The sequence below is a fragment of the Antennarius striatus genome, chromosome 19 (assembly GCF_040054535.1).
Source record: "Antennarius striatus isolate MH-2024 chromosome 19, ASM4005453v1, whole genome shotgun sequence".
NCBI classification, from domain to species: Eukaryota; Metazoa; Chordata; class Actinopteri; order Lophiiformes; family Antennariidae; genus Antennarius; species Antennarius striatus.
The window spans coordinates 13,319,614-13,425,000 of NC_090794.1; the positions used below are offsets into that span (position 1 = coordinate 13,319,614).

General features: G+C 40.5%; 8 protein-coding genes across 11 annotated transcripts; 5 read left to right on the forward strand and 3 right to left on the reverse strand.

The window, feature by feature from the left end:
* Positions 1-16,860: 16,860 nt before the first annotated feature.
* Positions 16,861-36,215, forward strand: ylpm1 (YLP motif containing 1). 3 transcript variants are annotated; one of them, XM_068343142.1, is made up of 22 exons: positions 16,870-17,642; positions 18,477-18,701; positions 20,073-20,258; positions 20,394-20,983; positions 21,106-23,688; positions 24,368-24,491; positions 24,699-24,843; positions 24,925-25,014; positions 25,127-25,307; positions 25,411-25,434; positions 25,534-25,724; positions 27,105-27,259; positions 27,631-27,693; positions 27,855-27,974; positions 28,132-28,308; positions 28,381-28,464; positions 28,988-29,071; positions 29,152-29,226; positions 33,472-33,523; positions 34,793-34,914; positions 35,097-35,282; positions 35,960-36,215. In XM_068343142.1, exons 1-21 carry the CDS (start codon positions 17,175-17,177, stop codon positions 35,241-35,243), a joined length of 5,886 nt encoding a protein of 1,961 aa, XP_068199243.1. In that variant the 5' UTR covers positions 16,870-17,174; the 3' UTR covers positions 35,244-35,282; positions 35,960-36,215. The 3 variants fall into 3 exon arrangements, 2 of the variants coding, with proteins under 2 accessions (XP_068199243.1, XP_068199244.1); XM_068343143.1 differs by lacking the exon at positions 25,411-25,434 and having other exon boundaries at positions 16,871-17,642; positions 35,960-36,214; XR_011038977.1 differs by lacking the exons at positions 35,097-35,282; positions 35,960-36,215 and having other exon boundaries at positions 16,861-17,642; positions 33,452-33,523; positions 34,793-34,889.
* A 183-nt stretch (positions 36,216-36,398) lies between these two features.
* Positions 36,399-42,990, reverse strand: LOC137613731 (prospero homeobox protein 1-like). Its single transcript, XM_068343144.1, has 5 exons — positions 42,697-42,990; positions 41,042-42,364; positions 40,412-40,513; positions 39,753-39,947; positions 36,399-37,963 (listed from the first exon to the last, which is right to left on the reverse strand). The coding sequence occupies exons 1-5, from the start codon at positions 42,724-42,726 to the stop codon at positions 37,796-37,798; spliced, it is 1,818 nt and encodes a 605-aa protein (XP_068199245.1). The 5' UTR covers positions 42,727-42,990; the 3' UTR covers positions 36,399-37,795.
* Positions 42,991-43,020: 30 nt separating this feature from the next.
* On the forward strand, positions 43,021-48,203 carry LOC137613732 (dihydrolipoyllysine-residue succinyltransferase component of 2-oxoglutarate dehydrogenase complex, mitochondrial-like). Its single transcript, XM_068343145.1, has 15 exons — positions 43,021-43,534; positions 44,471-44,504; positions 44,743-44,785; positions 44,899-44,963; positions 45,055-45,129; positions 45,245-45,300; positions 45,383-45,491; positions 45,652-45,807; positions 45,897-45,952; positions 46,094-46,191; positions 46,273-46,403; positions 46,507-46,580; positions 46,660-46,743; positions 46,908-47,075; positions 47,362-48,203. Exons 1-15 carry the CDS (start codon positions 43,472-43,474, stop codon positions 47,494-47,496), a joined length of 1,347 nt encoding a protein of 448 aa, XP_068199246.1. The 5' UTR covers positions 43,021-43,471; the 3' UTR covers positions 47,497-48,203.
* Positions 48,204-55,569: 7,366 nt separating this feature from the next.
* On the reverse strand, positions 55,570-65,832 carry jdp2b (Jun dimerization protein 2b). 2 transcript variants are annotated; one of them, XM_068341892.1, is made up of 5 exons: positions 65,700-65,806; positions 64,710-64,762; positions 57,587-57,804; positions 56,920-57,024; positions 55,570-56,686 (listed from the first exon to the last, which is right to left on the reverse strand). In XM_068341892.1, the coding sequence occupies exons 3-5, from the start codon at positions 57,779-57,781 to the stop codon at positions 56,495-56,497; spliced, it is 492 nt and encodes a 163-aa protein (XP_068197993.1). In that variant the 5' UTR covers positions 57,782-57,804; positions 64,710-64,762; positions 65,700-65,806; the 3' UTR covers positions 55,570-56,494. The 2 variants fall into 2 exon arrangements, with proteins under 2 accessions (XP_068197993.1, XP_068197994.1); XM_068341893.1 differs by lacking the exon at positions 64,710-64,762 and having other exon boundaries at positions 65,700-65,832.
* Positions 65,833-71,625: 5,793 nt separating this feature from the next.
* On the reverse strand, positions 71,626-74,312 carry LOC137613532 (protein c-Fos-like). The gene is made up of 4 exons (XM_068342833.1): positions 74,160-74,312; positions 73,537-73,719; positions 72,975-73,082; positions 71,626-72,858 (listed from the first exon to the last, which is right to left on the reverse strand). Exons 1-4 carry the CDS (start codon positions 74,292-74,294, stop codon positions 72,160-72,162), a joined length of 1,125 nt encoding a protein of 374 aa, XP_068198934.1. The 5' UTR covers positions 74,295-74,312; the 3' UTR covers positions 71,626-72,159.
* Positions 74,313-78,749: 4,437 nt separating this feature from the next.
* Positions 78,750-81,129, forward strand: fosab (v-fos FBJ murine osteosarcoma viral oncogene homolog Ab). Its single transcript, XM_068342788.1, has 4 exons — positions 78,750-79,016; positions 79,384-79,605; positions 79,720-79,827; positions 79,940-81,129. The coding sequence occupies exons 1-4, from the start codon at positions 78,882-78,884 to the stop codon at positions 80,603-80,605; spliced, it is 1,131 nt and encodes a 376-aa protein (XP_068198889.1). The 5' UTR covers positions 78,750-78,881; the 3' UTR covers positions 80,606-81,129.
* A 4,727-nt stretch (positions 81,130-85,856) lies between these two features.
* On the forward strand, positions 85,857-92,258 carry tmed10 (transmembrane p24 trafficking protein 10). Its single transcript, XM_068343209.1, has 5 exons — positions 85,857-86,082; positions 86,980-87,100; positions 87,979-88,052; positions 90,321-90,447; positions 90,868-92,258. Exons 1-5 carry the CDS (start codon positions 85,882-85,884, stop codon positions 90,987-90,989), a joined length of 645 nt encoding a protein of 214 aa, XP_068199310.1. The 5' UTR covers positions 85,857-85,881; the 3' UTR covers positions 90,990-92,258.
* Positions 92,259-93,016: 758 nt separating this feature from the next.
* eif2b2 (eukaryotic translation initiation factor 2B, subunit 2 beta) lies at positions 93,017-96,054 on the forward strand. Its single transcript, XM_068342793.1, has 8 exons — positions 93,017-93,261; positions 93,771-93,891; positions 94,676-94,827; positions 94,998-95,161; positions 95,270-95,365; positions 95,473-95,610; positions 95,683-95,749; positions 95,847-96,054. The coding sequence occupies exons 1-8, from the start codon at positions 93,090-93,092 to the stop codon at positions 96,002-96,004; spliced, it is 1,068 nt and encodes a 355-aa protein (XP_068198894.1). The 5' UTR covers positions 93,017-93,089; the 3' UTR covers positions 96,005-96,054.
* The last annotated feature ends 9,333 nt before the right edge of the window (positions 96,055-105,387 follow it).

The window sequence follows — 105,387 nt, forward strand, 5'->3', positions numbered from 1 at the left end:
CACAGACTTAGGAAGCTGCAGTAGATTAAAGTTTGTTTCAAAATTATTAGTTTTTACGTATTTTCTTATTCATATTTTTATTAATAGCTTTAATATTCAGTGTTACAGAGCAGACTGTCAAACAGCTCCTAGCAATCATCATGTATGACCGTGTGTGTGTGTGTGTGTGTGTGTGTGGACTTTAGTTTACGCTTAACAAGACAGCGCCTCGGGGTGTAACGGCATCCCCTGCCCCGACTGTCAGTTGGTTAGCTGTCTACACAATGTCCCGTTTGACCTTGTGTTAGCAACAACACGGGCTGAATGCACATCTGACACACTCCCTTCCTTTGTGGTGCAATCCTGTGGAAGTCATTTCATTTACTGGGCTTTCAACTTCAGCCAGTATGGGGGGGGGGTGGTTCGGGGAGTGAGTCTGTGTTTAATCAGCCTGCCACAAACCATTCCACTAAACAAAGTCAACTATGATGACCAATGAAAAGATCTCTCAACAGAAGATTGAATTAAACATATAAATGGGCTTGTCGTGTGTTTTTTTTTGTATTTATTATTTATTCTCTTGGCATGGCTGTATCGCCACTCCATATTATTGCTAGAAATAACAACTGCATTAAATTGTGAATTGGTCTGCACAGTATGTCAGCATTATCAGTATGTTAGTGCAGCAAATATATGTGATAGCCATCCACACTTTAGGGCCACTGACAAGTAACCGCTAATCTGTTGGGAAGAAAAACCTGAAAGGAAAGTTAAAGAAGCTAACAAACGGCAAAACATCTTTGTCTTGTGAACTTTGTCTTCTGTTTTCAATACAGTATTTTCCGCACTATAAGGTGCGCTGGACTATAAGGCGCACCTTCAATGAATGTCCCATTTTAAAACTTTTTTCCATATATAAGGTGCACTGGATTATGAGGCGCACCTTCAATAAATGGCCTATTTTGAAACTCTTTTTTTGGTGCTCCTTATAGTGCAGAAAATCCTGTAATAAGGGCACTGCCCACTGTCCTCAGAGCGACTCTCGATCCTGTGAACCTCTTTCCATCTCCTTAAACTGTTGCCCCTTTATCTTCAGAAGGCCCACCAACATTTCTCACACCACAGACCGTGATCACACTGTTAGTGCACCTCTGGACTGCCTCCACCAGTCAGAGATGTTCATACGTCGACTCACCTGAGGATCATTCAGCAGTTGATGGGAGAGTCCTCAGAGAATAAAGCTGTAAAGTGTCAGTCACGGTTTTTGTCTTAGACAATGTAACTAGGTGTAAGTGAGTGAAGGAGATAGCAAACCATCAATATGCTCCCTGTGTAAATGGAAGAAGGTCGTGATTTATGGCTCCTGGCTGCGGCGTACATACATGCTGAATATACTCTTTTTTTCCCTCTGTCTCCAGGCTCAAGGACAGGTAAGGGTGCCTTTCTCCTCATCCACACCACCATGCAGTCTGTGGCGCTTAGCGACCGACAGGACGGAGTGTCCTGCATGTGTTCTTTCAAAATGAGTTGAGCGCCATCTATAGGTTGTCATAGCAACTGAGTGAGGGTGTCTCTGACTTTCAGACTGCAGGGAGGAAACAATCAGATGTGCGTTAAAGAGGCGGTGCACCCCCGCTACCTGAGCTTCTCCTCATCCACGTGCTTCTGTTCATGTTTCATCACCTCATCAGTCACGTCTGCCTCTCGTTCTCTTTTTACTCGAGGACGGAGAGAGGACAGCTGCGGGTTTTCAGAGGCCTCTGAGCAGCTGCAAACCCCGCATGGCATTGCATCTGTTCAAGTCTTAGCGTTATGGCTTGTATCTCAGCTACGGCAAGTTACATTACAGTTCATAGTGGGGTTCTCTCTGGTATTACCCTATTAACCAGTGACAGATGGAAATTACATGGGATGTTGTTCAGTCTGGAAATGGATTTTGCAAACATCTTGCTGTCTCTCTCAGCTTTGCGGGACAATTAAAGTAAGGCGACATGACAGAAATCAGGGCTTGTCGGTAATTTAATTCAATGTGACATAGTGAATACCTGAAGTGTTCCCTTGAATCTTAAAAGTTTCCTATTTATTTGGATGATTTATTATGTCTGGATGACGTTGTTACTTTGCCTTTGGACAGAGACAGACGTAACAAATGGAGTCCTCATTAGCATTTGACCTCCACGTTGTGCTTTGTTTACTCGCCTCTCCTCACCTCTATATATATTCTCAGACAAAAATCAGGCTTTCACAGAACATTCTGTGACACAGTTTTGTTACTGGGCAGTATAGGTACGTACCACATTTGCATTTGAAGATTTCTCAAACAACTTGAGCATGCAGAAACAAGGATGGAGAGGGAGGGGGGCCAGCTCTGCTCCTCAGGGACGCTGAGCCACTCCCAGACGCTGTTGTCTACGCTCTGGAGTCCTGACAGCTGCTCAAATCCCCAGAGATGATGAAAAGAAGTATGAAGTAAAGTTACGGTAAAGAGTCACACACACACACACACACACACACACACACACACACACACACACACACACACACACACACACACACACACACACACACATGTCCTGTTGTGTGAAAGGAGGAGGCTCGTACTGAATGTTACAAAATACACGGCAAATTGATTTTTGGTTTAATTAACAGTTCCTGCTTCACCTATGACCATAATCTTAGATTGTGGTTCCATATGGAGCCATTAAAAAATATTTCAGCATTTCCAGGTTCCAGATTTCAAAAAAACAAATTTTGAAAGAATGTATATTAACAATGACCCATAAAATAAATTTGGTTTGTGTAAATATTGTCTCACCATGTTTCTTCACACGGGGAAACCATTACCAGGTAAAAAGGAAACACTGAGTTTAAGGTATTAGTGAAGTCAAGCGAAAAGAAAACGTGAACGAAATATAGTTACAAAAAAAAATTTTTATGGAAAGATAAAGAATAATTACCATTGTAATTATATGCTCTGTGCAATATTAGCATTTCTACATTTCAGAAGCAAGCAGGTCATGCGTATTGTGTTTGTAAAGACAATTATGAGCAATAAGTCATGAAAAACATTTGCAAAAATACACACACACACACACACATTACCATGCCGTGGGGTGTGGCAGGTAGCTGTGTGTGCTGTAGTTAATTGCACAATGAGAAACTGTTCTCTAATTTATTTTTTGCCTGTCCTGAACAAGAGTGATCATGAATCCCCATTCATTTCACAGAACACAATTTTCATATTTAATGAGCATGACTCCAATACAATTACAGTAATTAGTCAAATCTCACTCATGGCCAATGGAGCTCACCACCATTATTAGAGGATCTTATTAATGATGTTGCACATGTGGTGCTCATAGGGTAATTGAGGGCATGTGTGGGTATGGGAACAGGGGTGCTGGGGGGTTGGAAACTAGCAGTGGTGTTAGCATTTTTTTTATTTTTTTTTCCATCTATGCTGGGCCTCATGTTAACTGGAAGTCTGCTTGATTTTAACTTTAAGATTGAGATAATCGGCGTTTTTAATTTAGAAGCATCATCAGGTCCAGTTTGGAAGGATGCTTCAGTTTGTTACACCCGGATGTTTGCATTTTGCAGATATAAATCGCTGCATATATAAGTTTGTGCTTTTATGGGGCCCAAAAGAATCACAATAATGGCAAAAAGAGCCTTTTTTTTTTTTTTTTTGACATTATGCGAGTTTCTGGAGCTTCTTCCAGAAGGTATCTTCTTCTATGGAGTTGTGTATCTGCTGCAGTGGCAACACAGTAACTAAATATGAATTACATTGCTGTGTGCTGTCTGCACTGGTTGATACCATGATGATAGATTCTGTCAATGACTATTTAAATCTGTAATATTATGTATTATGTTAGCAGATATTTAAATATTGCTCATGTTTGTAATAGAGGTAAGACCAGAACAGACAGCACACACCACGGTGAAAGCTATGTGAAAGCTTTGTGATGTTTCACGTGAATCATTTAGGTCAAGACTGATGTTTATAAAGACACAATTACTCTGATCAAATGAAAGTGACTTAACGGCCGGTTATCCAATGAAGGGCAGTGTCACCGCTAAGTTAATGAGTGTGACGCTGCAAAAGAAAAACCTCTATTAACACAACATAATTAGTGGAACATAGTTGAATTAGACAGCAGCAGCGACGGTGCTTTGGTGTTTTTATAATTAAACATGGAGAAAAGACAACAATTAAGCCTGATCTTAAAACCCCAGTCTCATTCAAGACGGAGAGGGCATGCATTGTTTGAGGGAAGTTCTCTGGAGACGAGGCTGCTGTTGTTTTGAAGTTTGAAATGCAGTCCAAAGACAAGAGCTCTAAGTGAGAGAGGTCATGGGAAAGTGAGACCCCACGCAGACACGGGGAGAACGTGCAAACTACACCCAGAATGGGACTCGAACCCGGAACCGCCCTGCTGTGCGGCGACAGGTCTACCCACTGAGATACCATGCCGCCTGAAATACAGTGAATCATATAAAAAGATAACTTGATATATTGTTGATGGGAACAATCTTGTGTAAGAAAACAGTAGACTAGTAGCATCTGTTAATCTAAAGACTAAATTATTATTAAACACCGTAAATGCAGCGGACAAACAACAATTATGCAACATGAGTCTAAAGCTGCAGCTAAAGAACTAACTACACACATATTTCTATAATTTTCAAGTTCATTGACGCCAATCTGTTGGAGAGAAAAAAGCAAATTGAAGCATAAATACTTTTGTCGATTTGCCTGACACAGAATTGCAAATAAATGTTAACATTGCTAACACATTTTGCCATGTCAGCTCTATAAGGTGATAATAATAGGTCAGCTTGTTGTGCTGCCCCGAGTCCAAATAAAAATAATATGGTACATTGATTTAAATGTTTATTTAAATTGATTCTCCTAACACAACACTGTTCACGACTCATCTGCGCTTAACAGCGACGGGTTGTTGGGAAGCATCTGAGTCTGAACCAAGTGATTATTCTGGCTGCAGCATACTGGAGGGCAGGTCTTATTAGTGATGTGCTAATGTGACATTAATTGCTTTTACTTTTTCACTCCATTAAGAGGCTGCTATCTGTTTCAAGAGCCCGGCCAGATGGTTTATCTGCTCTGCACTGGCAGTGGTGTATCTAATGGACTGGAGCGCAGAGCATTAAAATAACGACAGCAACAGGCGACCAGAAAAAGAAATGCCCATAAGTGAACAGCGAGCGTGGAAGGAGAGAGCACCTGTCACGCTGTGAAAAACGGGACATCGAGGACTGAGGTGGTGTCTGATATCTTTAACTTGAACAAATCTGAAAAGGAATTTGGTGGAAAAGAATGACCACAAAAAACACAACCGCTGCGCTCAAATGCATCACATCAGTTTTTGTAGTCCAGCTTTAAGCTTTTGCTGAAGAGGAGTGACGAGTCTTCATTCAAAGTATTGGCAGCCATTGACTACACGCTTGAAAAAGAGGCTGCCATATTGAGCAGTAAAGCCAAGACTGGGGTCAAATGCAAAATAAGAGGAAATGCTGCTGGAGACACCCAGGGGAGAGCTCTTCCTCTGTGTCCTTATTCCCTCCATCCTCTGTCCTCACTCTTCCATCCTCCACCCCTACACCTCCCCGCTACCTTGATGCCAAACCTCTGTGACCTAGGCCAAGATCGATATCACAGTTTAAAGAGGATGGACTGTGTAAATAGAGACGATAGATCCTGCCGATGAGGATGCCTTGACCACTGATGGCCTCTGGCTGGTGCTGTAGAATTTGATCAAGTCTAACAACGATGGCTGTCAATACCTTTGGTACTGAGAGGTTTGGTCTGTCAGTGGGACATCAGTACCTGACACATGTGGGGTTGGATAAAACGTGAGTGATCAGTTTTTAGATGATTCTTTGTTTGGGTGTTGCAGTCGAGGATGGGATGGGGTGGTTATGGATCTGGAGTAGCAGGCAGGTATTGGCAAATGGACCATCAATAACATCCTGTGGGTGTCCAGTTGCAGATTCCCTTTGTTCATACCAGAGTCACACGTCCACCCTGTCTGCGCGCTGCCTAATATTAGGAAAAAACAAAATTTAGAGCTGCAAAAATGTAATCCACAGCTAGATTAATATGCAAACACTTTTTCTTTATCTAATTAATTATTTTAGTAAGTTATTTATCAAGTAAAACAGGGAAATTCCAGCAGCTAATGTAAGAATTTTCAGCTTTTTTCTGCTTTATATCATTTCCATTTCACTGTTATTTCCATATGTAACATTTTATAAGGCAATGAATTAACTGAACATAATTTAAATAAAAGACAGATTATTTGACAAAAAAAATGTGTTACTTAAAGCCACAAATACAGAATTCTATTTGAGAAAATCTTGTTATTTGCACTAAAAACAAAACCCAATATATAATGGTATGAAATGTTTGGCGCCTCATGTCAAACCAGGGCTGGTGTAGCAGTATGGTATTCTGGGATTTTAGTTAAATCCCAGAATACCATACTGCTACACAAATCCCACAATTCCAGTTAAAAGGCAGATTATAGGTATAAATAGTCGTAAAAATCAGTATGTTATTATTTTGAGGATATTCTGACTTTAAAGTTATATCGTTTTTCATGTGTGAGTGTCGTCAGATGTCATTTTGGCAATCTGTGCACAATTCTTTTTAGACACTAAATTAACTACTCCTGTTTTGTACCATAATATGCATCAGGTTGGAATTCTGTGAATAAAGACCAGACAGCGTGCATTTTTAAAAGTGATTTATCATAAATAAAACATTTTTTGCATCTTTGAAGGCTTATATTACCATATCTCAGGCATCAGCTTTTTGTGCAGTATTCTTCTTTGCAGCAGATTTAATGGACCATGTGCATGATTATTTATGTAGTTTACAGCTTCTCAGTCGGTTGCCACAACATTGGCCATCCCAGTCCCCTGGCAAACAGCCTCTGACCCCCAGGTGATTATCTTAATGAAACTAAGAGGCCAAAACTGGACTTTGAGATGGGGGCATTTTCTTTTCAGACTTTCTTCCACTGTGACAAAAAAATTACACTGACATCACCCTTCATGGAACTCAGCCATCACCTCTTTGGTCACATATGACATATATCATGATGAGTTAGAAAATGGTCCAGAATTGTGTCGTATGCAGATTTTATTTCAATTTTTGTTGCTTTCATCCCCAAAGAACTCAAGTGACATCACCTGATGTCAACATATTTTTGCACAGCTTCATCCAGAAGTATGTGAGGCTTTATGCAGGTTTTTTTTTTTATATGTATGATTCACCACCCAGCTCTCTGACCTGTTAACAGACATTGATGTATGAATTTAAATTCCCCCTTTTTTCCCTAGTAAGAACTCAGGAATGGGGTAAATATGATAGAATCTGAATAAGTGTGTGAAATACCGACTGAGTATATAGATTTAGTGGGTAAAGGTGCTTCCTAATCCATTCCTACAGCATAAGTGTGAGCGAGATTTATATGTTTTTTGAGTGTGGAAACCAACTTATTTCACACTTTTGTACAGTCCATATGTGCTGATAGCATCTAAGTTAATATTTCTTCCACAAAAACAAAATCATTACTCACCTGCATTTACACAGCATGCATATCCAGCATTATGGTTTGTAAATGCAGAGTGCTAGTCATAATTCTGCTTATCTCACCTGCGTGACAGCTCACATTTTAGTATATAAACCAGCCCATTACTGCCTGTGTAAGTTATATGCAACAACACAATCTGTTGAACTTGTGGCCAGCCAGTTGCTCGTATTAATCAAACAGCCTACTTCCTTTATGACACAAAGCAAATAGTCATAAATGCCCTTATCAGCCATTCTAATAGTCTGGACGTTACCATCAGATTCATGGTGGCATAAACTATTACATTTCATCTTTATCATATCCAGCAATCACCTCTCTTTCATGAGCATCGTTTATAACCACTGGACAGCTTGTTGCGTAATGAAATTCAAAGCAGCCTATCAGCTCCAGGGATCTCACACTCGGCTTTCTTATATTTACATATATTTATATGGATTTTGTTTTTCCACAACAGGCAAACGGACATGATGAATGTATGGCTACGGTCCCTTGGGGTCTTGTGGCTCCCTGCAGAACTGATCTGTGGCCAGGTAACTACCAGCTTCCCCATAAAGAGTGGAAAGCCTTGGCCCATGTAGTGTTTTATTACAGAGGAACCTCTTTATCATCTCAACATTTTGCACTGATAAATAAAGACTAGTAATGTAAGGATGACATTATTGTACCAGTTATGGTGCGCATTGGTTTTAATTACAGAATACTGATAGAAAATTAGATGAAGATTCTTACACGTTTACATTTTCACTGTAAAATTCCCTTAATCTATTTCACAGATATTATTCAAGTGTGAGGGAGATTTTCAGACCACTGCTTTGTATACTCCCCTTTAATATGGAGCACTTTGATTAATCAATTAATATTCCTTTCTCAAGGTCTTCTTTATAAACCTCATCATTAATAAAAGTAGACATTCAATTAGCAGCCAAATCTTGATTGCCAATTTTGTCATAACAGTCTACCTTTCTATGCTTTTCTTTTTTTTTCTTCTTCTCTCTTTTGGTTCGTTATAGTTGATAGTAGGGTGTGGGTAAGAAGAATTAACTCGTTTCATTAATCTAATTGTCATCACTTTCAACCATCCCACTAATAAGTACAAATTAATATGATTAATCAATTTGACGACATAAATTCATTCAATTATAGTTTTTCAAAGGCTAGTGGGTGTGTTGGGGTGATAGGGAGGCGCGGCGACTGAAGGGAGGTGGGCAGCCGAGCAGCTTGCTCCGCGAGGAAACCAGCCCACAAAATTGAAGTCAAGTCAGGCGATTAGTCATCGTGAATGATAAATAAATGGTGATGAATAGTGGAGAGCAGATAACCTCACTAACTCCAGTAAAATAACCAAATTATAAAGACCAGATCATTATTTGTTTTTGTGTTTTCAACCAGATCATCTCCCTGGTTTGTTTGGGGTTTTTTTAAGTGGACACAGTTAGTCTGGTAACAGGTCTAAAAACAATTCTCTGTTAGGTGAGGATTTCATGCAAAAATGTGTATTTGTCTGCAAGGATGACAGCAAGGAAACCTTTACAAGATGAGCTTCTTTCATTTTCAGTATTTTAAGTCACAACTGGAGTTAAACTTCATTGTGTATTAGAAACTACAAATTAACTGCAGTACTGTTGTGCTGTGTTTTCATGTATGATTTCAGTTTTTCTTTTCATATTATTGTGTCTAAATTGAAGGTGGAGTTAAGGTAAGGCTAACGCACTGTGAAAAAAAAAACAAGTCAGTGCCAGTCAGTGTGTGTTTGTGTTTCTGCATGGAGCACAAGTTCTAATGGTTACCATGAATGAGAGGAGGACAAAATACATACCATTATTAAATGCCATAGATTATTTTATTTCAACAAGAGATATCACATAAACTATATTTTTATAGTGTTATGTTTTTTTCAGTATAATACAACACCAATTAAATTCAACAGATAAATAAAAGTGCTTAATGACACTGACACACATCTAACAGTTTTGGGGTTTTTTAATAATCCTTTCCATTGGAAAAAGTTCTACCACAGTAAAGGTTGAAAATGACAATAAAACCATTGGTAGAGTTACAGCTGTAGAAAAACATACTGTTGAGTAAATTGCCATGAAGCCCATAAATGTGTTGCTTTAATGCCGGTGGCATTAATGGCTCTGTTCTGTTCAGGTGTCGGTAAGGAGCCTGACAGCGAGCCAACAGCCACAAGACCAGGACCCTGAACCCGAAGCAGCTAGAATGAAGTCAGTACTTATTTTATTACTGCTGTGCTTTTCTGACTGAGAAATGTCATGACTCCCTCTGCAAAAAAAGGCAATGATTTAAATAATTTTCCATTTGAGTTCCTTACTCTCGTTCTAATTTGAATTAGGCTCCTATAAATTTCAAATAGTAAGAACTGCTGTGGGTTAATGTGTCTGGACTGGATTTACTCAGAGCAGCTGCTGCGATTTTATTTGTACATTTCAGATCTACTATGCTGACAGCGAGATGTGCTGGCACAGCACTTTGGGTGATGCCTTTTAATGCACTTTATCTCATCGGCGCAACATCACCTCCATTCAAACCAGTGTCCGCCTGAGCAGTGTGATGTTGTATGAGTCTTATATTGGGAATAGTTTATACAAGCACCATCTCTAATTTGTGAAGTGAGGTATTATAGAGGAGACAATTAGACTGACGTTCGATTGGTGTACAGAGGCTTGGATGCTGACAGTCAAGAGAAGGCTTTCAAATGTCATACCAATTAATCTATCCAGCCATCAAACAATATTCTGGAAAACAAAGTCAGGGGGGGCGATCAATCTGCATCACTTTTCTCCTCACCGGGTTATGGGAAAATTGATTTGTCAAACAAAGCATTTTGGAAGCAGTGCATGGACTTGTTCAGGATCCATTAGCCTCCATTGAGCATTTTGTTTAACATAGGATTTTCATCACAGAGAAAATGCAGCGTCCTCAATACAGTGAGCCGCAACTTTACGATTTCTGATTTCTTTGTTGTTGCTCAGAAAAGCTTTAGAAAGTTGCTGATGAAGAGCGAAAGGAGATAACTTCTGAAAGCATCTAAAAAGTATTAGATCATTTTTATAGTTTTTCAAATATTCTTCAAATTGATAAATAAATGCTTCAAATTGTGTTTTTATTAACAACACGGCAAATGAATAGTTTCACATCAGGCCCCTTTCATCGAAACAGCGTCAGACGAATGTGCTTGGGCCAACCTGCCACTCTATACAGCATAGCTGCTTTAAGCTGTATCATGAATTCCCTGTGCAGTGTATTGTTCCACGACATAACTGTATCACATTGTGCCCGTCATGCTGTTTAAGAGGGGAGAAAGCTTCCTCTATGGGATTTCTCCCAGCCCCTTCCCCTGATAATGTATCTCTCCCTAAAGGCTAGGCTTCTGTGACCTTGTCTGATTCATCGAGGGTGTCTTAAGCGGAAGAACTGAATCCTGAATGGGCCATTTCCCCTCTTTTAACACCCCTTTAATGTCATCAGTGAAATATGAAGTCATTAGGCGATATTAAAACACTGCTGACAAACTAATTAACGGGAGACATTAAACAGGACGGGCTTGATTAATCCGCTTTAACGATTCTTTTTAAGTGGTTCTGGTCAAAATTAATACAGATTTACTGGTGATCTTAAGAAAAAAATACTCTTATGTGTATCAGACCTCAAGGGCAACCTAAAGTCACTGGTCTTTACCTCCCACTGCTCTCCTCTACACCCTTTCTTGTTGCTAAACAAAGCCTGAACTCACACAGTTGGTCCCCGTGTCGCTGACTTAAACTGTGTGAACACGTCCTCTGAGTCAGTTGTATCATTTTTTAATTTATCTACACACATGTAATCTATTGCAATCAGAACAGTTATTTCATCAACTTGGGTTATTTTCTATTACTTCAATTAGCAATTCAATTATTCCAATGAAATGCTTTACAACTAAAAACTTAGTAGAGGTGAAACTTTGATTTGAATTTATGATTTTATCTCATAATTGTTGTTTCATCCGGGCCACATTTACTGTTTTATTGTCTGTTTTGTTTTGGTCTTTTATGGCCAGTGAATTCTTCATGAGGTACAAATGTCATTGTGAACATCTCCCTCTTGTGGTGGAAACACAGATCCAGGGTCAGCCCGTCAGCACCTGGAGGTGGATTCACTGTATAAAAAAATTAAAAAAAAAAAAAAACCCAAAACAAACTCAAAATTATGGTGGTAACAAAAATTTTTTTTTAAATCTTTTGTTTTTTTTGCAGGTTTCACTGTTGTGTGTGACCTAAGAGCTTTCTTTTTGAATGCTTTAACTATCAGTATATAAAATAAATATTTGATTTTGTTTGTTGAAGTTTTTCCTTTTTCTTTTTTCTGAGTGAAAACCCTCTTGGGTTCTCTGATCTTGATTGTGAGGTGTATCTTCAATGATGACACAGTTTGTAGTACGAACAAAGTTTAGTGGAGAAGTTCAGCAGTTTACTAAGTTACTAAGTTGGTGAGGACACGGCGTTTCAGTTATCTGTGTGTTTTGTCCTTTAGTGTTTAGAACATTAAGTGGTAGACGAGGAACTAAGTGTTATCTAAGCAGGTGAGGTGGTGTGCGGTCATTTCCATTGTTTAATGGAAATTACTAACAAGTTTCTCTCCACTACATCACTACACTATTATAACCGCTGGGATAAGAATACTATGAGGGAGGCAGAGAAATGTGATAAAAACATTACAGAAAATGTCAGCATATTAGTATGGAGGTGACATGTTCTCTGTGTGGGTTCTCTCTGGGTTCTCACTAGGTTACACCCACCACCACCAAAAACATGCAATAAAGCTGAATTGATGTTTGAATTGTCTGGAGATATAAATGTGAGCGTGACTGGTTGGTTATCTTTTGGGATGACAGAAAAAAAATGGAAAGCAATATTACAGGACGATTTAAATCAACCACAGTGTTCCTCAGGTGATTAGTTGTCCGTCAAACTTTAACATAAAGTACATTTATTTTCTGGACACGGCAGATAACTGATCATGTTTTATCATCAATTATTGTTTATTTTATTTCTTAAATACAAATTACAACTTTATTTTAATTACAACGCCTCCGTTGACGACCTGTGTTTCGCAGGGCAAGTAGCAGGGTTCAGGAGACCCCATCCAACACGACACTGCTCCCCATCCTGCAGGGGGCATAAACAGGTCCCGTCTGTATTTAGGGTGACATTGTTCCAGGGGTTGTTTTTGCAAGAAGAAAGAATGGACGTACAGTAAGTTTGGGTGCTTTCCTGGAAAACCGATGTTCCTGTTTTCCCGAGGAAAATACACACACACACACACATGCACATCCACACACACACACACGTAAACATGAACATGTACCTGTGAGTTTTAAAGTTAAGTTATGGGATATAAGTTCAGTGCTGTTTCCCAACTGATCTGGTGTTATGTACTGATGTACTGAGAATCAAATTAAAGAATTCCCATTTTGGCTGTCAACCATTCTTCTGCTGCTCCCGAGTCTTTATTTGGTTATTGCTGAAGTAAAGCACTTACACTACACCCCATCTTAGGTAACAAACATGCCAGCAAGTTGCATTAAACACCATCTGGCTGAGAATAAGCTGGGCTGTTAGACGAAGTAAGGAACACATGTTGTGGGAAAGTTATTTTCAGTGGAATATAGTACGATAATTTGAAGTAAAGTCATTGGACACCAAGACAAAATTGTTATTGGAAACATTTATAGCCTGGTCCAGAACTGCTTGTACTCTATATACAGTAGATAGACGGACAGAAATAGTATAGATCATGATAATGTGAAACATCAAGAAGAAAAGAAACATTAAGTTTGCTAAAGTCATAAACTTGAAAAAAAAAAGTGTGACATGAAATGTTCCTTTAGCTCAGTGACAGATTGTTTCAGGATAAACAGCAGCCTTGGTACAAACATCTTCAGCTTCAAACTTCAAACATCACAAGCTTCTCTAAATTCTACCAAATATATTAATTTGTAACTTTAAAAGAAAAGTTTTCCTTCAATCTTGCTTTGTTGATGTTTACAACCTGAGGTCCCACACGACCCAGAAGAGGCTGCTCGCCTCTATGCCTTACAGGCTGCAGCAGTACCGTGGTGACAAGTGCAGCAGCAGAGAGTTGGCCCCCTGTTAAAACAGCTGGCCCTGTTTTAGTTGCGTCTTTTTTGCACTTTTTTTGTCTTCTTCTTCTGAAATGTATGTAATTTAACTGGTTATTTTAATTACATCCATTCCAGAAAATGAATTAATGGTTATTCTCAAGCAAGTGGAAATTTCATTTTACAGTACATCATGGCTTCACTCAAACATTTGCTTTCTCATTGTTATATTTCTAAAATCATGCTCATCTTATAATCAGTCTTTTCTCCCACTTGTCACAGAGCAAACAAGTCTAGATTTGATCAGCCATAAAAAGATTTTGATGGAAAACCTCAACCTACCTCAGCAATGTTTTAATGGTCCACCAAGGTGGTGTCCCCCCTCAATTTGAGAAACAAAAGCATTGCTTTGTTGTTCCCCCAGATTTGACCAACAAAAATTCAGGAAGCAATCTCAGTTTGAAAAACCCTAATGGCACCAACACAGATCCATAAAGCCATTTTTTCATGTTTCTCCATTGAAACTGCTGTCTATTGTAATTTTGTAAGTATTGTCAGTCATCATTCATTTTTCTTGTCTCCCAGAACCTCTTGGATCCAGAGATCCTTACAGGAGAGACCCATATTTTGAAAGACGATCAGACCCGTTTCTGGACCGGCAGGAGTACAGTAGAGAAAGAGAATCATATAGAGAGATGATTCCATCTGAATATGAAACAGAAAAATTTGACATGGAGAGTTTTCAGAATCTTCAGTGATTCTGAATCCTTTTAGCGTGTAAACGCATGCTGGTTTAGAACACGTGTAATATTCTTTTCTATTTGTCTGTTTCTGATTCAAGCACTCGGTCGAATATTGATGACAGGTACTGTATAAAATTGCCAATGGACATAATAGTGTGACTGTTTGAAAGTGGAGTCTTAGTTGATTACTGTAAATCAAATTTTAAAAATTATGTTCTTCTCTGTAGATCTCCGCTGGAAGTCTCTTGGATGAGAGATGAAACATCTTCAAGAACTTTCTGTGTGTGTCAAGTTAAAAAGAATTGCCCCATTTGGGAATTAATATAGTTCATGAAATTAAAAACAAATAAGTAAAAGGTTGGACGATATTACGTAGATCACTGCTTTGACAAATGTGTATTGCTGACATTATTGTGGCAGTTCTAGTGTTAAATATTTGACCTTCAGAGGACTTCAAAAGGGTGTTTTTGAAGTCCTCTGAACTGAAGCATCATCTGCATAAATAAACCTACCTGTATTTCAAATGTAAATAATATATACAGTATTCTCACCACCAGTCCCAAATTACAATAACCAAAAGCTCTTCTGAAAACAGTAAACTATTAAATGCTCATAAATACTTTATAAGAAATTAAAGTATGCAGCTATGTTTTTTTTCTGTATACAGATAATGAATTGTTTCTGCCTGAAATGTTCTGAATCTTTTTAACCTTTTTTTGAGAGAATGTGTGCTGAATAATGAAATTAAGTGTATTTCCCGAAAAAATACCATTTCTTTAAACACTATTGCTGTATGGTAAATTTCATAGCAATCTTTTTATTTACTTCGGCATCTTTAAAATGTTTCATGATTTGTTGTTTGCTATACAGTGATATCTCTACTTACCAATGACTCTACTTACGAAATTTTCTACTTACGAAATTTCTCAGCAGGAAAATATTACCTCTACTTACGAAAGAAATTTCAACTTACAGAATGTAAAAACACTTACTCGAATAAAAACACAGTATCGGCTGATACTCGAATCTCCCACAGGTTCCTGAACGCAACATTCTCATAGCTGCTCTGCCATTGGCTATTACCTATTTACGTGTATTCTTGGCATCCCATTGGCTAAGAGGAATGCCACTCAACCTCTGTGGAGACAAAAGGGAGTTTAAGGCATCGTGTGGGTGATGGAGAAGTTCAAAAGGAGGACTGGAATTCACTCTGTTGTTCGGAGCGCATGAACCAAAGAGGGCAAAAAACAATGAGGCCAGCAGTTAAAAGGTAAATGACCGTCATTATTCTTTATTCTTTGTTTTTTATGTTATGCACAACTCTTATTTATTGTGTAGTAATCTAATCGTAACATGTATTTGTTACATGTTTGGATGCATTTTTATGCTTTATAAAATATTTATGTCGGAATTTTTGTGGGTTTGGAACGGATTAGGGCATTTGCATGGAAAACGTGTCTCTACTTACGAAATTTTCTACTTACGTAATTTCTTCCGGAACCAATTCATTTTGTAAGTAGAGGTACCACTGTATTTATTTATCATCTGTAATATATTATATTCAATTCATATTACCTACTGTGCCTTATATGACAACGTACCTGTAGTTTAATTGTATTTTGTTTTTTTAAAATTGTGTCAGAACAGCTTCAACAAGCTACAAATATAATAGAAAAGTTTTTCCCACATTCCCCACAAGGAAATTGAGCGCTGGATAACTGATCATTGGCAGCTCTAACTCAGTAATTTTATCCTGTTTCCTATGAATAAGAATGTAAAACTTATTTTAACATTCTAACAAGCAACCACTTATGTAGAATTCCACACAACGGCTCTCCCAACATTTTTAAGTCCTGTTCACCATTGGTCAGATTTTTTTATACAATTTTCTGACTATGTCCAAACCTTGACAGTTCTTTACATCCTAGAGTTAAGCCAATCTTAAGCTCTTCTTAAATACTGCTGCATTATCACTCTGAACTTGAATCAGAATGAGTAAATCTGCCGGGTCTGACTTGAAACCAGATTTGTTGAAAAAAAATTTTTTTAATTGTTCAGTAGGCTTAGGTTTCTTGGTTTGATTTGCATGACCACACATTTTAGATTCTTAAATCAAGATGTCCTGTATTATATTCAGTTGCAGTTCCAGACAGTTTCAGTACCCATAAAAAAAATACAGTACATACCAACAATATACAGTATACTAAAGTATTCACTGATCATAAATATTGCTGAGGTATCATTGTTTGCATCAAGGTAAACTATGTCTGTGTCCACTGGGCAAAACAACCCAGTGATCTGTAATATTTATTTCTTACTATACTATACTATACTATACTTACTTACTGTACTATACTACTGTACTTACTATATTTCTCCTTGACATGAGACCGGATATTGGCAGCGGTGACTCGCAGCCTGATGACGTCATCAATGTGCTCCACGCTTGGCCTACAACTTTAGATGGCGTTGCTGTTTCTTAACGGGGTTTTTTAGATTTCGATACTTTCACATCGCCATAGCTAGTCTCACTTTGTAAAGGATATTTTTCTATCGTAATGTGTGTCAAACTCCTTTGACGTGGCTGCCCCTGGCTACCATTTAAAATGTAATGTTAGCAACCGATTGTGTCCATCGTTAGCCGTTAGCTTATAGAGCCATCCGGGCTGTACGTGGACACGGGCCCTGTTCACCGGATCAAAGGTTCCGAGAATGTATCCGTCGTGGGGAAATTTTGGGGGCGCACAGCAGCAAAACCATGGAGGGCCCCGTATGCAGTTTGGTGGAGGCCCCGCCGGTCAGCCAGCGGTATTCGGTACATTCGACACCTCCTCCAACTCTTCGCTATTCTCCAGCCTGCAGGAGCAACACCTGCAACAGATGCAGCAGCTGCAGATGCTGCACCAGAAGCAGCTCCAGTCGGTGCTACACCACGGGAACCAGGCTAACGCGTTCACCGCCGCGCACTCTGGCGGGTATCCAGGGACGACGTGGCGCCCAGAAGGACCGGGACACACACTCCTTCAACACACACAACCGCCTCCACCTCTAAACCAACCCGGCGAGTCCCCACCGGTTCCTCAACCACCTGATCCCGTGTCGGTAAAGCCGCCGGAGAGCAGCGGAGCTCCGGCCGCAGAAGTCCCCCAGAAGTCAGAAGAGGACAAGTCATCTCTGCCGGTACGGTCACCGCACAGGTTACATTCAGACCAATCACACAAGTCGAGTTACTGCAGCGTTTATACAATCCGGTGCTTTTATGTTTGATGAACAGTGTTTTACATTTTTCATGTTAACAAATGTTTCAAACAAGTGAAAACAAACAACAACAAAAAAGCATGTAGACTGAAATAGCACAATTAAATCTTAAATTTCATACATGGAAAAATTATTCAAAAAGATCCTTATATACATGTGTGTGTGTATATTATATATGAAATAAAATATCCAAAGACCAATGTAAGTATTGGTGTTAGTGTGCCAGTTACAGATTATTAATTGGATTGAACTGTGATTATTTAAATTTTTATCATAATAGAAGTTGTCCCAGATCAAATGTTTTTGTCATTTGTTATTCATATTGGTAGCATACTGATATCTTATTACATTATACAGTATTGTTTTCACTTTCTTTCTTGTGGTTCAGTGTTAATACAGTACACAACATCAATACATGTCACTATGAATAGAAATACCAAAATTTGTGAATTCTTCAGATTTAATTGTTTTAATGTTATTTAAATGATTACCTGGTGTTTATAATGACTGTTGTGGTCTTTATCTGAATTTAGGGAGGTTTTTAAGATGCTTAACCAATAGAAAAGAAAAAAATTAAGAACTTTAAGGTTATTAGAGTCAATTACGGGGTCTTTTTAGGGTGTGGTACACCAAGGTTGTGTGATTTGAAGACAAAAGAAATAGCATGTAATGTGAAGAAAACTTCCACAAATGCTTGCTAATCAAAAAGAACTATCTTTAATGTTTGATAGATGTCTCCTTAATTGTTTACCTCAGGGGCAACAGCAACTTTGGTACAAACAACATCTTCAAAATCTACAGAAGTTAAAGCAAGAAAAAGCCCAAGAGAATCAGAAAGAAGGCCTGAGTCTTGTGCTACCACCAAACACTGAACAAGCGATTCCTCCTCCACCTTCTTCAGAGACCCCGAAAGGCAAGCCTCCTCCACCACCTCCAAAAGAGGAACCCCCAGCACCTCCTCCACCTCCTGAGGAAGTAAAGGTACAGTTTTCAATTCAGATATGAGAAAAGATAATTGACTTTTTATGGCTTCAGATTAATCTAAAGAAGTTGTACTTTTTTACTATTGTAGTGATATTTTGCAAATACATTTTTTACATACAAATTAATTCTCTATAAGGACAAAGCCCCCTTTAATATGTGGGAAATACAATGTGTTTCAGATTATCTATAGTGTATGTAAGATACTTTTTCTCTTTCGTATAGTAAAATTCACTTGTAAAAGTCCAGGTCAAATGTTTTATAAAACAGGTTTCAACATAATAACTGACAGTCATAAGAATATTGATGAATTCACACGTGGTACATACTCATAGACTGAGTCATTGGTTTGTGACAAATATAATCTACATTGGATGAGTTATTGAAATATTGTCAGAGTTTTTATATAGAACAATTTTGTCAACTGCAATTCATTGAAAATGTCATGGGATGTGTTAAGCATTTTGTCTGGACGTAAGGGGTGCTTTTTGTCTTACTAAATTGATAAAGCACTTGTCCAAATTTTAGATGTCAAGAGAGATGCCATAATATACAGTATATTGTTGTCATGTACACAAATAGTATTTCCTGTTTGCTATATAGCCATTGGACAGAAAATATTTATTTTTACAGAAATGGATATTACTTTATTCTGATGTTAAAGTTAGGCAGATTTTATTTTAATTTTATTCTTTTTAGGTGCAGTAACAAAAACAAGGGGGTTTCAGTTTTTCTGCTTCACTGTTTTCAATGGACAGAAAAAGTAAAAATATCTGATATTAGATCAGAAGTGGTTGAAATGTTGCTTCTATTGTTTGCACACATTTACAGAGTGGAATAAACACCTATGGTTAAAGACGCAGTAAGTCCTACTGCCACCATCTACTGCCATTCCATATAGATATCTAAAGATCATGGCAATGAATCACATACATCCATTTGCAGTGTTGATCCAGATTTCAGTACACTAATTGCCCTATTAATTTTAACTGTACCAAATGCCAATTGGAAATCACAGATATGAAAGTAATGCACCTTTGTGTTCTTGCTCTTCTCTCTCTTGAATATACAGTATATTGGAGTGTTGTTACAGGTATCAACCAAAGCCATTGTTTCAGTTGAATTGGTGTGTAATGAGTTTATGAGCATGCAACCATTGTTTATCAGCTTTGTGTTCTGGACAATTAGAGGTATTCAATGCTGTAATGTAATAATGATAATGTAATAATGATTCTATAAGCAGTAAAACTGTCTTTTATTGAAGTTATTTGTGATCCTTTTTATTTCAAACTACAGTTCTGACAATAATATGTCTTCAAAGTTACAAAGATATGTTTTTGTCCAGTCTTACCTTGTCAACATTTGCTTCAGGAGGTTCCACAAAACCCAGAAGAGGCTGCTCGCCTCCAGCAGTTACAGGCTGCAGCAGCACAGTGGCAACAAGTGCAGCAGCAGAGAGCAGGATTACAATACCAAGTTCTTATGCAACAACATGAAAAACTTCAGCAAATACTAGAAAAGTATCACCAGCTTATTCAACAACCTGCAAACCTACAGGCAAGTAAAGATAATTTAAACTGAAAATAGTCAAAAGAAATCTTACCGGTAGCATGTCTTGTGGTTGTTAATAAAATCTACCTGCAAAATGCTTTCATCAAAATAACTTGCATATTCTCCTCAATATCTTCACAGTCCATGTCTGCTGAAATGCAGCTGAGGCACTATGAAATGCAACGTCAGCAGTTCATACCTTTATTCCAAGACTGGCATCACTCATTTGTCCTGTGGCATCAGCATTTCCAGAGTTACCATCACAAAGACCAATTGCAGGACTATGAGCTCCAGTGGAAACAATGGCAGGAGCAAATGAACAGCACCAATGCCCACCTTCAGGAAAGGGTTGCTACTCTCACTGCCATGGTGCCTTTTGCTGCAAACCAGTATAAAACTGGTGGTTTGGGACAGTTTGGCCAACACCCTGTACAAGACATGCAAATTCAGCAACAGCCAGTAAAACCAGGTCTGCAGCAGCCACCTGTCACTTTGGGTCCCAGACCTGAAGGTCCACGTCCGGATGGCTTTGGTCTACATTCAGAATCTCCTGCTGGACCACCTGTAAGAGGTGTTGGTCCTGCTGGAACAGTTGGACCCCCTGTTGGAGGAATGGGTGCACCTGCAACAGTTGGTCCCCCTTTGAGAGGAGTTTGCCCCACTGGAACAGGCAGACCCCCAGTTCCTCCCACTACTCACCCACCAAGATTCAACAACATCAGAGGTCAATGGTAGGTCTATTTATTTTTTATTTCAGCTTAAAAAAAATGTAAACACTGACCAGCTTTTCATACAATAAAGGACACCATGTCTTAATAATGTTTTCTTGCAATTAATGTTACACTGCTTGCAGGGGAAACAACTCGAGATTTGATCCGCCACAGCAACGCTTTGACGTTCCCCCAAGGTTCAACCAGCCACCACAGCGCTTTGAGAGACCCGTACGCTTTGACCAACCAAGACAACATTTTGATGGTCCCCCCAGATTTGACCAGACACAGCAACGTTTTGAAGGTCCCCCCAGATTTGACAAACCCCAGTTTGGTCAGCAGTCTCAGTTTGAGCATCGCCTAAGGCACCCTAGCCCAACGGTTCCCGAACAGGTACGGCATGGTGCCCAACTTGAGGCAAAACCTGAAACAAAACAACCCGCCAGTATTGACTCTGAGATTAGTGATACTAAAACTCGAGCAAAACCAGCTGAGCCGCCACAGCCTGAAAAAGAAAAGAGTGACTCAAAACCAGATAAGAAGGGCAATGCTGAAGACATGACAGATGACAACTTGCTAGGAAATGAAGGATTTTTTGTTGCAAACGCCCCCATCCCTCAGACATTAAAAACGGATAAAAAGCCCAAAGAATCTGGTGACAAGAATGCTTCTAACAATGACAAAAACAAAGCTGTTAACAGTAAATCTTCTGTAAATACCACATGTACTGTGCAATCCAGCAATACTGCTGTACAAGATTTGCCAAAAGCAGATGGACCATTAAAAAACGATGAACCACTGATTTCACCACACCTTGGTAGCCAAAAGGAGATACAAAGTTCTGGTCAAATCCAGTCAAGACCAGAGCCTTCAAAACCAGGTAGGGAACGAGGCCAGCCAACATTTCCTGTTCAATTTCATGGACGAGGACGTGGCCAGAGGGTCTGTGGGGAGTTCACAGGACCAAATACTGTATCGCTTGAAGAGAACATGGGAGAAACATCTTATGATTACAGGCCATCTGAAGAACACTTGGATATGCCTGAAGAACAGTATCACTGGCAAGATCCATCATATGAAGAGTTTGGTGATGATGAGTCTGCGATGCCCCCTGAAGACATGTGGATGCCAGAGGAACATTACTTCCAAACAGAAGAAGAGTATTATGAAGAGCCAATGGGTGGGCCCCCTATGGGGAGAGGAGGGCCATCATTCATGAGAGGAGGCCCACCTAGAGGTCATTCTTTGAGGGGAAGAGGTGGGCCACCAATGGGTAGAGGCGGACCACCAATGGGTAGAGGTGGGCCACCGATGGGTAGAGATGGACCACCGATGGGTAGAGATGGACCACCGATGGGTAGAGGTGGACCACCAATGGGTAGAGGTGGTATGAGTAGAGGTGGACCACCTATGGGTAGAGGTGGCCCTCCTTTTGGTAGGGGAGGTCAGCCCATGGGTAGAGGAGGTCCACCTATGGGTAGAGGAGGGCCCGGGATGGGTAGAGGAGGACCACCTTCAATGGGGCGAGGAGGGCCTTCTATGGGTCGAGGAGGACCACCTTCCATGGGCCGAGGAGGGCCACCTCCTATGGGAAGAGGAGGACCACCCCCAGTTGGAAGAGAAGGACCCGAGTCAGAATACTCAGAGGAAGTGGACCCTTACTGGGGAGAAAGGAGACCTCCAATGAGAGGCATGAGGCCCCCTTTTCCACCTGGCCGGGGGCGTCCCCCTCGTGATCATCCTGATTACATGCACCAAATACGTGGACTGCCCCCAGATGCAGCACGTTGGCCACCCGATCATGAGCCATTGGGCCACAACTTGGACAGCGATGACACCAAAATGGATCCAGCACATCACCCCATGTACCATGGACATGACCCTCGCGGCTATCAGATGGATCGCGATGCAGGAAGGGGGAAGCTTCGTATGCCACGACCAGCTCACGACATGATGGATGTAGTTGACGAACCGTACAATGAAGGAATGGAGAGAGACTTGGATTGGCAAACACCTCCTGGCAGAGGTCCTCCTTTGCCTCCACATGAGATGATTGATGCAAGAGGAATGAGGAGGAGACCTTCAGGTCGGATGATGGGTAGAGGCATGATGCGGCCAGGTCCAACACATGCAGAATATGAAGAGGAATTCAATGAGGGTTATGTTAAGGATTATGGTCATCGAAAAGAAGGGCATTGCTGGCAGCCACCACAGGACTATCCTCCTGATGATTTGAATGAGGCCAAGTACCACATTTCTGAAAGGGACAGAGAGCATGCCTCTCTTGAGAGGAACTGTCCCGCCCGCATGCCACCTGCAGAGCCTTACAGAGAGGGTTCCTGGCTGGATGAACGAGACAGAGGTCACCCATATCCATATGATGAGCATAACAGAGGAAGAGGAGAGCTTAGAATCCGAGACTACAGAAATGAGCCAGGATATCAGCCCTCGCCTTCAGAATGGGAAAGGTCGCCAAGACTTCCTGCTTTACCAGAGAGAAGGTATCCGGATGACTTTGAGAATCGCAGAGCTCAATATGAAGAGCACAGGGAAGATCTTCATTTGGATAGACTTCCAAACTTACCTCCTGCTGCACCTGGACCCAACTTGCCAGAGAGCGCAGTTGACAATGCGCCAGAAGGAACGAGCAGCACCAACGTGCTCGCTCTATCCCAACATCAGCATGAGATCATCTTGAAAGCTGCTCAGGAGCTGAAGCTTATAAGGTATTTCCTTGCCTTTCATTATTTAATTATTTGTCATTTTCCAGATTCGTGTTAATTATGCTCTGACTTAGCTGTAGGGGAGTTTAGCCATGCAGATGTCTTTATGAATGTGGATGTGACTGTGTGAATGCCTGTGATGCTCAAATCATGAAACCAAATGCAATTTACAACATGTTTAGATGATTACATTTTACTTGCAGCCCTGGTGTTATGCTCATATATTATTTAATTTTTACATCCCGCTTCAAAGCGGTGATGTATTGTAATTGCCAGCGTTTGTGTGTTTGTCCGTCCGTCCGTTAGTCCACCAAATATCTTCACAACCGTTGCAGATAGAAAGATGAAGCAAAAAGCACATTACTCGGGCAGCAAATGGGGTGAAAATGAGATGATGACCTTGACCTTGATAAAACTAGATCAAGGTCAAAATTTTAACTTTTGTACACTCAGGAACTGGATAAGATAGAAAGACGAGGGAGAAGGCCAGTGTAAGACCGGAAATCAAAGCTAGTGCTTTGATGTATGAAAGTAGGTCAGAGCACTACCTTTTGATCTTTGACCTATGTAAGTAGGTCAGGGTAAAATCTTGAATTCAGGGGTGTCGCGGGATGTTGCAGTCTCTGACTGCATTGGTTCTTGTTTGTCTTTGAGCTTGAATTCCATTCTTTTGGATTTACAGGGAAATGAAGGAGGGGAAGACAAATGATAATGAACCTAACCCTTCAGCGACTAACATCCTGCCAGAGCTTCCTGCTGGTCTTCTCGGACTGGAGATCCCTCCAGATGTCAGGAATGTTCTTAAGGTAATTTCTCTTTACAGTGATCACTTCATTTTATTATTTCAACCTGATTCATTATAGTAACCAAATGAGATACAAGACCAAACAACTTTGAAATGGGATGCTTGTAAGACATTATCTTTACCATGCATACCATATTATTTAGGTTATTATAATTTAACCATCCCCTTTTATCAGATTCACACCATACTGTGATTTTTATTTTATTAGGGTATGACTGCTGCTGCACAGACATCTGTAACTGAGGCAATGAGTTTGGATGCCAGATCTGCTGCCACAGGCTACCAGTCAGCTCTCTCTGCTGCACCTACTCCTACAGTGATTCCAAAGACTGTGGACTATGGACATGGACATGGTAGAAGCAGCTAAGAACAACTTATTTATAAAGAATGAAAAATCTTGAATTTCATAAATTTGTTAACATTCAATGTTTCAGAGCCTGGAGCCACTGTTGAGCGAATTTCTTATGGTGAAAGAATAGTGTTGAGGCCTGACCCGATGCATTCAAACCGGGGCTATGAAAAAGGTGAATTTTAGATCTAAAAAGCCATTTTTTCTTGTTTCTCCATTGTCACAGCTGTCTTTTGCAATTTGTAAGTATCATTATTCATCATTCATTCATTTTTCTTGTCTCCCAGAACCTCTTGGATCCAGAGATCCTTACAGGAGAGACCCGTATTTTGAAAGACGATCAGACCCGTTTCTGGACCGGCGGGAGTACAGTCGAGAAAGAGAATCATATAGAGAGATGCTGCCATCTGAATATGAAAGAGAGAGATTTGAAAGAGAGCGTTTTCCCCCGAGAGAGAGAGATGGAAGGTAACATGATTCTTAGGTGATTCTGATTCCTTTTAGCGTGTAAAAGCATGCTGGTTTAGAACGTATATAATATTCTTTTCTATTTGTCTGTTTTTGATTCAAGCACTCAGTCAAATATTGATGACAGGTACTGTATAACATTGTCATTGGCCATAATTGTGTGACTGTTTGAAAGTGGAGTGTTTGTTGATTAAATTAAATTTTAAAATGTTGTTCTTCTCTGTAGATCTCCGCTGGAACCTCCATTACACCCAGGATACAGAGACAGAGAGCGAAATCCTCGAGATAAGGAGCGAAATGGGAGTCGTGATCGAGATGAACATTATGGAAGGCCTGGCAGTGACAGACCTCCATATGAGCGTGGTGGACTCGAGCGTAGTGGACCTGAGCGCTACAGCCACAGCTCATCGCCTTATTGTAAGTTCAGTCCCATTTGTTAACAACCCGGTACACACATTCTTCAGTTGCGGTTAACAGTTAATACAAAGTCTTTACACTAATTATGATATTCCTCAATTGTGACACACCATATTGTTGTGTGACATTTTTAATAACCAACAATGTAGTTTCATTGCCTAATGCTACGCTGCGATTTGTGTAAAACTAAATTGCTTTAGCTCTTTTTCCAGTCAATGAAATGGGGAAGTTTGAGTCCTTTTTTTTGTTGAAAATTCAATTGGTTTTGTGTTCCCTTTGAAAAGATGTTGTAAATAGTATTCAAAGAGTTCCGTTTCCTGTTGCTGTGGGTTGTGAGAGTGTGAAATGTACCTCTACCCTTGGAGGACAAATAGTCGGTATTGGTTCTTATTCAGTGTATTCATTAATGACAGTCAGATGTCTCATACAGTGGGCCACACCTACTCCTTGTTCATCCACAGTCTCATCATGTTGAGCTTGAAAATCCAACGGCATCATCGTAATGATAGAGGCAGGCTTAGAAATGACTGCAAGGTTTAAACGCAGAAAAAGGGCAACGGGTTCTCAGTTGTCACTAGTCTGGCATATCATCTGACTAGTGGAATTATCACTCAGATGTAATTTTGCCCTCATGGAAATCTAGTCTCTCTAGTCTAGTCTATCATTGTTTTTGCTTCCTGGTATTATCAGGAATCTTACACACACGCCTCTGAGGCCTAGTGAAACATGTCAGGCCTTTCTTTGTTTCAGACCTTCAATCATGCGAGGCCCAACATGTCTTACACTTTTGAATTAATATTATCACAATTTCACATACATACATTTCAAACACAACAATCAGTTCAGTGACGCCAAGTGTCCGGTAATTTCCCCACTATAAGGCGCACCTAAAAGCCTTTAATTTTCTCAAAAACTGACAGAGCACCTTATAATCCAGTGTGCCTTATATATGAAAAAGGGTTTTGGAATAGGCCATTCATTGAAGGTGAGCCTTATAGTCCGGTGTGCCTTATAGTGCACAAAATACTGTACTGAAAACAGAAGAAAAAGTTAGCCTATAGTTACCACTGAAGTTAAAGGTGGCAGCTACAATTAGCGATTAGTGCTAACCTCAAACGGTATGGCAGCCATCACAAAGTTGTCTCAAATTTTCTACCTCCATCTTCCACCCTGAAATGTGCAGTCTGCCTCTGACAACATTCCATCTGAATGGCTAAAAGGGTAGTAGGGGCAAGTGCTTTGGCTAATGGGGGAAACGGGTATTGGGCCCAAATCTTTATCAAATTGTACAGCCTTGGTTGAAAACTACAATGTAAATGTGTAATGGGGGAAAATTACAATATTTAGATTAATACTTGAACTGCAAATAACATTATACAGTGGACAAAAGAAGCTATCCAGAAGAACGAGGGCCTCCCACTGTGCCACCCCTCCCACCTGCACCACAGCCACCCCCACGAGTCGAGAAGAAGCCTGAAATCAAGAACATCGATGACATCCTCAAACCACCAGGAAGATTATCTCGACCAGAGCGGGTACTAATTCCTGCTAAGATGTTTCTTAATGTAAAGATGACTTGTCAAAAATTTTCCAATATCATTCCTTCATGGTGCCGTCTGGTTTCAGTTTTTCCAAATTAGTGTTTTACACTACAGTATACAAGTTGCTTGTCTTTTATGGATATCGGTTATTGGTATTGGTTTAAAAACAGCTGTTAAATTGGACGCAGGTGAACAGATGTCCTTGGCATGAGTGGGTTGTATTTTTGTCACTAAAATTATCCTCAGATTAAGATATAGACTTGTTTACTTGTCAATACCATTCTAGAATTTTCAGCAGTGTTTGAGACATGCACCAACATATTTACATTATATTGATTACTCACCTAAGTGATATAATTGAACAGATTGTCGTGATAATGAGAGGGATTCCAGGAAGTGGAAAAAGCCATGTTGCCAAGCTCATACGGGTGAGTGGATTCAAATATGTAACTAAACAAACAATATAAAACAAAAATTCCCATATAGCTTTTGGACTCTTGATAGTTCGAAATCTTTTTATCTGTTGTTGTTGTTGTTTTAAAAGCAAATAGACCCATAAAAACTTTGCTTTTAACTAATGTTCACTTAGGATAAGGAAGTGGATTGCGGTGGTGCCCCTCCAAGAGTTCTTGTTTTGGATGACTATTTCATGACAGAGGTGGAGAAAATTCGGAAAGATCCAGACACAGGGAGAGGGGTCAAAACCAAGGTGAGTCTGAATGAAATGGATCGGTACCAGACTGGTGCTTTCCACAATGTGTGTAGAGTTGGAAATGAAATTTGGCGTTGATGGGCAGAATCAGATTATATTAGAGATTTTGTTGTTAACATTATGAACCCTTAAATACACCAAGTGTGTCTTGCAGGTTCTTGAATACGAGTATGAGCCAGGGATGGAGGATACCTACCGGAGCAGCATGCTGAAAACATTTAAGAAAACTTTGGATGACGGCTTTTTCCCCTTCATCATTTTGGATACCATTAATGACAGGGTTAAACATTTTGATCAGTTCTGGAGTGCAGCCAAAACGAAAGGCTTTGAGGTGAGTTTTGTTGAAGAAAATTATTTCATTAAATAGTTCTCTGCTAAGGTCTTTTTCTTTTATGTGATTTAGGTGTACGTGGCGGAAATCACTGCAGACACTCAAACTTGTGCAAAGAGAAATGTCCATGGGCGCACGCTTAAGGATATAATGAAGGTCAGTAAGATCTATGTTTAGTCTTCGGGACACAGTAGTACCTTCAAATACAAATTTAATTTGTTGCGTGACTGAGGTCATAAGTCTATCTGCTTGTATCTCAAACGTACTGTCCCCATTTAGAATGACTAAAATAGGTTTAAGTTTAAGATGAAGTATGAAAAGACACAAAAGTCACGAGCACGCACAAGCCATGTCTTTACTCCACAAAAGAGAAGGAGATCAGGTCTCAGCTGATGTTGTATCCATACACTAACTAGCAGTGGTGTCCTGTAGCTTGACTCTTACCTCGGATTTTCACTCGCATCAAACAAAAATATAGACAGAGCAACAGCAAAAAATTTGTATGTCAAGGTACTACTGTGCTCCAAAGAAGTTATGATTGCAAAGACCAGAATGCTAAACACAGGTTTTCAAACAATTTCTCACAAAACAATGGGAGACGTCACGCTGGCTTTGGCCACTTCCTTGAGAAGGCTGTTTATCAAAAACATACATTATTTCATGAGCATTCTGTACACAGATGTCCAACAACTGGGAACCTTTGCCACGTCACATGGTGCGCTTGGATGTCCGATCCCTCCTTCAGGATGCAGCTATAGAAGAGGTGTGGTTTTCTAGATCAACACTCGTGATATTATGGTGTTCATCAGTCTGTGAGCCAAATTAATGTGCAAATGTTATTAGGTTGAAATGGAAGACTTCAATCCCGATGACGAGCCCAAGGAACCCAAGGGGGAGGAGGAAGAAGAGAGTGATCTGGTAGGACAAAGACAGTTTAAACTGATCTTCCACCCAATTTTAGCTGTAGTTTCTCTATATCAAAGGCTTTCCAGTGAGACATTATTAGACATTCTCTTTTTTTCATGATCGGCTGAGATGGAATCAGGTAACCTAAACAAACTAGGTGGAAAAAGTGAATTTGATTTATTTGGTAAATGTTCATGGAGCAATTGTGAAATTTAGAAGTCGGAGTGAAACGAGGAAACAGATGAGTACAACACTAAGGTGATCAAAATACCGTTATAACTCAATCTTAAAATGTTACGTGAACAACAGTTCATCAACTAATGAATCATCTTCGAGATTTCACTTTGATTTCTTTTCAGCCCAACTTTTTAAAAAAAAAACCCAAAACAGCCACATAGTTGTTCAAGTACCGTTATGGGGAGAAAAGTGCCCAGACTTGAGCCTTGATTATTCTGTGTGAGACTGGACACTGCTGAGCTTTCCATCCTTTCACAGCAGCGCTGTTGAAAATCTTGTCACATAATCTTGTTGAAAGCATTTTTTTTACTCTGTTTTAACTCCATCAAGTATGAAAAGTTTTTATGGTAATCTGTGTTCCTAAATTTTTAGGATGAAATCATCCAAAACAGTAATTACCGAACTTTTAAGGATTCAGAATAAAATTCTGAGACAAATCTGCTGTATTGATTTTGAGAAAAATGTTTCCTCCAATAGCAGGAAATCGTTGGACAAATGCATTCATAATCAGATGTTTGTTTTTCTAGCTTAGTTCTTGCATGAAGTAAAGCTTTATCATCTATCCGTGTTGTAGTGGGAGAAGCCCCAAGTTGTGCCAACATTTTGATTAAACTTTCACATCACAGTTTATTGCTTGTAAATGTTTTAAAATGAAAATTTTCCTTATGGTAATTTATAGGGATTGTCCCCTTTATAGAGAATATAAATTAAATGATAAGTTTTAGAACTGAACCGTAGCATAAATTTCTTGTGTTTGATCATGGAAATCTTTTTTATAAGAAAGATTGAAGGAAGAAAAAACTAGGTCCTGTGAACAAAGGCCTAAGAGTAAATCTTCTTCAGATTAAAGCACCCATAGTGGATGGTTCCTATAATCATATTTCATGTAATGATGCTGTAAAAACAGTGTTTTTTGCAGTTTAGTTTATTGATGAACCAATTTGAATCGAATTATCACCTAAATCTTTGCAGCCCCGTTCCACCTACGACATTCAAAAGTGAATTTCAACGTATAGTTAAGGTGTAACAACTTCAATTTTATCATTCCCCCTCTAAAGATAGCATGTTTATTAGTAACCCGAGAGATATTATGAATAAACAGGATTGCCTGTGTTGAATACTGTACATGGAGGATATTTGAGGCTTATTTTAAGGCTCATGTAAAAACATTTAAATAACATAAACTGTGGTATGCATGTGTAAAAAAAAAAGGTAGAAATGAGATTGAAAACATGTCACTAGACTGTTTTTGACAAAATGTTCACAATACACCACATACGCCAGAATCAACGCCCGGGGGCCGGATCCGGCCCGTGAATGCGTCATCCATGGCCCTCTGGATGATATTTAATTACTGTAAGAACTGGCCCACAGGTCACAACCACCTGCTGGTCTTTTGCAAGCACCAACACTACATTCCCCACAATGCAACTGTAGCCCACGAAGTCACTGCAGCAAGCGGGCCTCGGCTTCATTATTCATCAGCCGTCAGAGCAGAGGTTAACTTTCAGCTACCCCCCTTCTCAAAAATGGCTAAACGGAAGGTGGACGCTGAGAACAGGGGTTCAGACGACATGTTCAGAGGTAAAAGGCAAACCTGTGTGTGGAGAAAGTTTGGCTGTAATGAAAGAAATTAATTAGTTAAGGCACCATCAAACGTCTCAGAAACACACAGACGTGATTTTTCTTTGAAGGAAGTTCATTTTTGTCTGCGTGCCTGTTGAAAAATGTTTCCACTTGAAATTAGTGACAAAGCCATACGAAAATATTACTTCATTTAATAATTTATTAATCTGTACATTCTTGGTTCAAAAAGCTATCGTTTCAATTAGTTTTGGTAAACATTGAACCAGTCCGGCCTTCGGCTTGAAGCAAATTAGATTTTTTTTGGCCCACTGTGTACGTATTTGACTTTGACATCCCAGCAGTACACCCTGCATCAGAGTTGTTGTGGTTTCAGTATTGATTGTTGCAGCCGTGGCCACATCTAACAGTGATGCAGTGTTGTACTGTGAGCTGCTCCTCTGCATAGTTTGTGTGGATAGGGCCTGCAGCAGCTGCTCCCTGGCTGTAGTCAGTGGACACATAGAAGAAATGAATCACTGTGTGTATAAATTCACAAATGATCCAAACATACCATGAAATCTCTGGAGATTGAAAACCACATGGCACCTCCTTTCTTCTGTTTGAAACATCAACCTTTGATTGTTTGTCAAATCCTAGATTTTAATCTGACTAAATACTGTTGAAAGACGATTTTCAATGCATCTTCATGGTCCGTTTTTTAGTCTTTATCTGTTGTGTATATATTTCCATACATCTTGGTATGCAATGTAAATACCAGATAAAGTACTGATTTTCAGACTTAAAGTTTCTAAACACACGATGTTCACATTTACTGATGTTTGTCACTTACTCCTCCTGGGTAGACGTCCTTTTAGGAATGAGTGAACATTTACAGATGGTGCTTTATCTGTATCTTGATCCTGAGCAGAAGTCTAATCAGGAAGAATAATATGTGAAAGTTAAGGAAAATTCTAAAAATAAACAAAAAACCAGTGCATCAGAAAGTTGCACTGAGACATTCCTTTCTTATGTCCTCTGTATTTTATACCTCGGTATCTTCATTTGATGAGCACAGTATGTTCGGCACTAAAAGGCGCGCTGGATTATAAGGCCCACCTTCAATGAATGGCATATTTTACACTGTTTTCACCAGAATAGGGAGCACCGCATTATAAAGGACTTGGAATAGAAACTACTGTAGTGACTGGTTGCGTTATGCATCCACTAGATTAAGCTGCGCTAAAGGGATTGCATTCACTAGAGCCAAGTCAATGCTAGCCAAAGGTGCCTGGTATGCTACAGTTGATTGGTGGCTGACACCTTAAACAGAAGGTAACTGTGAGGGGGACGGAACGCAGCTTTGACTTGTGTATGCTGTCTGGGCTGCTGACCTGACGGTGTGGGGGCTGAGGTTACAGCAGAGAGCTGAGAACTCATCTGAGAAATTTTTTAAATTTTAAATTGTAAAAACTGTTTTCATATATAAGGCACACTGAATTATAAGGCATACTGTTAGTTTTTGAGAAAATTAAAGCCTTTTAGGTGCGCCTTATAGTGTGGAAAATACTGTATTTGGCATAATACTGCTATTTCCTTTCCCAAAAGCTGGTTAAAACTAATAACAGAGCTGCTATAAATATAACATGACACCAACTACTAAAAGGACAATCACTCTACGCAGGAGATGTGCTTCGCTCGGACATTGTTAAAAAAAATTGTTGTACACTCAGGTTTTCACCACAAAGAGAGAAAACAAGGTTTATAACAAGGCTTTTGATAAATTATATCCAAACAAATTCGAACAGTAAGAGTTAAACTGTTATTGAAGACGTTGGATGCATGAAACTAACAAATATTGTTTTAGATCAAAGCAGTTTGGTAGAGATTGCATCAGGTACTTTCTAAATCACTTCTAGTGGCAAGTCTTGCCACGGCGACCCCTGTAGTAAAATAAAGAAAACAAGGAAGCAAAAAAAAAAGACATTAAGTGAAGAATCTGGAGTTTAATCTTTGTTGTTTTGATCTCAGTTTAGTTTGTTGCACATGAAATTATCTTGCTTAGAATTTAAAATATGTTCAATTATTAAACTATTCTGCAAGATTTTGTGTTAATTGAATATTATTTACTTTATATAATTGGCGTAAGTTTATTTAAAAATGTTTTTATGTTCTGACTGAAGAGCAGATAAAGGTCTGTTAAATGATTATTCTTGGAAGAAAAGGAACTTGGCATTGAATCGTTGTTTTTCAGCACAGCAGTGTTTTATATGTGGCAAACTGGTGATTTGAGTACAATAGTTTGTGCTTCAACTTGCTGCATCAAAATGTTTGCATGCCGATGTTCAACAACTGTTAAACACATGTCTTCTCTTTTCGTCCAACCTCTTCTCTCTGTCTGCCTCTCATCCCTCCATCACTTGTTTAACCATGGCAGTGTTTCTTTGTATAATGTAGGGCTACATTCCAAAAAGCAAATGGGAGATGGACACGTCTGAAGCGAAGCTCGGTAGGTCTATTTTGTTATTTATTGAGTTCTGATCTCATTTTGTCTATATGGACACTCAAGGAATTTAAAAATGCACCACTGTTTATTTGAAAATTTGTTTGGAGTGAATAAAAATTGAATTCTGTATTTTGTTACTTTATTTTCCTTTTTGTTTTCTTCTATTTATCAATAATAAGGACAGAAGAAAATCAATACCAAATATTGAATCAGAATCAGAATCTTTCATTAATCCCCAGGGGGGAAATTGCTTGTATTCTTCTCCGGTGACACAACTGGAGTAGAATTTAACTTTATTGACCCACCCTAGGGGAAATTATATACAGTTATGTTCATGACTTTCTGTAAAATATAATCAATCATAATCAATGACTTTTTCCACATTTCTTGCTTTGAAATAGAATGTGAAATGTTTCCTATGCATTTGTGTACATTAAAATAAAAATTATTTGAAGAATGTTGAGGTTTACTCACATTTTTAGACACATTGCTATTATTATGAACATATCTGATATATATATATAAAGAAGTTATGATATCTCGCTCTACTGATTGACTGTTAAAATGGCAGAATAACAACAGCAGTTCTACTGCAATGAAATGAAAACAAGATAAAAACACAGAAAAAGGTTTTAAGAAAGCTGGAAAGTAACTTTTAAAAGAGCAGGAGCAACTGGAAGAGGGTGCATACACCTTGAAAACAAAGCTCATTGTTGTCGCCTCTCCCGCTGCATTCTTGGTGTTATTTTCTCTCTTTGGTGGTTCGGTACGTTTACATGGAAGTCACATCATTTGTGATTGGTCAGGTAAAGACACCATCTGTCTTCCTGTAAAAAGTCTAGAGAATAGTTGTTTTAAGATGAGAATGATCCAAGCCCTTCTCTACATATAGACATACAACCAGTTCAGTTTTCTTAACTTGGCCAGAACTTCTGTGATGTGTTGTTAAATCCCTTGAGCATAAAGTTTTAATCTAACAATTTACATCAAAACCATGAGCGAACACAACCCCATCGGTGACTCTCTGTTCACTCAGTACATCTGTCTCTGCACAAAGCATGGCCACATTGTAATATACGTAAAAATCAAGTCAACTTCTGTATTCATATATATAAAAAAGTATGAAAGTGCTCAAAAAATGAAAAGGTTAGCCTCCAGACATGGCAAAAAAAATAAGGAAGTGATTAAGGCTGCTTTTAAAAATTTAGGGCAGCGAAGTTAAAGCTTTGAGAGTCCAGAGTTGACTTAAAGACTAATCTTCCATCCATGCAGACAAGTTGGACGGTCTAGGGAGCAGTGGGAAGAGGAAACGAGAAGACATGGCAGGCCTGGATGACTTCCTCCAGCTGCCAGACGACTATGCCACACGCATGTCTGAACCAGGGAAGAAAAGGGTAAATTGACTTCCTGTACAGAAGTTGTTGTTTCTGTTGTCAGGCAACAGGATGTAGAAATGCAGGTAGGGTCTATTCCAGTTAGAAAACACAATTTATTTTAATATTTAGTGTTAGATTATTGGTTTTGATTCTGTTCATCCATTCCCTGGCCGTCGTCCAACACTGCTCTTTTTGTTCAGGTCCGATGGGCTGATCTGGAAGAGCAGAAGGAAGCAGATCGGAAGCGCGCCATCGGCTTTGTGATGGGTCAAACAGACTGGGAGAGAATAACGGATGAGAGCGGCCAGCTGGCACAAAGAGCTCTCAACCGCACCAAATATTTCTAACAAGATCATCTTATTCTCTTTTTGTCCCTTCATTGACAGGTATGTATGTTCATTTTTTTATTCTAGAGATGAATAGACAGATACTTTATTGATCCCAACGGTTATTTGAAAAGTCAGCCAATTTTACAAACACATTAGTGTAAAGTAACAGAAATGATATTGATGCTTAGCTGGTTGCAAATGTTACTGATAAAAAGTAAAGAATTATATAGTGTCCAAACATTTAAACTGTAATAATGTAGTGAAGTATTCTTATTAATGATTTTACGAGGTATGCTTTCCCATGAACATGAATGTTCATTAATAATAATTCTGCTAAATTATTGTTTATCCACTCATTATTTAGCAATTCATTTATCCCAAAGAAATGTTCTTACATTAACAAGTTTAAACACAATAAGTTAAAAAGAACAAAATGTTGCGAATAAAAAAAAACAAATGGCGAATCAAATATGCACAGATGGTAATTTTCCTGATGATCATCAAATTTCCTGCTGATTTTAATTAAAATTAATCATTTCTGTGAATTGTCTGAATTTATGTGCCTTATTTTTATTGTTTCCATTGGAAAACAATAAAAGTATTCCTGAATTTTCACATTTTTTATCATAAAAATTATTTCTCAGAGGTGTCACTGAAATTTTGTTTTATCTGTACCATAAATACTACCATTCTGTTGTTGATGAAATAATCAGTGGTTGTTTTTTTTCCTGCAGATGTCCAGAATGTGAAAACACTTGAAGCTTGAGATTCATCAAGGTGATGACTTGACCAATAGTTATCAAGGTTTTTAGTTCTCTAAATTTTACAGATGCTGTACTTTTTTTTGTTATTTTTAAACATTCTGGCTACTCACAGATGAATTGCTAGTTTGATTCTGTCATGTATTCAGTGAACTCTTCCTGCTTTCTGTGTAATATATCTTTAACTGTTTCTTAAACCATACACACATGAAAAAAATACAATAAAAGGTTCCCAAAATTAAATGTTCGAGTCTCCTTAATTTGAAAAGGCTTCGTCAACAAAGAAGCTTTTTGTGTCGTGTGTGTTGTTTTCTTAATGTTTGAAGCTGAATTCACACAAAATGAAAATTAGCAGAAAAATACATAAACTCACGAAGCTCCTATTGGTCTTTAAGGACAACTAATCAGGGCTGTCAGTTTGTTTTTTAACGTTGAAATGCAAAATTCAGGTAAAATGGAATTTCCTTTAGTTTCCTTTCATTTAAATTCCACTACAAAGCAACTGTACTGTTGAATATCTGTTATTTAACGGCAGTAATCTTAACAAGCATTTTTTTTGTCTCTTGCAATTTCTTGGGATCAACATATCGTCTGACTTGATTTTGTGCAAATGTTGAAAAAAAATGAAGTATGAAAGCAATTAGAATATCAAACGTTTTAAGATGCTGCACAGTTCCTGTGGTTATGGGATTGTTTCAGTTTCTAGAGATGCCTTAGATTACTTGTCATGGTACGAGATGCATCTAAGTAAACGGACGTCATGGCAACATCAATGTGTGAGTGGTATATCGATTTTTTTGATTTTTAAATTGTCCATAGGAAATTGAAAAATGTAATGCATATATGTTTCATACACATTGTGTTCACAAAACGCATCTGAATAATTATGGAAATCGCCCAAAGAGCTCTTTGTGTTGGGATACTCATAATCCCTAATTAACATAATATTATTCAAGAATGATAATTGAGAGCTTTTGCTTTTATGTGTACAACAAGCAATTTGCACAATAATCTGAGCATTTTTTCCACTTTACATTGACAGTCACACTTAATTACACACATTATTGGAATGTCCAGGTATATGTTTAATAACAATAGACCTAATTTTAACTTTATTTGTAACTGTCAGAGTTCAGTATAATGTTAACAAATCTAATCCCTGTGAAGACAGAGTCTAGAATTTCCCCCAAATTTGACGTCTGCATTTTGAATATCAACCAGCAAGAATTAGGAATTCTCACCAAGGAAAAAAAAAAAGAGCCGCTGATGAAGACCATTTTAGATATGGGCAGCCAATCACAGCTCCTCATATCAGAGTCAAGGGATGGACCTTCATTGTGAGTATGGAAGATAGACGGCAAAGAAACAAGCCAGTTTCCAAGTGATATTTGTGATCATACACGTGAAAATTTAATTATTAACCAGACTCATTTAAATGTTACTTAACGTATTTTAAAAGTATGCATATGTACTGAATTCCAGTGTTATTAAATAAAGCAAAGTTTTAATGTGGCGTGGACCTTTTTTGTGCTCATTAAAGAAAAACATTCAAAAACATTTTTGTGTTCTTTTTAACTCGGACATTTCACAGATATTAATGCCACACAAATACACAAGGTATGTTTTTGCTGTATAGCATTGGTGATATAGCAAAATACATGCATTGTCAATCTACACAGTCATCTCTATACCTGTTTCTACACTAACAACGAAGGATGTTCTGCATTACACAGTCGTTTTCTAAAGAAGGTACGAGTAAGTCCACATTGTGACTAACGACTGTGGCACGCTACGTCTTCTGCTCTGCTCTCATCCAGAGAGATGATTTCTGAATTCGTCTGGTACGTCACTGTCCAGCTTACAGATCACTTTGTAGATTGCTTTTTTCCACGATGGATCATGATCCTTGCCCGCTGAAATGGCAACATAAAATTCTCTTAAAGTAATCTCTGCAACTTCCAGGAATCTGTCTGGTACCTGTGAATCCACAAGACATGAAACATATTTACAGACATCTGTGACATAATATTGTATACAGACATAACAAAATGATCAGGATCAGGCCTAATGAATCAAGGTAAGTAATGTCAGATTTGTCCTGATGGTTCACATTCTCAAAGTTACCTGTATCTAGATCTAATGTACGTAATGAAATGTTTCTGTACAACTAGCGAGAAACATTTTTTGAAGACGGTGTTCAAACAGAAATTGATGTGTTTGCATTGACTGCTTGTCGATGACACTCCCCTGGTGGTCTGGTTTTACGTAGCTGTATCGTCACTGCTGGCTGACACCCTGTCTCAGATTATAACACCACTTGTAGTGTTGAATCCATTTAACATAAAAAATGATGATCAGTTTCACATTTCCAGTGTGAAGCTTACATTACAATCTACACCCTGTATGATTGTGGCTTAGCTGTCAAAGACTTGTGAGACGGATGTCTCTTGACAGTTCGGACTTAAGATATTTGAAAACATTTGTTGCTTTTGGTTTTTACAAATCATTCTGATGCGGTTCAACATTCCTGGACACTTTGACAAATTTCTAGTAAGAAAATAATTTGAATGTCTTTGTGGTAAACTGTTTTTTTCAGTGCCTGTCCCTGTATCACACCTACATGGAATACAAAGTTGAACAAAGAGATTATATTTTAAACTAAAAGCATTTTTTCTATTCCATCAAACGTTGCAACTGGATTTCTCTTGAGTGCCATTTCAGGGTTATTGCAAAGTCGAAACCAAAAAATAAAAACAATGTCCTTTAAAAGTTTGAACTCTATATTTCTTATTCCGATCCAATGATTATTCATTAAATAAATATCATTAGGAGTTATTTGATCTTCGCTGATGGGACAGAAATAAGTGATGAAAAATTGTGAAATGTATTCCTGTGTTGGATTTAAACGTTAAACCATGTGAGTCTTGCAAACATTACATTTCAACAATGTATTGCTTTGCCTTATTGCACATTTAAAAATAGAATGCATGTTCCACCACTTACAGATCCAGATAAATTTAGATTGGCATGCTCCTGGTTCATTCATGTCAAGGCCAAATTTTTAAGTTAGTCTGCATTTATTCATAACCTCAGTCTTTCAAGAAATGATAATTAGCTGTAATTTTTTTAGCCACCAATCCTGATTAAAGAACCCATGAAACCTGCAGTCACCGTATCTCACTGTCCTTTGAAACCGTCTCACTCTTGTAGTTCTAGGTTGTATTTCTAGTATTGTTCAGATTAAATTTGACATCAAAAGATTTGTGGCTTTTTCTTTCACATGATGAAGTCTTCCTGTTAACGCTAGGCCTCATGCATGACCTGTTCACAAGTTCTCAAATCAGATGAGAGTGCTTAGAAATTGATACTTGGTAACTTCAAAATGTTGAAAGTGGACATTTTAATGCTTAGCAATTTGTGAAGTGACTTAGTTCTAATTTTATTCAAGAAACGTGCTTGCATTCTTTAATAGCATAGGTCTCTCACAAAAAATAGAAGCACTTGTGTTGAAATGATCTTATTAGTCCTCTATATCTACACTCATAAATCAGAGAAGGTGAATTAATGCAGGCAAATGAGAAATTCATTGTGATTTAATGTTTATATTGTGAAACATAATACAACATGCATAAAAGTAAATCATGTCCAAATGACTGATATTAAAAAAGCATTAAAAAACACTGAGTGGTAAATCTGTAGGTAATCCGTCACGAGTGTTTCTCTCTGTAGATTCTGAGCAGCAGTAATGACCCTGTTGCTCACGTACCTGGAAGTCATTGGCTTTGTTGTAGTGCATGTTGAGAGCTCTGAACAGCTGTGACTGTCTCCCCACAGTCAGACCCCTCACATCTGGCGCCCCCTCGACGACTGCGTGCCGGGCAGACTTCTCCATCTGGATGTAGTAGAACTCCCTGAAGTTACTGAACCACTTGATGAGCTGAGAAGTGATGCAACGAGTGAACTGAGGGTGAAGCAGACAAACGGGTAAGTGACATCATTCTGTTAGGTTAACGGCTTTGATTCTTTATGTGAAAGAAAAACTACTAAGGTTTGCTACAGCTAACATTTCAAAATATGAGGCAAATAAACAGCAATTTGCAGTTTATCAAGTCTTTTACATTTCTAATCATTTTGTGTGTTATGTAATTGTGATGTTCTGACTGCTTATAATGATGCTCTGGACAAATAAAAAAACAAGAAGAAACTTGTTCATGACTGAGTCTTTTGTCTGTGGTTGGATGAACGCATAAAACTGATTTGAAGAGACATAGTAACCTTCGAATAATTTTTTTTTTTTTAAATTTCAGACTACTTTTTGATTTGGGTTGGCAATCATATAAAGCAAGTATGGTTGTATGTCTTTTTTTACGACAACAGTTCATGTAAATATCAACTAAAATACTGAAACATTGGGTGTTTTTTCACCTGAACATCATGGAAACACCTCTTCAGTACCAGTGAGCTTGGGTAGCGTGTATAAAAGAACATGAGCTTTGCTTTCTTCAGATGATTTGTGGTCAAACCCTCCTACATGAACAAGTGTTAAGAATAAAACACAAATCCTGTACATGAACATATTGAGCTTTCATTGGGGAGGTTCTGCTGTTGGGAGGAGGGCCTTTGGGAAGACCGAGGGCAAGCTGGAGAGACCGTGTCAGAGATCACCTGGATCCCCCTGCAAGAGCTAGATGAGGTGTCTGGGGAGAGGGAAGTCTGAACATCCCTACTCCCTACTTGCTTCCACGACCCGGCGCCGGATAACCGATGGATGGATGGATGTCAATTAGTCTGCGAACATTCAACAACACGTCACTGCAGGTCGAGTTAGAAGGACGGCATTCCTCTGAGATTTGGAAGATCAAGCTGGCAAAACTAATTTCACAGCACATGAGATTTGTGATAGATTGGGTTACCTTCAAATTTTATTACAGTAAGTATTACTACCAGTATTTAAGTGTAGCTGCTAAATCTACAATGAAGATGTACATATCAGACTGTTGGTTTGGCTTTAAAACACAAAACTTTTATCACACTTCATGTGAAGAAAAAGGATACATTCAGCACGTACAGGTCATTCTTCACCAGTTTATCAGACTCGACCTTGACGCGAGGAAGACGCAGGTCTTGTAAAACCATTGGATCCACCAATACACCTTGAGTGTGTGGGCTTCTCACGGATCTGGAGTTTAACTTGGATCTCACTTGAACTGAATTCCAATGTGTGTCAAATGTCTCTAAATTAGCTCGCTGGATTTCTGAGCATCCACTTTGAAAGCATCTGAAGGCGTGATGAGCAGCAGAGCTGTGGTTCTCCTCGGACAGCTCTCCATCACGTAGAATGAAGTCATGACTGAAGAAGGTCAGAGGTTTGGGTGGATGATGGCTTCTTAATCTGGATGGAGGTTGTCGTGTAACCAGAGACAAAACCTCTGTTTGTGTTTCTGGGACTTGATCCTCTGCGTTCCCACAGGAGACTTTGACATTATCATCATTGCAAACTGATGAATGAAAAGTCCCGTCAGTCTTCATACCACCCTCATCGTAGGGCAATACGTGTAGGAGTGGCATACTCTTTAAAATGGAATCAACACTCTTTGTGACAACTCTGGACAGTTCGTACTTTAAAACATCTGCCATTAGCTTCACCTGCTCAGGTTTGGAAGGAATGTTTTTCATTAACTTCCCCTTCTTCAAACCTTGATCTTTTTTACCTGAGCTACTCTTACACTTATATGAATCTTTACCTGCATCCCAAAACTTTTCATCGTTCCAGTTGGGATATTTGGGGGATTTTCTACTCCCATGCTTGAAACTGGTTCTGAGTTGTCTGAGGTGCTTATTCTGCCTCTCTAGCTGTGTTCTTGTCATCTGGATGAGACCTGGAGAGCCAAATCCATGGTTTTCCTGAGGTGAAGTAAGTTCTTGAATACTTTCATCCACCTGCATGGCGCCTGACTGATTTATTATTACATCTGTGTTGTTCACGTCAGGAGAGCTGGTCATGCATTTGATGATATTTTCTACTCTTGCCCGCTTTACTTGATGGTCATTGCTTAAGTTCCAGTCGTGTTGACTACAAGAACTGGATGCTGATGCCTGATTCCACCTTTTGGAGAACTGCTCAGAATCTCTGGGCGCCTTGAGGTCTAGCTGACTGGCACAGGTCAAACTGGAACTAGCACCGTAAGTGCTGTAACAAGCATTTTTGGATAGCATCTTAATGTTTTCACTGTCTTTGCATAAAGTCACAAAAGCATCCACTTCATCTGACTTCGAAGGCATGAGGTCGTGTTGAAAGAGTTGCTCCGCTGTGCAGCCATCAAAGCAAATATTGCTGGAAGAATACATACCTCTGCAGTGAAAACCTCGATACTCATGCTTGTTGAGGTTAAAGAAAAAACACAGGACAATAAATGTAATTATCTAATGCACCAGTTGTTAAGGATTACACTTTGTCAAGAATTCTTTGTTATATTCTGCAAAAAAGAAAATGTGATGAAAACATAACTTCTTTCACCTAGGGTATTTTATTTAATGGAACTGAATTAACTTCTGCATAAAATTGTGCTTTTAAAGATTGTCAAAAGGTTTCTATTTAGTTTGGCTACTGTATTTTTTTTTTTTTAAATCAACATTTAATCTTGAGTTAACAAACGGACAACTGACGCTTAAATCATAAAAATCATAAAATACTGTATTATAATTCTCACCTGTATGAAGGGACCCAAGAGAGGACGCATCTCAACAGCTTGTAGAAGTGACTTCGTTACTTATACTGGTCCAATAAGAACCCTGCCACAACCCAGAGGGTGTGGTCTAATATACCAACCAATCACATCCCTCCTCCTCTTTGCAGTCTCTGTTCATTCACCGAGTACATTCCATTTCAGATATTTGTAAATTGTATAGTTGTGAAGTCACCCTACGTCATGCAGACGCAGTATAGAAGGAAATATTTCAGATAAAATGAGGTAGAATAAAAACAAAAAAATCATTTATTCATAATATTAATAAGGTTGTAGCTAATGAGTATGTTTTTATCCACACCCCTCTTTCAGCCGGTGCCACGGTGCCCCCCCTCCGGACCCGCCGCGGTGGTTTATTCCAATCGGACACTGCAGAAGTCCAAATGTTACTATGGTGAAGACATAACCCGTCCCAATGCTGCCTGTGATTGGCCCGCACACAATGATTATAGAGTGGTCGAGTTGGTTAGTTTTCGAAACGAGATGATTATTATTTGTTAGGCGAAGGGTAAAAATATCTGGCTAAACCAATCAGAAGCAGAGTATTAGCTCGTGGTGGCATCACCATAGTAGGACTAGGGCCCTCACTTGGCTGGCTCAACCAATTACAAGCAGAGTATTAGCTCGTTTTGGCTTCACCATAGTAGGAGTAGAAGTGTTCACTCGGTTTGGTTGTCGCTTCCGCCTTCAGCGCTTCTTCAGCGGGTGACGAGCGGGGAGGTAGCCGCCAGCTAGCGCTATGCTGTCACGAAGCAGAGGGATATACCGGAGGGTTAGCCATTCTCTGAAAGCCGCCAACCAGGTAGTTACTGCTGCAGCTGTTTTAAACAGGACCGGCCATCCGATAGCTTCCACAGATGTTCGGTTAGATGTGCAGCCGGGCCGCGCCTAGCGAGACCCGACAGTCAGCTGTGTGTGTCCGAGTTCAGAGGGCGCATCCCGGAGGTCAGAACAGACGTCAGGCAGACGTCTCTCCTCTGTTTTGGGCATCGAACCTGAACCTGATGTGACCAGAGGATCAGATTGTATCCTCACACGTTCAGAAGACTTATTAGTGTTTAATGAACCTGAAAGCTGCTGCTGGTGGATGCTGAGGGTGGGGTTCTTCTTACTCCCTACGTCACGGAAGTTGTTCTGATAGATCTAATGGAATAACAATGACGTGTGGGTTCTTAAGTTGGCTGGCAGGATGACGTCACAACATCTCAGCAGAAAAGTGCTGAATTGTGAATTTTTTTTATTTTATTTTTATTTAATTTTTTTTTGAGTTGCTGATGCAGCTGAAGTCATTCTGGTAGCTGAGGTTCCTGTTCTGTAAAGAATCAGCAGCCGATCACACAAATCAATCAACAACTTGAGAATTCATCATGATAACCTTCATTATGAATGATATTTATTACACAGTACTTCATAGATAGATAGATACTTTATTAATCCCGGAGGAAATTGCATATATCCACTTCTCAGGCATTACATAACATAACATAACAACATTCATCTAGACGCCCTGGTGAAGGAAACCAGAGGTCGACTGGCTTCTTCACCATACTCCGTGTTTCTGTGTCAAACAGTCAGAATCAGTTGTTTTTATGTGTATTTTTTTAGCAACTAGTAAATCATAACTTCAAACTTCCCCTTTATAAACAGTTCTGTAAACCAGATTACATTTAGAAACATCAGATATCATAATTTTCATATTCATCAGATGTCTTTCTGTCTTTACCTGTTTTCCTTTCAGGTCAACAATGTGCTTGTTCGACAAAGAATATCAGGTAAGGGTACTTCAAGTAGATCAGACCCATCGGCTGGATTTGTGGACCTCGTCAGATACAGTCACAACCAAGACTAGTGTAGATTGTAATGCTCATAAATGAAGAATCCTATGCGTGAGTCGTGCAAAATACCTGAGAGCTCATAAATGGACGTCTCTTATGGAGTCCACTCATGCCTCTTGTTACAGCCTCAGGATAAGTTGTCTTCTCATCTTTTGTTTCCTTTCTTCATCTGAAGGCATCTCAGGCTGCAGCCGGCAGGTTTACACAACTTCTCCGCTGTAAGTGCTTTCTCCTATTCTCTTGCTTGTCTTCAAATTAGGAAGTCTTAATGATGCCTCTTAAGTGAAGCGTTGTTTGTGACACACATTACACTTTTCTGTTTGTCATTTAGACGTGGGGTGCCCTCGTCGGTGAACGTCTTCCACATCAGATGCTTCAGGACGTCTGCCGTTTGCAGTACGTGTTGGAACAGTTATCAGCAATACAGACTGATGTCGACTCTGTTCGGAGTGAAACTTGCAGGAATTCTTTTTGTATTTGCGTGCAGGAGACGAGGTCATCACCGTCAACACTCCTGCGTTTGCTGAATCTGTCAGCGAGGGAGACGTGAGGTGGGAGAAAGGTTTGTGTGAACCATCACATCATTATAAAGTCACTGCTTCTGAGACGTCTGACCCGTTCTTCAGTACCAACGGACCTTGTGTTGAAATCCACGTTTTCTCATTGTTTGTCTTTAGCCGTGGGCGACTCAGTGGCAGAAGATGAAGTTGTGTGTGAAATTGAGACTGACAAGGTATGAAAAGTCAAACCTTAAATCTTTACTTGATTGAGAGAATGAGAAATACACTCAAAGGCTGTCCGTGTTGTGCTCCCAGACCTCGGTGCAGGTGCCTTCTCCTGCTGCTGGCCTCATTGAGGAGCTGCTGGTGCCTGACGGAGGGAAGGTGGAAGGAGGAACGCCCCTTTTCAAACTCCGGAAAGGAGGTGTGCCTGGTCGAAAATCCGTTTTGTCAAAGAAGTTAACACAAATGCAAGAATTCATAAAACGAAAACGTTAGATTTCAGATTTAGAACGTGAGGCCAAATGTGGGTTCGGTGAATCTTTTGACCTCTATTTTTTATTTCTATACTTCCGTTTCCTCAGCTGACGTCGCTGCTGCTAAAGCTGCTCCAACACCTTCTACAGAAACAACTACGGCCCCTCCATCACCACCACCAACCACCCCACCTCCAGCTTCAGCAACCCCTACCACTCCTCCAGTGCCCCCAGTGCCATCACAGGCTCTCCATACCAAACCTGGTGGGTTTCTGTCATAAGTCTACATGTGACTTAATCTGCTGGGTCTAAATGGGTCTCATTTCCACCTTCGGTCCTTCACTCTTTGTCAGGTCCAGCTGTCAAGCCCTCGGCTCCAGAACCAACAGGAGCAAGGGGAGAAAACCGGGTATAATCACACTTCACTCGTGTGTTTTGCTTCTTTGATTAGATAGAACTTTATTCATCACTCTGGGAGTTCTCAGGGAAACTGGGGAGTTGGATATTAAAATAATGAAGGAAGTAATCGAGCGATGGTCGTCCTGTCCAGGTGAAGATGAACCGCATGAGGCTGAGGATCGCTCAGAGGTTAAAGGAGGCTCAGGACACCTGCGCCATGTTGACCACGTTTAATGAGGTGGACATGAGGTGAGACAGCAGTTTAGGGGAAGATCATGTCATGATGTCATAAACCTGACTTCAGGCGAGTTCTCTCACGTTTTTTTTCAGCAACATTCGTGAGATGAGGACGAACTATAAAGACGCCTTCTTGAAGAAACACGACATCAAACTGGGTTTTATGTCTGCGTTTGTGAAGGCGGCGGCTCACGCTCTGATGGACCAGCCTGCTGTCAACGCTGGTAAAACCACACAGGTTTAACGTCCGCAGTTAGCTTCACCCTCCTCTGTGTCGTGTGTCCACAGAACTAAAGTTTTCTCTATTACCATAATGTGTTGAACCAGTTATTGATGACACAACCAAAGAGATTATCTACAGGGATTACGTAGATATCAGTGTTGCTGTGGCAACTCCAAAGGTATGTCTCAAGTCTTTTAGACTGTGTTTTTGCATATTATATTGGATATCACCGCTAACACCAGAATGTGTTTGTTTAGGGGCTGGTCGTCCCGGTGATCCGTGATGTTGAGACCATGAACTTTGCTGACATTGAGAAAGCCATTAACGCACTGGGAGAAAAGGTAAAAAGCTTTGCGTTTGGTTATTGTTATGTTTTTAAATCTGGACTTACGATGAGCAATCCTTTTTAGATATTTGGCTTTAAAAGCAGCAATTCAATTTTCAAAACTGGAACACATTATTTCTTTACCCCCATCACAAAATTTTCCTTGTTGTTTTGCTTCAGGCTCGTAAAAACGATCTTGCTGTTGAAGACATGGATGGAGGCACCTTCACCATCAGCAACGGCGGCGTGTTTGGCTCCTTGTTCGGGACGCCCATCATCAACCCCCCACAATCTGCCATCCTGGGTATGCACGGCGTCTTTGAGCGACCTGTGGCCGTCAACGGCAAGGTGAGAATTAGACGGTGAAACCGTTTGTGCTTCAAGACTGGAGTTGAAATGAGGTTAATTAGAGTTGGTTTGCAAAAGGTTCCGATGAGTTGTGTAACATCAGTGTCTTTATCTAAAGATAATTATTAATGTAAAAGTTGAATGGAGGAAAACAATCAAAACACGTGTGAAAGACGAGTCTCTGACATGTGTTTCCACTGAGACCTACTGATGTGGGTGTTTTTGGTTTCATAGACTGATCCACTCCAACATTAGTAAACAATGAATGTGGTTTCCTTTTGGGCAGGTGGAGGTCCGGCCCATGATGTACGTGGCGCTGACATACGACCACCGTCTTGTCGACGGAAGAGAAGCGGTGACTTTCTTACGTAAGATCAAAGCTGTGGTGGAAGATCCGCGGTTGTTGCTTCTGGACATGTGATGTTCTACAGATCTCTACACAGGTGGTGTTCCAGTCGCACACACGGAAATAAAATTTGGCTTTGAATATGTTTTTTATCTGTTGAATCTCATGTAAATCATTATTTTGCCATGTATGATCACAGAAACAAGTCACATTTGTGGAAAGTGTCATAAAAATTATTCAACGCGGGCTGAAAAAAAAAAAAAGACAAATATGACTCACATAAGGGTGTGTTGTTACACTCACATTCTCTTCAGATGGACTTATAAGTCAGGAAATAGAAACCTGATGCGTCCTCGTCGTGGTTCAACAACTGATCGGGTTTTTCCAGGCTACAGGCGGCTGCATGACTTTTTTCCCCTGCTTGTTAGCCGATGCTTCTAAGCCACTTTTTCCACAGCGGGACCGAGTAGCACTCCTTAAAATTACTTCAAGATGTTCTCAAAGTTAACGTAGAATTTAAAAAATGCCTTGATATGCTGATCTGAGTAACAATCTGAAAAACTGAGTCATTGAACTTTTGGATGAGGCTGTGATCTCGTCCTGGGTTTTTACTTTTGTCCTTTGGTTTTTCTGTGGTCATTGTGATGTACATTTTGGCACCAAGTTTTCATTTGAACATGTTTTGTACCATAAATATTTGTTCTCACATGCAAATTATATCTTGTATGTATTTAAAGAACCACTTTTAAAAATAAAATGTATTAATGAAAATGTATGTGCTGCTCTTTTTCCCACTTGTACTTTACTTTTGATCTATTTGCTCTATTAACATTAGTAAGGCAATGATTTACCAGAGCTGAAAGTATTGATAATTTTTCTAACAGTTATGTCATCGGTAACAACGAATGATGGCAACAAAAACCATTTCCCTGCTTCCACGGCGTCAAATGTAACCTTTTCCTGCTTTAGTTTGTTTCATATAGCCAGAAGATTTATCTGCTGTTCAATGAACAAAAGATGCGATGGAGCTAATGATCAGTTGTCTAATTATATATTAAAATCAATCCCTATTTGAGACCCAGTGTGAACTGCACCAGTGAAACTATAGGTTGTGTATTTTACTCTAACTTTTCATCTTCTGAAAACCAACTTTGTCTTTTTGAAAACAACCCCATTACCGTAAAATAAAAGCACAGAACCGAGGCCAGTAATGTCGTCAGGGTCGATCTTGGCTGAAGCATTTTATCTCGTGCCAAACCTGTTTTTTTTGTTGGGTTTTTTTTGCTCCCAAATTCTCTGTTGCAGTTAAATTCTGTGCCAAAGATTTATCTTCAAAGCCTCATTAGCCGGATGCAGCTCGGCTCTTGAGAAGCTCCAGATAATGGGATCATCTCTGACAAAGTCTTGAGGGTTGATCATCCCTGTCTCCCACTTCACAAACACGGGTTCAAGTGTGTGCAGCTGTGTGTGATACCCCTTCAGTATTTCTGTTTACTTTAATAATCACAGGACACAATGGCTCCTAATGTACGTCTTTGTTTCTCTGCCAGCTCCTACACAAATGTCTGAACAACAGTTTGGAGGAAAAACACAGAATTCATTAGGACGACACAAAAAACCCAAACATTAGATTACCATGAGAATACTAGAGCTCCTAATGGGACTGAATACAGCAAACAATGATAGAAGGGTTCCTCTCATTTAATTATTTACTTTTATTACCCCTCAAGATTCCATTAGCGCTTTCAAGACCATGCTAATTGCAGCGTGTGCCAGTGGGTGCATAGATATCTGAAGGATTTGTTGGCAGGTTTTTGTCTGGCCTCCAAAATTTGGCTAAATCTGTGAATTTTCAAACAAACTGCTGGATAAGATGTGGGTTTTAAGTCATTGTGTCCATTCAGATGAAAGGTGGCCTGAATTGGCAGCTAGCTATTCGTTTTCATTAAGCAACATCAGAGAGATAATTTACCTAAATTATTCTGGGGGTTTTTGCTGTCTTTTAAATGGATAATTATATCAGTGTCATCATATAAAGACCTTTAATCTAATTGAAAATATGTTTGGAGTTCTAGATTGTAATTCTTTGAAAAATTCTTTAAGGGAGCGTCCCAACAGCTGTTCCTGGTTTCTCCCAAATAACCTTGTTTTTATTGTGAAGGTTTATTCCCCCACCACCCTTCGCTTAATGTTTGCAGACACTTAGAATTAAGTCATTTTGACAGCCTGCGGGATCACGTCGAACCCTTTACAACCTGTTTGGAGGCTGCTGTTGAGTTGATCGTCTGCATCAACGCTTTGTACCAATCAGACGCCAACAACTGTCAATGCTGTCTTCATACTGTTTAAGGGGGGTTGACTTTATGAAAAACTGATCTAAAAGCAAACTGTTCACCTGTCTTTATTTTAAAATAAATTCTGCCATATTCCACATATTGATCCTAAAAAAATACAGTTTAAAGTGTTTGGTTCGAGATCTAACGTAGAGACCAGCGAGTGCATCGTGTCATTTCTCTGGTCATTTAAAGACTAGTATCACTGAAAAGGAGTGAATACTGACGGGTTGTGAGGATCAGCCACAATGCTGAAGTCCTTCTCTGACCTCCATGAGGAGACGAGTACATGTATGACCAGAACATGCATGCACTGAAATGTTTGTCACGTGGACCCGTGATGTGTGGTGTCAACCCTACGTCGTGTCATTGTCCAGCCCACGGAACATTACACTGTTTTCTAACGCGCCTTGGGACAATTCATCGGAGCATCCTTAACACCGCCCCCCCCCCCCCTTCAGAGTGTGCATAAGTAAAGGTGCATATTCATCAGTGTGCTGCTTCCTTTACAGACCATCCCATTCACAGCTCAGCCATGTGCTGAAACAACCAGCCTGCATCTGGCCCTATTCTTCTGCTCCCCTCGGCCCTTTGATATGGATGCCAGCTCTCCTTTTTTTCCCTCCTCTCGTCCTGCGGTCATACCAGAAGATTATTTTTGGTTGGAGAGAGTGAGTCGGAAGAGCCCGGGGGTGGGCAGCGGTCACAGCTGACGGTGCTCAGGTGGGTGCAGCTGGGTGGTGTCACAGGTTCAAGTATCGCCCCTGAGGGGAAGTACAGTATTTTCCGCACTATAAGGCGCATTTAAAAGCCTCTAATCTTCTCAAAAACTGACAGTGCGCCTTATAATCCAGTAAGGGTACAACTGTCAGCGGGGTACACGACCATTTGTGATGTCATTTCCTAGTCCTTGTGTAGTAAGGAGCTGCAGGATATGCAAAACATGTAGGATTGTTCTGTTGTCATGTTGTTTCTCCAGAAAATAACCAATTCTATTAGACTCTATTCACTTAAAAAGTTCTCCTCTGTTATTTTGTTTCCTATCAGTTCTGTCTGATCACTTAGCAAAGTCGCCGCAACGGAGAGAAAGTTAGAAATGATATTCATGTGACATCTAACTCAGTATTTAGAACTGTTTACAGCTGATTTGATTGGTGAAGATTGGCAACTTAAGATACCTATAGTAATAGACCAAACATTCATTCATTCATTCAATAAGTCATTCATACATGCATTCATTCATTGATCTTCTTGAAGGCCGGATGATCGTATTCATCTTATGGTTCGCGGGTCATGCTGGATCTTAACCCAGCTGGCTACGGGCGAAAAGGGCGGGTACAAAACAATCAATTATATCTGACAGTGAGCACCAACACACATTTGAGAGAATGTGTTCATGTGTTTCCTTGTTAATAAAGAATTGTTGAACCATCCTCTGGAATCCAGTGGTGGACAAACCTGTAATTTACGATTCCTGAGCAATTCTTTTCAAACTTCTTGATCAACCAGATCAGCTGCTGCTGGTCCAGAGGTACGGCCATCTCTCAGAATGACAACCTAATTTTTTCCCCATGTAATGGTTACTACTGTAAAATTTCAGCTAAGTCCATTTCTTTTGTATTTATTTATGACAGATATTCATGATCAAACTTTCTTTAGCCTGACCTTCACAGCATTCCGGTGAGCAAATGTGGAGACCTTCATGTTCCTTCTCCATCCAAAGTCCTGAATAGTCTGTGGTGCTCAGAATACATCTACACATGAATCCATTAAGATATAATGTTACTGGACCCCACATCTCATTTAGTGGGAATAAAAAGGAGCTCACTCGCATCTATGTAACGATAGACCCAAACATGTTAGCGATCTTGGGAGGTGACGGATGTGATGACCAGAGAGTTTGATGGATTTGATGACGCAATTCCTTAACAGCTTTTTGGAGATGGTGTCTGCTGCTTCAAGACACAACTGGTTGTTGGAAAGATTCTGAAGAGAAAATATTCAGTCATATTGATCTTATTCCTTACAGATGAGTAATATACTTGTCAACACTGGGCAGATTTTTCAGAACGTTTGAAGACCTGTAATGGTTTGGGTGCTTAAACTAATTTCTCAAAGAGAATTTACTATTATTTCATTGATATTTACTTTTAATTATAAAGAGCTCTGTGTTGAGTACTCTGATTGAACTTGAGTAGAACGTGTTGGTTAGTCTGGAGGTCTGTGCCCTGATGGACCGGTACCTCTTCCAGCAGTTTGTCACATGTGTTATTATAAAACATATAATGTGATTATATTAAATAGCTTTGTTAATAAAAATAATTACAAGGAAGGAACGAAAAGGAAATATGTACAAAGTTATACATAATGTCTTTTCAGTCAGCATAATATTCGGTAGTCAACAAATTGTTCTTGTAATTAAAACGAATCTAAAGTGTAGTTCCCAAACTCGCCACTAGATGGAGCTGGTGACCGCAGTCTTGACAGAACGGCGGCGCAGCGTCTGCAGCAGATCGATTGGAGGAGCGTCGCTTTACTTTTGTTGTTGTTGTTGTTGTTTTTGTTGTTGTTGTTGTTGTTGTTGTTGTTGTTGTTGTTGTTTTGATCTCCGTAAAGTGAATTTTTCGCGTGACCGTAAGTGAACTATTATTATTCAGTCCACTTTACAATAAGGCTACTTTTATAAAAGCGCTTAAATGGTTACCTATTACTGTATTGTGTTGCGAACTCTTTAACAATCATTAGTATGTCGCAATCACTCCATCCATCCATTTTCTTGCAAACGAGACGACTGTAATCATCTCGTCTAGAGCCACTTTACTACTACTACAACTACTACAACTACAACAACTACCTCTACTTAGCCACTGAGTAAAGGGAAGAGTCGGGGTACACCCCGGACGTGTCGCCAGCGATTTACAGATGCAATAATTCATCATATAAAAAGTGCATAAGTCAACAGTATTATTTGCTAAATAGTGAGCCCACCTTTATTTTAATTGGTCCTTTCCTTCAGTCTGCATCCTCACCATCTGTTGTTACCTGAGCTGACTCTTCCTCTCATCACCTTCACATCCCAGAATCTCATTTTATGACCATCTGCTGATGAATTACAAATAGTTATAAACCGTCCTATCAGTTGTAAAAAGAAAACAAAAAAGTATAAAGGAACTTTCTGGTTACATGTTAGACATTGTTCTCTGATATTAACCACTTTACAATACATGCATCATATAATTATATTTATTTATCATGATCCTTTCTACTTCATAAATGGTAGTAAGTCATTAATCAAACAAATTAATTCCAAAAAGAGACGCCATGAAACCATAATTCAATTGGTGGAATTTAAATGTTGCAGAATGTTAACTAAGACCCAATGTAAAACCGAAAAGGGAAAAATGTGACCCTGCCCGGAGGAAGCCCAGGGCCCAAGTCTGGAACCAGGCCTGGACGGAGGGCGCGTCAGGGAGCGCCTGGTGGGTGGATCTGCCACGGGGCCCGGGTCAGGCCGAAAAGGCAACGTGGATTTTCCCCATCCCTGTGGACCCACCACCTGCAGGGCAGATCAATGGGGTCGGGTGCGCTGCCATATGGGTGGCAGCAACGATAGGGGGTCACGACGAACCAGACCCAGGCGGCAGAAGCTGGCTGTGGGGACGTGGAATGTCACCTCAGTGGCAGGGAAGGAGCCGAAGTTTGTGTTGGAGGTGGAGCGTAACCAGTTGGATCTGGTGGGGCTTACCTCCACACACAGCCTTGGTTTTGGAACCAAACTCCTGGATAGCGGTTGGATCTTGTTTTACTCCGGAGTTGTGTCAGCCGTGAGGCACAGGGCGGGTGTAGGGATACTCACATTCCCCCGGCTAGGCGCCACTGTGTTGAAGTTTACCCCGGTTGGATGAGAGGGTCGCCTTCCTACACCTTAAGGCTGTGGGAGGGAAAACTCTTGCTGTTATTTGTGCGTACACACCCAGTAGCAGCTCGGAGTTTTCGGCCTTCTTGGGGTTCCTAAATGAGGTCCTTCACAGGATCTCTGTAGGGGACTCCATTGTTCTTCTGCGGGACTTCAATGAGCACTTCGGCAATGATGGAGACACTTGGAGGGGCGTGATTGGGAGGAATATCCTCCCTGATCTAAACCCGAGCGGTGTTATGTTGTTGGACTTCTGCGCTAGTCAAGGATTGTTCATAACTAACACCATGTTCGAACACAAGGATGCTCATAAGTGTACCTGGTACCAGAACACCCTGGGTTGGAGGTCATTGACCGATATTGTGATCGTATCATCTGACCTTCGACCGTGTGTTTTGGACACTCGGGTGAAGAGAGGGGCAGAGCTGCCAACTGATCACCACCTGGTGGTGAGTTGGGCCCGTTGGCGGGGGAAACCTTTGGATAGACCTGGTAAGCCCAGACGAGTAGTGCGGGTGATTTGGGAGTGTCTGGAGGAGGACTCGGTCCGCGAGGCCTTCAATTCACACCTCCGAAGGAGCTTCTCGTGCATCCCTGTGGAGGCTGGGGGCATTGAACCTGAACAGTCGCTGTTCAAAGCTTCCATTGCTGAAGCTGCAGCTGAGAGCTGTGGTCTCAAGGTCTTGGGTGCCTCAAGGGGTGGACCCCGGTGGTCAGGGAAGCCGTCGACTGAAGGAGGCCTTCAGTGGCATATTGTCCCTGGGGACTCCTGAGGCAGCTGAAGGGTCCCGACAGGCCAGAAGGACTGCAGCCTCGGCTGTGATGGAGGCAAAACAGAGGGTGTGGGAGGAGTTCAAAGAGGCCATGGAGAAGGACTATCGGACGGCACCAAAGTTGTTCTGGAGGACTGTCCGACACCTCAGGAGAGGGAAACGGGGGACCATCCAAGCTGTATAAGGCAAGGATGGGACACTGTTGACCTCGACTGAGGAGGTTGTTGGCCAGTGGAAGGAACACTTTGAGGAACTCCTGAATCGAACTACCCCAACTGACCAGTCTTCTGTTGCAGAGGCAGAGCTGGAGGATGATGGGGGATTCGAGTCAGTCTCTCTGGGCGAAGTCACCGAGGTAGTTAAACAACTTCACTGTGGCAAAGCCCTGGGTGTTGATGAGTTTCCCCCCTAAATGCTGAAGGCTCTGGGTGTTGAGGGGCTGTCATAGATGACACGCCTCTTTCACATTGAGTGGAAGTCTGGGACAGTGCCCAAGAGTAGCAGACTGGGGTGGTGGTTCCTCTTATCAAAAAGGGGGACCAGAGGGTGTGTGCCAACTACAGGGGCATCACACTCCAGCCCATTCTCGAACCTCAGATTTAGGAGGAACAATGTGGGTTCCGTCCTGGTCGTGGAACAACGGATAAATGATAATGAACATCAAGTATTCCTTTTCCTCCTTCAGCAAGTTTCACAAGACCTATAATAATTATGGGATAATAAACATTACAAGGTTACAAATCCTAAAATTAAATCAAGTGGAAGTTTTTCTTGGCATCGTTATTCTTTGACAAATCTAGAGCAGACACATTCTTAAATTTTGCCACCAGTGAGCCAAAAGGGCCGCAAGAATTTGAAGCGCTGCATGGTTGAGTGTGTTGAGATGATCTCAGTAGCGATCAGTTATACTCAATAAGAAGGACCTTTTCCGATCTTTGTAAATTCAGGTACTTCCCTGGTTGAAGAAATGTGTTCCAAAAAGGTTGCCAGAACATGATTACATGACATTTGTCACTGGAGCAGTCTAATGTCATGACTTTGATGAATAATACAAAAACTTCAGACAAACTTCAATGAGAAAAAAAATCGACACTGAACATCCGATGGAGACAAATAAGTCCAGGTCTTCTAGTTAGAAAATAAAATTTAATCTATTCAGAGTACCAGAGTCATACATAGCAGATACAGGTCCAGAACAGACATTAGAATACTGCTCAGCTGAAAAGATCTCTGCTTGTTTTCACAGCTGTTTGACAGCACAACGTTACACACACACAGACGGAGGACCGGAGACCAATCACCTCAAGTGATTAACTAGCATTTCATATATGTTTGACTATGAAGCAGTAAAAAAAAAAAAAAAGAAAAGAAAACAAGCACAACAATGAAACAAATTCAAAAAAACAACTGTGTAAACATTTGTGTATATGTGCTTTATATGACGCCAGCGTCACCACAAATCGGATCAACCGGTAACTGCCATCGTCAAGGCAGGGTATAGAAATCAACAATAAGAGAAAACAAACAACTCTACTCAGTCTGGTGTACTTGTATTGAGTATTGTATACTTAAAACTCTACACCTGTGTAATTCAACTAGGATGCAAAGTATATCTGCAGACCGTTAAGCCTTTGTGGGCGTCTGCGCTGAAACAATGCCACACAATCTACTCAGGGCTTTAGTAACAGAGCACCTTATTGGTATGAGTTTGTTTTTTCAGGTTTGTTTCCAGTCACACTCTCCTGTTTCCATTGGTCCCTTTATGTTGAGATTGTTGAAGTAACAACTAGGCACAGTGGGTGTCAACAACAACACTGAACGCAGTGATGGACCTTGGCATTTCCAGTCATCTGATCGACAGAGCCAGCTCATCATGTAGCAGTACTAAGCAAGCTGAACAGCCTGAGGTCTTTGGACAGAGTCTCCAAAAGTCAGCTTGGGGCTCAAGTGCTTGTTTAGAAATGTGTTGCCAGTTGTGAGTTCATTCAAACGACGGCCGTGGTGGTGGTCGTGTCACGTTTCAGGGGTGCGGAGCCCCTGGTCTCCTGGTTTCACTTGGCGTCCGCAGAGAGCTGCTCCAGTAGAGGGTTGGCTTCGCTCTCGGGGGTCTTGACGCTGTCGGTCCTCACGATGCAGGTGGGCCGGTGGAGGTTGAGCATTACCATGAGCTGCTGCCTCTCCAGGCGGAGCTCCTCGATCTGGGCCTTCAGCTCAGAGTTCACCATCTCCAGACGCTCAGACTCCTGGACAGAGACGCAAATTATTAGCTACTGCAGGTCAAAGCAAAGTTGTCAATACCTGTTAGAATTTCTAGTATTTAAACTAAAGACCCATGACATTTTGGTTGGTTTGTTTTTAATGACCGAGTTAGCTCTGGCTTGAGCTTAATGAACCGGCTGTACAGGTTCAGTCAGGCTTTCCTTCGCTACCTCTCTGCTCCTGCTCATCAGCACGCAGCGCTGAGTCATAAACTCACCCTCTGAAGGAAGTCAGTCCGTTCCTTCTTTTTGTTTCGGCATCGCGCTGCCGCGACCTTGTTTTTCTCACGTCTGCGTTTCCTCCTTTCCTCGTCTTCATCCATCTGAGAACACAATCCGTCATGGATGTGAACAACATGCAACTCATGACAAAACTGTAATGATTTTAATAACAAAAACCTACAACCAACAGTAGGTGAAAGAAATGTGTTGTCTGGACCATGCAGTAATTCTTTGACCACTAGAGGGGGCAAATCCCAACTACAAAGTAAGTGGTTTTATTCCTTGCTTGGATCGATTCACCGACTCATGACAACATTTAACAGAAAAATGTTGTTCATAAAGACACAGCCTGTTCTTAAAGCATGTTCATTGAATTCACTTTAACTCAGTATTTTGAACAGCTGGCAACAGAATATAAAACCACTTGAAAGTCATTATAGGTAGAATTCTCATTACACAATGTTAGAATCTGTTGTAATGAATATAAATCAGAACAACATGACACTGAAATCAACACAGACCAACAGATTGTGGAGACTGGACTGATGTCATTTTCAAAGAAACATAAAGCCTGATTTGATTAAGAACTTGGAAACATTCTCTATTTAATCACATCCTTCTGCACTATTTCATCTTTCCACACCTCCCTCTCTCCTTGCCTACCTCTGTCTTGATGGCCAGTGGCCTTTTCCCCAGCCTGCTCAGGAAGTGCAGCGGGGACAGCATGGTGCCCAGCTGACGGAAGTCGGCCAGCTTGAGTTGATCGGTGAGCGTCGTGGCTGAGATGCCCGCCAGCGGGCCCAGGCTGGGCAGCGAACCTGCTGCCAGCGAAGGGTCAGGGATCTGTCCCGGCATCATGTCCGACCCGGCCACCACCGCCGCTGCGTGGGGGAGCAAACAGGAAGAGAGGGGAGGATGAGAACAGGAGAATCCAGCCTTTAAATAACAGCAACAAAAATGACATTCATTTGTAAATTTTCAGTGAAACAGTCAGTGAAGCAATGTGGTTCCACATTATCAGATTTTCCCATGAATATACAATGATCTGCTCTCTAATACTAACACAAGCCCTACATTCCTACCGGTCTTTCATGATCATATCGTTGACATGTTTTATAGCGCTGATGTTCAATGAACTGTCTTCTATGTCACTGACGATCTCTTATAAATATAGGTTTCTGTTTCCAAGCCCACACTGACACATTGACTGCTTTGTCAGCTGTGCTACCTTCATAGTCAGCGATGGGCGAAAAGACAAACTTCACATTACAAGAGGCTAAACTTTCATCTCAGTAGGTTCACAGGCGAAGGGAAGCCAGGAAACCGTTGGGGGCGGGGGGCGTACACAACTTACACAAGTGCATCTCATAAATCACCAAGTGGTTTTTGTCTTGAACGTTCATTTCATTTTAAGAAAGAGGAGTTGGAGGGTATCTCTAGTATTCATGAGCGGAGGCCACCGGTGCATTCCACCTCCAGCCTCTTTTCGGTAATAGAGTAGTTTTTTTGGGGGGTGGGGGTGGGGGGGCTGACCACAGCACTTTTTAATGTAATCAGTGAGAAATGAGAGACAGAGTGAAAAAAAAAGAACTTATGCCGACCCAAAGGAAGTGGCTAGAGAATTAAGACGTCCCTCTAATTACTGTAAGACCAAGACTTGGAAAACTTCTGATGGCAAAATAAAAAACAAATGTTACAGATGGGAACGGTGTAACATGAGTCGGCTGTACCCTTCCCATCCCTGCAATCTCTGTGAAGTGAACTTGTGAAATTGTTCAACACAAAGTTCAGCGTGTATGTAGAAAAATAAACACTAAAAATACAAAAATATCTGGTAGCTAACAGGAGTAAACATTCAGCAGCCATTTCACATTTACTGGGGATGAAATTTTTACAACAAATAGAGCGAGGATCGAAAGGATCAGACAAAAACCTCGGCCATGACTGACACAACTGAGCAACTGATACTTTGCTGACTGTGGCATGCTGACAGAAATTCAGCGAGGATTAGCAGCTAAAGCTAAAGCTACAAAGGTTTTTTTTTAAAAACTGATGATATCATTGTGACTTCTACATTTAGAGCTTATTTCACATTTTCCTCTTGGGCATTTGGCTGAAGCTGAACCTCTACAGGTTGGCCACGAACCGAACAAAGTCCCTCTCAGATGGAACCAACAAAGACCCACATTGTGAGGTTCTGCGGAAACAGCTGACTCCGCTGGTGGCTGACGAACTGACAGGCTGACTGCATTAGAAATTAAAGCAAGTTTTGATTTCTTTGCTACTTGGGATGAAAGACTTACTCTATTACAAAAGCCAGAGAGGAGGTCATGAAAAAAAAAAAAAGCTGTTATGTAACTTCATTCTAATAAACCCCACCCTGCTTATGGGCTGGTCTCAAAATGTTTCTACAGTTATACTCAAGTTTACTGTCGAGTTCTGTGGAAACAAATTGACTCACCCTTCAGAAGTGGAAATGACTTCTGAAGTTATATAGAGTTACATCCCTACAATTGAATATTATAAATTAATCTGCCACAGTTATTTTCTAATGTCTTTGTTGACAATACCATTAGTAGACCCCTCTACCAAAGACCTAAAACTTCACCTACGAGTCAGTCGTTCAGCTAATCTCCACCTTTGACCTGGTCCCACCTGAGCCCTGCATGATTTTCTAGCTCCAAGGACGAGTGAGTGTGTGGAGCCAGAGTCCAATGAGGCATTTTATTCTTTAAATCCCCAACCGCACCCTCCTTTCCTCTCTTTCTCTCTCCCTCCTCTATCTCTACCGTCTCTCCCACTGCATGTATACTCCCATTTACACTGCACTTGGCAGCGGCCTGTTGTTTTTGCTGGACAGGAAAAGAACACGACAGCCCTGGTAAAAATCTCTCTCAGACAAAATTCCCTCTCTCTCAGGCTCCCAGGAGAGATGCCAAAGACTTCTCTTTCTGCAGTGAGGCTGTCTAAGAACAAGGCCAACCATATGGCAGCTAATCCAGAGACCAATAGGACAGAAATATCTTTAAAAAATAGCTGGACACCAGTACAACTTTTTGGGTTGAAGTGACTGGACCACCGCATTGACTACAAAGCCTTTGATGGGGTATTTTATTCAGTAGTGTAGACTTTCAGACTCCACATCTCTCATCAGATCTGGAATGTCTCTCTGCATTTCTGTATCTTTTACTAAATCCATGCAAAAATCCCCCAGCATAAATTAAGTGCATGCCATGTTTTTTCTTACATTTCTCAATGCTGACAAATTACTGTGCTGGAATTCATAAAACTGAGAGAATCACTTTCAAATCCAAAATGAAGTTCAATATCCAAGCTGGCCAGACACTCGGCGCGAGTGTACACACTTGTTTTTTGGTTCCATCTTGGACACACACAATTCTTCAACTTAAACTGACTAATAAAAAAATACTTGATTGTTGGAACAGTCATATTTCATGTCTTTTAGATTGGCTTGTATAAAGTACATTGTAATGTAATCCTGCTCAGTCAGACATATTGTGAGGAAAGCCCCCATTCCTCTCGATGACTTGCTGAAGCATGCACCCAAGGCCAGAGCTAACCACACGCACATACACACGATTGTAGAAACACACGTTCACTACATTGACACGCATGAAGCTCCTATTTGTCAACCTGACATCAGAATACACAAATCAAAAAACCCACAGAGGTAGTTTTGCCAGCGGCCAACAAAACAAAGGTGAAAAAATGCATGTCTGAAGAAAGACGCCTATCAATTATGAAAATTCCAGACAATTTATTGTGTGTTGCAAACTCAAACACTGAGTAGACTCTAGATGTGGTAGGCTATTGGGTAAAAGTCACTTTTAAGTTGGGCACAAACTGTGTCATTTATAAACTGTTCCGTCTCTTTCAACCTGCCACACAAGTCTATTAAAATCCCCCTCGCAAACCCAACACCCCATCAAGCCTTGAGACACGAAACCCCACAGACGTTTCAACTGTACAATAAATGGAACGTTAGCTGAAGTGTGTCCCAATGCAGAAATACAATCTAAAGTACAAATCGAAGTGATTAAAAAAATTTTTTTCCAAAAGACTCTTTTCTGTCAGCAGCAGCCTGCAGTCGAGGATTAGTGGTCAGCGTTTGATGATGCAATGCCATTACTGTACTTCTGCAGTCAAGCAGAAAAACCAGTGCCACAGCATCAAGGCCCATACTAGCCTGAAACAAAGACACCTACACAGCCCAGCGCCACTGCTTCTCCAGGCTAACAGAGAGGAGACGAGCACAAGCCAAGGGCGTGGAGCGGAAATGTCATGTATTAGTTATAAGATACAGGACCGTTCTGGCTCCGGCTGCGGCCCAGACTAATCCAAAAACATGTGAGCCGCAGATAGCAGGAGGGGTGCATGAAGAGAGTGCATGTTTGAGGGTTCCTATTATGTGCTGGGAGTCAGCATGTCCCATGTATATTTACACTTCACTGGTTTCTTTGCTCACATACTCTATCTGTCTTCAGCCCCGCAAATGTGTCCATTTCCGGACTCGTTCCTGAAAGCAATTAGCAGCGCTGAGGAATTCAGACCCCTACCAATAGCCAGCAGCGAGACCGGAGGCCCTATTATCCTCATCCCCTATAGGCAATGAAGCAGAGGGGTGAGGGTCAGAAATGCTTTTGAACTCTGACTCATTACCTTCACATGCTATTGATTTTTTTTTTAAGAGGAACAATCAATCAGGTCACCTTTCCAGTGCAATTACTTTCTTGCCTGAATATTTTCTTCTATTTGCCTGAGATACATAATCACATTTTTCAGCTGCCAGACAACTCCACCTAGAGTGCAGGATCATTGCATTCCGGGAAAGAGGTGCAAACTTTCCAGGATAGTCTGACTACTTTCTGCCAACATACTTTATTAAACATCTTGCAAATCTCTTGCAAACAGTTCCTGCAGCTCTGTGCTACAGGAGCAGTGAAAAGGCACAATGAGAATGGAGAGTCAGGCCAAAGCACGCTCCCACAATCTCTGGCCAAGGTCTCAGCGATCATCATTACCGTCTACGCTCAGTCAGTCTGTGTGTTGAGTTACAGTCTTTCGCAATCCTCTGAGGGAACCAGGGAATTTGGCATCGACTTTCTTCCAGCACAGGACAGTCCAAATATACAGCATCAACATTCCACTAACTGCTCATTATATTTTCTTTGGAGGGACAACATACAGACACAATGAGGAAAGATCCGCAATAATGATGGCTATTGTTCAGATCACGCTTAAACTAATGGATGATAGTGTGCTGATGTGGAAGTCAATGAGAACTTTTTTTTCAGGGTTCATCTCTTGTTTGTGCTAAACAGCTATCAGACAGAAGGACATAAAAAACACTGTAATGACCTCCCAAAGCATTTCTGTACAATTATGAATGTTAAACCTCACTATAGTCAATGACGAGTAGATCTTCAGCTACAGCAGGAATGTCTTAACTTCCCCGAACATTTACACTTTGGATGTCTCAACAGTAAGTACACTGGAGTAAAGTGCACACAGAGGTCATCATTTGTTCATAATGAAATTACACAAGACAGGAGGATGTTTAATGATTCAATATTATTTTTGCAAACTATTGTGGCTTAAGAATAAAAAATATTCCAGGCAAAAGGAAACACAAAGCACCTGTAGATTGAGCAAGGAACGAGGACCGCGGCTGCCTCAGTTCAAACATTACGATGTTATCATTGGATGTGATCCCACTTGGCCTGCTTTGTGCCATTCAAGCAGTCACACATCTATATTTTGCATCTGGGCGGTCCGGTTGAATTATTATAACGTTACTATTTCCCCCCACGTTGTAAGTCAGGATCAGACTTTGTACAGCTGAGCTTTGGCTCAACTCAGACGTGGATTAAGTGAATCAAAATGCATTCAAAAGCTATTTCAGACGTATGGAGTTTACATCCATGACTACCACGAGGCAAACCCTGCGCAATTCCTAACAAAATATTGACTAACCCAATGGGGAAAAATCAGATGTAATTCCTTATTTTGAAACAAATTGCCACTGTTGTGTAATGTGGTTTTAACTTGAATACCGTTTCATGCTTTGTTCTCTGATATTTCCTCATCTGCCCCGAGTAAGGCAGACACGCTCTGCTTCAACAAGCCTCTTAGTCCGGACAGCGTTGTGTGTGTTCAAGCCTTTTGTTTCTCCTGAAGGCTACAGACCAAAGGCTAATGCTCAGGTTGACGTTCAAATACAGAAAGCTGGATTCCACTCAAAAAAAATTGGTAAATCTGGCTACAATAGCAAGGCCTTTCAGTAACAATCATTAAACTGCTATTTTATTTTTAAGGAAAGAAAAAAAGGAAGTGAAAGGAGAAGGTCCACATTTAATATCTCTCGTTTACACCAGTGAACCTCTAGTGTATCCTGACACACCGTTTTCACTAACCATGTGGAAATTCTTATGGGGACTACAAAGTGATACTGATAATGTGATATGCTCAGCACATGATAGCTGCTCCCCTGCCGTCAGTATCATTAATCCTAGCTGCTGCATAGTTCCCTGGCTCACCTGCAATGCGTTCACTCTCTCTATTCAAAGCACTTGGGTTCAGCCCTTCAGAGACCAACTGAAAGGCATTTTTACTGAAAATAAACCCTGTGCGCCCATGTCCAGCCTCTGAGCCCCGTCGGCCCAGTGCTGCTTGTCGGCTTGCCAGGCCTTCCCCATTAATCCACGGCAGCGTTCCATTTATGCGGAAACCATCCTACGGATGTGCCCAGGCAGGCGCTAGGGTATTTAAACCCATGCAACACACGCTTTGTCACTAAGACACAAGCAAACACAGATGAAGATGCAAAGGAAACACATACAGTATATAAAGACTGCAAAATAGTTTCCCCTGCATGGCATGCAGTTGTGTGATCTATTGCTGTACCAGCAGATGAGCATGCAATCTCGAGTAGAACAAGACATTTGGCGTGTGGGCTTGAAAATCATAAACCATGCAGATGATCCACCCGTATTTACTGTATGATCCATTCCACAACTGGCCTTTAACCTTCATGCCAGCAGGGGCAAATAACTGCCTTTACCTCTGGCCTGCATGCAGTTACTATGACACAAGGACATGTAAACATTTTCAAAGATTTTTTAATCTTTGAAAATCACCACAACAGCTAAGAGGAAATAAATAACAAAAGGAAGTGCAATACGACAACAAATGTAGGTAATATGCAAACGCATGGAAACTTACATACGCACACAAAAAAATAAGTTTCCTTTTTACGGTAATCATAATGAAACTACTTACGCTAAGGATCATTTCTTGGTGATTAAACAATCATAAAGCTGCTCCAACACAAAAGCATTAAACGAAAGTGAAAGAACTATCATGTAACTGTCCTTAAACCTGGATCCACTGCAAAACTGAAAGTTCTTCTTTGGCCCGAGTCCAACCATTCCACCAAAGGCCAAAAGGATTTCGGTCTTTATTATATGATCTTGCTACCTCACTCACAAATAAAAACACAACCCCTGATTGAACACATATTCCTTCTCACTTCATTTACATTACCAGTATTTTCTGGACTATAAGGCGCACCTTCAATGAATGGCCATTTTAAAACTTAGTCCATATGTATAAAGGCACACTGGATTATAAGGTGCATTGTTGGTTTTTTGAGAAAATCAAAAGCTTTTAGGTGTTTCTTATAATGCAGAAAATACTGTACTTATGAGTCCAGGAGCAGCAGCAATGACAAGAAGAGACTTCAAGGAAAAGACAACACAATACTCACTCAGAGAGAAGTTGTGAGTCGTTTTCTGTCAATGATGCAACTGTGTTTGGACGCTGTGGGAAGATCAGGTGTTAGTAGTGTGGTGGTACATCCAGTGTGTGCATGAGGTCAATCTGATAAATAAATTTTTTTTAAAAAGCTCTAGAAAACATTGATTTTGTGTTAATGAATAGAAAAAAATATTTCATATAAATAATTCTATGTTGGTAATAATAATGAGTTGAAGCCTTATAATAATTCTCCACGTTAACCAAAGGACTGAAACACTTCCGAGTCATTTCGTAAAAATCTGGCGTTCAAAACGTCTCAAGTGTTAAACTTTTTTTTTGAGTATTTTGTTTCACCAAACGGAATGTCACCGCGGTCTGGATATCAATTTTTCAGCAACTTCGGAATTATTTTATGTCTTTTTTGGTTTTTTTGTTTTGTTTTGTTTTGGGTTTTTTTTAGTAAACAAACGTTGTGACCTGCGTGAAGTTCGGAGCAGCGGAGCTGCTTAGCTAGCAGCCGCGGTGGGAGCGTGGCCTGGCTGCGTTACGTAACTGTCTTCACACGGATAACCCACACTTCTCCCGTTTAGCAACACCGAAATGAAGCCCCCCCACCCTCACCCCCCCACGGGATGAAAATAGCCCCCATCCGACACAAGCCGCTGTGTCACCGAGCTTACAGGCTGTGGAAACAACGCGCTGCGGAGCGACGGTTGCTACAACAGCCGCTAACAACAACGTAGTTCCCCCGACCCGGAAAACTTTACAACTATTAAAAGCCGACGTTTCACAGCAATGACGGGAAAAAAATAGATCGTCATAAATCCACTTTAACTGACAAAAACACTTGTACAACAAATGTCCGTGTGTTCAGTATCTACAATGTGGTGAGTAAAGTGTATAATGTGTAAATATGTCAAGGATGTAGGACAAAATTAGCCTCCTGTCAGCACACAGAGCACAAAGGCAGCGGAGGGCGACGGGCAGAGCACACACTTACCTGTTGTGCGTCCAAATCCGCGGTGCTGGTGGGTCAGTGTGGGAGTGGGATGCAGGTTTGGGGACTAGCTGGTGTCGTTGCATCAGCCCGTTTAAGTACTCATCCTGTCTGAGAAAGCTCCGGAATGCGGAACTGCGGCTCCATACGTCAGCGTGGATGAAAATAATGTCGGAGCGTTTGTTAGCCCCGCCCCTAGCAACCAGAAAACACACGAGGCCGGAGGAAAGTTTCACCCGGGAAAAGACCGATAGAAACACACGCCTGGAGCCGTCAGCCGCCCGATGGACGGGCAAAGGCTGGTAAAGACGCGTCTCAGCCGCAGGGGGGTTGTTGTGTGAAAAGAGACAGCAATAAAGTCATGCGTGTGAGTATGTGTGTTATTTATAATTTTCAAATAAATTGCATAATTTAATCAATTGGCTTTTAGAATCCACATATGTTACGCAAGAATGAGAGTAGTTTCTTTTTTTTTTTTAATGCAAATAAAAAAATTCAAAAACAATCACATTATCTGATTATGTCAGATTCCCTTTTATCATATTTTGAGTTCTCAGATAATTCTTGTGATCATTTGACCGGTGAGTTATAGATTGACTTTTATTATTTATTAAAATGAATCTTACATGTACAACTGTTCTGGAAAAAGGTTATGTTTCCTAATGTTTTCATCATGTATGTTTAGATTTAAAATAAAACTCTGCAGATCTGCTTTTGTCAGAACAAAAAAGTTCAATTCATGTTTTTCAGTGATCAGACGAAGTTTATTGTCTGTAATGTGAGAAATCTGAAAGTTTGAATCAAGTACATTGTACATGTTGTAAAAAAAAAGAATTTTACTTACTTAAAGCTGGTTTTAAACGAGATGTGAATCGATTTTTTTCACATGTGATAACTAAAACACACATGTATCAAATGACATCTGAAATATTTCTGACAAAGATTCCAGATCATTCCAAAGAGGCAGCCCTAAATGTTTCTTCCACTATGGCTTCCCTCTAGTGTGGACGGCTATAACTGCAATCCTACGCTTGTTAAATTGAAATGTACGTTTTCCACAGCAGATTGTCGAGACTTGAAGTTGTGCTCCTAGAGGATTTCAAGTGTTTAGTCTTCATATGACCACCCTGATGACGTCAATTGTTGAAAATCAAACAATTATTTAAATTTATCACTACATGTCACAAATGAGCTGCAATAAAATATTCAAAAAAACTGGATTTGTGGGCAGGGGTCAGTAGGGGTTATTAAAAGAGGTATGTCGTAAGCAGGAACAATCCAGTCTCCTTTGCACCTTTTACCACATGCCAGGTTTTTATTGTCTTAGTTGTTTGAGGGTCATCTGGGTGTTTACACAGCTATCACAACTGTTCCACCTAGAACAAGATGGGTTAATGGAGCCTCCCTAAAATACCCCCACTCTGTTCCTTTTATAGATTCTAATTTGGTTCTCCTGTGATTTATGTCTTGCATCTGAGGGGAGAACGGGGGCCATCTTCACTGTCGCAATTTAAATCTCTTCTTAAAACCCAATTTTCCCTGGCGTTTGACACCATTTAGAGTGTTCTGTATATTATTGCACATTATTTTAATTGTTTTAATCTGATTTTATTTAAGCTTTTAACTTATTTTAAGTTATTTTAATGGATTTTTATTTGATATTTTATTTAACTGCATTTTGTTCATGGTTTTATGGCGTGTCTGTTGTGTTTTTATCTAGTGATTGTGCAGCACTTTGAGAACCTTGTGTTTATTTAAATTGTGCTTTATAAATAAAGTGGATTGGATTGGATGCGTCATGGTCTCTCTCAACATGGATGACAAATTTGAAGGGACATTTTTGGGTTAATAAAGCAGAAATGAGTCAACAAGTTGGCAGATTTCATAAAACAGGAGAGTACTGGATAACTTTAATACAGACAGTTCAGAAGGTTTTGACTTTACAGGTGTTGACTTTCGGCTGAATTCCTTTTTGCCTGCAGGAAGGCAGCCAGAGATGTCACTCAGTACTAGAACACATATGGTGCTGACCATATTGGCACTCTGAACTTTAAAAGGGAAACATCCCTGCCAAGAATATATAAGGATATTCCACAAAAATATTCCACTTTGAATATACAAACCATGCAGACAAAGGATGTTAACTTCTTTCAATAGAAATTAGCGTTTTGAACCTCTAATAATGCACAAATGAGTAGAAATCATATTGTGATAGAAAATCAAGGTTAAGATGTGACTGCGACAAGATGCATGAAAGTTCAATATCATATCCAAACATACATAATAAATTCAACAATATCGACATGTATTTATTTCTGTTCCAACCTTGACAAGACTTCACGTTGAATCTTAACCTTGCATGTGCTTTATAACGGCTGCCAAAATGATTTACGGAGAGGGAATATACAGTTTGGGGTTTTGGCAGAGTTGTTGAACTCATAGAGTTCTTTCTGTGTGGGCGTCCAAAAGAAATAAATGTGTCTCTGCACAATCAATCAATGTTCTGTCTGTGTTGTGATGTTTACAATAACATTTATTCATGTATATGTAATAATACTTAGTGTTCACATGCCATCACGCTGAAGATCCCTAATTTGTAAATTAGATGCAAACACATCATTCATAATTTGAGGTTTTTCTCAAAAGGCTATCACGAATAAAATCAATAGATTAACCTGAATTGTTTTTTCATAACACTATGCAGTGCCACATCTTTGGGAAATACCCAGGGAACCAGACACCTCCAGACATAATCCTGACTCATCATGTACCACACTTTATTTTTACCACAGTCCCTTTTAAATTATTTCCTTCCTTTTTTTTCTTTCAAAATAATGTAGAAAACTGTATATCATGTCAAAACACGTCTAGTAAAGTGCGCATGCTATTTAAAATTGTTAGACAGACTTGGAAATAGTGTATTACTATGAGACGATGCATGACTTCTTGTGAGGATAATAGAATGGAATTTCCCTCCAACACATAAAAGGACATTCACCCCCCCCCCATCCATCCATCCATGATGAATATTGTTAAACATTTCATTTGTGTAATGAATTTCTATTTTTTGAGGACCTGACGCACAGCAGCACCCTCCAGTGTATCGGTGTAGATACACGTAGGTGTATGACCACGCTGCTGTAGACTCTCTTAAACTCTGTTTGCAGAATTCAAGTGTATCATGTTGTGCACCAATGACCCGCTGGTTCTGACTTTGCATCCTTCTTTTCTTTAATTTTCATGTCCTTCTCACAAGGACAGACCAGCAGGTGTCAGTCTGGAACTCCTCTTCCTCTACACACTGATCAAACTTCCATTTCTGTTAATAACACTGTGAGACATTCACGGTTTAATAATCATCCAGACATGAAAGATCTAAGTCTTTAAATGATAAATTTATTTGCGAAAATAAACTAAAGCTCTTTATCAACTAAAGTGCTTATTTAGTAGTGCAGCAGTCATAAAAACAGAGAACATATTTTGTGTGTGTGTGCGTGTTTGTCATTTATTATCTCCTCTGCTTGGGTTTATGCACACATACTTTGGAGATGTTGTAACATTTTTGGTCTCATAACCTGTGTCAAAGGACCCAGTCTTCCAAAATGTGTCAGTAAGGCATTGATTTATCCCTGTAAATATAGCACTTCCTCAGAAATATCACAGCATGTAGGAAAGGAATGGTCAGGAGGTGTATGAGGATGAGATAATCATGATGGAAACAGTGAGAACACAACAAATAATAGAGAGGTAGAGCTTCATAAACAGGCATTGTGAGAAATATCACAGAGTGCTGGTGGAGCTGAGAGTAATTTATCCCGAGAGATGACAGTAGTTTACAATAAACTGTTCTTCAAACTTCTGCATGACTTGTTTTTAATTACCCATGTCAGGTCAGTGAAAATGAAAGCTTTATATGCAATCAAAGCATACCAACATTACACACACACAATAATGTACATAACCATAAAATGACTAAGTGTGTGACTCATCTCATGAAATGGAAAACAGGTGAGTTTACAGTTGTGCAGGCCGTTGATGTTCTGCCAAGAGCTAATTCTGAGTATTAACATCTAATTACACAGATATTCCTTTAACCAAGGAAAATTAACCGACAGCAGCATCTCGTAAAAGAACCATGCAGTCATGTCACAGATGAAAAGTCAGATTTAAATGGTAAAATGATTAATACAACCAGGGTCATGTTTTTAGCATCATCTTAAACTCCAAAAAGTATTTCCAGAATGCCCATTGGCATTCTGGAAACTCAAACATCTGTTCAGGTTGAGGTAAGATGAGAATTATGTTACATGAGGTCATCCTGATGAAATACTGAACATAAAGTTTTTCCCATTTCAACAGGTGCAACAGATGTAAGGGAAAACTGAGTTGTTCAACAAGAGTAATAGTTGAGCATTTGTAAAGAAATGTGCTTAAAATTAGGGGAAATTTCAGTTTCCTGATATATACTTTTTCCATTTTATGTAACTCAAACCCGACTTTGACCTCATTATACCTCAGAAACACTTAACGATTAATTTAATTTGTTATTCACCACATTCATTAATGTATGAGTCACAAACATAATCTGCAAATAAATTGGGTTGTAATATGACTACAATACCTCATTTATGACCTGCACACATTAAAATAATGTACAAAATAATTTATCTGTAATTACAACAAAATGATATCCTGCATTTCAGTGAACTGGATAGTGACTCTAGATAATGACCATTTGGTAGGTTTAGTATAGTTTCATGCTAGAACTTTTATTGCAGTATTAAGGCAGTACTATATATTGTAAAGTAATATTGTAATTGTATCGTTATCGTTCCTGCCATGACCTCAGGTCCACCCTTTAGTGCCATTCCCCTGGTCCCTCCTCACACACTGCAGTCAGGTGCTGAGGTTTGATGGCTGGTTGCTAACTCTTCTAGATGTCAAACAGGCTGGTGGGAAGCAGTGAACTGCTGGAATGTGGCGTTTGAGTCTCAGTGGACAGACACAGGTCCATCCATCACCACTGAACCGACAGAGAACCGTCACAACAAACAAACACAACAAACATCTGCTATTGACTCGGCTGCTGCAGGATCTTCGGGCTACGGCGCCCCCTGTTGGTAAAAACTGGGTACTGCGTCTTCTCCCCCCCCCCCACCCCGCGCCCTAAAGCGGGAACATGGCAGATGTTGTAAAACGTTCAATAATGTTTGTGTCATACGTCAATAAAAGACTCTCTGGGCTGGGGGTGGTTCCGTTCAGTGCCTCCACAGCGGTGTGACTGCTGCCTCTAACATTATTTACTCCCTGAAGGACCGAAACCGACCAGGCTGCGGTCATCAGACGCTCCGTTCCGAGAAAGGCTTTGGCGTCGTTAAATTACTTAAGAGGCTAATTATCATGCACGCAACTCCTCCTCTGCAACAGATGAGAGGGTTTCGCCTGTTTACGCGCCACAACACTCCTGCTCGCATCGACATTTTCCGGTAACGTCCTCGGGCTCAGAAACATGACACCCCGTCGCCATGGAGGCGAAACAACTGCAAGTACCCATATATGGTCAAAGGAAGTGAGAAGAACTGGCAGTCACGTGTTGACGTCACGCAAAGGCACGCATTGTGCTGCCGTGGAATCGGATTCCCTTGACCGTGACACCAGTGGAGCCGAGGAGGAGCTGCGAATCAGAAACGAGGCTCCTGTGTTCGAGGCTACCCCTCGGTTCTAACGCGCTCCAGTCCCACACGGTTCTCCTTTATGTAACGTCGAGTCCCCAAAATAGACACACCGACATCTGCATGGATCGATGCGAAGTCGAGTGGATTTCAATGTGTTAATCAGTATAAACTCGTCATTGTATTGTTACTGGTTATATAGAAGCAGTGGGTGTTGAACTTTATATAAGACTGACACCAATAGCAGGAACTTTATTGTGGTTACTTTATTTATTTCCATAATTATAGTCTACACTTTTTGCATCCGATCATTTTAAATAAGTAAAAAAATAATCTGTCATAAAATACATTTGTTAAAATACATGACATTAGATCTTTTCATGGAGAAAGTGTCAATTTAGGAGACACCTCACAGCAGAAAGATATACTTGAACAACACGTTGAAAACCCTGTTAATTTCACTTGCTACAACACAACTATATCAACAGTGCACACACACACATATTAGCTATTGAGCATGAGCTAACTTCACATAACATTTAGGGCTTTGAGAAACACAAGATACTACCCCTGATGGATCACAGATGACTTGTGTTTGCATGCATTTTTGTTAAACTGCACCAGTAGTACGGAAGAAGTCAACCCTGTCACTGTCACATCTACACAACCTTTAATATTTAGGTTTACACACCATCAAAACTCAAACATTATTTGAGATAGAGCGAGATGATAGCTTGCCGGCTGGTTAGATTACAGTTACAGCATCGATGCATTGCATAACTTCTTTGCATTCACAAGGCCAGAAGTGTTGGAGAGTTCAGATTATCTTTCATTATCTCCGACACGCCGAGGCTACCTTTGAGGCTCTCAAATCCCTCAGTCAAGGAATCAATCTCAGAGTAATTAAAGGAAAACACTGTGCGGTAATTGCTACAAGTGGGGCTGGAGGACATGACTGGTGTGCTCAAAGATTCAAGGTCATTCGCCACAGATTTGTACAAGGTTTCCCAGTCTGACAGGCAGAACGGCCCGCTCAGGTCTATGTCAGGTACGGACGCAGCCATCTCAGAAGTCATTGCCATCTCCAGGCTGGGCACCAGGTCATCCAGGTCATCTCCCTTCAAGTCTTCCAGAGCCTCCTCTCCTGCACTGGAACACAAGAAGATGTTGGAGTTTCCCAAGATGGCTGCAGCTGGGATGGATGGGACACCGTCCATGTCTTGACCAGGCCCTTCTCCGGCGGATGCGTTGCTCTGTGGGGTTTTATTGTCCTCCAAGATGGAGAGCAGCTGAAGGGAGGACGGGGAATCCTGCAGCATCGTGTTGTCGTCTCCATCGTCACATTCATCCTCACAGTCCTCGTCTGTCGCAGAGAGATTGCAAGATGGCTTGTGAGCCTCTAAGAGCTGCTCCAGTCTATCCTTCTCCTTCAGCAGGTCGTCTATCTCCGCCTGGAGGGTGGACTTTTCGTCTTCAAGCTTGTCAGTCTCCTGAATTGAGGAAAGCCAAAATAAATTGAAAAAAAAATTAATACCAATACTCCTGCTCGTTTTATTTGATGCGCTTCAGGATTGTTCTCTTTCTGAAACAGACACCCTGTACTTACAGCTTGCAGTGTGTCTATCAGCTCCCTCCGTCTGTTACGACACTTGGCTGCAGCAATTTTATTCCTCTCTCTCCTGATTCTCCTCCTTTCCTCCTCCTCCTTGGAAGCCTGAAATCAGACATGATCGCTGCATGTTCCATATTCGTATATTCACTCGCCAAAATAATATTCAGCCTACTTACTGCGGTGTATACAGAGAATACTGATCAGGTCGGTGCAGACGCGCTGCAAAACCAGCACGGACGGAAAACGCGTGAACGCGCATCCGACGTGTTCTTTCATTTCCAATCTCATTCATGAAAAGTACAGAACTCTTTGTTATAAAGGGAATTCCTCCATGCGCCAATTAGACAATTTAAAAAAAAAAAATCAATTTATTTAATGCTGATTGAGATTAACTGTTTGTGAGTAATCTAGTACAACCAGTTCATTTCATTAAAGGTACTGTTGCAAATATCGCGATAACTGCATTTCTAGAAGTCTATTGTCTAATTGGTTTGCTGCCAGCAGATTATGGTGGTATTTGGCGTATACGTCTAAAAAAACACGTTTGTAGGTGTACCTTTTGTTTCGCTCCTCTGTTGCTGTGGGGCTTTGTTTTGTTCGCGCCCTGACTTTTGGTCTTTGCACGGCCGGAAGACGAAGGGCCAGATGTGATGACAGTCGGATGCACCGAGCGCCTCGGAGCCGGTGGGGTCGAGATTGCAGTCGGAACGCAGGAGTCGGCTGCGCTGATCTCAGTCTCCTGGAATAAACCACATCACAAAGACATATGCAGTCAAACACTAATTTATCTTTATCTGATGACAAAGGAACCACCGCCGTGGATGACCTTTAGATGCGAGGAATGCCGTAAAGACAGAACCAGTACCGGACGGATCCATCAGCTATACATACCATATTAATAAATCCTTATCATTTGTTTCCATCTTCATCACACAAAAATGAAAGATTTCGACCAGCACACATTTATGTTTAATACAACACACTATAGATCATCTTTTTAAAATAATTTTCAGTACAGGAACAGTATTCCTCCGAGAGAAAAAAGCTGTCTAAGATATTTAGATGTCCCTCCTACGAATGCATATTTTTTTTGTCATTAGTCTTTTCCAAATTGTTAGCCATATGCATGAAATATTGTGATGGTAATATTTAGTGTGTTATTAATGAGTGATCGTGTACCTGGGAGATGTCCACTGGTGATGAAAGCGAGGCAGGAGGATGCTGGCTGCACCCAGGGGTGTCCCCGCCAGGCGATGCTGTGCTGCAGCTGGACGATGAGTCAGACTCAGAGCTTGAGTCTGGATACATGTTCATGTCTAAAAATGCCGCATTAAACGATAGAATGGGCTATCTAATAATAGAAGAAAGAGATTCCCAGATGCCTTTCTATATTCCATTTGCCAGGTGCATATATGGTAACTGTGCAGATAGTGAGGGGGGCCCGCCTTTTATAGTGAGCTGGAATTTTATGAATGAAATCTGTGTGGCGAGACCGAACCATTTGGTGGAGGGGGAAGTGACAGCAAAATAAAAAGTGTGACTGATTTAGCACTTAATCAATACATTTATTAATTGCTTGATCACACATAGCAACAGCCTGATTAAAATAACCTTTAATTTTTCTCACACGTGTCAAGAAATATCAAACAAATGGTAAGTGACACCCCTGCCTGCAAAGAGGTGCCCATCGCCATGAATGAAATACGTCATTTCACGTATGCAGCGTCTGCATCATATACATTATGTTCCCTTTATGTTCAAGAGATGGATTTTATGTCGCTCGAACGTTTATTGCCGCAGAAATGTTCCATAGGAGAAGGAAGGTGATGGCAATGTAGAAAATATAGAGTCGTGTTGCAACAAGCGTGTCTCCCAGCGCAGCAGAGCAAATTATAGGCGCAGCTCCAATTTATGATTTTTATTGATATTAGGAAAAATTAATAGATTTATCTTAAACGCAAGATTTCACACCGATTGATTATTTATGACGTCTTGACTGAGATGTCACCCATGTCTCATTTGTCTTTTATCACTCTCAGCATATGATAAGAGCTCCAGCAACAGAATTTTCGCTGTAGTAAAGCAACCAATCGCCAAGTGGACCTGTCGAGCCATATATGGTGTTTCCGCTGAACAGGCGGCGCGCTGTGGCGCACAGGGAGCGCGCAGACGGACGCGTGGATGATGTGTGTGTGTGTGTGTGTGTGTGTGTGTGTGTGTGTGTGTGTGTGTGTGTGTGTGTGTGTGTGTGTGTGTGTGTGTGTGTGTGTGTGTGTGTGTGTGTGTGTGTGTCCCCACGCGTTCACTGTCACAAAAGAAAGTGAAACAAACTCCTCCTGGCCCCACCGTCACTGACTGGACCTCTTAAAACGTCATTAGGTGAAAGAATGAAAACGAGAATTCAGAACAGAAGTTCATGAATGACCCCAAGAGAAGCGCACCCCCGCGCTTCACCCGACCTTTTCACCGACTCGTCTAAATAAATCACGATTCACAGTTTTACACTTAAAGGTTATTGCATATGATACATATTTATTGACTTCCTCAGATCAATCATTAATTAAAACACATTTGTTGCTCTCTGTCACGCATCTTGGCATCCCCGCAGCCGATAAGCGTTCTTATAAATTGTGATGTAATTTAAGTGACACATATTATGCTACCGTCATTTCCGCACATGGCCCCATTCCAATTCTAATGCAGCTCCTGTAAGAAAATGGATTGATTGTGTTTGTAGTTGACCTCATTGCTATAGTGAAAGCGATAGAAGATGAACGGTGGGGGCCTCTTTTCGGCTCACAGGGGCTGCGCTCCCGACTGCTTCCCGGCAGTCACAGCCCCATCTGGGTTCATTTACCGGCACGTCATTAGGTGGTCGGCTTAGGCCCATTCAGATGCCAGAGACTGAAGTTCAGGGGGTTTCAGGGGTCAGACACCCCCACCCCCCCACCCCCAGTACCCCTCTAATGTGTTTTCAGTGAAGCATCTCGGGCGTGAAAGTGCACAAATCGGCGGAGTTTATTTTTAGACTCTATGACATCATCTTGAAAAGTTAGGTACATCACCCAAATTAACTATGCTTGAGTGAATAACTCCACCTCTGCAGTATAAAAGCATCATGTTTTCTACAGAAATTAATTAAAAAAGCACGACTTCTAACTCAGCTCGGCTAACTCCCTGAATTGCATTAAAATACTGAAAGTTTATGATTAAATGAATAGAAGATTATATCCATTTGTCCATTATCTGGACTTTCAATGACTGTCAAATGACCCCTAACTGATCTGGTGTCATTTATTAATTATTATTATGAATACTAGCTGGTGTTCCGTGTTGTAATTGTACACACCTTTAATATATAACTAGCTTGCAACTATTCTTGGCACAAACAATATTGTTGAACGGGTCAGCATTGTTGATTTAGAAGCTCCTGCCAGGCAAACAAACCGATCGGCGGTCCCCAGGTTTACGGCCTGCTGATTAAACGGTGTCCCGTTTCGGTCCTGGCCCGGACACACCGCGGAGAGACGAGCCCCTCCGGAGACAGACGTCTCACTCTGACGCGATTCTCTAGAACCTTCTACACTCACATAGGCGCAGCGTGGAGCCTCTGCGCAGACGGTTTCATTTTACGTCACTGAGTGATCCGTCAAAACAATACAAACGATCGTTGTTACTATGCAAAATGTAGACGTCACTGACGTGAAGGGGTGGAGTGTTGCTATGCCAACCGGGAATGTTGAACAAAACACGAAAGGTACGAAACCCTTTAGCCTACATTGATAGCACTAACATTTACACTTAACACAAGAATAAATGGTACTTTAACCCTCATTTAATCTATTCTTAACAACAAATCTTTGGCTTGTTCAGATCAGTGAGAGGTCAGAGGCATTGCCTGAAGGACCCCTATGAAAATTAAAAAGTAACATGGTTTTTGACGCTATAATAATGGCCTCGGAACAAAGTTTTGGCTTTATTTAATGCAAATTTGGCACTTTTTACAAATATTAACTTAACTACAACAGTATAAATATAGCACTAAAATGCTACTGACCCAATAAAATTGGGTGGGGGTCTTTGTGCTCATTCTAGGCATACTTCCCCATTAATGGCTAGTCAACAGAAAAAAAGAGTATTATATAATTTTATTGTGAAATTTACATGAATGGGAAAAAAAACTGAAAAGAACAATATAATTAATTTTTAAAAAGAAAAATAAAGCCAGAATGTTTGCTCAGCATAAGTAACTGATGGTGTAAATACACAAAGAATTCCCTCTACGTCTTTGGGGAACTCCTTTTTGACAGGGGTGAGCACAGTGTTGTGGAAAAGTACATAGAAAAAACCAGTTCCCAGCTTGCTGTGCAACTATACACGCCCTTGCTTGGATTGTTCATAAAAAGTACAAGCCTTACCTGAGGGCTTGATACAATTTACTGCCTCTAATCCAGTGTGTGTTTATGGTGTTCACAGTGTGTGTTTACATGGAACTGTTTTGGATTTCATGTAAATGAGTATCATGCATTTGTTGCCTGCCAATTCACGATGTACGTTAACTCTCAAGTAAGATAGATGAAGCCAAATAGAATCACATTAAAAATGCTCAATTTAAATTTTTTTGGCCTTCATTTTTCACCTTGGTCTTATTTATATTTTATGTCTGCTTGTTGATTACTTTTCATGAGTCTTGTGGATGCCACCTCTAAGGAAAGACACACTCATTTAAAAAAATATTACTGATTTAAATGATGAAAAAGAAAGTATTGTTGTGTACTTCAACAATTCAACAAGAATGATCGGCTTGGCCATGTCTGTTTCATCCTAATATTTAGCATTGTATTCAATGAAGAATTGTATATTAATTGTTTGTTGGCCAAATTGTGATATTTTTATGGAGACAAAAAATAGTGTAGTGTGAAAGAAAAACAAAATCTGTTGGGAAATATGTGCAACTGGGAAAACCAAGGATATCGTCTTCTTTCTATATTCTTCAGGTGTAGTAATGAAGACCTCAGTCTATGCCGGTCAAGGCCAGGACTATACTGAAACGGGTTCATTCATACACCAGGTACTCACAGGACACTTAATAGACGCAACACATGAGAATTTTGAGACTACTTGCAAAATCACAGTAGGATTTATTTTGCTTTCACATATTCAATATAGAAAATATCTACCATTTAATCATTGGAAAAATTAAAACACCCCTAATAAGTGTACTATGGAACTGAACTATCAAAATAGCCGATAAAAGTACTCCACCACTGTGTTTTGATAAGTTTGTTTGGAAAAACTTACGCCAGGACAGTCAAATAAATTCTAAATTGACTTTTGATGCCCTTTTGTTTCGATGCTGTTCTTTTGCTGACTGTTACCACAGTCTTCAGTTCACACAGCAGCCTCTATGTTTGTTGTCTTACATAAAGTCGTGTCGCTGTCGGCCAATCTGGGACGCTTGTCTATTTCCCATCAGGGCCCGCCCCTTTCACAGGATGAACCATATTTGGAAAATGACGTACTGGGGATCCCGTTACCGGAATATTCCATTAACAATCATTTATTTGCTTTATATGTAAAGACGAAACATCACGAACTGACATCATAAATTAATCATTTGTTGTTTAAAATGGTATTTAAAACAATATGTGAGCATATTGAAGCGTTGTTATGTCGCTGTTGTAGTGTTTTTTTTTATCGCAGCCACGGGTGAGGAACGTCCCACTTGCCACGTCATCCCGTCTATAAAAGGAATCCGAACTGCCGGAGTTGGCAGTCAAACTTTCAGAGCAGCGATAAGAGAGTAGAAACCGAGGACGACAGTTTTCCCCAGTTTTCCAACAGGATCCCGATCTTTAATTTTGAAGGATCTTAACAACTCGCTTTTTTTGGGGGGAAAAGATGATGTTTACCGCTTTCAACACGGAGTGCGATTCTTCCTCCCGCTGCAGCACCGCCTCACCGTCCGTGGACAACCTGACATACTATGCGTCCCCGGCGGAATCTTACTCCAGCGTGGGATCACCCCAATCTCAGGTACGTTCAGTCAAATACTTTTAATTTCTTATATGATATTTATATTTCTTTTGATCGACATGTAAGATATACTTCAGGAAATATAAAGACGAATAAGATTTGATTACATTATCCTCCCGAAACTTACATTTCTAAATATGTGTTGCTGAAAAATCGCACACTGACTGCAGTTAGTGCAAGGCGAGTTCATTCATTCACCTGGAATCTCCTCAGAGCGACTGTAACGTCACTGCTGACATCATATGGATATTTTTAAACCACATAGTTTTTTTTTTAGATCCACTTTTTCATTCAGACATCTTCACTGAGCCCCTATCCTGAATGAGTACGAAATAAGCTGATGATCTCTTTGCTTTATTATCCACAGGATTTTACTGACCTGACAGTATCAGGTTCCTCCTTCATCCCTACGGTCACAGCCATTTCAACCAGCCCTGATTTGCAGTGGATGGTTCAGCCTCTCATCTCCTCCGTGGCCCCGTCTCACAGAGCTCCTCCATACAAGCCCAGTCCTGCCTACTCAAGACCAGCCATGAGGTCTGCAGCATCTAGGGCTCATAACTCCATCAAGAGGGGCAGAGTGGAACAGGTAATTATTATCACACTCTTTGCTTTAGGTGTTGCCTAACAAGTAGTAACATTGCTGTGTACCAATTATCAAAAAGCTGAAGACTTACCTTTTTTTTTCTTTTATTATGTGCAGACAACACCCGAGGAGGAAGAGAAGAAAAGAATTCGCAGAGAGAGGAACAAGCAGGCTGCAGCCAAATGTCGTAACAGAAGAAGAGAGCTCACAGACACTCTCCAGGCTGTAAGTGTCCCACAGATTGACCATCATTCCTCAAAATTCTCGCAATGGTCAATAGAAGTGTTATCCAACAGTCAAGTTAATGCCACTTCCTTTGTTTCTCTCTTCCTTGTAGGAAACTGATGAGCTAGAGGATGAAAAGTCCAACCTGCAAAATGATATTGCTAAACTGATGAAGGAGAAAGAAAGGCTCGAGTTCATTCTGGCTGCTCACCAACCCATCTGCAAAATCCCTTCAGACCTGGACACGGACTTCTCTGTGGTCTCCATGTCTCCCTGCCTCACCACCAAGGTGTCCTCTCAGCCACAGGCTACAATTCAAGATGCATCCACTAATACTTCCTCTCCACCAACATTTACCTCAACCTCAAACTCGATCTTCTCCAGCAGTATCAACAGCTGCGTCTCCACTGCTAATTCTAACAACATGGTCAAGATGACAGACCTGGACGCCTCCGTCCTCGAGGAGTCTCTGGATCTGCTGGCGAAGACGGAGATGGAGACAGTGCGGTCAGTGCCTGAGGTCGACCTGTCTAACTCCATCTACACAACTCAGGACTGGGAGCCCCTTCACACTCCTCTATGTAATAGTGACTTTGAGCCCCTGTGCATGCCCGCGGTGACCTCCTCACCCGCCTGCACCACCTTCACATCTTCTTTCATGTTTACCTTCCCAGAGACGGAGACCTTCCCCACCTGTGGCATCGCCCACAGGAGGGGAAGCAACAGCAACGACCATTCCTCCGATTCTCTCAACTCCCCCACGCTGCTAGCCCTTTAAAGAAACACCCAAAAAACATCAGACTTCCTATAAAGCACATTCTTTTTATGTATTAGATTGATGTGCAGATCACAGGGCTATGGAATGGACTTGTACCAGGAAAAATAATTACGATTTTATTTGCCTTTATCTATACTTGCCTATTACACCAATGTAGCAAGTTAAAAAGCATGTTTTAACTAATTCCACCTAGTTGTTTTATCGGTTCCTATATGATTTTAATGGTGCTAGATAAACTTGTATTAGTGTTGATGTGTGTTCAGAGCAATAGTTATTATTGATCCAGTTTATATTCTGGTTGATGGAACGTGAGAGTACTTGTGAACTGTTTGTGAAATTTAAAACATGAATGTGCTGTCTTAACCATGGTCTGAGTGATCTATCTCGTATGAAGTTTTCTGTGAAAACATTAGTGGTTTTAATTTATGAAATTTTAAATTTATTTTTTTACAAAAAAAAAAAGAGTAAAGATGAATGTTGTTTGTATGATATGTAAATAAAACATAGTACTATTTAAATTCAAACATTTGTCTGTTTTAACTTGAAACACTCTGCTTACATAAGCATTTTCTCAGTAGATGAGTGTAAATCTCCTGCAGAATTTAAAAATTAATTTAAGATGTCTAAAATTAGCCTCCATAAGGAATAGCTGTATTTTTCCTGCACCTCCAACTGGTTGTATTTATTGTTCAGACTGTTGCCAAGGTTAACCATACGTCAGAGCTCCTACGTCAGTGCGTTCTTTCCATTTTTTTTTTCACATTTGAAAGAGCGGCGCGATGACGTCACTTCCGGCACGAATCCTCGACGGATCGTTCGAGGCCGATCGGCAGCGGAGGGAAGATCGGGCTCGGTCAGACGCGTTTACTCCGTCGTGTTGCTGCGAACGCAGTCATTTTTATTTATTTATTTATTTATTTATTTATTTTTTAAATTTATACGTTTTTTTGCAGCAATGACGGGTCACGTGATTCCTTCTTTTGTCGACTGGAGATTATTTTTTCCAGACGCTCCTTGATAACAGCTGCTCGTCTGTGGGTTATGCAAGAGGATCCGAAAGCAAAAATGTCAACCTCTATCTATGTTTTAACGCATTTCGTTCTGCCGGACGAGTCGGTGCTTGATGCCTCCAGGTTCATACTGAACGAATTTATGATTTAAGATTAAATCCCAAACTAGAATTTCACAGCAGGTAGCCCCCACTGCCAAGAACCAACCCCTCTGATCCTTACCTTGAATCAGATTCATGTCTGCAAACATGAACCGAGCAGAAATCTTTCTCTATATAAATTTCACTCAGGTTTCTACAGAATCTAGTTTATGTATTTAAAAAGATCTGTCAAATTTGATACCAAAGTGATTCAGCGGAATGTCAGCTACAAGTCAAATCTTACTTGAAATGTATTTATTACCTTACTAGTAAATGTTAAGTTTCATTAAACCATCATGGAGCCCCAGATCCTGAATGTTACTTGGATCAGACTCACCACCCACATGTAATTGGAGTCATTCATAACCTTTTCTGTGATCTTACTGACAGACAATCAACCAGAGGTCAACTAATGACGACTAGAGCTAAGTTAGTGTGATGGTTGATAATATTGCCTCACTCCATTTTCCTCAGAACACACAATACAGCTGAACTGGTAACTCCAGTGTGTGAGTGTGAGTGGTTGTTTGTCTTTACATGCGTTGGCTCTGTGATTAACTAGTGACCTGTCCTGGGTGTACGTCGCCCCTTTACCCACGTCACCTGGGATAGGCACCAACCCACTCAGGAACCTGCACAGGATAAGCAGTCATAGAGATTAATGATGTAGAAACCATCCACTGTCACTGGAATAGAAACGCTGATGGGAAGCAGGGGGTTTCTGGGTGTCTTTCCACTCACAGACTCATTAGAATTGGATCAAAAGTTCAACGTGACTAATCCATGTTTTAATTTAACATGAACAACAGTTTTAAAAACAATTTAATTCATGATGATGAAGATTACTGTCTCAATATGTTGGTTTTCACTCATATTTTTATTTCAGCCCATACATGTAGTTTGAAGGATTGAAGTACATGTAAGGTTAAAGCCAGGAGTTGAATGCATCTGTCTGACTCTGGAGGCCAAATAATACTGTAAAATAATACTGTAAGGCATTTAAATTTCAACTGAAACTGTAGGCGACTGATTATATCATTGTTTGCGTGACACTTTATTATCAGAAGTCGTAAAACTTCAACGCCCTTCCCTTTTACAAGTCATTGTTTCACCTCATTTGTTCACTTGACAAAGAAACAATATTTCATCATGCAGGGAATCAGCACGAAGGTGGATTGCTTAATGACATTTCACAGGAAATGCGTGATGTGACCACGTAAGCAATATGCCTGATGGAAGACTATCATAACACATTAACGCAGTTACTCCAATTTTGGAGGCTTTCCAGTGTAGACACACCTTTCTGTGCAATGCAGCCTGGAATTCAGCACCTTGTTCTCTGCTTCCTGAATACATTCAGGGTCATTCCCTCAAAGTACAAAATAGCCAAATCAAAAGATCGAAGAACTAAAGTTGCACAAGTAGAATCCCACTTCCGTTTGTAATACCCTTTGAAATGCTTCTCCTGAAATGCCTTTTTACCGACGCCACTTGTTTTGAGAGCACCGTGATGCTGTGAAACAGCTACGTCTGTTTTTGCTTTGCAAATTAGGAGGACCTCTTTTCCCTCAATAAAGCCTCAGTGTGTGACCACACAGCACCTAATAATTCATATCTATTAATATCTCTTTGGCAGCACCAGGGAGTTGGAGCAACGGCAGAAATAGCAGGTGCATATTGCTTCTTTTAACATCAGCATCAACAGCAGTAAAATTAGACCACTATGACGCCAACCTGCGTCGGTGCTGCGACCCAGGGGAGGAACCAGCCAGCGTACGCCTCAGTGAAATAGCAGGAAAGGAGAGCACGAGTGTTTGAGGGTATCAGGCAGTGAGACAGAGATCCCTCTCTGTGCTGGTCTAATTGTTAGAACAGCGATGATGAAATGACTGAGTCTTCCTCTTTGCTATGATGACAAGACCTCACTTTGGCTCGGCTCCACAGAAAGTTTCCTGTGATACCTTCCTTTTATAAAAGGATTAAACTATGAATACCTCAGTGACTTTGGCTGGGTTTATCTGAGTGACTGAGTATTCAGTACTACATTTAATGAATCTAATAACTCCTATTGTATAATACATTTGACTGTGATGATTGTCACAGGAAGTCTGCTTGAAACAATACGCATTGTTAAATTTTTATGACAAAGTCTTCCTGTTCATGTTTGAGAGTCTGTGAAGAAAATAATTTTTTCACATTTACTATTGTATATCTTGTATTTTTTTTTCAGTTTCCACAGGTAATAAACAAAGAATAAAGACAATTATTAGAGGATGTGTGCATGCATGTCAATATGTATGTTCAGACACTAATGTCTGTAAATTAGAGCTTGAGAATATTTCTAAGTCATTCAGATCTCAACCATTTTTGTTTCATCAATATTCAATATTGTTCAGAATGAACTTGGGGACTGAATATTCACTTGAAGCAGTTATTAAATCACATCAAAGTGTAAATTAGACTGTAATGTTTTTAAAATGTGATATCTGTCCTAACAGACAGAGTGTGGAGGAGTGAGTGCAACACTATTCTTAGAGGTTATTTGACGCACTAAGCTACAATGCTGGTGGGATTTTCCTATCCAATAATTACCATTCACAGAATGCCAGACTCCCTGCACAGCAGCATGTCCTCGTCTTGTCTCATGGGATCAGTAACAAGGATGTTTCCCTGGAAACTGGGTAGCTCTATTATATGTAATTGGGTAATTCCTGAACTGCTGACAGAAAGAAAAAGAAAAAACTTTGGGCATTTTCAACAGACCTACACTAAGCAATGATGTGTCTGTTTCGTAATATAACGTTAACAGTCACCCCCCGATTGCATTATTAGGCAGTTGTGTGACGTTTATGTAAATATTAAACATGAATTCATCATTGAGGTGATTGTGAATAGAATCTGGCACAAAGATATGGAGACAAATTATTTCTACTCTTATTAGCAGGGTTTTACTATATTTCTATGAGATCATGTTTAATGTATGTAATGTATGATCAATGTTCACTCATTGAGACAAGGTGTGAAACAGAGTCACACATCTCATTATAGAAAGCATCTCATGTTGAGTCAAATAACAGATTGCAAGCTGTAAAATAGGAACTGAGGGTAAATATATAGTTGTTATACTTAAAGACTCGCTCCCTAGTGGTACCAAGAACTTGCAAACAGGTAAGTGTTTATTGAGCTACATTTGAAAAGACCTTGTGTACCATAATGAATGTTTTTCATTATGTTAAATCAATGATAGGGTGTCTCATCATCCACACTCATTGTTACTCTCAGTATTGTGGGCTCCTTTCTGATTGTTCAGTAGTCTCTGACGTCTGTCTAGCGTTCATTCAGCCTCTTGTCCAGGGTCCTCAGTGTGATGCTGATGTAGTGTTCCCAACATATTCTTTAAAAAATATACATATACACAAATACAGTATACATAATATAGTGTTCCCCGTAGGAAAATTATTTTTCCACTCTTATATATTCACGTACAGACCATAACAGACACACAAAGGACCCGTAAGCATACAAAGTCAGAGAAAATGACGGCAGAGCGGTGGTCAGCCACATAGCATCCAACGAGCAACTTGTGAGGGTTGGTGCCTTGCTGAAGGGCACCTTGGCAGGGCTCAAAAGGTAAACTAACTCCTCTGTAGCTACCAGTTCACACTCCATACTTTTATTTAGATATTAACATATTTGTCATGCTTCACTTTAATTTTCCCTACGTTCGGCTTTAGGATGTAGCACCAGAAGGAAAAACCATCATGACTAGACAGAATCGACTCTGTCCATTATCACTTCAGACAATAGAAGCACATTTTTATTAGATATGCTCACACAGAAGACACTCTTGACGGCTTGTTGTAAATATATTTTTTATTATTGCTTGTTTCTTGCACCTGTGTTCTGTTTTTATACTTAATACTTTATACTTTGTACTTGCACCTGTGTCCTTTTTTGCACCGAGAGCTGTCGAAAAAATTTCGTTGTACACTTGTTTATGCATTCTAGTCTATTCTAAGAGCAGTAATGGGGTGCAGTTCACCCTCCAGGCCAACAGCGGCGCCCGAGGCTCCAGACGAACCGGTTGTGTGAGTTGGAACTCCCGTGTTAAGCTGAAACTGTCTGGATGGTCGGCTGGTTGAGGGCAGCCATGGCTCGCTTCACTGCGCTACTGCTGTTATTGTTTCTTGTTGAATCTGTATTTTCCATCTCGTTCTTTTTACCGGTCAATTCAAGAAAGTGCTTAAAGGAGGAGATCCACAAAGACGTTCTCGTCACGGGGGACTATGAGATCAGCGAACAGGCGAACACCAAAACTCATCTGAGGGTGAGCACAGACCTGCGGGTAGCAATGTTAACGTAACCGGTCAAGGCCGAAACTCCTTCAAAACTGGTCGCGAACAATTTAAAATACGCCAGCAGCTTATCGGTAAATTAATAACCAGTGCTAAAGAATTTGAGAGCTGTTTTTGAACTGTGGTTGCGGAAAGTGTTGACGAATGCAGTGGTAAAGTAGGCCCGGATAAACTCTTTCCTGGTTTTAGTATCAAATTAGCAACCTAGCTAGCTAACGTCAGTGCGTGCTAATATGTTGAAGTCATTTAGCCATAAACTCATATTAATCTGCCACTGGAGAGTTCAAAGTCAATCAATAATTGTTTTTGTCGATTACACACTTATTGTGTTGTATTGTTTGATGTAACTCGGTGTTTGTGTGTGATCGGTGTGGCTCCGCTTCTATTACACGTCAGTCTTAAGGTCCAGTCCACTGGCAGCCTCAAGCTAGCGACATTAGCATGTTAGCAGCTTTAATGCCATGTCTCAATGTACAGTTCATCAATTAAATTCTATTTTATCGAAAAGGGCCTTAGAATTAATTTACAGGTTTGTCTTCAGATTATGAAAATATTATATCCGCACTTAAAATTGTGTTTCGAGACACACAGTTTTGACAGCTGCTAAGTTCTGTGTGATGAATGTTAAGTATGTCTTTGTTTATTTAGTGTATTAATCTGTCGATTATTTCCTGATTTCTTAATAGTGTTTTCGATTAAATGTCTAAAACGTTAGGAGCCCACACATTTTCTTAGAAATCTTTACTTTTTTTATTGCTATGGTACCTAACCATCAATTGAAGCCGAGGGAAACGTGACTGTGAGGCTATTCAGCAATGCAGTTAATATATAAATAATATGTGATTTTTTTTGTGTGGTTTTTTTTGTAGATTACAGATTCTTCAAGCCATACTCTTTACTCGAAGGACGATGCAACAAAAGGAAAATTTGCATTCACCACAGAAGATTATGACATGTTTGAAGTGTGCTTTGAAAGCAAATCACCCATGGGTATGTGTTCTTTATTCCAAGCCCACAGGCAGGCAATTTACTTTTAAAGACACCAAATGTGTTTTCATGTCTCTGAGAGATACAGAGAGACAATTTGTCTTGATCACTAAGAACAAATTTTCTCCGCTGGAATCACTGACTTGATTACTATAGAAGCTAACTCATTAAAAGCACATCCTACTTTGAATTTCTACCTGCTTTGAATTTTTTTTGACAACTGTAGTACATTTTTTGTTACTCATGGTCAGATTTTCAATTCCAAATTCATATATATCAGTTATTTATTACTTTTGATTTTGATGAACTGATCCACATTCATTACAGTTTTCAAAACAACTGCAATCTGTTCCAAAATCTGAGTTCCTTATGGTCTATTTCCGACTGTTTGTATTGCTTTTATGGGGTGAAGGCTGCACTGACCTTAGCTCATCAATAGACCATCAGGTTGTTCCCTCGTCCAACTGTCATTATACCAGCCTTTGAAACGCTGACCAAAATTAGAGATCGATGTTAATGAAATTAAGGAATGAGAAGCTAATAGTCATCCATACAGGGAAATTATAATTATAAGTAGAAAAACAAATTCTTGATATTTTGCATTTTTGTAAATATATTTGGTGTTATACAGTTACAGAGCACGATACATAAATGCAATTTGAAGACCCAGAGTGAAGGATTTCAGGATGGAAAATGAATGATACTGAAAAAGGACTGTAATATTCAGTTTCATTCATGTAGAGTCACCAGATTCTAAGAACAAACTGAAGTGAAATGAGATTTATATCCACCTCCAAGAAAGCTGTTCGTGATTGTTTGCCACTTCTGCGGAAGCTAGAATGGATGATGCTGAGATCTCCTTTTTATCTCTTTTTAATCAGGGACTGGAAGAGTTCCCGACCAGCTGGTCAATCTGGACATGAAGCATGGTGTGGAGGCCAAAAACTATGAAGAGGTGAGTGTCAGAGCCTGAACCATTCGTAACTTTTATAAAATGGTTCACATACTGTGGGTAAAATGTTTGTACTTTGTAGACGAGTTGGCGGATGATAATCGTTGGTCTTGCTGCAGGTTTTTCATCCCAGTGGTGTCCAGTAAATACTTTCTAAACAAAACTATTATGCATTTTTTCTGGGGAGCATATGTAAAACACCTTGATACAGCTAGGTTCGATAAGTTCAGGTTCTACTTTGAGATGCGTTGGTTTGTGTGGAAAAAAATAGCAGTTACCCATTCAGTTGAATTGAGTTAACAACTGGTTAGGTTTGATCTGCTCAGTTTTCCCCCTAAAAATCCATTTAGGTCCAGCAATGAGAACTGATAGTTACTACGTGTGTGCATCAAATTTATTTGCATGTAGACCACATAAAGTGACCACAGGAAGAGGATGGATCAATAAACTGCTATTATTGCACACAACTTCATTTCTCTTGAAGTTATAATAAGCAAATGAAGGAAAATCTTTGGTCTGCTAAGGGTGGAAATTAGTGTTATGAAGTTTGTTAAATAAATTTAAAAAAAGACTTGTACATGACATATATCAAATTATTCATGTATAATACAGTTATGAAATGTAAGGAGACCACATACTTTTACTTCTGTTGGAGCAGAAAACAACAAATGACTGAAAACATCAAGACAATAAGTCTCATTAGACGTTACCATCCTGAAGACTTGTTGTCTTGGTTGTTTCAGTCGTTTGTTTTCTGAGTCAAAGTATCTGGTCTCCCTACTAGGCAGTCAGATGAGAGGTGAAACATCTTCACCCAACCTAAAGCAAGTTCAGTTGATTCTTATTTGCTCTCTTTGATTTATCTCAACCTTGATGAATGAGAACCTACAGTTATAAAAAGGACACTCATGCCACAAGGAGGAAGGTCTGCGTGACTTATTGCTGCATTTCATCTTCCTCATCCTGGAGAGGAATACCACCGTTATAAATAGCAGAAAATGAAATGAAGCCAAATTGCCATTGAAATACGTGGTTTCTATTCTGTGCTGTAAAAAGAAAACATGGAAGTCCTTGAGGAGGTTGTTTCCTCCGTATCAGTGTCTTCCTACACAGGTGCATGATGTGCATCATCTCACGCATTGTGTCGTCCTTCTGAGGATGGATGAGACTTGGTGCTGCGGCTGCATCAGAAAAGACCTAAAAATAAGCACAGAAGTGATAAAGAGTTGTGAGAATCACCCCCCCTCCCCGACCCACCCACACATGCTGCATGGACATGACGTACTGTTGTGCTGAGGGAGTGTGTGGGTGGATCTTCAGGGAGAGCTCAAGTGGGCATGCCTATCTGTGTGCAAGAAGGAGGAGGGGGGGGCTGTCGTTACGTATCTAGGGTTTTTTTTGTTTTTTTTTGTTATACAAACCTGGAAGCCGATCAGGAGAAAATAGATTGGTTAACAGGAAAGAATCCCCGGTTGGTACAGAATGGTTAAGAATATCTGCTAATCAGATGCATGCCACACCTTTGACAGCTTTTCCTGCTTATTTTATGTCATTTGTATTTTGCATTCCACACAGATATTATTATGCAAGGTCCTAATGGGCCCATGTAAGTATAAAGGGCTGCTGCACAAAATAATTGTGCTGTTCCATTTTGTCTGGACTAAACAGAAGCAGCGGCATTGTTGCTGTTTAGTTGTGTGTATTCAGTAATAATTTATTTGTGCATAACACCGACCTCTGATTTCCATCTAGTGACAACAAGTCAGAGTGAGTCATGTCACACTATGGTAGGAGTAGTAAAGAAAAAAATGGGATCAATTAAATCTTGACATAACTTGTTCCGCTCTCCAATGCTTTTCACCAAATGAAATAAAATGTGTTTACAACACTTTGAGTTGCTCGCATACAAAAGAGACAAATTACACCGATTACGCTTCAAACTCATTAAATGGTTGTGAGCTTATTTGTTCACACCGCTATTATGTCAATTGTGAATGAAGTGCCAGTTGACTGCTGCATATCAAGAATAAAAGATGTCTTTCAACATATCCCAGTGGCAAGCAGTTACTAGAATCATAATTCCTGTGGAGTTGATGGCTGCAGTTTTCAACAAATGTACCAGTGAAACAGTCGAGGTTTAGACACACCAGTGCTGGAATACCCACGGCCTTAGAGTGACACCTGCTGGACACAATGTGTGATGACACGGCTCAAAGCGGCCTCAGGTGACACTTGACTCTGGTTGTAACAGCATCTATTTTGTTCCTTCAGATTGCCAAGGTGGAGAAGTTGAAGCCACTTGAGGTGGAGCTGAGGCGACTGGAGGACCTATCAGAGTCAATTGTCAACGACTTTGCTTACATGAAGAAGAGAGAGGAAGAAATGCGGGACACCAATGGTAAAAGAACATAATGTCTCTTACTGGAAACTTACCAATAAATGTGGGGAAGGAACAATAAATCATTATTGAATCTGCAGTTCAAATTTTACTCGTAGATATCGGGCATTCAAATGGTTCCATGGTTGTCTTTGTCGATATTTCTGAAGGGAGGGGTTATCTGGTTTGAATTAAATTCTTATAATTGCAATGAAGAGAAGAATTGCAATTCCGTTTTCATGCTCCGACCAAAACAATTTACAAAGTCAGATTTACAATAACTAGAGCAAAATAAATGACAGCCAAGATGAATTAATATGTAAATACACTGAACTTAACCTGATGAATTGTTCATTTTAAGTTTTCTTTTTGCTGTTTAGTTGATTGCATGAACAAAAAGTGATTGGCTAATAACATGATTTTCATTGCCATCCTCTGCAGAGTCCACTAACACGCGTGTGCTGTACTTCAGCATATTCTCCATGTGCTGTCTGATCGGGCTGGCTACATGGCAGGTTTTCTACTTGCGGCGTTTCTTCAAGGCAAAGAAGCTGATCGAGTAAAGCAACCCCTAGCTCCTTACCTCAGGGGAAGCTGCCTTCCAAGTCAGCCAATACATCCCAACATCCACCCTCTTTGGACTAGCTTCAGCAAACAACACCCAAGTGAGGTCGAGGGGCTCAAATTCTAGTTTTAACGGCTGCGAGAGAGAGTACCAAGGTCGTCCCCTTAAAGATGATTCATCTGTTTATTTAGTAGTTCGAAACATGAAAAGCTCTGTAGGGAGAAATGCGATGAGACACAGGATGCTCTGTCACTGCATGAGTGAAACGTGTCTATCTCTGTGGTACCCCACATTTCTGTCTGCACTCTTTGAACTGTTGCAGCGTACTGAATGAGAACTTGATCTTACAATCAGTTGAACGTTGATGTTTGGTTGGAGCTCAGTCTGAGTGGATGTGCCATGAGTGAATGTGTTATGCCCTCATGTTGGTGTTCTCTTTTTTTTTTTTTTTTTGCCACATCAAGCAAACTAGTTCCCTTGTGCCCTTGTATCAAGTGAAGGCTATTTAAAATTGGTTTGTTGTTACTTTGATGAAAAAAAAAAAATTGGCAACCACTTCTATGTTACGTCACTTAAATTTGCATATGTTTGGGAGCAAAATTAAATTGTCTTTGTTTGGTTTCATGTTGCAAAAGCTGCTTAGTTTCTAATACAGGCAATGTTTGGGGTTTGGGTTTGTCAGAGCAATATTCTAGCTATAAATTAGATTATTTCTATGAGCTCTTGTACATTTTAGTGGCTTTTGGAACATATAAATAAATACTAGTTGGTCACCAATCAAAGTAGCCAGAAACCAAAAACCTCTTTGCAGCATTATACTGTATGTTCATGGCTATGTATAATTTATCCAACTGATTTCTGTGATACAATTCATGTATACTCGTGCAAATTTCTCTTGTCAGAGTTCAGACGATGGAGGTTTTCGTGAGAAAAGTAAAGTTTCTTCACATTTCCTTTCAGTTCTGCAGTTTTCTTTACACACTGGTAAATTTAAATATCACTTTATAATCTTTCTAAAACGTCATTCCCAATTACAGTACTTACAGATCCATCCAGCTTGATACATTTCTTTACAAACACAAGAGCATGGGGGGGGGGGGGGGGGTTGTTGAAAACATTCAGATTGCTTTTGACAGGGATTAATTGATGCATATGTCATGGATACATTTTTAACAATGAACATGCGTATTACGCAATTTTTATGTTGACTGATAAATTTTGTAAATTTGTGTTGGGCTTTTATTCAATAAAGTATTGGATGGATTTACATTTGTTATGGTGTAGTCTTAATGTGTACAGTATTTCCCACCTACGCTATTAGTATGGCATTAACAGGTCTTAGTTTGATGGCTAATATGGCATTTTGTAAAATAAAAATTCAAAAATTAACGTTACACCAAAACCTTAACAGCAAAAGTTAAATATAACGTTCTTCAAATACTTACAAATTTTAATATATTCAATTAACAATGAGTGAACATAAATTCCGATGCATTTGTATAATTTATACAGTATCTGAAATTAATTCAGATACTGTATAAGTAAATTTAATTACTGCATGAATTCAGCAGGTCAACAAAATAATGCATCACTTCTGAGATGAATGTCAGAATTATTGGAATTTTCTAAGAAACCTTCCTTGTTTTTAAATCGACAAAACCTTTTCATTTAGCCCTAATCCTCTTCCCTAGTTTAGGGACAGAACCGAATCCAGACCAGAACCGCTTCAACCACCTTCACCAGGGCAGAAACACGTAGAGACAAAGACAGGAAAACATTTACATGTATTGTACAGTACTTGTAACTATAGCAACAGTAACATGACGGGTTCATGAATACACATTATTCAGACATTATTTTACTAAATGGCTGAAGTTTTATCCCTCCGCGGTTGTAAAACGGTAAATAAAACCCTCACACCTAAATTCTGGGAACTAAATGGCAGCACAATGTCTCACTAACGAGTACTGTCCAGTATTACTTGTTCATCACGGTAGCGTCACGCAGTGACGTCACAGTGACCCGGATGTACTCCTCTGAACCACTTCCGGGTTGAGCTACATAGCTGTGGTAGGAACAGGTTGTTTTCACAACAACTATGCCGGGTTCAGACAAAGAGACGGACCTGACGGAGAGGATCGAGGCGTTCCTGTCCGACCTGAAGCGGGGCGGCAGCGGGACCGGACCGCTGCGGGGCTCGGCGGAGACCGCCCGGGAAACCACCGCGTTGCTCCGCAGAATCGCGGCGCAGGCTCGGTGGAGCAGCGCAGGTAGCCGCCGCCAATGTGTCCCTGCGCGGGGCCTGTTGATGTTCGTTTCGTGTGGCGACAGCCTGACAGTTGTGTACACATCCGCCGGTGAAACCACATCTGTCGTCTTGACAAACTAGTTCCCGTAGCTTGTGTCACGTGAAAGTTACCTACGGGTGAACTCGCTGTTGTATTTAATCACTTAGAAAAAAAGAACAACAATATAGACTCGGTGGCTAAATAAAGAGTTCAACTATTTTTTTTAAATACTAGTGGAGTTTTCACATTGCATCAGCCTCCAGCAACCTGGTCTATGGAGGAAGTGTTGACTCCTCCAGAAAGATGCATCATTGTATCTTGAGCATCGTATGTTCAACATGACAAATGTTAACTTGATGTTTAGTATGAACACAACACAACCGCGGTGTTCCTTCAGATGTGTTAACAGTGTTGGGGGTGTTACTGAGTGACCCCATGGTGACCTGCTGGTGCAGCTCCCCATCACTTATGTCTCCTGTTCTCTGTTTCAGGTGATTTGATGGAAATCATCCGGAAGGAGGGGAGGAGAATGACCGCTGCCCAGCCGTCAGAGACCACAGTCGGTAACATGATCAGACGAGTGCTGAAGATCATCAGAGAAGAATACGCCAGGTGAGGACGCCTCAGGAACGACACACACGGACATTTATTAGAATGACTTAGTGCTCTTGAAAACTGACAGATTAGAGCCAGTAAGTGAAAATGCGACAGCGGACAAAGCGGTAACAGAAAATGGATGGATGGATTATCCACAACTGTTTGTTTTTGCCATGAGATTGATCACAAATTGTAATCAGATTTTGATATTTAAAAAAATTCTACTTTGGTTTTTCAAAATTTCCATGTTGAGTAAATATAACAAAGTTAAGTTAAAGCTTTACTCAAATTAATGTCAGATGTGAGAAATTTAGATAATTTAATTTCCTAGAAATAGTTATCTTATTTAAGTCTATTAAACGACTTTAAAAGATACCCAAGTAAATATTATTTAATAATTATTGGACAGTTAATGGTGATAACAGATCTTTGTGTGTTTTTCTGTCGTCCCTCATTTATACAACTTTGAACACTCACAAAGTGAGTTTTGGACTTGTCACTGACTTTTTAATGTTGTCATTCACTAAACGTTGTTGGTGACAGGCGTCCAGCAGGCTCACATTATTACAACACAATTACATAACAGTCAACAAACAGATTACAACACACACAGATGGAGTTTCCTCACTGGGTTACGATTAGGGTCAACCTGACATTAGTTTATTAGTCAGTGACTTGAGTACAAGTGCACACCTTTTTTTGCATCATCTGTCTTAGAACTACAAGAAATAACAAAGAAAATGTACCAAAGTGCACCTCTCCTCTTCCTTTGACATAGTTTGTTTCCACTTTCCTGCAGATCTCGTGGCAGCAGTGAGGAGGCAGACCAGCAGGAATCCCTCCACAAGCTGCTGACCTCTGGAGGACTCAGCGAGGAGAACTTCAGACAGCATTTCGCTTCACTCAAAGCAAATGTCATTGAGGCCATCAATGAGTTGCTGACAGAGCTGGGTATGTGTTCTTCCTGTCATTTTGCACAGTAGAAAGATCGATAAATAGTTTTATATTTTATTAATCCTAGGGGAAATTACATAAGTAATTCATTCAGTAAGTAATTTTTCAATCAGTTTTTTTTTTTTAAATTATCTCTGTTTTTCCCTTTTTTACTATTTTTTTTACAGAGGGTACAGCTGACAACATTGCGATGCAGGCCCTGGAACACATCCACTCCAACGAAGTCATCATGACTATCGGTCGCTCTCGAACAGTCGAGGCCTTCCTCAAAGACGCCGCACGCAAGCGCAAGTTCCATGTCATCGTGGCGGAGTGCGCCCCTTTTTGCCAGGTTGTTAAACCCATTTAAGATACGTGTTAAAATAAATGCTGAATATTTTGTTATATTTGAGGGGTTTGCTGATTTAAAAAGTCGTCTCCTTTGTTCATTTCCAACAAGGGACATGAGATGGCAACCAGTCTGTCTGAAGCCGGCATCGAAACCACTGTTATTGCCGATGCTGCTATATTTGCAGTCATCTCTCGTGTTAACAAGGTATTTGACTCAGAGATGACTGACTTGGAGATAGTGATGTCAGAGTATGTGTTGTGACGTAACCTGTGGGGTTCTCTCTCTTTCTCTCTCTGCCCCCCCCTCTCCAGGTTTTCATTGGCACTCAGACAGTTCTGGCTAACGGCGGGCTGAGGGCCGTCAACGGGACGTACACTCTGGCCCTCGCAGCCAAGCACCACTCAACTCCGTTGATCATTTGTGCTCCTATGTTCAAGCTCTCCCCTCAGGTCAGACCAGTGTTGTCAGTTTGATAGTTTCTGATTATAACAAATGATCGTAAAACTGTTTTGTGTCTTTAGTTCCCAAATGAAGAAGATACTTTCCACAAGTTTGTTTCTCCACATGAGGTTCTTCCTTTCACTGAAGGCAAGTCTGGCATTTATGCACAAATCCTAACTTTAAAATACTTGTTAGTTTTTCAAAGAGTAATTTTTTTCTATCTTTTACTATTTTTGTTCTTTAGGTGAGATTCTCTCAAAGGTGAACGTGCACTGTCCGGTATTTGACTACGTCCCACCTGAGCTCATCACTTTGTTCATCTCTAACATTGGAGGACACGCACCGTCATACATCTATCGATTGATGAGTGAACTGTACCATCCAGAGGACCACGAACTTTAAAAGTCTCTTTAACAAATAAATAAAATGACTTCTGTTATTTCATGAATCTCTTTCTTTGAGTGTGATGCTGTACTCCAGGGATTGGGTCTGGATATTTGACAAAATTATCCTACTTGAGTTTATCAAGTACATTTAGGATTTTTGGCAAATTCATCTTCTATCCCCTCACAATAGTTTTAAAAGAGAAATAATTTACGGCATTCATTCCAGCATGTCTACAAATCTAGTATTTGAAGGCAGTAAAATCAGTCTGTGTTAAAGTACTTTGAGAATAAATATTTTCAGAGCTACAGTTAGTGACAATAAATTGCAATTTAAATGAGTTTGAATTATTTAAGGTACTGGTGAGTTGGGATTGGGTGGATAAAAACTGCTGGACAATCTGTCCAAAGATGTATATGATACAAATTACCATCAAAACATGTCCAACACAGAAAACGTTCATATTCTGGGATACATCCATGAGTTTAATGTTATTTTGCCTCCACCTGCAGGACGTCACTGGTGTAGTTACAGGTGTCCTCCAGGTGGAGGCGGTGTGGAGCCAGCAAAACAGCGGGTTGTTGAAGGTTCAACGTGAGAACAGGAAGACGAACAGTAAAAAGAGATGAAGCTGCTGTTTGTTGTAAAGACGTAACGTTAATGTTGTTGCTGCGACGTTCATGTTGTGTGGAGTCCAAAAAGACTGGGTCTCGCTGTATCGCTCAGGCTGCACTGCAGCGCCTATTCACGGGCGCGATCCCACTACTGGGCGGCACGGGGGCTTTGACCTGCTCCGTTTCCGTACTAGACCGGTGCACCCCTCTATAAGCGACCTGGTGATCCCGAGCTCCCCCAAGAACACTCATACCGCATACCACACTTAGCACGGACGCCCGATCGGCATAGTCCGCTGCAATGCAGGGCCCCCGGGCTCAAGCAATCCACCAGCCTCAGCCTCCCGGTAGCTTGGATTACAGGTGCGTGCCACCGCACCCGGCGACTGAAAGGTGCTCTCATCGGACTTTTAAGTTCGACTGGTATGACGTCACAGGAGCAGATCGCTGACGATTCTGATAGCGGAAATTCAAAGTTGAGCCGCTGTTACAAAGACCTATGTAGCCAGGTGGGCTAAAGACAGAGGGTGTTTTCGGCTGTTCACACAGCGTTGTTTGCATGCAGCCCTGAATTAGTGCTGTGATGACTGTGTTTTCGTTTTAATACTTGTTTTTTTTTTTTTTTTTTTTTTTTAATGGCAGGTTGTTCGGTGCGTTTCGCCGTGTTGTGCATCATATGTGGAAAGGATGGCTGTGTTTTTGGTAAAAGGACGCTGTCACTTTAAGAGAAGCCTGGCCGCAGAGCTCGCGATAGAGCGGAGCTCACGTGAGACCACACACACACACACACACACACACACACACACACACACACACACACAGGAGGGAGCTGCGGCAGCGGGAGGTTACGGTCTGTTCAGGTGTGTAGTTTGAAGGAAAATATCCTTAAAACACTCATAAAACAAAAAAAACGATGACCTGTAGCAGCAGATGAGAGTGTAGCAATGATTATCGCCTAAGTTAAATGTATATGATGGCGTATTCCTGGTTGAGGTAGCCGAACAAGGGGCTTATGATGACTAGCATGCTAGGTTGGACAGCAAGGAGGGAGAGACTGGTCTATACGGGCTGGCAAAGACAGAGAGACAGATGGGAAGGACGTGCAGCAGGTCAGGGTGGAAGGAAGTCTGTTGACAGGGGCCAGTAGTGTGATGGGAAGATGGAAAGAGTACTTTGAAGAGTTGATGAACGTGGAAAATGAGAGAGAACAAAGACTAGAAGAGGTGACTGTTGTGGACCAGGATGTAGCAAAGATTAGTCAGGATGAAGTGAGGAGGGGATTGAAGAGGATGAAGAGTGGAAAGGCAGTCGGTCCTGATGATATACCTGTGGAGGTATGGAGGTGTTTAGGAGAGGTGGCAGTGGAGTTTCTGACTGGGTTGTTCAACAGGATCTTAGATAGTGAGAAGATGCCTGAGGAATGGAGAATAAAGCTGATGAGCCATACAATGAAGTTATGGGAGAGAGTAGTGGAAGCTAGACTAAGGGCAGAAGTGAACATTTCTGAGCAGCAGTATGGTTTCATGCCAAAAAAGAGTACTACAGATGCAGTATTTGCTTTGAGGATGTTGATAGAGAAGTACAGAGAAGGCCAGAGGGAGCTGCATTGTGTTTTTGTAGATCTGGAGAAAGCTTATGACAGGGTGCCCAGAGAGGAACTGTGGTATTGTATGAGGAAGTCTGGAGTGGCAGAGAAGTATGTTAGAACGGTGCAGGACATGAATGAGGACTGTAAGACAGTGGTGAGGTGTGCTGTAGGTGTGACAGAGGAGTTCAAGGTGGAGGTGGGACTGCATCAGGGATCAGCTCTGAGCCCCTTCTTGTTCGCTATGGTGATGGACAGGCTGACAGACGAGGTTAGACAGGAATCTCCATGGACTATGATGTTTGCAGATGACATTGTGATCTGTAGTGAGAGCAGGGAACAGGTGGAGGAGAAGCTAGAGAGGTGGAGGTTTGTCCTGGAAAGGAGAGGAATGAAGGTTAGTCGCAGTAAGACAGAGTACATGTGTGTGAATGAGAGGGACCCAAGTGGAAGAGTGAGGTTAGAGGGAGAAGAGATCAAGAAGGTGGAGGATTTGAAGTACTTAGGCTCAACAGTCCAGAGCAATGGAGAGTGTGGAAATGAGGTGAAGAAGCGTGTACAGGCAGGATGGAATGGGTGGAGAAAAGTGTCAGGTGTGATGTGTGATAGAAGAGTTTCAGCTAAAATGAAAGGAAAGGTGTACAAAACTGTGGTGAGACCAGCGATGTTGTTTGGTCTAGAGACAGTGTCACTGAAGAAAAGACAGGAGACAGAGCTAGAGGTAGCAGAGATGAAGATGCTGAGGTTCTCTCTGGGAGTGACCAGGAAGGATAGGATCAGGAATGAGTATATCAGAGGGACAGCACATGTTAGAGGTTTTGGAGATAAAGTCAGAGAGGCCAGACTGAGATGGTTTGGACATGTCCAGAGGAGAGATGCTGAATATATTGGTAGAAGGATGCTGAGTTTTGAACTGCCAGGCAGGAGGCCTAGAGGAAGACCAAAGAGGAGGTTTATGAATGTAGTGAAAGAGGACATGAAGGTAGTTGGTGTGAGAGAAGAGGATGCAGAAGACAGGGTTAGATGGAGGCAATTGATTCGCTGTGGTGACCCTTGAAGGGAAAAGCCGAAAGAAAAGAAGAAGATTGCGTATTCCTGACGATGTTTGTAGATCTGTAGAGTGGTGTGTGCGTGCTCTGTCTACGTGATGAGGGCCAACACTGAAAAGCAGTGCAGCGTAAGTGCTGATATTGTACACTAGTAGACAGACATATTATAATGTGTATTTCCACATGCTTTTGGATGTTAATTTTATGTTTCTGGCGAGCTTTAGAGGGGAGATTGAGAGTCAGATTGATTCCTGTTTCACTTCCGGTTGTGTGTGTCTTGGCGCGCAGTGTACACACCAGAGTGAGAAGTGAGTTCAGGATGTATTCTGAGTTCATGATGTATTTGGTAAAAATTGTGTTTTAAATTCATGTGAGAAAACGTGTTTTTTAAAAATGTATATTTTTGAATGTAGTAATGCATTTTCCTGAGAAGTAATTGAGTTATGTGGCTCACCAAATGTATTTTACTTTTATTTACTGTTGTCTAGGTTCTACTGAGATTTGTCTAGGTTAGGGAGAGAAACAAAAGAAGATTTCTATTTTATTTTGTTATTGTTTTAGTTAACCAACAACCTCAGCTCATCAAATTAATGCTGTGCTATGTACAGTCGGGGAATAAAGACCCACATAAAAATTATTTTTGCCGTGTCCAGTCTCTATCATTTTAAACCAGGCCACACTTATAACACGATGGAAGAGTTCAAAGGTGACATGTCGAGTCACGTGTTCACAAAGTCTGGTTTTAGATTGATTTCAGTATTACTGAATTACCAAAGATTGACTTCCTGTAGGTCATCTGATCAGACCAGAGGACAGTATTTATATAGCACTTATCACATCAGCAGAAGTTTCAAGGTCGCTTTAACAGAGAAACTCAACAGAACCCTCCAGAACAAGCATCTGCAACAGCGGCAGGGAAAACCTCACTCATTGAGGAAGAAACTTGGGCCAGGACCCAGACTCTGGAGGGCGGTCATCTGCCTTTACCAGCTGGGTGAAAAAAATTCAATGGGGATTAAGAGAAAGAGAGAGATGTAGAGAGTGGCTGATAGGCCAGATAGAGTTTAGAAGAATAGACAAAGCGGGTCTTGAAAATGAATGAACGAATGAATGGTCCAATGCATCATTTGTCTCCCACAGGAGAGCAACCCCATCAATGATAATTTAAAAAAAAGAACTAACAGGCAAATTGTGACAGTTTTTTCACGGGTAGTACATAGTCTATGTCGCAAGCACTAACTTTCAACCTGACCTGAATTGTCTTCAATGTCAATGTTGGTGAACGTCTCCATGAACATAATAAGTACATTGTGGGTTCGTTTCCTGCTCAGAAGTTCACAGATATGTGGATGAAGGGACAAATGCTGCAGATACGCCAACAGGAAAGAAGAAAAGACCACATGAAGTCTGACATCAGAGCAAATTGTTCACTTAGTCTGATATTTACTGAGTTGGCAAGTGATGTGGTGTTGCAGCCCCAGGACAAGACCTTGGAGATGTGTACACCTAGGAATTTGGTGCCGCTGACCCTTTCCACTGCAGCACTGTCGATGGTTAGTGGAGCATGCTGGGTGCGTGCTCTCCTGAAGTCCACAACAATCTCCTTTGTTTTCTCCACATGCAGATGAAGATTGTTGTTTTCGCACCACATGGCCAGGTGGCTCATTTCATTTCTGTAGGCTGTCTCGTTGTTGTTGAGACCCACCACAGTCTTGTCGTCTGCAAACTTTATGAAGAGGTTGAAGCTGGAAGTTGGTGTGGAGTCATGGGTCAGCAGAGTGAAGAGGAGGGGGCTCAGTACACATCCAGCTCAGTACACATCCTGCTCAGTACACATCCTAAGTACACACTCAGTACACATCCACGTCCGTCCGTCCACTAAATATCTTCAGAACCATTGCAAATAGAAAGGATAAAGAAAAAGCACATTATTCGGGCGACAAAGGGGATGAAATGAAATGATGACTCTGACCTTGGGAAAAGTAGGTCAAATTTCAACTTTTGTACATCTTTTTGAACATATCTCAGGAACCGGATGAGATGGAAAAACAAAACAAAAGACATTATTTTCAGGGAGGCAAGGGAATGAAAATTAGATCACAATCTTGACCTTGAAAAACTAGATCAAGGTCAATTTTCACTTTTATACACTTTTATTTTAGGTATACATCTCTGAAACCTGACGCGATATAATCACAAAACAAAAAGCTACATTTTCAGGAAACCAGAGGGAAAAAAATGTGATGATGTCATGGGATGTTGCAGTCTCTGACTGCCTTGTTTGTACTGACTTTGAACACAACTCCAAAAACACAACATTAGCTCCTGCTTTGTTGATTACAACCGGAATAGAAAAATAAAATGTTATTATGATAATCAAATACCGTTTCTTGACAGCTAACCAGGCATTTGTCAAAAGTATTATCCTAGTATTATTTTATCCTTATCAATGTGGAGCGAAAAAAGGAAGAAAAATGGCACGTTATACAGCAATATCAATGTTGTGATATCACAACTGGGACAGATTCAGAAGAAGTCTTGGGGTCTAGATCTGCTAAATGTATAAAGAAGCACCAAAGGAAAATGTACGAAGAAACAAAGCATTTTATCAGATATAAAACTGAGAAAAATGTTTACACATTAACATACCTGAGCCATGGTGACTATATTTAAAACAGTTCTTTGTCCCTAATCTTGTTGCCTCTTGAAAGTTGTGGGTTCTATTAAAAAGAAAGAGGTCAAATCAAATTGTTTGAATAAAGTCACTGAAAATTAATAGAATAAAATATATTTTCAGACTACAGATTCCTCACTGAAACCAGTACATTCTGACCAAACCAAACTGCATGTGCCTATGTAACGTATGTGGATGGGCAGGCCAAGAAGATGAATCACAAATTATTATTTTTTCCTTTTATTTTGATGTCCCACCAACTTCTCTCTGTCAGTCGTTCACATGACACGGACCTGCGTCACTGTTGGTGCCAAAACCTTACCTCATTACAACTAACGGAATAAACTCACAAAGAATGCCGGAAACAAAACGAACCTGCTAGTAACATAACAAAATTATAACTTTTTGTTACATTCCTGAGGTTACAGCATGGACAGTACAAAATCCCAACATAAATGAAAAGAAAACACTCAAAAATAAATAACTTTTTTAATCCTGTTACAGTTACAAGTATCCCAAAACATGCCCAATGTATACAGATGATGTAAAACCCTGTTTAAAACAGTCAAGGATTTTAAAACATGATCCATAAGTACACATGTGTCAAACTCAAGGTCTGGGGGCCAAATATGGCCCGCCACATCATTTTATATGGCCCGTGAGAGCACAAAAGGTCAGTGTGTCTAAAAGTAAATGAGTCAGAAGTGTGCTTTGACCAAAACTACTGTATATTTCCCACAATGCAGTAATCAAGCCCATTTTACCACTGACAAAAACGTTTTGAACAAAGTTAATGCCCTCACTTGTGTTTGATGTTTGTTCGTTGTTGTCTTTGATAGTTTGATCCTTGATTGATGGAGTTCTGTGGGTTTCATAACGTGACAGATTAAAAGGATTTATGTTATAACAGAAAAACAAACAAAAAAACATATTTTTTGTGTAACTGTAATGTTTGTATCTTAAATATGTAATACATTTAGGGTTATTTAACATTAAGGAGTAGTTACATTTATTTTACATTACATTGTGTTACATTTAGTTACATTTATAAGTTACATCAGGCCCTTTGAGGCCAGTCATTACGCTGATGTGGTCTTAGGTGAAAATTGAGTTTGACACCCCTGCATTAGTAGATCCATGAGTTTAATATTATTTTGCCTCCACCCGCAGGACGTCACTGGAGTTGTTCGGTGTGGTTGGTGTAGTTACAGGGATGGTCCAGATGGAGGCGGTGTGGAGCCAGCAGAACAGCGGGTTCATGCAGGTTCAACGTGAGAACAAGAAGATGAAGAAGCAGCGATGAAGCTGCTGTGTGTTGTAAAGACATAACGTTAATGTTGTTGCTGCGACGTTCATGTTGTGTGGAGTCCAAAAAGACTGTGTTTCGCTGTATTACTCAGGCTGCACTACAGCGTCTATTCACAGGCGCGATCCCACTACTGAGCGGCACGGGGGCTTTGACCTGCTCCGTTTCCGACCTGGGCCGGTGCACCCCTCCTTAGACGACCTGGTGGTCCCGAGCTCCCCCAGGAGCACCATATCGATACCGAACTTAGTGCGGACACCCGATCGGCATAGTCCGCTGCAGCTCAGAGCTCCTGAGCTCAAGCGATCCGCCAGCCTCAGCCTCCCGGTAGCTTGGATTACAGGCGCTCGCCACCGCACCCGGCGAGGATAGGCAGGACTCATTGGAGTTTTGTGTTTGACTAGTATGACGTCACACTGCCGCTGTGGCGCCCTCTATCGGTAGTAACTGCAGCTGCACGCAACCTTCTTCTAACACTGATATTAAATCACATCAAGTAAAACTAGAGCCAATGCAGTCAGAGACTGCAACATCCCGCTGAATTCATAATTTTACCCTGGCTTATTTTCATAGGTCAAAGATCAAAGCTAGTGCTATAAAGCCTGTTTGAAAATGTGATGTAAAAAGAATTGTTAAAGATCTCCGACGATTGCTGTATCTAAGCCATGTAATTTTCCATCTGATATTATCTTGTTATTTATTTACATGAATAACACGTGTACATATCCAATAAAGATAATGTACCGTCTATGCAGTAATTGTTTTATTTAACCACCAGATGACTCCCCTCCCTTCTTATTTTTAAAGTGTGAACCATCAGTCCCTGCTTCATTTCACTTGAGTTTTGCTGTGTCTAAATGTAATGTTACGTTGAGTGGTTGGATGTGAAGGTTTGGGTCAGTAGGGAGCATGAGAAGGGTTTTGGCACCCTGCTACGCTTTAACAGAGAGAGTGCATTGTTCTGTGACCTAAATTTCTTGACCTGGAACTGCAGAAAAAAGGTCAGCATGAATGGGACGCTTCAACATGTCTTCACTCTCCACTGAGCCACACTTGCTTGTCAGACCATGACATCATCCAACTGTCAAACAACAAATTGTGAAAATTAGTTCATCCAAAAGGAAATAAATAGAAAAGATTAAGCACTGCAACCAATGGTGTGACATATTTGTTCTTGATTCTACCAAACACTCTGGCATCACAATGACTCATCTGAACATTACCTCAAATTTTGTCTTTGGCATCTATCCTTGTGGCCTGTCAGAATTAATCCGGTAGACACTGTTGTTGGCATTGTCTAAAAACATGTAAAAGATCTATCTGTCATGCAAGAATTGCCTATTAGTCTTTTTTGATAAGAAAAAATAGGAATAACCCCAGGTTTCCTTTCAACAATGTAGTGAGGATGACTAAGAGACATCTGAGGTTGACCACCACATTCCCTCACCAGCGACGACTTTCTGAATTTCTTCAATGATAAAGTCATCACATTTAGAGAAATAATCCATCATCTCCTTCCCGCAGCATTATAGATTAACAGTCCAGTACAGTACCCTCTGATTTAACAGTGACTTCAAAATACATTTAGACAACTTCTCCCTGATAGATATTGTTGAATTGCCATCAATGGTGTGTTCAGTTACCCATCAACCTGTTTCCTTGACCCAGTTCAACCAACAATCTTCAAAGACATCTTACCCCTGATTCTTCCTGTATACTGGAATTGCTGGATTCCTATATGATTATTAGCAATATCCCACAAGCTTTGAAGTTGCAGTAGTCAAATCTCTCCTTAAGAAGCCAAGGATGGATCCTGAACAGTTATCAAAGTGTAGACCCACGTTCAACATTCCTATTATCTCTGAAATCCTAGAAAAAGCTATTGCCAAAAAAAAAATCTGTGAACATCGGACTAACAGTCTTTTGAAGACTTTCATTCAGGATTCAGAAAACACTGAAACAGAATGAGCCAAACGTACAAATGACCTTCTCATAGCCTCTGTCAGTGGCCTCATGTCAGTATTTGTCTTGCTGGATCTCAGGCATGCATTTAATACTATAAGCCTTATAAGGAAAGAACTATGAGGAACTGCATTAGCTTGGTTTTATTTGATGTAAAATATGACTCCTCCCTCCAAAAAATAGTTAGCTGTGGAGTTCCACAGGGTCTAGT

Coding starts and splice junctions, on each gene's coding strand:
- LOC137613532 (XM_068342833.1), bottom strand. CDS start 74,294: ATGAACATGTATCCAGACTCAAGCTCTGAGTCTGACTCATCGTCCAGC. Junction 73,720..74,159: donor CACCAGTGGACATCTCCCAG/GTACACGATCAC, acceptor GGTTTATTCCAG/GAGACTGAGATCAGCGCAGC. Junction 73,083..73,536: donor ACAGAGGAGCGAAACAAAAG/GTACACCTACAA, acceptor GTCTGATTTCAG/GCTTCCAAGGAGGAGGAGGA.
- ylpm1 (XM_068343142.1), top strand. CDS start 17,175: ATGTATCCGTCGTGGGGAAATTTTGGGGGCGCACAGCAGCAAAACCAT. Junction 27,975..28,131: donor GGAGAGGGGTCAAAACCAAG/GTGAGTCTGAAT, acceptor TGTGTCTTGCAG/GTTCTTGAATACGAGTATGA. Junction 29,072..29,151: donor AGGATGCAGCTATAGAAGAG/GTGTGGTTTTCT, acceptor AAATGTTATTAG/GTTGAAATGGAAGACTTCAA.
- LOC137613731 (XM_068343144.1), bottom strand. CDS start 42,726: ATGCGTCCTCTCTTGGGTCCCTTCATACAG. Junction 42,365..42,696: donor TCTTGGGTCCCTTCATACAG/GTGAGAATTATA, acceptor AACCTCAACAAG/CATGAGTATCGAGGTTTTCA. Junction 37,964..39,752: donor ACAAAGCCAATGACTTCCAG/GTACGTGAGCAA, acceptor GTGGATTCACAG/GTACCAGACAGATTCCTGGA.
- fosab (XM_068342788.1), top strand. CDS start 78,882: ATGATGTTTACCGCTTTCAACACGGAGTGCGATTCTTCCTCCCGCTGC. Junction 79,606..79,719: donor AGAGGGGCAGAGTGGAACAG/GTAATTATTATC, acceptor TATTATGTGCAG/ACAACACCCGAGGAGGAAGA. Junction 79,828..79,939: donor TCACAGACACTCTCCAGGCT/GTAAGTGTCCCA, acceptor TCTTCCTTGTAG/GAAACTGATGAGCTAGAGGA.
- tmed10 (XM_068343209.1), top strand. CDS start 85,882: ATGGTCGGCTGGTTGAGGGCAGCCATGGCTCGCTTCACTGCGCTACTG. Junction 86,083..86,979: donor ACACCAAAACTCATCTGAGG/GTGAGCACAGAC, acceptor TTTTTTTTGTAG/ATTACAGATTCTTCAAGCCA. Junction 88,053..90,320: donor AGGCCAAAAACTATGAAGAG/GTGAGTGTCAGA, acceptor TTGTTCCTTCAG/ATTGCCAAGGTGGAGAAGTT.
- jdp2b (XM_068341893.1), bottom strand. CDS start 57,781: ATGATGCCGGGACAGATCCCTGACCCTTCGCTGGCAGCAGGTTCGCTG. Junction 57,025..57,586: donor CACTGGCCATCAAGACAGAG/GTAGGCAAGGAG, acceptor TTGTGTTCTCAG/ATGGATGAAGACGAGGAAAG. Junction 56,687..56,919: donor GGACTGACTTCCTTCAGAGG/GTGAGTTTATGA, acceptor GTCTCTGTCCAG/GAGTCTGAGCGTCTGGAGAT.
- eif2b2 (XM_068342793.1), top strand. CDS start 93,090: ATGCCGGGTTCAGACAAAGAGACGGACCTGACGGAGAGGATCGAGGCG. Junction 93,892..94,675: donor ATCAGAGAAGAATACGCCAG/GTGAGGACGCCT, acceptor ACTTTCCTGCAG/ATCTCGTGGCAGCAGTGAGG. Junction 95,162..95,269: donor AGTGCGCCCCTTTTTGCCAG/GTTGTTAAACCC, acceptor ATTTCCAACAAG/GGACATGAGATGGCAACCAG.
- LOC137613732 (XM_068343145.1), top strand. CDS start 43,472: ATGCTGTCACGAAGCAGAGGGATATACCGGAGGGTTAGCCATTCTCTG. Junction 43,535..44,470: donor CTCTGAAAGCCGCCAACCAG/GTAGTTACTGCT, acceptor TTTTCCTTTCAG/GTCAACAATGTGCTTGTTCG. Junction 47,076..47,361: donor CTGTGGCCGTCAACGGCAAG/GTGAGAATTAGA, acceptor CCTTTTGGGCAG/GTGGAGGTCCGGCCCATGAT.